Raw genomic sequence first — 104163 nt, 5'->3', positions numbered from 1 at the left:
GTGTCTGTGTCGGGAGGGGGGGGCTGGACCTGGATCCGGGATGTGAAGGCTGGTGTTTGTTGCAGAGTGGCTGTTTGACTGCACGGTGCAGAAGCTGGTTCTGGTCATCACCTGTCTGGAGACCAACGCTGTGCTGGAGAGGTGGCAGTTCGACATCGAGTGCGACAAGTCTGCCAAGGAGAGCAGGTCAGACCCTCCACCGGCTCAAACCTCCAGAACTGGAGCGGCTTCACCTTACAGTTAATTCTTGTGTTCCGTCTGATCAACGTTTGCTGCTTGAAGTCAAATTCAAATGACAAAAGCTCGTCCAGCTGTCTGGTTTAGTAAAATCAGATTTATTTGTGACATAATAATAATGGCTTGGATTTATATAGCGCTTTTTTCAAGCTGACTCAAAGTGCATACAGAGACCATTATTCATTCATACCAGTCCCACCAGTGGTAAGATGGTAACCTACGTTGTAGCCAACAACGACAATGACTTTTTGATAGAGTGGGTTTCGAATCGCCAACCCTTCGGTAATTGGACGACCGACTCTACCACCGAGCCACGATCGACCACTATGACACTAGACTGTTGGTCCTGGGTCCAGACTGTTGCCAACAGGAAGCTGTGGTTTGGACTGGACTGAGCCTGGCGGTGATTTCAGGTGGAGACGTTGATGTTGAAGAAACGTTCCAGTGAAAGTGAAAACACTACAGAGTTCCAGGTCTGACTTCGTCTCTCCAGGTGTTGATATCGGCGTTTGGGGGGAAAGTTCCATATAAACCTAATGGAGGTTTTCCACGAGCTCCTCCTCAGCCTTGACTCGACTCGCCTCCGGTGGCACAAAGCTAGTCGGCACCGGTGCTGCGGCGATCAGACTCAGTAGTCCACTGGAGCTGCTCCCAGCTGGACGAGCGATGTCAACGGCCTCAGAGCTCCGATCCCAGTTTGGTTACGGCCGTAGCGTCTGCTCCTGAGTCCTGGTCTCGCTTCCTGTCTCACTTCTGCTCTTTCGGGACCAACGTGAAAATTGCGTCGCAATAACCCCCCAAAAAAACAACCAGTGCAAAGCTGAATATGTTAATAGAGGGCGTGAAGTCAATCTCTGACCAATCAGCAGACGGCTCCTCAAAATCAGACCCGTTCTGTTGTCCTGAGTACCCCGTCAGAAGGGTGACGGAAAAGCCTCAACCTTTAGAGCGTTTTTTTCTGTACCACCACGGGGCTTAATGTGACCTTCTATAAACTGCTGAGCAGCAGGAGGCGTTGTGGTCGACGCTTCAGTGAGCTTTTGTTTCAATAAACTGAGATGAGGAAATCACCAGAGGTTTCATGATACGATTTCACTGAAACATCTACTCCTCATCTTTTCCATAAATTTCACCTGAAATCAAACGTTTTTGTTTGTGTACAAATCTCGTTTCCTCGGTCAGAGAAGCTTCGGTCAGTGAGCCTTCAAGCTTGATAACGACTTGTTTGTCTGCGTCCAGCGCTCCGAGGGAGAAGTCCATCAAGACCATCCAGGATGAGATCCGCTCCGTCATCAGACAGATCACCGCCACCGTCACCTTCCTGCCGCTGCTGGAGACGCCCTGTGAGTAACCGAGCGACCCGACGGGCTCCAGTCGGCTCTCAGTCTGCTCACCTGACCCCTCCCCCTTCCCCCAGGTGCTTTCGACCTGCTGGTCTACACCGACAAAGACCTGGTGGTCCCCGACAAGTGGGAGGCGTCCGGCCCGCAGATCATCGACCAGTCGGAGGAGGTGCGCCTGCGCTCCTTCACCACCTCCATCCACAAGGTGAACAGCATGGTGGCGTACCGGAGGACCGACTCGGCGTGAAGCGGACGGCGTGGACTTCATGTCGTCTCCGGATGTAAATTCTGTGTTTTCTCTACCCACATGTACATATTTCTCTCCAGTCAGTCCCTCTGGTGTTTCTCTGCAGCTGCTTCACTCTGTTTTAGAACCTCGTGGTTTATATGTTCAACGTTTTAAACAAAATAAAATTAGCCTCATCTCAGCTTGTGGTGTTCTGCTTTTGACCACCAGATGGCGATGCAACATCGCAGAAACCCAACAATGCAACTTGTACCCACTAATAGACATTGAAACGACTTCATCAGTAGAGTAAAACCAACCGTCTCACAGCTCGTGCTCCCTCGTGGGCGAACAAGCCCACGCTGGTGAAAACCAAGACAGCTCCCTTTCAGCTGCTGAAATCAAAGTTGGGAACGAGGGAATTTATAAATACAAAGAAAATCAGTGAGTCAAGGCAAATTCTTAGTTTTTAGTCTAAGGGAGGGCGACACACCAAAAGCTTTCATCGGGTACCAACAGAGTCAGAAACAAATCCTGCACATGTGTGGACACACGTCTTCAATGGGACCAAAAATTTACTCAGTGTTCAGCTGCAGATGTAGAACAGAACCAAAACAACAGATTTCTTAATCAAGCAGGTGGAACCCGTCCTCAGGTCCAGAGCTTGGACTTTGTCCTACCAGCCATTGTCTTCCTCTGAAGCGATCTGGACGACTGCAAGAGGAGCTTCTTCAATATTTCCCACTTCAGAACTCCAACATGGGAGGAAGTAGGTTGGATGCAGATCCTCCACATTGACTCATTGATTTCATTGGTTTGCATTAGTGTGGGGACCTTAACCTTGGTTCACTCATTGACTGGCACTGTTCCAGCAGGTCAAATCAGCCCCAGACATGTCAATAAACCATCATTTATCTTCAAGTAATCACTATGTGGTCCAGGGTTCCTCGCAAAGCAGATTAATGACGAAGCCTATCAGATTAAAATGAAGGCATCTGCTGTTTCACACTTTTTCTGGGATCGAACTGTTTAGGAAAGCGTACCAGGACTGACCAGCAGGTGGCAGTGTTGCTTTAAAATCAACCTGTTCTGGTTTTGTGGAGATGAATGAAAACACCCGATACTTTTTCAGAATGTCTATTTCTTGACGTTCTTTGGGATTTAAAAGTTCTGTTCACCCTGATCTAAATATTAATTTGCTTTAACTAAACTGTGTGTCCACATCTGATGGATGGGAAGGCAGAAGGTGTCCAGAACACAGTTCAGAGTGCAGATTGGAGAAGCTTTTAGATTATTCCTCAAACATGGAGTCGGCATCACAACCAAGAGGGAAACATTTACTGACCCTGGTGTTTGACTGAAGACCTTGACAGATGGAGGATGGAGTTTCTGTTGGCGTCACTCTGGTTCCCCGATCTTCAATCAACAAACACGACAGTTCAACAAGATGTTTATCACACTGTGATGACGAAAGACCACGAAGCGTCAGACTGATGAGCTTTCTGACTTCATTTAGATCTTCTACAAATGTCTGCTCTCACGCTGAAAATGTTTTATTTTGCAGAATCACTGCAGCTTCACTTCATCACTGCAACACTTGGTTTGGAAGTGATATATGGTTTGTAATATCTGCCTTCACTGTTCTCGTGTTTGGCAATTTGCAGACGGTCCCTGAACATTAGAGCGGCTGGAGGCTGAAATTATTCCTGTTAATATAAATCCACGCCTTGTGACTTGTCTAACTTCAGTAATTCCACATGGAGATGTATCATACATTGTGTATGTATTTCACTTTATGTCATCTCATGACTGAGAGACGGAGTCATTTTTCTGGCTCTTCGTCTCTGACTGGTTGGACACCCCTGTACTAGTGACTATGGCTGTGGTGACCAGGACCAGGACCAGAACAGTTCCATTTCGACAGCTGTAGTCAGAAAGTTTTTCCAGTGGCTCTGAGCACTGCCGTCCTTGAAATGGACAAACTGCTACAAAAGTTTAGTATTTTCACTGGAACTCATTGATTTGTAAACAGGGTGTGGGTCTAACCTCACAAGTTGGAGATTCAAACAAAAATCTAGGATACCAGACAGATATTTAACCCAAACCCACTGATTTGTAGAAGATGAACCAGAGGTGAGGTGTTGTGTGTTCTAAGGTTCACTCTTGCAGCCACTGTAGCGTCTCACTCCGTCGCCTGAAGGCTCTGCCAGTGGTGAAAACCTGATCTGGAAGTGGCTGAAGATTCATTTGTACTCGACAACAACCCAGCAAACCTCGGCGAAAAAAGACCTTAGCACAATGACACCGTGTCATTCCCTCAACACACGAGTCGGAAGGCAGAACAGACTGTATTGGAGTGTGATGGTGCCCTCGCTGGCGTCTTATTGGCTGCTTTCTGAGTGAATTCTACATGTTGGCGTTAAGTCACAAGGAGAATCACAACAGAACCCATCTCTCATTATTCACTATGTAAAACAGCTTTTTGTTGGGAAAAGGCAATTATGGGTGCGGAGAGATGCGGTTAAATAAAAATAGACTCTTTTAATCATGAATTGGTCCTATTTTATCACAACAAGGCAGTGGAAACATCTAGACCCAACTCCCTCTGAAACTGCAGGTCTAGTCTTCGGCTCTCTTACAATTTCAGAAAAAGAAAATCTTTTTTTTTTTGCTAAAACAAAACACAATACATTTTCCAAATAAAGTTGTTTCTAAGAAAGATCTTTTAAAAGCAGATGGGATTTTTTTTAAGTATGAAAACTACAATTCCTGTATAAACAATTGTGTGCTCTTGACAATAGGATGACATTACAATATAGACACTCTAATAAATACAGAAGAGAAAAATAAATATGCAAAAGTAAACGACGACAAGTGAAGCATGTAGGAAAGACTGTGCTGTGAACCGAGACACTTCATAGTGTTAATGGATGATGGTGACCCAACGTTTAGTGTGTGATAGGTACAATGTGTGGATGGCCATCCAGCGCTCGCCTACAATCCACTGCCTGTGGCGACGGTGGAGGTGAAAGCCACTCTGTGCAAAAATAAAAATGGCTGTGGTAATAAATATAGCTTAGTGCTGACTGTGTTTACCTGTGAGCTATAGAACCTAGAGTGATGACAAGTCTCACAAAGTCCAACACGATGGCTGCTGAGTATTAAACCATGTTTGTTACCTGACTGAGATTTAAGGGCTCGTACCTGATTATGTGTTAAGGATAATTCCTTAGAAATCCCCGCGGCCCTGGAGAAGAGAATCTAGCCATAGCAGAGTCTGCTAACATGCTACCGGATGTGAATTCTTCGCCACGCTTGAATTACGCTACAAACGTTGAATTATTGGACCGGCAGCAACCATGCTGTCGGTCCAATAATTCAACATTTGTAGAACGATTCAGGTTCCCTGAGGATGAACTCACATTGTACATGTAAAACTTTACTTTCTCTCCTGCAGCATTAATGTAGTTAATTAAAAATCCTGTGCTTTAGCTACTGCCAAGGCTAATAGCATGCTAATATGGATTGTGACAAATTGAAGTTAGTCTTTATCCTCTGATGATATCATTTCCTATTTGAATGTTTAAAGAACAAATCCATGTTTGTCATATCATGGTGAGGATCTTATTACGAAAAGAAAACAGTTCTGTGAGTTTCAAGTCGTCTTGGGGCTGAACGTTAACAGCAGCTGACTGATTCCTCGTTATGAATACAGTGTGAGAGAAAAACCCATATGGCTTGTCCATAGTAAGATTTATGTGATGCACCGACATCACACGCCTATTTATCTGTTCATCATATATCTTTGTTGTTTTTAATTGTGAGCTATTTTAATTACTTTCCCATCCTATTGTGTATTACTTTCAGTTAGATTCTTTTTCCCGGACCTCGAGAGCAGAATTCCGTACCAAGTAACTTAAGTAACTATTGTCCACGTATATACAAGTAGATCGGAAAGCATGTTTAAGGATTACTGAAACTTCAATGGTCTTGTTATTTAAATGAATTTAACTCAGCCATGGTTTGTTGCAGCAACGTTAATTATAAGGTTTTAGCCTGAAAGCATTGTCTTTAAGGAATAATGTGCTTCTGCACCTTTTACTTGAAAAGTAGCTGCTAGCATTGATAGCGTAACCACGTCACTGTTTACACCAGCACTTTACTTTTAGACCAAATTGAGAGTGTTGATCCAGTGTGACTGGAGACTGTGGGGAGCGTGAGCGCTGGTTCGTGGAGGTTTGTGAGACCTGCTGACTGGAGGATTCTGGGTATTGATGTTGATTTAAAGCATGACTGGTGTTGGATTCACGCCAAGCCATTGACCAGTCCTTTCTCGCAATCCTCCGCCAGGCGCTTCCAATGCTGCCGGTTCTTCTGACATCCCTCCAGCAGCGGCGAGCAGAACTCAGACATGCCGGCCAAGGTCTGTGGAAGCAACACCACAGTCCATGAACGTGGGAATTAACGGGAAGATGGAACTGACGAGAGACTGTGACGGTCCAATACCTCATACAACTGAATGCAGATGGCATCAATGAAAGACACTTGCATGCTGGGTATTTTATCTCGTTTCTCGCGATTCATCAGGTCCTGAAGGAAAAGAGACGTTTTATCCATCATTATTGAATCTTTATGCAGCAATATCAAAGTCAGATTCTCCTGAACTTTGAATTACTCATCACGATCCTCACATTCTAATGTAAACAAAAATTTAACAGAATCGACAGGTGAGTGTCATCAGCATTTGTCAACTATGAATATTGGTTCTTCCATTTTTTTTTACAATTTTCTGCAACTACATGCAGTCTAAATAGTCTTTATTCATGCCATCCTCACTTCACCCATTTATCTGCTTTTATTTAAGCTTTGAAAAGCAGAGGACCCAGAAAACACCCCTGAGGGACACCACTGATGCATCATTTTCTTTTCTCACTCCAGGCAAAGTAGTAGTCTTTTTGACTACATTTACTCCAAAAACCTGCAGAACTATTAATATGAGACTAAAAACATGGCAATAGTATAATATTTTCAATTAAAGCTTTAGAAAAGTTGAGGATCCAAAACAGACCTCTGTGGTACACCACAGCCCAATGAGATTCCTCATATCATGTAAAGGAGTTCCTAGAATGAAGCACAATACTTACAATAGGCTCAATGTTCAACTCCTGCCTCTCCTTATCGCCCTGTTCAAAGAACTCAGTGGCAACCAGCTCTGCAATCTGGGTGGGTGGGTGGGTGAGAGTGGGGAAGAGAGAGAGAGAGAGAGAGAGAGAGAGAGAGAGAGAGAGAGAGAGAGAGAGATGAGTTTATGTCCATCCTGAGGCGCCAGACAGTCACAGAGTCAAAGTACAACAACATTTAAGACCAAAGCAAGACATTTCTAGTTTCCTGATTAAGCTAAAGGTGACAAAAGAATACAAGTTAAAACAATTGTTATCAAAAGAATCACCAATATTTTCCCAATGAAAACCTTTTTCATACCAGCTCTTATAAAATGTCTTTACATTTCCACGTCAGCTTTATCTTCTTCTGTCAAACTTCAAGTTGTTATTGTTGTTTTGCTGTGATTCTCACTGCCAACACTATGTCGTCTTCATGGTTTATTTGCTGCAGATCTTACGTCACGTCATCGTCCATAAAGGTTGAAGTAAGAAATGAGGCAGTACAAAGTAAGGAAGTAAAATTATAAAAATGTGTCATAATATGAAGTACAGAAAAAAGAATATTGGCCTTAACAGTACCAAGCTGTTGCTACGTCATTCTCAGTTCGATGTGGACGTTTGGATCTCGGTACATTTCTGTCACTGACTTCAGGAGTCCAGCTAATGGAACGTAGAGCCAGAAGCTTTACAATCACCTTTAAAAACAAACCCAGGAGGCTTATTTTGTCAAAAAGTTTGAGAATGACACAACAACACAGCGGTGACACGCCTCGGACGACCCCGAGAGGAAGAATGAGGAAACGCCTGAAAACGAAGCGTGTGGTAGAAACGAGGTCTGCCAACAGACACACGCCGAGTTAATGGCCTCCGTCTGTGAGCTGAGAGGTAAATAAGATGGCAGTGAAGCCTGTGGCTCCAATCAGCAGTCCTCAGTGTGTGCAGCTCTTGATTGAGTGTGTAATCAAGCCTCTGCAGCAGAGAGACTGACAACACCCAGCCACATACAGTAACCTGAATGAACAGGGTCTGTACTGACTGAACCTGGGATCTATGTGTGTTCCTCCACTACAAGTCACAATAGATGCAGTGGCCAGGAAGTGGTTTCCTACACCTCCAACAAAAGCAGCAGAGAGAGAGCAGCAATTTATGGAAACCTCTAAGTGTGTGACGGTTTGGTTCACTGCTCGTCCAGGAACAGTCCAAACTGAAGGAAACAATCCTGATGGTCACTTAACGAGACAGACCAGTTCAGGGGTACGTCTGAATTGTCCCTCCTCTCTCCTTAACTATCGACTTCTCCTTCACCCCGGAAGTGTTTTGTGGGGCGGCCATGATAAGAACTGTCTGAATTCTCGATAAGCAAAGGAAAGGAGGCTCGTTGCTTCCTTTAGAACCTCCTATAGCATAGGAACCACTGATGCTTCCTTTAGAACCTCCTATAGCATAGGAAACAATGATGCTTCCTTTAGAACCTCCTATAGCATAGGAAACACTGATGCTTCCTTTAGAACCTCCTTTATCCTAGGAACCACTGATGCTTCCTTTACCAAAGGAGATCAGCTCATGCTGCCCCACAATTCCTTGCGGCGACAACATTTAAAGGGACCCGCTTATCGGAGCGTTCAGGGAAACAGGATGACTGAAAAAGGAGCAGATCATGTAAGTTACCAAAGCAATAATCTGCCTTGAACAACTTTAAATCATCTAAAACCCAAATTAACTTTTTGTAGTCTATTTTCAGAAACTTGTAGTTCTTTCCTCACCATGGTGGACGTCACTAACTTGCGCCGCCGTCGCATTATTATGATGTCACCAAGTGAAAGTGCGGTCCGTCTGCCACACCACCGTGATCACCTTTCACTAACTCCTTTAGGAAACCTCCTAACACCTTTCACTAACTCCTTTAGGAAGTCTCCTAACACCTTTCACTAACTCCTTTAGGAAGCCTCCTAACACCTTTCACTAACTCCTTTAGGAAGTCTCCTAACACCTTTCACTAACTCCTTTAGGAAGCCTCCTAACACCTTTCACTAACTCCTTTAGGAAGCCTCCTAACACCTTTCACTAACTCCTTTAGGAAGTCTCCTAACACCTTTCACTAACTCCTTTAGGAAGCCTACTCACACCTTTCACTAACTCCTTTAGGAAGCCTCCTAACACCTTTCACTAACTCCTTTAGGAAGTCTCCTAACACCTTTCATTAACTCCTTTAGGAAGCCTACTCACACCTTTCCTTAACCCTGTGATGTCATCCAGGGGTTAAGGTAAAGTCGATAGATAAGGAGTTAGGAGGGACAATTCGGACGTACCCCAGGTGAGACACATGCTGGAAGATCTCAGCTTCCACTGAGCTGGTGGACCTGATGAGCTTCATGGGAGGAAACATTCACGCTTAGAAGACCAATCACAGCCCTTGTGGTCACACGACGGGGTAGAATGGACCCATCAGTATTTCTTCATAGTTTTGGTCCACTCAGTATCTGCTGGAGGTAAGAAATGTGTCTCCTTGTATGCAGATGATGATGATGTAGTAATTGTAAACGTTGTTGGAGTCGAGCCGTTAACTTCTAAACTCTGGATTATTCCATTGTCACGGTCCATTCTCTCAAGCATGTGCAGGACGAGTTACTATTAACGTGGAGCGTTTCCAGAAAGTTTTCCAGAAAGTTCACTTTCCAGTCACTCCAAACAGCCAAAAGGCAACGAACGTGTAGACGGGCCATAAAAAGCTTTGTTTTCTCAAAGTGCAGGAGGAAATGGTTCCCGGCAGGAGAGAAGCAGTTTGTTGTGACGTGAACGAGGCGCCAGCGTGTGAAAGCAGATTCACTGAGCGCCAGCGCTTGTTTACTGGTTTCCAGCGGTGTCATCCGAGGACAGAGACAAAGCTGGTTATATTAATGAGCACACACACACACACACACACACACACACACACACACACACACACACACACACACACACACACACACACACACACACACACACACACACACACACACACACACACACACACACACACACAGCTCTGCGGCTCCTAACGAGCTGCAGACTAACGAAGGTCACCAGGGAGATGAAGCAGCAGGTGTGTGAGGTCCATCATCACAACTGTGTGTGTGTGTGTGTGTGTGTGTGTGTGTGTGTGTGTGTGTGTGTGTGTGTGTGTAAGACAATAAAAAGATAAATAAAAGAAGCCCTGCAGGTAAAGATCTGGAAGGAATCAGTGAAGAGGAGCCTCTCACAAGTGTTTCACTGACAGACGGACTAATTATCCTTCATTACATGGAAATTTAACTGAACACACTCGTAACCTTTTGCTTTTCTACCCTGAAAATGTGACTTTTATTCCTTTACATCAGCCGGTGATAGTTTCCACCTTGAAAGACAACAATTAGCTGCTCAGCATGAAAATGTTGAATAACAAGCCTTTAAAAAACAATTCTGTGGGTTTTTTCTCCACAAAATGTGTTAAGAATTATTTAATTTACATAAGAATCTAAAAAAGTAAGGCATGCCGTCCATTGGCTTTTTGTTGAGGGAACCAGAGAGCTGACGTTCCTTCTTTATTTGACCAAATTCATCCGAATAATTTCCTCTTGACCGACAGGAAACGCTAAATTTCACTCCACTGGTTCCACTGATGTTATTTGTGAAGTCGGTTTTAGGAGCTGATTAAAAAACCAAAGCAAAAAAACAAATCATATGATTTAAAATGAAGAAAAAACAGTTTTAACCAAGAATTTTCACAGAGTTCAAATAAACCAGAAAATCATAAAAACATCCATTCATCCATCCATTTTCTCCCGCTTATCCGTTTCCAGGTCGCAGGGGTGTCAGTCTGAGCACCGTCACCCAGATCACATTAAGAACCTTCCTGCAGGTGGTGAGCCCACAGGAAGTCATAAAAACATACAAAACAGAAACACGGATGTAAATGTCAGATTTACCCTCTTCTGCACCGGCCAGGGCTTCGTGATCGCTGAGATGTCACATGCAGTCATCAGCATCGACCTGAAGAGGGATACACACACACACACACACACACACACACACACACACACACACACACACACACACACACACACACACACACACACACACACACACACACACACACACACACACACACACACACACACACACACACACACACACACACACACACACACACACACACACAGAGTTCGTACCTTCACATTCACTAATCTCTCACACTGGAGGTTAAGTTTGGCAACATTTATTTTCTTTGGTTTTTTTTTAGATCGCAACAGGAAAATAAATCCCGTCATTTCAGAGCGTCTGACTTAATTGTTTCCTGATTCACTGGGTACGTCCGAAAGGTCCCTCATATCTCCTTATCTATGGACTTTACCTTAACGCCTGGACGACATCACAGGGTTAAGGAAAGGTGTGAGTAGGCTTCCCAAAGGAGTTAGTGAAAGGTATTAGGAGACTTCCTAAAGGAGTTAGTGAAAGGTGTGAGTAGGCTTCCTAAAGGAGTTAGTGAAAGGTATTAGGAGACTTCCTAAAGGAGTTAGTGAAAGGTGTGAGTAGGCTTCCTAAAGGAGTTAGTGAAAGGTATTAGGAGACTTCCTAAAGGAGTTAGTGAAAGGTGTTAGGAGGCTTCCTAAAGGAGTTAGTGAAAGGTGATCACGGTGGTGTCGCAGATGGACCGCACTTTCACTTGGTGACGTCATAAAAATGCGACGGCGGCGCAAGTTAGTGACGTCCACCATGGTGGGGAAAGAACTACAAGTTTCTGAAAATGAACTACAAAAAGTTAATTTGGGTTTTAGATGATTTAAAGTTGTTCAAGGCAGATTATTGCTTTGGTAACTTACATGATCTGCTCCTTTTTCAGTCATCCTGTTTCCCTGAACGCTCCGATAAGCGGGTCCCTTTAAATGTTGTCGCCGCAAGGAATTGTGGGGCAGCATGAGCTGATCTCCTTTGGTAAAGGAAGCATCAGTGGTTCCTAGGATAAAGGAGGTTCTAAAGGAAGCATCAGTGTTTCCTATGCTAAAGGAGGTTCTAAAGGATGCATCAGTGTTTCCTATGCTAAAGGAGGTTCTAAAGGAAGCAACGAGCCTCCTTTCCTTTGCTTATTGAGAATTCAGACAGTTCTTATCATGGCCGCCACACAAAACACTTCCGGGGTGAAGGAGAAGTCGATAGTTAAGGAGAGAGGAGGGACAATTCACACCAAGTGTTTGTGTCCTGATGTGTAGCAGCTGTTGGTGGAGCTGTAAATGTTGGTCATCACCAGTGGATATGTGGGTTGTTTTGTGCATTATTGTGGTGACATGAATGTGAGCCTGCACTGCAGCAGCCACAAACCCAAAGGACCTCAGTTTCACACTCCTCCAGAGCCAATGGGATTAAAGCAGGTCAGCTTCACCTCCACCTGGAAACTACCAGGTCTGAGGCTGTGGGTGGAGGTGAAGAGTTGTTTGCGGTGAGCTCTACTTTGAGGACGTGTGGTCAGTGTGTCCACTACCCAACAATCAGGATGATGGAGACTGGAAGATCTTCTGCTTCAGCTGATTGGTATTAACACGTCCTGAGCCTCATTATTCACTCTGGAGTTTCTGCTGGTTTACACAACAACGTTTCACGTGACAACACCTAATCCATTTAAAAAAGTGTTGCGTTACCATTACAGCGGACACACTGACAACCATGCAGTTAGTCTGCCGGGCCACGGGAGGGCGCTGTCACTTCTTCTTGTAATGAAACCACACAGATGTGGAGAGAACAAAATGCTATAAACGTGAACAAAACCAAGAGAACCTTACATTCTAGTGGACTGAAGAGGAATCGGATGCCATCAAGGGTGAATCTCAACCATTAAACTACCAATATGGACGATCAAACTAGAATACGAGTAGTATACGAATACGAGTCAAACCACTAAAGGTTGGCCATGTTTGTTTACAGGTGCATGAGCGAAAGGAACTATTTACCACGGGAAGGGAGGGAGAGATGAGCAGTAACAGGCTCTGTAGCCTGCATCAGTCTCTGCAGGAGGGAATCGTGGCCCTGAAAGACTCTTTCCACCTCGGGAGCCGGCATAAAAACTTCATTGACACAGTGGATCAGAACACCGGTGTCGTGTAAAAGTGAAGAAAGCTTTGCGGATACACTCGCATTCCTTGTCGTGTGAACAGGGCCTGAGAGGAGCTTCTGGCAGATGGCTGCGCACGGTTTTCATTTGGAGTTAATGAAAATATGATGTATGTTTTTATTTCAACAATGCATTTGTGTTAAGAACCCAGAACAATGTATTTTCTCTGTCAATGAGAAACAGCTGATTCTACAGTTTATCTGACTAGTTCAAATATTGCTTCATTTAAAAGGTAAAAAAATGACTTTTTGCTCGAAAACAACCCAGAGACGGCCTACCACCAAACACAGCCTGGATCATATTCATTGGATAGTGTCGGGTTCTTCTCGTGAACAGCTCATGTACTAGGTGTAAGAATACATTTTGAAAATCTTCCTGATGTTGTCGGTGCAAATCCGTCCTCACCTCAGTAAGCCTCTGTGACTTTCATCTTCCCAGACAAACTGGCTGTTCTTGGTGAGCTCAAAGAACTCCCCCCGCCTCCTGAAACAACACACAACACACGCACGCACGCACGCACACACGCACGCACACACACACACACACACACGCACACACACACACACACACAGACACACACACACACACACACACACACACAGAGGTAATTATCCTCGTATATAATCCACTCACCACTGTAACCACCGACTGTCTAGACTCAAAGTCATGAGATAAGAGCTGAAATCACCAGTGAAGATAAATGAACCGAAACAAGAAAAGGAGGTCATGAAAGAGGAAAACATAGATGCAACATGTGAGATATCTACTCTGAACGATGAAACGTTTTTTCTTTTTTGACTGTGGAGTGCAGAAATGATCATTTAAGTTATTTTCAGTGTCAGTTGTAAGCTGCAGATGTAAATTAGCTTCAGGCTGACTGTGTTTTAAAGGAATCAATGGTGTTAGAAGTCACATAAAATCACAGGTTAAAAAACACACATCACCAAGTTATTAAAGAGTGTTTCAACTTGAAGCCATGAATCAGTCATGTCAGCCTTTAAACCCCTCCATCTCTGAAACACCAAAACACTACAGTGGAGCCAAGTTCAGACACAACTACTCAGGTACAAACACAGAGGATCATTGAAATAAAGCCACCAGGCAGGTTCCAAGGTTCTGACAAACTGGTCAGTTTGGAATTAATAACTAAATGTGGAAACAATTACACAACACTGGAGAAGGAACAAGATGTTGAAGGAACTAGATTTTCATTAGCAATCCTCTTTATTTGAAGTGCTGATCTTTAGTGATCAGCTTCAGTCAAACTGCCCCACCCCTTTTCCTCCATGCCCCTCCTCTTTACCACTCTCAAGCCAGCCTTCCATCTGGGCTTGACGTCTGGTACCTACTTCATGTACAGAGCAAGGTCAGTGGCCAGAATAGCCCTCTCGATCATCTTCAGAGTGGCCTTGTACTCGTCCAGGGAGAGGCCGCTCAGGATCTGGTTTCCCTGGAGAGAAAAGAGAAGAGGTTGAGTCAGGAAGAGCTGCACGTCGTGTCCTCTGTCGGATGAGATGAAACCCTCAGAGGAGTAGATAGTATAAACTGATTACGTCAATAAAATACCCTGCAAAGCACATGCACATACATCCAACCACCTAATCCTGAGTCCATGCAAGCACACCTCTGGATCTGTCACTTTCAAATGCATTGAAACATCAAAATGCTGAGCACAGTTTTGCACCGGGACTTTCTCGCTGTGAGCAGCGGCGGCGGCAGCGGCAGTGGCAGCGGCAGGTGCGGAGGCGGAGGCGGAAACGGAGGCGGAGGCAGCGGCGGGGGGCGGCGGCGGCGGCAACAGTGGGTTAAGTGGTGCCGAGGAGTCTGGAGTGTATTTACAGTTTGTTTTCAGGCCATAAAGATTAGAGAGGGCAGAGAGTCACTGGAGTTTATTGGGCCATCGAAGCATTGAGCAGCTGGAAATGATCAGAAAAGGACTTTTAAGATCAAGAGACACAGTGACTCGGCATTAATGAGCGAGGACCTGCTCTGTGTGGAGACGACTGGTGCTCCTAAACCTCATCCGTCTGAACTCTGACCCAGTTGGACGGTTTTTAAGTTAGAAGAGTTTTCTGCGCTCCTCCTGCTTCACCACATCTGAATCTAATGATCATGTGACCATCAAGCTGCTGACAAACACAAGTAATGAGCTTCATTGCAGTCCAGTGCGCCGCCGCAGGGAGCTGGAAATTCTTTCTGGTCATGCAGCATGACCAAATTCATTGGCTCCAGACAGAAAAACTTATTGCATGAGGTGATAACGAGAGTTGAAGTTTTGTCCTTGGCATTAAAAGTTGAATTGCAGATCCCTTTTGTCCGAATTCTTGGGAGGAGAGTGAACTTCACCTCTGAGCATCGAATTCTGCTGCGCTCATGACGAGGTCAACCAACCAAAGGAAGGTGTGAAGGTTCGTCCAGTCATGAAGGGAACATCCAGAAGGCCTTCGAGACCTTCAACCAACATGAAGTGATCAGATCGTTCTCGAGTCGGAACAGGAATGACTGGGACCTTCGACAGCAGGATGAATATGAAGGAGAAGGCAGATTGCCTTGTTCTGGTTGGGCCTGGTTTAGTCTCGTGGTGAGAGTGATGAGACTCAGCTTCAAATAAATGGTCATGAGAAGGACAGGCTCTCACAGAGGGGCTGTATCGTACGTTCTGTGAAAGACCAAGACTTTTCTTGGACTCTGAAGAAGTCGCCATGTCCTGGTGGATCGTTGCAGGGTGGCTCCTTGGCCAGAGACTTCTCCTTTCGCCATCATGGGATTTGGGTGGTTTTGGTTGTTCCACTTCGAGATCTTCGAGATCTTCGAGATCTTCGAGATCTTCGACACTTCCAGACTTCCAGACTTCCAGACTTCCAGACCTCCAGACCTTCCAGACCATTGGGCTTCAGGTGACTGAGTTGGGTTGACTTGGGTTTCTGGCCATGCTGGGTTAAACCCCAGTAGTGGTTTCATATTCCTGCTTTACCGGACTAAATGGCTCCTATTGAAGAAGTTCTTAAAGAACCAATGGTTCCTCGCTCTTCACTGCTGATGTCCAGGGAGTGTCCGATATAGAGTTCTTCCCTGTACTCGTCCTCCTGCACCGGCTGCTACTGGTCGGATCATGACAGTGCTTTGCTATGTTCAGTGAATAATGGTTCTTTCCTGTGGACGATAACTAGAGGCTCTTCAGTTGTGATTCTTTTTTACCGATCATTGTGAAGAACAAAAAATGCCATTGGGCTCAAAATCAGATTTTATTTTAAAAGAGTGAGCGGCTCGGTGTCAGCTGAGGAGATTAAAATGTCTGAGTGTGAATCCTCAGTGTTTCTGAGCTGAATGCTACTCCCACCAGCCAGAGGCGTGCTAATGCTAACTCCCAAAGTATCTGGTTCATTCTTGATTAGACGGCTGGATTGATGGAGGACCAAGTGATAAGTTGCAGTTTCAATTCTCATATACAGGTACTTCTCAAAAATTTAGCATATTGTGATAAAGTTCATTATTTTCCATAATGTAATGATAAAAATTAGACTTTCATATATTTTAGATTCATTACACACAACTGAAGTAGTTCAAGCCTTTTATTGATTTAATATTGATGATTCTGGCAAAAAAGTAAAGAAAAACCAAAAATCCCCATCTCAAAAAATTAGCATATCATGAAAAGGTACTCTAAATGAGATATTAACCTAATCATCTGGAGCACCACACCCACCCTTGAATCAAAGAATTAACTCTAAACACCTGCAAAAGATTCCTGAGGCTTTTAAAACTTCCCAGCTGTTTCATTACTCAAAACCGAACTCATGGGTAAGACTACCGACCTGACTGCTGTCCAGAAGGCCATCATTGACACCCTCAAGCAAGAGGGTAAGACACAAAAAGAAATTTCTGAGCGAATAGGCTGTTCCCAGAGTGCTGTATCAAGGCACCTCAGTGGGAAGTCTGTGGGAAGAGAAAAGTGTGGCAGAAAACGCTGCACAACCAGTAGAGGTGACCGGACCCTGAGGAAGATTGTGGAGAAGGACCGATTCCAGACCTTGGGGGACCTGCGGAAGCAGTGGACTGAGTCTGGAGTGGAAACATCCAGAGCCACCGTGCACAGGCGTGTACAGGAAATGGGCTACAGGTGCCACATTCCCCAGGTCAAGCCACTTTTGAACAAGAAACAGCGGCAGAAGCGCCTGACCTGGGCTACAGAGAAGCAACACTGGACTGTTGCTCATTGGTCCAAAGTACTTTTTTCGGATGAAAGCAAATTTTGCATGTCATTCGGAAATAAAGGTTCCAGAGTCTGGAGGAAGACTGGGGAGAAGGACATGCCAAAATGCCTGAAGTCCAGTGTCAAGTAACCACAGTCAGTGATGGTCTGGGGTGCCATGTCAGCTGCTGGTGTTGGTCCACTTTGTTTTATCAAGGGCAGGGTCAATGCAGCTAGCTATCAGGAGATTTTGGAGCACTTCATGCTTCCATCTGCTGAAAAGCTTTATGGAGATGAAGATTTCCTTTTTCAGCATGACCTGGCACCTGCTCACAGTGCCAAAACCACTGGCAAATGGTTTACTGACCATGGTATTACTGTGCTCGATTGGCCCGCCAACTCTCCTGACCTGAACCCCATTGAGAATATGTGGGATATTGTGAAGAGGAAGTTGAGAGACACCAGACCCAACACTGTGGATGAGCTTAAGGCCGCTATCAAAGCATCCTGGGCCTCCAGAACACCTGAGCAGTGCCACCGGCTGATTGACTCCATGCCACGCCGCATTGAAGCAGTCATTTCTGCAAAAGGATTCCCGACCAAGTATTGAATGCATAACTGAACATAATTATTTGAAGGTTGACTTTTTTTTGTATTAAAAACACTTTTCTTTTATTGGTCAGATGAAATATGCTAATTTTTTGAGATGGGGATTTTTGGTTTTTCTTTACTTTTTTGCCAAAATCATCTATATTAAAACAATAAAAGGCTTGAACTACTTCAGTTTTGTGTAATGAATCTAAAATAAATCAAAGTCTAATTTTTATCATTACATTATGGAAAATAATGAACTTTATCACAATATGCAAATTTTTTGAGAAGTACCTGTATGTGGTGGATACAGGCCGTGTGCACACAGTCAAAGTTTCTATTTAAGCTCACGTTTCAACACCTTTTTACTACCATTTAAATTTAAAATACACACCGACTGTTGAGAAGGAGACGCCAGACTTCTGACCACGAACAGGTTCCTGAATGGTACTTGAGCTGCAACCCAGTTTCCTTTTGAACCTTTTAAGTTCACTTTAACAAGAGGAAAAACAGGAAAGACACTTCCAGTGAAGATGTTCTTGAGTCTTTTCTCATCCACAGAAACACGATGGCAGAATCCTTGATTCAACTCAACATGCTCTGCTAACGTGGCACACTGCATGTTAAAACAGGAACGCTGAAGATGATCCAGAGGGAAAGTCTTCATAACTCCAGTCCCACAAACATGAACACTACTCAGACTTCTGATGTTTTAAACAACTTGGATGCAGCAGAAAACCAGTTTAAATTCACAACAAAATGTATTTTTCGATGGGTTTAGAGCAGCTTCTAACAGAATCCTTAAAACGGTGGAGCTTTGATAAAGCATGGGCAGAGGTGAAGATACTGTTACTCTGAGATTTCCTATCTGGCAGACGTGGACGACTGGTCGAACCAAACTCGTTTCTTAAAGTTCAGGCACGATTGGTACTGGAGGGTTTGAGAAGACGTAGTATTTCTTTCAGCTGGTTTTTGGTTTAGTCTAGAATTCTAGAAGAGTCCAGAAGAGTTGGAGTGGTCAAAGCCCATGAAAGACTTTTTAATAGCTTAAAGCACGTAAAACGGGATTACATCAAACATCTGTCATTTTACGGGATCATGAGGCGAGCTCTCATTACTTTTATAATGTGGGCAGTTATCAAATCATGAATTTGTGGTAGAGACTTGTACACTGTGTCGGGGACTTGAAGCAGGTTGTTTTGCAGAGACACGACGAGAGGAAACAGAACGTCGGCCCGGAGTGTCACACACACTCACTGCAGCTGAGGCGGCGGCCTGCACGGTCACAATGAGGCTGACATCAGAGTGAGAGAAGGAAATGTGCCCAGTAATTTTGCTCGTACTCTTCCTCCTGCTTCTGCATTTACATCCGAGATGATGGTGGTGGTTCCTCTTCTGAATGTCTGTCTCAAACTCCACCTTTCAAGAAGCAGCACTGCAGCAGCTGTCATCACGATCTACACTTCTGTGTTTGATATCAACAAGCTGGAATATTTCTGTTAAACCAAATAAAGCTCACAAATATAGTTTAGTCCTTATATTTTACTATAATTTACTGCATCTCAGTTTATATCAGAAAGGTTCTTATGCCAATGCAGCGGCGTAACAGAAGTCAGTGAAGATGAATACTGGATTAGTTTTATTTACTGAAGAAAAACGACATGAAAAAGAAACAGCAACCAGTGTAAAGAAGATATGTGAAGTGATTGTTCAAAATCAAAGCTGCAGGAAAGAGCAACAGAAAAGTCTTTAGGATCTAAGACAATAAGGAAAATACCAGAAAATATCTCATAATAAAGTCCACTGATCAAAGTTAAGGGGAGGAAACGTGTGTGTGTGTGTGTGTGTGTGTGTGTGTGTGTGTGTGTGTGTGTGTGTGTGTGTGTGTGTGTGTGTGTGTGTGTGTGTGTGTGTGTGTGTGTGTGTGTGTGTGTGTGAACTTTGCCTACCTGATTACACAGTTGATTACTTCCAACTGTTTGAAGATGCTGGCGTGTCACAACACCTCATTACACACAGACACACACTCACTTCTCTGATCGGCTGAACTGGACCATCAGTGCTTTTCTATCTTTTCTGTGAGGCTTTACATCTCATCACTGTTCTGATGGAGCTGCATCGACTTTATTGATGATATATCGATTGACAGTGTAAACCGAAAGTATGGAGCTAGTTTACCAACAGAGGAACTTTTTCAACTGTGCTGTCTGACAAGAAGAGTTTTATGAAATAGTTCTGAAGTCAAAAGTGCCAACTGACAACTCTTCTGCAACACAATGATGAGAAGGAACTAAAAGATTTTCTCCCAGGAATTAATAAAGTGCTTCTAATTCTGCAACTGAAATCCTTTAACTGCCATTATCAGCAAGTTCTGAAAGCCTCTGGCCACACTGAGAAAACATCTGTTTCCTCAAACGTGACACTGGAGTGTGTGAATGCGTGTGTGTGCGTGTGTGTGTGCGAAACCTACCGGGCTGTTGAGGATCATGAGGCACTGGTCGAAGTGGTGATGCTCCATGGTGGAGTGGCAGTAGAGGTGGGCCAGTGGGTGGTCACTCCTGCACAAAACAACAATAAATACAAATGAGACGCATCAGTTGCTGTTTCACAAAAATGGCACCGACCACAAGATTATGCACATCTCACTGGTAGCATGTCACTGATGGCGTTGATTGATCTGTGTCATTGATCCAACAATGTCCTGAGAACCTTCTGTAGAGGAGGTTTTTCTTGTTTTACCAAATAAACATCAAAGCATCACTCAGTTGTTACAGGTTAGTCGGTTGCATAGCCATGATGTGATTTCTCTACTGCACCACCTCCCAAAGTGGACTGAACCATGTTGAGGTGGAGGACAGGGTTGGACTTGGATAATGCTGGAAGAAGACTGTGCTCATAAAGGGATGGGCATGGTCAGCAGAAGATGTTGGGCTTTAAACCACATCTGGTACCAAGGAGAACAAAGTAAATCTCCCCTGCATCGTGGCAGCAGAGACGTGACCTGTTGATACGGATCAGGATGGATCCACCCTTCAAATTGTTACAACAAATTCTGAGCTGACGAATAGCACGCCCACTCCAGGTAGGGGGAGTACTTCCACAGGTGGAGGAGTTTAAGTATCTTGGGATCTTAATCATGAAGGATGGAGGAGTGATGTTAAGATGGTCCACTGATTAGGACAGACGGCTGCAGTAAAGAAGTCACCAGTGTGGTGAAGAGGAGCTGAGCTGTGAAGCAAAGCTTCATCTCCACCCTCAGAGAAGGTCGTGAACTGGACCATCTCCACCCTCAGGGAAGGTCATGAACTTTGGATGACTGACTCCTGAACTCCCTCCATCCGTAACATGACCCCAGTTCTTCATAAACACCACATTCATTTCAAAATCCTACTCCTGAGATTCAAGCCCCTCCATAACCTGGCTGACCTCCTCCACATCCACCGCACTCTCAGATCAGCCTCCTCTCTCAGCCTCACCGTCCCTCCGGTCTGCATGACCACCATGGGGCCCCGAGCCTTCAGCCGCTCTGCCCCTCACCGCTAGAACTCTCTCCCACCCAACATCAGATCATTTAATCTCGAGACTGTTTTGAATCTCACCTCAAAACTTTTCTTTTCAAACCAGCATGTTCACTTTAAACCATGTCTACTGGGAATGCCTGAATGCCTTGTTGTTTTACTGCTACTACTTGTTTTTAACTGCATTTTTAACATGTGTTTTGTACAGTGTTGAGTGTTTTGAAAGGCACTAAAATGTTCTCTATACTGCCACTGAGGGAACAGAGACAGGTGGATATGCAGATGATGGTGAGGTAAATGGTCATCAAGGTAAACTGCTGTTTTGTCCATTCACTTGCACAAGTACTGGACTGCAGTACACATGTGTAGTACTGCACATTCCAGAGAAGTTGGGTTTTCCTGTTTACAGGCAGAGCGGTGCGTTTTAAACACTGAGCACACTGGATGGTTTTAAAAAGAAAGACTCTTGGTTCTGTTCTGAGGTGACAGCTGTGACACCAGCTGTGACACCAGCAGGGATACCAGTAGTGGTACCGCAGTCAGTGGTACCAGCTGGGATACCAGCAGGGATACCACTAGTGGTACCAGCAGTAATACCAGCAGTCAGTGGTATCAGCTGTGATACCAGCAGTAATACCAGCAGTCAGTGGTACCAGCTGTGATACCAGCAGTCAGTGGTATCAGCTGTGATAGTGATACCAGCAGTCAGTGGTACCAGTGGTCAGTGGTACCAGCTGTGATACCAGCCGTGATACCAGCAGTCAGTGGTACCAGCAGTCAGTACTACCAGCAGTCAGTACTATCAGCAGTCAGTACTACCAGCAGTCAGTACTACCAGCAGTCAGTAGTACCAGCAGTGGTCTTCTACTGCTTCAAGCTGTTGTTTAAGGACAAAGGCTGCACACATCAACCTAAAGGAGCTTTGAGGTGCTGGAAACAGGAACTGACCAAACTGACCAAAAATACCATCGCTGTGCCAAACTTCAGGACTTGAAATTGTGACTGTGAAAAGAGAATCAACAACATAAAAAAACAAAAAACGTTTTGCCATTATGGGGCAATGTGTGTGGGATTTTGAGAGAAAAAATGAATTAAATTTATTTTGGAATAAGGCTGCATGTGGAAAAGGTGAAGCGCTGTGAATACCTTCCACATGCACTGGATTCCTGCCTTGTGATTGGATGATGAGATATTAGCATTAACATTACAGTGGACCAGTTGTCCAACACAAATTGGGATGAATCTTTTCACAACAAGCTCATGTTCAAGCCTGAGCTGTTTGACACAAACACCATCACATGAACATCCAGTGTATCTGCAGACGGCGGTCTGCTCCTGTACCTTTGGATGTAGGAGTTGTTCACTCCTCTGTGGTCCAGGTCATGGCTGAGGGTTGCGATCATCAAGGCCAAAACCTCCAGATCACTCAAGTAATTCTGTCAACGAGACAAATGAGGTGGTTACAAGAGGGAACACGAGCCGAGAACAAAGACTGGAAGCGGGACCAAACAGTGAAAATCCATCCAAATGATGACAACTGGTTAACAGATGATAATGTGCTGCTGCAGGCCGTGTGGGCGCTGAGCTCACAGCCTGAAGTGGACTGACTGGATCTGCTGATGAGAACAGCTTTCCTCTCAGAGCTGCCAGAGGGGCTGCAGCCGGTACTGGATGTTCAGATAGCCGGGATTATGCTCCAAGTTACACCAGTCCTAAACAACCTAGACGATGAAACCAGATAAACACTCTGGTGTCTGGACTTCACTGTGCTGCTCTGGCAGTGCAGGTCCACTGCTCCCTTTTTAAAATCTGATATAGTTAGATAACTAGTCATTACAACAGGAAGGAAACAAACTGAGCGTATTTAATAGAGAAAGAACGTCCTGGTGTGCGGAGAATTATCTGAGATAGTCGAGTTCAATAAATTCTTTTTCACAACAGTCTTGTGACATGATGGAGTCATTCCTGATCTCCTCCAGCCAATTAATGTACTTGAGCTTTAATTATGTGTCAGTCCTAAACCGGGCTCCAGTGTTTGGAGGAACAGACTTTTGTTGAACTTCAGAAACATATTTTGAAATGAGAGACGGTTGTTAGGAGTAAAGAAATTACGAGATGTACAACACTGAGCTTCCCACTAATGCATGTGAATGTCCAGTGTTTGTGTTTGACCAGAAGATGATTCAGGAGGTTTGAAAACAAAAAGCATGTTGGACCACAGAACTTAATGTCATTGTCGTTTCTAGACGGGATGAAGCAGCGTTCAGTGTGAGATCCAGGCGGCAGGCCTGGATGACGGCGGTGGCGGCGGCGGCGGTGCTCACCTGGAAGCGTCCCGACTTCAGAAGTGCAAACATGCACTGGGCTGTGTTGAAGGCGTGTCTCCAGTTGTGGTAGGCAACGTTTTTCCTGTAGTTCTTCTTCACGCTCAGAATCCACTGACATAAACTCTACAGAAAGACCGAACGGATGGAGGAGGAGTATTAATACACTTTGATTCACACTGAACACGTTAAAGGCTTTAAGAGCTGGTGAACACATCTCGTCCCTGATTGGTCAGCTTTAAGAAACACTCCTAATAGCAGCAAGTCTGCTGTGTTTGCATCCAGATGGTGTAATTTGACATCAGCCTCATTGACTTTGTGTGACCCTACATAGTAAGACTTTCCGTGACGCAGTAACTGGACTTACAGCAGACAGTCGTTGGGTCTTTCACCTCCCTGAACTCATAATCTCACTTTAAAGGTTTGATAAGGATGAAAACTCAACATAGAAAATTTGTATCTGCAACAGGGGAAATAAACACAAGACAAACTAAAGCATGTGTTCTTCTTACATTGACAATGAAGTGTACGAGTCAGAGAACCTCAGTAAACTGTAACGCGCATGTTGTAAAATCCACAAAAATGAAGTAAACAAGGTTGAAAAGCTCCAGGGAGCGGAAGTCAGGTGACCGGTGTTGATGTGTTCGCTGCTTTGAATCTAATCTTCACATTACAGCCTCATTTCCTCCTGTATTAATACACTGATATTGATTGGCGTAGCTTGAAATGCTCATTCAGCGTAGGTTCATGATGTGCTTTAGGGCTGCATAAAGAAATTAACAAATGTTCAATCACAAATCCACCTTACATTCACTGAGCACAATACAACAAAGAGCCATTCGTATAGTAAATAATGTAGCATATCACGAACACACCAATATACTGTTTTTAAAACTACACACCTTAAAGTTTGGGGATCTGGTAGAATTTAAGATTGCACAAAAAATATATAAAGGAATAAATAAACTGCTCCCTGTAAACATACACAAACTATTTAAAGACAGTTTCAACTTTTCAAACTGTTCAACTTTAGAGGGAAACTAAACTTGAAACAGAATTCTGCTTGGACCAATTTAAAAAGTACGTGTGTTTCCATTTGTAGGCTGGTTTTGTGGAATGGTCTTTACAACAAGATTAAACAAAGTATGAATATAAGACAATTAAAAACAATTTACAAAAGATATATCTTTGAAAAATACAGAAATGAAGGAGGAGAATGTAAATCTCAGATGTTAATGGGACTGGTTCATTTTGTTCTTTTTTGTGTTTTTTATTATTATGTTTTCATAAATAGCTCGACTGGAGTAGTTTTTTGTTTTTTGTTTTCTTTTGTATTGCCTGTTTAGTTACTTTGTTGGATTTTGTAATTGTCAATGGGTGAAGAATGGGGGTAGGACTTGATAAGCCCAGGCTTCTTCCTATCCCTTTTCGAGCGAGTCAAAGTGTATTATATCAAAATGGGCTTTTTTATTTTATTTATTTATTTTTTCCTTTTCTTTCTTTTCCATTTGTTTTGTCTAATTTTGAATTGTTCATTCATTCGTTCGAAATAAATAAATAAAATAAAATAAAATTATTCACTCAAGCCAATTGCCACATGCTGCATTTATATGCACTTCAGTGACCAGGAAGCACTAATTGGATTTGTGATGGAGAACCTTGGTGACAGTAACTGCAGGATTAGATTTCCTGTGGTAGATTTCTCCCGGAGAACAGATTTCTCTGAGAGATAAGCTGTAAATGTTTCTGCTCAACTAACTGCCTTCATGTGCAGAGAGGATTTTCTCAAATATATAAATATATGCATTCAAAGACCAGAACAAGCTAATCAGTGTCAATACGGTGGACAGCAGGAGCAGCAAAGTGACAACAAAAGCCAAAAGCCAATAGTCATCTGAAGGTCCACAGGCCAGCAGGATTCTCTTCAGAAAGACTTTGGATTGATCATCAAACACTCGCTACCAATTTCAGCCCCAAAAGGTTTTGCTGAGGATATTTGACCTGTTTGAAAGTGGCGAGTCAGCACTCTGCAAGCTAATCAACGCTCTCTGCTGTGACTGTGGAGCTCAACACAGACAGCGTACCCACAATGCACCACAGAACTGCAAAGCCATTCTTCAGATGATCGAATTAGGGCTAATTTTTTCAAGAGGGACTATTATAATCAAACGATAAGATGTTGTGGAGTGGAGCATCTGGGCCAGTGGCGGCATGTTCGCTCTCCTGGAGGCTCCTGATTTCCTCCCAATCAAAGCTCCTCTTGTGAGGCGGCTCTCTGGAGACACTCTGGAGGTCAGCTGCCGACACACAAGGACCTCTTCAGGAGGAGAGCCAACACCGCTGGCGAGCAGGCGATGCACGCGAGCAGGCGATGCACGCGGGCAGGCGGTGCTGGCGCCGGGCGGTGCAGGCAATGCTTGTGCCGGGTGGTGCTGGTGCCGGGTGGTACTGGCACCAGGTGGTGCTGGCGCCGGGTGTCCACGTGGAGGAGAGAGGGTCTGACAGGCGGCTGAGTTTTAGGTGTGTGTGGTCTCTGAGCTCAGGATGCAGGAAACACACACTGAGTGCTGCTGATGAGAAGTAGATTGTTTTCTGCTGCTCGTCTCACAATGAAAACTGAAGCTCCAGGCTTTGTGTGTCTGTGGGTTCCTTCATGACTCGACGCTCCTCTGCTGCTTCATGCCTCAGTACGAAGGATCAGGCTGCGTTTTAGCCGTTAAAGAGTCTGGACCCAGTATGCTTGGTGGCTTCTTACCTCTGAATAGACATCAAGACATTTCATGTAACTAAGTTGTGTCTAGCGTACCCAAGAAGAGCACAAACAATATGAGGGAAAGTCTGGAAATAATTAGTTTGAACACTTTCTGAAACGCACGAATGATAATGTTGACTACATATAGACCCATTTTAATAAACAGCTGACTGATAAAAAATCTTCCATTCATCATGCAGGGTGATTCCAAGTGATTTAATGAGCTAAATCACTCATGAAAACCTGAAGCTAATGTTCAGAAAATCATTTAACCTTAAGTAAGATCTGACCTGGCAATTCCCAAAAAATAGCTTCGGTCACTCAAAACACTTGAATTAATGAGGAAATGATCAATCGCACACATTAGAGGATTCCAAGCAGAGGATTTGAGCTTTGGCCACATGATTAACAGCCTTTTTAAGGCTTGAATCTTTGTGTGTGTGGAAGCTGATCTTTTAATAGAAGGTAGTAGTGACTGACAGATGTGCAAAATAACACAAACTATTGATTCATCTAGTTTCCCTTCATGCTTCCAGATGGACAGAAATGTGGAGGCGTTTCTGCCAATAGATGGTGTATGTGATATGTATATGTATATGTATATGTGTATATGATAGTCGCTGTAAGTGCAATATATTTTACAGCATCTGGAAACTACTGTGTGAGTTTTGTTGCCTTTGAAAGTCTGTTTATCTTTCAGCAGAGGTGCGACTATAACTGGTGAGAGACTTTTCTGCAGCTGGCTCTCCACGACTTTTGATTGCAGACTTTACTACGAGATATCTTCTGCAATGTAAACGTTGATCCGGAGATCTTCTCTGAATCTCTTCCGTTGCTTTGGCTCTGTCATCTCACATGATCCTTCTTTTCTGGCTGAAACGCTCCACTACAAGTTAGTAAATCAAGTCCTCAGTGTCCTGTCACGTGACAGCATGGGAACCCGTGGGACAGACGTCTTACCGTGTACTTCATCTGGAAGTTCTGCACCAGGTTGAGGTCGATGAACATGCGAATAGCAGCCAGTGTGGTTTCAGTGTCTGACAATTCAAAGTCACTGAAGCTGAAGTCCAGGAGACGCAGAGACTGGGCCGAAGGCACCGTGGCAACCTTCAACACAGAAGACACAAAGCATGAGGAGATGAGGCCAACACAAATCTAAAGGTCAATAATCATAAATCACACAGCAGCCATGTTCAGTACTCTTGATCCCTATTTCTGCTGCTGTTACGCAACATCCTCCACCCTGCTGCACCAACTGTATGAAGGAGCCTCTTGGGTGCGACTGCCTGAAAAATCCCGCCTGTGTCCTAGATACCAAGTGACACATCTTCTGCGGCCCCCAGGGAGAACTCTTAATCAGGCTGAGGTTCAGCCACCTCTCCATCTGTGAGCAGGCTGGAGGAGCGCATCAGGCAGAGCAGGGCTCTGATTGGTTCAGACTTGTACAGCCGCCTTACAGTTTGGTTGAAAACCAGTTATCTACTACAAACCAAATGATTAGAGTCTGGCAGCAGGCGGTGGAAGAGGGGGGTTCCTTTGTATATATTTGTATATATACTGCAGTTTTTATGAAATAGCTGGTTATTATGAGGATCGTATTCTGTGTCGTTTCGTACGTTCGTACATTAAAACCCTGGAGATAGTATCACTGCTACACCGCTACCCAGCAGAGTTCAACTGAGGCTGTTTACATTGTAAGAGATGTAGTGAAGGACGTGTCAACATGAGGCTCACTGACCTTTGACCTCCAAATCTAATGAGTTCATCTTTAATTCAAAAGTAAACCTGGTGAGAATTCCTTCAAGTTGTTTGTGGCAGCTTCAGGTGGATGAAAGCAAACAGATGAACAGATGACAGAGAGCAATGATACAAGGATCATCAGTCTGCTTTACAAAGTAAAACTAATGACTTTTACTTTCACTCAATCAGTCGCCAGGGAACTTTTTAAAGTGAAACTTTCTACCTTACTATTACTATTACTTACTATTTAAAATCAATTAATTAAATTAACGCATTATTTTTGACAGCACTAATTATATTATAGCTACACTAACAATCAAACTTTTACAACACTCCATCAGTCAGAGACACTCAGCAGGTGGAACAGAGACTCGGCAGGTGGAACAGAGACTCGGCAGGTAGAACAGAGACTCATCAGGTAGAACAGAGACTCAGCAGGTGGAACAGAGGCTCAGCAGGTGGAACAGAGGCTCAGCAGGTAGAACAGAGGCTCAGCAGGTAGAACAGAGGCTCAGCAGGTAGAACAGAGACTCAGCAGGTGGAGCAGAGGCTCAGCAGGTGGAACAGAGACTCATCAGGTAGAACAGAGGCTCAGCAGGTAGAACAGAGACTCAGCAGGTAGAACAGAGGCTCAGCAGGTAGAACAGAGACTCAGTAGGTGGAACAGAGGCTCAGCAGGTAGAACAGAGACTCAGCAGGTGGAACAGAGGCTCAGCAGGTAGAACAGAGACTCAGCAGGTAGAACAGAGGCTCAGCAGGTAGAACAGAGGCTCAGCAGGTAGAACAGAGACTCAGCAGGTGGAACAGAGACTCAGCAGATAGAACAGAGACTCAGCAGGTAGAACAGAGAGACTGAAAGAGTCACACAGGGATCTGGTCCAGCTCCCAGCCTGAGGATCTTCATGGTGAACAGAGTCTTGATGAACCGGAGGAAGAATCCTCTCTAGTCCAGAACCTTGGAGGAGGTGAGAGACTCCAAGAGTCTCGTCAGACCATCATGAACCATTTACATCAGCTGGTCTGCAGGTCCCTGACCTCCCCAGCAGGACCAGGTCTCAATGGCAAAAAGAAGGTAACAAAGATCAGAACCAAAAAAATATACTGTTTTCTAGACAAGGTACAAAGAAGATAAATACAAGGTGGATTTAAAAGCCTGCATCAGGTTGCTCAACATGAGTAGCTGGAGGTTGTGTGTTGCTGCAACATGTTGCTGCAACATGTTGCTCTGTGGATCTGGAGGAGTCTCATGCCACTTCTTCACACCACCTGACCTCCTCAGATAAATCACCTCCACATGAAAAAGAAGGAACTGAAGCTAAACCGACTGAAGAAAGCAGAGAACAGCCTGCAGACACGATGATGATGAATAACGCAAAAGGCTTTTATAGAAATATAGTGATGACATCTGAACCGAGCACTTCATTAAGAACCATTTCTCTCAGCAGCAGCAGATCTTAACAGTGAAACACAACTTTTGGTCTCTGAAGCCAGAAAGCAAACAGCCAGCATCTGGTGCCTCAGAAAAACTCTGCAGTGAAACACATGAAGCCTGAAACTTTATCTGGTTCTGCCTGTGCGATGATTTAATCCTGGACCAGCCCTGCCTGGACCCTCCACAGACCCTGGACCAGTTCTGTGCAAATCATGTTGGAACCCTGTACCAACACTGTACCAACACTGTACCAACCCTGTACCAACCATGTACCAACCCTGGAAGAACCCTGTACTAATGCTGTAAGAACCCTGTACCAACCCTGTACCAACCATGTACCAACCCTGGAAGAACCCTGTACCAACCCTGTAAGAACCCTGTACCAACCCTGGAAGAACCCTGTACTAATGCTGTAAGAACCCTGTACCAACCCTGGAAGAACCCTGTACCAACCCTGGAAGAACCCTGTACTAATGCTGTAAGAACCCTGTACCAACCCTGTAAGAACCCTGTACCAACCCTGTAAGAATCCTGTACCAACCCTGGAAAAACCCTGTACTAATGCTAGAAGAACCCTGTACCAACCCTGGATAAACCCTGTACCAACCCTGTGTAGCCAGATGCTATTTTCCTCCAGGACACTAAGGGCGCTGTGAGCAGGGTGGGTGCCGAGGTGGCTGGGCGGTGCCCAGTGCCCTTTAAGATCCGGTGTGCGCCAGTGGCACACACGTCTCTGCCACACCTCATGCGCCGAGAGCCGCTGTCCACAACGAGCAGCTTCTGCCCGGTACTGGATCGCCATCAAGGCGCACACTCTCCCCTCCACAGACACGGCCGCTGCTGGGCCGGGGAGGAGTGACCTCATAAAGTCCCGAGGTGTTATTGCTGCCTGCTCTGGTGCACCTTCTACATGCTGTCTGCTTGTTGCTGCAGCCCAGCTTCCTGCTGATAAACGTGAGCGCTGCTCCAGGTGTGTGTGTTTGAGCTGCACGCTGAGGATTACATCCTCCGGTGGCTGAGGGACCACTGCGCATGCGGGCCAGCGTGGCGTTAAACCTGCCACTGACGTCACTCCTGGAGATACGCTGCTGTTTTGGTTCTTCTGAGCTACTGGATATCGTGGAGCATTTAATTAGTTGTGTTTATTCATTGGTTCAATTTTGATTTCTGTTCATTTGATTATTTCCATTGATTCATTGATTCGATTCTGTTATTGGTTCTTTTGGTTGTTTTTTTTTTTGTTTTTGTTTTACTTTTTCTTTTTGTGTTTCCAGTACCTGGCCTGGATTGTGTCTGGGCCCGGTGCAGGAGAGTGCTGCTTGGGCCCACTATACGGGGACACTTATTAAAGGGGAGTGCCAGTGTCTGTGGGATCGCTCCTGGGTTTTCTTTAACCAAGTTCAGCATTTTAAGCTTGCCTCATGGATTGTGTTTATTTAGGATTTATTAGTTTCTTTTTTTGTGTGCATTTTCTTAATTTCATCAAATTAGGTTTTGTTAATGTCCTCAATTATTTATTTTCTTATTTTAATGCCCTTAAATTCTGTTTAGTCCACACCAGTTTTTATATACTCTTGGGCGTGTTTTATTAATGTGTACTTTTTTGTAGTCGGAAGTGCAAACATAACATCGATCTCGTCACACCTGTAAGAACCCTGTATTAACGCTGTAAGAACCCTGTACGAACCCGAGTTGCTCGCCACGGCAGGTTTTTCTGCTGCACTGATGTTTTGTAATTGGATTTTAGTTTCCACTGCAGGATGGTTAGGTTTAGGTTTTGGGTTAAGGTTAGGGTTAGAGTTAGTAACATTGGATTGTAACAACGACGCTTCTGAAGCGTTTCCTGAGAATGGCACTGTGAAGCAACATCTGTCGATGTGACCCACACTGAAGCCAGAACGGAAGTGAAAACACGACGCAGCCTGCAGGTCAAAGGTCACTGATGCACCGCTATAAACTAGCTATTCTAAAGCTCATTAGGTAGCATAGCCGACGGATTCTGCAACAGTCAAGACTTTCAGCACAGACATAAAGTACAGACTCGGGTCATTTGTTGCCTTTTCAGTGGACACAAAATCATAACTCATATGATTTTGAAATTACAGCAGTTTTTCTTCAGAAAAGACAAAGATTTTGAAAGAAATGGCTTTTTTGATATGCCCTTGTTCTTTTGCATTAAGATAATGAGAAATATTAAAGTTCTCAGTTTTTAAACTTTTTTAAATGGTTCGGCTCATCTGAGAATTTTTTTTTTTATTGTGAAACATCCCCACAGAATGATGCTGCCGCCACCATGCTTCAACAAGAGGGAATGTGTTCACTGTGACTGGACAGATTCAGTCCTGTGTGTTGTGAGGGAACATCCAGATGGAGTTTCCATGTCGAGTCAGCAATGTGGTGTTGTGTTACTCCTCATCTGCACAGTCGACTTCCTCTGACCCTGAAGCTCAATGTGTCGGTGTGCCTCTGTGTCTGTGAACATGTTTGTGTTAATAAATAAAATAAAGTTGAATTTACCGCGGTTACCTGGAGATCCCGGGATTCTTCCTCTGCGGCAGTGGCGTGATACGACAAGACCTGGAACACACAGAAAACACACCAACCATGAGGTGCGCGCGCGCACACACGCACTTACGCACGCACACACACACACACACAAAATGCTGAAACACCGACTCTCACAGGCCTCTCATATTTTCTGGATCAGCTCTTTGCTTTGTGGGGAAACGGTCGAGACACTGAGCGCATCATTTTTTCATGCAATAGAAAATCATTTTTGAAATCTGTGTGTTTTTTCTGTTGCAATAACATTCCAGTATATGTGAATAATGAGCACTGACAGTGAGCTCCTCACTAACATCAGTAACACAAAGTGACACTGAACAACCTCCAGAAATTTAAAGTTCAACTTTTCTTAAAAACAGCCCATAAGCATAAAATCCCCCCAAAAAATCCAGGCGGCCTGGATGTAATCGTAATCGGTAATGGTCACTAGCATATGTGTGTTTTATTCAAGGTTATTTGTATAAATGCAACCCAGAGGAGTTGATGTAGAATGTCAACAATATCTAAACAAACTGTATGAAAAAACTATGAATCACGAGAGTTTGAATGATATAAAACTACATGCCCAGTTTTTACCAGTAAACCATTTCATCCAGAGGCGTGTTCACTCATCCTCTGAGAGATCTTAGAATAAAGAGTATTTATTAGAGTGTTTAGAAGAAGAATATCTTGACCTCAGAGAGTCAGAGAGCCCATGGCCTGATTCAGACAGTTTGGGAAACACATTCATAACCCTGACCTATCTTAAATCATCCCAGGAACCACATACACACACACACACACACACACACACACGCACACACACACACACACACACACACACACACACACACACACACACACACACACACACACACACACACACACACACACACACACACACACACACACTTTCAGTCGTCCAGGAAGAATCCAGACACTGTATTTTCTAGACTATAGGTCACACGTTTTTCTTTTCAAAGTCGTTTAGCTGCTCATGTGACCTGTATTAAGTAGTGACTTGTATATTAAAACACATACCATCTTAGGCCACTAGATGTCAGCGTATGACAGCAGAATGCTGCTACAGTACCACAGAAAAACCTCTGTTACTAGTCAAATTCCTCAACAAGAAAAGATACACAGCAGGACTTCAAAGTTATAAAACTAGCAGCAGAAAACCGTCCATAGATTATCCACAGTGAAGTTACATTTGGATATGGAAAATAAATGTTTGTATACACCATTGATTGGTGTTTTTCCCCTCTTCAGGAAGCATTTCTTCATACTCAGGTGCGACTAATAGTCCAGGAGTATTTCTTGGAAGCAGTACAGTGAGGGAGGGTCCCGAGTTTCCATGGTTGAGGTTGTCCTTTAGTTACTTCTCAGCCTGAAGGTGCTGGGGAATGTTTTTCACTTTATAACAGATGATTGGAACGAGCTGCTCCATCAATAGGCAGTGACAGTAATTATTCTTCAGATGCTTGGTTCACTTTTCATTCACTACGTTTCATGTGTTTGTGCTAAAGGTCATGTTATCATTTGTCTTCACTGCAGGTTGTGATCATGATTTCTTTTCAAAATTTGAAAGTGAAAAGTCCTGCGGAGGAAAGGCCTGGGGAGGAAAGGCCTGCGGAGGAAAGTCCTGCGGAGGAAAGTCCTGCGGAGGAAAGTCCTGCGGAGGAAAGGTCTGCGGAGGAAAGTCCTGGGGAGGAAAGTCCTGTGGTCTGATGGTATCAAAACATCCAATAATCATATTCAGCCTTTAGTGAGGAGTCCGCTCAGTGACCTTCACCCTTGAAAAAGAAATCGATCACTTTGGACAAACTATAAAACATGAAAACATGAAGCTCATCAGCCAAACAAGATGTGAAGAAAGACTGTGGAGAAACAGCTGTTGTTCTGCTGAATCCTAATGGGATCGATTCCAGAGCTGAACGTTGCTCTGTAAAGTCCGTCCACCTCCAGGGTAAGAAATTATATTATTATTCAACTCTCAGTCCTCTGATTGAGCTGATTTCCAGTGCAGGAGGAGAAGTCCACAGGTAAGGTCAGAGGCAAAGATCACAGCAGGTCCTTTCTTTTAAAGGCCACTCGTGAAATGACAAAGAGCTCAGAGGGCGAAGCAGCTGCACTCTTGTTTGTGGCTCCACAGGGTTTCCTTCTCAAACTTGTTTAGCTCATCTTCACACAGTCCGAGGAGGAGTCCTGCATCTTGTCTGTCCTTCAGGCCTCGTGACATTTGCTCCGTTCAGTCTGCCCACACAAATAACAGAGTTCATCAGGATGCTTCTTTTCAAGCAGAAAGAAAAACCTTCAAGCTGTCTGTCGCACAACTTCAACTTTCAACTGAATCGGTGGTTAAACACTGTCTGTAGTGAGATACAGTGTTTATACCACTGCACCAACATGTTGCTTTATCAAAATAGATTTAACTTTCAGTATAAAGTTTTTATAGAGCGGCCCCCAGAGCGCTTTACTCTGTGAACCACATTCACACACCAATGGAGGTGCTCAGTTCATCCACAGGGGGCAGGTTGGGGTTCAAACTGGAACCTCGTGGGTTTTTCATCGATAGTTGAAGAAGCCAGTGGTCAGAGAGGATTCCCAGCAGAACCTCCACCCATCAGTGGTATTCATCATGTTCATCAGTGCAGCAGCCTAGTGGTGCCTGTCACCAGGAAGCACACACGAGGGATGGGTACCGAATTCTGTACTTTTATGTGCAACATGGCTGATGGTGCTCAAACGTACGGCTCCACGTTAAAATGCGATGCAGATTACACTCGTTGCAATATTAGTGAGGTGAAGTGAGAGACTAGCAGAATATTTCTAATCTGACGAAGCTCCAGGATTAAGCACAAGATTTTTCTCAAGGCTGAAGAGATTGCTCTATTGTTTTAAACTTATTTGCCTCCATCACACAATCTTTCCAGAGAGGAAAGGAAAGGAACAGTTTTAATTAGTGCATTATTAAGAGTAAACACTGCGTGGTAGTGAAGGGATTTCATGATGAAGAAATATTTTAAACCACTGCCATGTTCCATGTTGAGAAATGAATACGTTAAACAGATTTTCTTTAAATTTTATTATTAAACTAATTAACATTTATTCCCACATAAACACACACAAAAGTCCTGAAGATTGGTACAGTTGAGTCCCGGTATCGATTCCCAGGTATCGGTACCGTATCAGTTAAAATGTGAAAGCTAACCATCCTGAGCACACACACAGGGTTGCTCTCTTTTAAATTCGTCCTCCTTCTTCATAAAGACTCGTCTGGTACTGATTTGTACCTTATACTTATACAGAACCAGCAGCTGACCCTTGATGGTACTGCCGGCACCAGAGCCAGGCTCCACACCTTCACCACTGTGTAGACGGCGTTAGCGCTGCTACTGCACATGCTCACCACGGCATTTGTAACTAGGAGTTCTGCACATGCTCAGTTGCTGGCCAATCAGAACAACGTTTCCTCCATGGTGGCCTCCTGGGACTTGGTACTTTTATTTTGACAGTCACTGTAATAACAATCCAGCGTGGTGGTCTGTCCACTGCAATGTTCTCTCTTTGTTAATGTTTAGAGCTCATCGTTCTTTGCTGCATGTGTGTGTGGTTTCATTACTAAGACTAACAACAGCACCCACTAGTGGACTGGCTTGCTAACTAAATTATTTTTCAGTGTTTCTGCCGTTGCTGTGGAAACATGAAACGATTCTGAAACAAAAATGAAGCGTTTTCATTTGAAAGGTTTAAACGGGGTCTCAGTCATGTTTCATCTCTAAAATGTTCTCTGTAACTGTCCAATGCCCATCTCTCCATCTCTCCATCTCTCCATCTCTCCATCTATCCATCTCTCCATCTCTCCACCTCACCATCTCTCCATCTATCCATCTCTCCATCTCACCATCTCTCCATCTCTCTACCTCTCGATCTCTGCATTTCTCCACATCGCCATCTCTCCACCTCTCCATCTTTCCACCTCTCCATCTCTCCACCTCGCCATCTCTCCATTTCTCCACCTCGCCATGTCTCCAGCTCTCCATCTCTCCACTTCTCTCATCTCTCTCATCTCTCCACTTCTCCACCTCTCTCATCTCTCCATGTCTCCACTTCCCCACCTCTCTCATCTCTCCATCACTCCACCTCTCTCATCTCTCCACCTCTCCATCTTTCCACTTCTCCATCTCTCCACTTCTCCATCTCTCCAACTCTCCACTTTTCCACCTCTCCACCTTTCCATCTCTCCACCTCTACATATCGCCACCTTTCCATCTCTCCACCTCTCCACCTGTCCATCTCTCCACCTGTCCACCTCTCCATCGCTCCACTTCTCCATCTCTCTGCCTGTCCATCTCTCCACCTGTCCACCTTTCCACCTCTCCATCGCTCCACCTTTTCATCTCTCCACCTCTCCATGTCTCCACTCTCCACCTGTCCATCTCTCCACATCGCCACGTCTCCACCTCTCCACCTGTCCATCTCTCCACCTCTCCTCGTCTCCACCTCTCCACTTCTCCACCTCTCCATCTCGCCAGCTCTCATCTCTCCACCTTTCCATCTCTCAAATCTCTCTACCTCTCCATCTCACCATCTCTCATCTCTCCAACTATCCACCTCTCATCTCTCCACCTCTCCATCTCGCTACCTTTCCACTTCTCCACCTCTCCATCTCGCCACCTTTCCACTTCTCCAACTCTCCATCTCTCCACCTCTCCACCTCTCCTATTCTCTCCTCCACCTGCTGCATGTTCACTGGTTCAGAACTCGGAGCTCTTTAAAGATCGTCGGACTGTTTAAACTAAACTAAAAGTTTTCTTTTCCATCAGGTTTCCTGTGGAGATAAAAGTGACAGAACCTGCTCGTTCCTTCTAAAAGGCTCATTAAAATTCACTTTTAAAAACAGGATTCCCCAGGAATTAATAAAGTGATTCTGATGTTTTAAAGATAGAACTACTTTATTATGAGATGATGACGTCACGCAGACCCTCACATTGTCCAAATGGAACAAAAATACTTTGTACTGCTTCCTTTTCTGTCCTGATACTAACCTCAAGTTGTCTTTTGAGAGAATACATGCATACATTAGTACATTTCAGAGTTTATTACAGCCTCATATAAAATCAACAGTAATGATAATAATATTAAAGTTAACAGAGCTCTGGTATCAGAATAGAATTGTTATAAGCAGATATACAAATTTAGTGTATCGGGATCAGATCGGAAGTGAAAAATCATGGATCGGTGCTTCCCTACCTTCAACCTTCTCACTGTGAGGTGAGAGTGCTAACCACTGCGCCACTGTGCACTGAACTTTGACATTGAATGAGACCATTGACAAAAAAGTGCTGATAAAAGATGAAATTAAGTAAATAGTGGTATTCACAAAATCAAAAGTAATCAAAGTGGTGAGTTTCATCGTGTTGCTTCAAAAGTTCAATGCTTTGCAACCAAAGATAGAATGGTCATAACTCCGACATTGTGCAGTCGCATTAATCCCCACCTGTTTACGACCCACCAAACACCGGTCCATTAAAATGGGGACCGTCCAATGATGGTCCAATAACAACTATTTTGGGGCAAAATCAAGGCTGACTATGACACACCGAACAGACTTAGCCCAAAAAATAACGTGTGTGTGTGTGCTGACCATTGAGTCTTCGTCGGCGACGGTGGACACACACGCACGCACGCATGCCCGCCCGCCCGCCCGCCCATCCGCCCGCACGCACGCACGCACGCACACACACACACCATGCTGACTGGAACAAAGAGACCAGAGCTCTAAAGTCTGGAGGTTTGGATTCACGACATGTTCACACCTTCTAAAACCCAATGAATCAAAGAAAGCGGAGGAGGATAAGCACTGAGCTCCGCCCGTTAAGTTCAGATCATTGTAACCGTTAGTGTGTGGTAGGGTTGGGCAGTAATACGGTAATAAGGTATTAGATAAGGTATAAAGATAGCGACAGTATCAGTTTTATTACCATCACTAAAACAAATAATAATAATCTGTTGCACATATCGGCTTTAATGCCGAAATAATGAGTGTTTGTCCAGCACTGATGTATGTGTGGTTGACTTCTAAATTTAATATGATCAAAGCTATTAGTAGGATAATATGTTTGTGGAGATGACAGGATTAAGTTTTTGGATGTGACGTCGTCCCGTGACGGCTCAGAGGTGAAACTGAAGACAAGCTGCACACCGAGCCACTTAGTTTTGTTCAACGGTTGCTGAGTCAGCAGTTCTTCTCACAAGGAAACCAGGACCGACGTACCAACAAGCAGGAAATGTGGACACCGCCAAGGAAAGGTTTTCCATCTTTCTTGGTGTGTGAACAGTGAGTAAGTTTGGATGAATATCCACCATGTTTACGAGCAAAATTCAACAGCAGTGTCAGAATTGAGACATGAGTGTGTGGCTGACCTCCAGGGTGACCTCCTGCTTGGCCATGGCTCGCTCCACCGTTTCATACATCTGCGTGTTCTGGATGCCCAGACCACAGAAGATGGCAAACGCCTCCAGGAACTGCTCGTCATTTCTGTTGAAGGCCTTCACGCTCCTGGAAGCTTCATCCATTTTGTTCACCAACTGACACACCCCTGCAAGCGCACACACACACACACACACACACACACACACACACACACACACACACACACACACACACACACACTGGTTCACCCACTGTGTTCTCTTAAACGAGGGTTATTGATACGTCACAATTAGGGATGCAATTAATAAGTACTTGCATCGGTTCTCTGTATCTGCTCGTAGCTAAATATTAGTACTTGTACTCGTTCTTTAAAAGTTATACATCATGAGTTGTATTGTCAGCATAGAGCTCGAGCTGCCATATTCTACAAAACCTGTCAATGAGACGCGTATAGAAAAACAAACGTTATTATGTCATCATGGGATATAAAGAAACGAACCATCGCTTCAAGAAGTTTTTCTGTTGAGCCCGGAAACAAAGACCCAAGACGTTAAATGATGCTAAATGCTAACCTTCAGAGTACTGCATAACACAAAGAGCCTCATACTTCAGCAGCATTTAAAATCCAACAAAGGCTGTTGAAGATTGTGATTAAAGACTTCAATCAATCAATAGCTTAATCAGAAAGACAAGCAGCTATTTACATACATCAAGCTTTGAATTGATAAACTCAGACAGTGTTTTGGGAATCGATAAACCTTCACCAAATATAATGTTGTGATAAGTGAGACTACATTTATTCTTAAAATAACCACTGTGGTCTGAAGCTGGCACTGCCTTGAACCACCACTGAAACCCAACCATCTGTACTGACCAAACTCTGAACCACAAGTTCTACTGCTTTACAACAGACTTGTCTTACAGGTGAAGTAAATGATGGCCTTGAAAAAAACATTAATTGATGCTAGTTTTCTCATGAGAACTTAAAGAAGTGTAGATTTAAACCCAGAGTTAGAGAACAAGAACAAACTGATCGTACCTATGACCTTGTCCTTCTTGCCGTTCCTGATGGGAGTGCAGAGCAAACTCTTGATCTGGTCGCTGGTGTGATCGGGAGCTTCACTCTGTCACAGGAAGAGAAGGAACCTTCAATAAGACAGAAAATACAGAGGGAGCAGAAGGTAAAGGAAAGGGAGGTGAAGGGCTCCAGACCGTCCAAGGGAAGCGTTGGTCCTTGGTGACGTCGACGATGTTGAGAGGCTGCATGGTGTTTTGAACGTAGTGAGCATACATGTAGTTGATCTGGCTCACATCACAGTCCCTGAGAGGACGCAGGAGAGAACAGGAAGCTTCAGAGTTCAGCATCTAACATGAGCGCAAACAACCGAGGAGCAGGATTCACCCATCAAACACTGATCGATACAGCAGCCCAATCGTTTGGAGTGACAGGTTGGCAGCTCGGCGCTCGTCTTCAACTCACAGCAAAAACACTCAGGATCAGTTTAGAAACACTTGGTTCAGATCTATCACCTACAGCAAATTCATGATTTGCTGTCAGTGTGTGTTGGTGTTTGTGTGTCTCTAGTCTCATAACTAGCGATGCACAATACCACTTTTCTTAAGGACAAGTACAAGTATTAACCTTTAGGTACTAGCTGATACAGAGTACTGAAATGAGTACTTATCAAATGCCATAAAGTCTAAATTATACTACATAGGCAAACGATATGCAAAGGCTATCCGTTGCCGTAAACCACCTCCACCAGCCTGTGTCCACGCTACGTCACCTCCACCCGTCTCTGTGCCCATGCTATGTCACTTCCACCAGCCTCTGTGTCCACTCTACGTCACCTCCACCAGCCTCTGTGTCCAAGCTATGTCACCTCCACCAGCCTCTGTGTCCATGCTACATCACCTCCACCAGCCTCTATCGACGCTATGTCCCCTCCACCAGCCTCTGTGTCAACGCAACATCACCTCCAACAGCCTCTGTGTCGATGCTACGTCACCTCCACCAGCGTCTGTGTCCACGCTACGTCACCTCCACCAGCCTGTGTCCACGCTACGTCACCTCCACCAGCCTCTGTGTCCACGCTACATCACCTCCACCAGCCTCTATTGACACTACATCACCTCCACCAGCCTCTCTGTCAACACAACATCACCTCCAACAGCCTCTGTGTCGACGCTACGTCACCTCCACCAGCGTCTGTGTCCACGCTACGTCACCTCCACCAGCCTATGCTAGCGCTACGTCGCCTCCACCAGCCTCTGTGTCCACGCTATATCACTTCCACTGGCCTCTGTGCTGATACTACGTTACCTCTACCAGACCCACAGTCTGTGGTAGCATAGCAGAGCATAGCGTCTCTTTCCGCTCTTCTATGCTACTGTAGACTGAGGGACTGAACTGCTGGTGATGAGAGGATCAGTCACTTTATCATGTTTAGCATGTAGCATGTAGCATCGCTGGTGTGTGAGCATGAAACTTTAGCATGTAGCATTTAGGACGTAGCACGGCTCTCAGTCATCCACCCACCTCTTACTTTTGTCATTCTCAATAAAGCCGTATTCGCATGGGACTAGTATTACCGAGGAACCAACGGTAATTTGTAATAATTGCGAAGGATGTCTGTGATCTTAAACCTGTGCTAATGCGCCATGTCTGTAATTTGTAAATTAAAAATTCCACCGCAAGTTACCTTCCATATTTCGCCAAACACAGATGTCCAGTGATAATACTAGTCCCGTACGAGTCTGCTTTTCTGTGATTGGGGGATATTTTAGTTGTTTTGTATTTTTCTAGCACAAATGAGGCGGCTGCAGTTGTGCCCCCCAAGAACAAAAAGACATTTTGTGGGATATTTAGAAGGATGACCTGCGTAGCAGCAGGCGGTAAGAGACATTGTCTCTCGGCAGATCTTTCAACAGGCTCGATACGAACACCCTGACGGCTCCTCATCCCGTCAGCGCTGCTCACTGATCTGAAGTTACGTTGCTGCTGTGGCATGTTTACTGTTGCCATGACGACTAAGGGACAACAGCAAATGTTGCCACATACGTGGACGTTTCATCTTATCCAGTGTTGGGGTCAGCGTGTGATCAGAATATGCAAATTACCCTAGTGGTAGGCTACCGGAAGGTTCTACCCTGTCAGAGGTAATTTACATATAAACGAATCGCCAAACAGAAGTAAATTGTTATTTACGGGTTGACAATTACTGATCACTAGCGGTAGGCCACCAAAGTAATGGATTACTGGAGTAATAGATTACTAAGGTAATGTACCAAGTGTAAGTTATGCAAAGCTATAAAGGTTGATTGGAGTAAATAGTCAGTTATCGGCCAACAGCTTTGAGCTAAAAAGGGTCGCCTGACGGGAGGAACCTCCACGGGGTCCAATCGCGAAGGCGGTCCACCAGTGGCACGACCGGTCAACAGGCGTGACGGGTCACTCCTTTGTTGACAACTGCGGGTCAGTGGCGTGACCTACCGAAGCGCCTGTGGACCCACAGGAGGCGACTCGCTGGAGTAACCGGGGAAAAGCTCAAGCTGCGAAGGCGTCACAAATGGCTATTGACCTATCAATGAACAACGGTACTTGATTACGAGTGATGATTAAATTACGGAGAGCAACCTATGATTCAAGTTATCAATGAAACAAACCTGCGATTTGTAAGTCAATAACTGAGGGGAGGCTGAATTACTTCGGTGGAGTGGACCACCGAAGGTGATCTGCAAGTAATTTAGAATGGATTGTTAATCAAACAAGTTTGGTTATTTATCTAATAACAATCGGGAGTAATCAAGGAGGAGTTGGAATTAATTAAGTAAAGTCGGGGTTTACTAATTAAATACAATGAGTTATTTGAATGAGCTAAACCATTGAAATTGAATTAAATGCAGTTAGGATTATTAATTGGATAAACTTGCGCTTTATGAATTAATAATACTGGATAATTGGATGCTGAGATGCACGAAAACCACTTAAAAATGATTAAAAGCACTCTTGAGTATTAATTGAATAAATTGACTAATTTATTAATTAATAAAGCATACCAATTATCTATCTGCAACAAAAATAAATGAACAATAGCTTAGAGACAATTCAAGTTGTGATTAGGTTAACTGGGTAGCAGATCAATCAATAATAGTGCGGGTAATTAACCACAGAAAATGCGATGAAACACTTAAAATTATTTAAAAGCAATGCGGGTTATTCCCGTGGAAAACCTGCATTCATTCGCCAACGCCTCCTAGGTGTGTTAAATTACCCAAAGCGTTAAAATCATTGAAATTGATTTAAACCATTCAAACTATTAATCAATTGAATATTACCGTTACTTAATCAAAGTCGGGGCACCAGCTGAAGTTAGGGTCTTAAACGAAACATCAGTCTTAAAAAAGAAAGTTCAATTAAAATGTTTAAATTATTATTTCTGATTGAAATGATAATCGCAATTTAACTGAAGCAGGAAAGGAAGGCTGTAAATCCGAGCACTGACTGTTACAACCAGCAGTTGTCGCTGAAAAGCACACAAAAACCACCAAGAATCGTTCAATTCAACTATTAAGTGTTTATTAACAAACGTCTATTCCTAAATCATCAATCTATGAATCACATCTAATCAATAAACATCAAGCAAGATCTCATAAAACAACACAATACAAAACAAAGCCAGCTAATAAAGTGTGTGTGTGTGTGTGTGAGTGTGTGTGTGTGTGTGTGTGTGTGTTCGAGTGTGGGGGAGCGATGTGTGTGAGTGGGTGTGTGTGTGTTCGAGTGTGGGGAGCGATGTGTGTGTGTGTGTGTGCGGGTTTGTGGAGCGAAAGGGGCGTGACTTGGTGAGAGGGTAATGACCACGAACGTCCACCAGAGGGAGGTAGACGTCGGCGGTCCGGTGTAATCACCCGATCTGGCCACTAGGTGCGCGTCGGCGCGCGGGGCAGTTGTGATGACTTAATGCAACCACCAGATGGCGGTACGAGCGGTTGCAATTACCCACGCGACTACCAGAGGGCGCCAAACGGCTCGGCGACCCGGCGAGGAAATCGATGTGATTACCCACCCGGTCACCAGAGGCGCTCGGCGTGCTCTGCCTGGGATAGCGTGACGTCACTGAGCTCCGCACGGGCCGTAGCCGTCGGGAGCGCGCCGGATTCCTTGTGGCCGAGAAATCCGAGCCGCAGTGAACTACACACGGTCCCAGGGACGCACTGAAAGGAGGCGCTTGGAGGCAGCGGCGGCCGTACCGTGCGCTGGTTAGTGAACAGGGAAACAGAGGAGAAGAGGAGAGAGAGAGAGGAGAGAGGAGGGGGTGTCTGACTGTGTACACTGACGCGACCGCCTCAGCTTACACGTACAGAGTCCAAAAACGGCTGTTCAGGCAGATATGGACTCTGGGAGCAGAAGCGTGAGCTGAGGATGAGGAGGCTCGCGCGTGCGTGCGATGATTCGCGTGGATGGCCGTCCACGCGTAGACACAAAAGTACTCAGAAACAGGGATCGGCGTCCCAAAGTTACAAGTACCAACAATAAACACACAGCAATAATAATATCACGTTATTCTAATTCCTGCCCAGACTCTAAGCCTTACTTGGTTGGACGAGGGGGAAACGTGCTTCCGTGGCCAGGTGAAATCCGTCGATTTGTGGCCGCGGGCGGTTCTCTGGCGTCCCAGAAAATAGAGACCTGACGTGGACTACGGAGGGGAAACCCGTAGTGTGATCCGAGGGGCGATCAGCAGCTTCTTGCGATGAGGGGGGGAGTGAAGAAGCGATGCTCAGGTCGGTCTGCAGACGAGCGTGCGGTTGCAGCGCGCGCTCGGGGTCCGGAGGATGCAAACAAAAAAGGAAGAAAAAAAAAGAAGGGGAAACCAAAAATAAAGGGAATTCCCGCTTTTCTTGAGCTCGTCCAGCGAGGTGAAGAAAATTCAGGCCCGGTCCAGGTGCGTTAACACGAGGCGCTTTGTCTCCTTACGAAAAGGTGCGTCTGGGTTGACGCGATTTCGTTTTGGAAGAGGCTGGATCTCTTCCCGGGCCTGAATTTATACCGTTATGATGTCTTCCGGGCTCCCCGCGGCGTTGGCCGTGGTTCAGCCAATCCACGCGGGGTTGGCTTGCGCGTCACCGGGCCGGTGACCCGGTGATGACGGGATTTTGGGTCCCCCTGCCGTCGAGCTGCAGTGCCGCAGCTAGAGGAGGGGGGACCCGGGGGCCCCCCAGGGGGGGGTCATGTGATCAATGGCGAATTTTCCAGGGTTGAGCACATGGTTTCTTTGTTCTCAAAGAAACGTGGCTCACCCCCCTCCTCGCCCCCCCCCCCCTTCCTCATGAGGGTGAGTGAACAAAGGATTTTGGCTCCAACATCCCCCCTTTGTTCCGAAGAGTGGGATGCAGGTCACAGTCTTTGGAGCAAACCTGGGCCGAACAATCCATAGAATCTGTGAACGTCCCCATGTCCTGTGAAACATACTGTCCTTCTCTGTCCACCAGTTCACATGTGAGGTTATTTCCTGAGCAGGCTGGGCTAGTCTGGGCAGGCTAAGGCTAGTCTGGGCAGACTTACTATTTCTATTCTAACTATCTAAGCACACATACATTTCATTTCTTAAGGGTCGTCACCAGTGAACATGAAAGAGGTAGGAAAGGGACAGGAGAGTGAGAAATAGGAAGGGAACGGGTGGTTAGGAAAAGGGTTAGTAGGCCGTGCCTTCACCTCTTGGTTGGGTGAGGGCTGGCCTATTGTGTGTTTGTGGATGGGCCCACAAAACGTGGCGAGACCAGGGTCAGGGAATCCAGTCGGGCCTGTAGTTTCTGGATGTACTTGTACATCGCGTACGCCACTACGGCCGTGATGATCCAGCCACTGAGCAACATTCCGAGCGCTGCCATGCTGATGGGATGGTCTTGGTATGGGTGTCCACCTGCCCGCCTAGGGAAAGTGGCTGAGAGCCCTGTGGGCTTTAAATTGAATTTAATCAATTTGGTTCCCTCAGCCAGAAGCTGGCTTTGGAGGGTGGCATCAATTGTGAAATTGTGCCCGACGAATGCATCCATCATCTCAATCTCCACCTCGTGTCGGTCGGCATCGAGATGATGGAGGATTATGTCGTCAATGTGTACTGTAGCCCCTGGTGGGACATTGAGGAATATTGTTTGATTGGGCAGGGTGAGCTTGGTGGCTATATCATGGCGGTCGTAGGACATGGTCGCTTCAGAATGAGGTGTGTTGACGAGCCATCGACTACCTGCTCTCTCTACTCTGGTCTCGGTTCCTTCATCTTTGATGGACAAACTACCTTGACATTTCTGCTCCGGGGCGTCTGCCCTCAGCCCACATAGATAGTTGGTGACATCTCTAATGAAAGGGTTGCTGGGACAGATCCAGTGAATGTCTTTGGTGTTTGTGCACATGCTGAGATTGGGGACCAGGTAGAGTGAGGGGTTGTCGTCGTGGTAGGCGAGTGTGGGTGGCGTTCGGAGGTGTACGTGTGTGTTACCCTCCCAGAATCCCACATTCAATACGGTTTTTAAACGGTACACATTCTGCTTTTCAATGATTGGTAGGTTTAGGATAAATCCTAACTCTAGGTTCTGTGGGTTCACAGAGATCGGAATAGCACTGCCGAGACTATATGCCAGATGTACCTGTGAAGGTTGTACAACAGTGGTGGTAGTGGTCTTGAGAATCTGTTCAACCAGTGTTAGTGGAACTAAGTACGTGGGGATCTTCCCGGTACTGAGGCTACTCACGGAGGAACTGACTTCTCTAAGGAGATCTTGCATAAGATCCCTGACTATTCGCACATACGTTATGTCCTCACTGACGATACTTGACAAGGTTGTTAAGGCATGCAAGGTGTTATTGATTAAAGCAGAATGCAAGTTTACAGTGAGTATGGTTCCCTGAACCGTTTTGGTCAAGCCTTGTAACTGTTCACTCTGTATTAGGAGTCTCTGTTGGATTTCCGGCATTTCTTCTTCGAGTTCCCCGACATGTCTCTGAAGGGCCTTCAGGCTGACCGAGTTGGCTGCGGAGAGGCCAATCGAGAACAGCGAGCCGATGCCTGCTGCTGCGGAGAGCAGTGCACCGAGGAACCGCTTGGGTCGCTTACCGTCGCTGAGGTCTTTCTCAGTGACCATGAATTTGTCCAACTGTTCAAGCATGTGAACCGTTGCCTGTTTCGCATGCTCGATGGTGTCGGTGGTCTGGATTCCGCTTAGCCTTCCCTCAGTCAGCTGGGGGGGCTTGCGGATGTGGTTGCGGTATACATCCCAGGGGTCTAGGCGCACGTAGAACCTCTGGGTGTATAAGCCGCACCGGGTGATGAGAAGTCCAGGCGACCCCTGAAGGATGATGCCCGTTGGGGGGCCTGGTTCAACTATCACCATGGATGAGGTGACTCGGAGGCTGAGCAGGATGCCAAAAATCCAAGGGAGATCCATCCTGGAACAGATGAAGCGGAGAGATGTGATCACTATTGGGGAGTGGATGGTGGTAGCAGGGTTAGTGCATGCAGGGTGTTATTTGCATGCAAGTTGCCAGGCCCTACTAGTGAGCTTGTTATTGGTCTTGGCCGAGAAGTTCTCCCCCCTCGCTTGGAGGGGTTTCAACCTCTCGGCCCGGGAGACTGAATGGCTTGAATGGTTTGATCTGATTTGCATGGACCCATTTGTATACCGGGGGTTGTCTTGGCTTTGGGATCCTGATCCGGTAAGCCACCGGTGACAGTTTCCCCACGATTTCAAACGGGCCCGACCACCTCGGGAGGAACTTCCTTGAGGTCCCTGCGGGATGAGCATATTTGAAGTAGAACACCTTGTCGCCCACCTGGTACTCCTTTGGGGATGCAGCGCGATCATAGTAGGCCTTTGCCCCCTGAGCGCTGGCTTCCAAGTTTCCTTGGGCCCAGGAGAAGGTGGTTTTAAGGTGTTCCCGCAAATCGGTCACGTATTGATGTGCAGTGTAGGCTGTGGCCACACTGACATCTTCGGGGTGGTACAACAAGTGGAGTGGAAGGGTCATTTCCCTGCCGGTCATCATCTCAAAGGGAGTGACTCCTGTGGAGCGGTGCGGGGTGGACCGAATGGCCATGAGCACCAGGGGGAGTTTCACGTCCCAATCCTTACCATTGCTGCTGACATACTTCCTGAGCATGTGCGTGATGGTACGGTTGGCCCGTTCAACTTGACCAGATGACTGGGGGTGGTATGCCAGATGGAATTTTACCTCCACTCCTAAGATGTGGTACAGGTTTGTCATGACTTGGGACGTGAAGTGAGTACCTCTGTCGGAGTCGATGGAAAGGGGAAGTCCCCAGCGGCTGAACACGTGGTTCAGAAGGAGCACAGCGGTCGTGGTGGCTGTGTCGTTGGGTGCTGGGAGGCACTCGACCCACTTGGTGAAGGAGCAAGTGACTGTGAGGAGGTATTTGTTACCTCTGGCGGACTTGGGGACAGGTCCGACCCAGTCTACTTGCAGGTGCGACCACGGGAAAGTGACCCCCCTCCTTTGGAGTGGGGCTCGGTTCAGTGGTTGTGACGGTTGGAACTGGCAGCAAACTAGGCAGCTCTGGACGTATAGTTTGGTGTCATGGGCCATGGTGGGCCAGTATGCCACCTGCTGGAGGGTTTGGAGGGTTGCGTGGGAGCCGCGGTGGCCACCCACCGGTAAATCATGTGCGTGTGCTAACATGATTCCCCTGTGGTCGGTGGGAACCACCCAACGGGTGGGACCCTGGCCTTTAGTGTGAACCAACAAGCCCTTCTCTAGCGTCAGGTGTGGCAGCTCGCGGAAGAAGGCTTTCAGTTCGGTTGGGCTGCCCGCTGGAGCTTGTGGGGTCCCGTCCGTGTACAGGTCCTCCACCAGCTGTCGGACAATCACGAGCACGGGGTCTTGTTCCTGCATCGCGATCAGGTCTGCATCACTTGGCTTGCGTCCGAGGTGAAGTGTCTGTGCGTCAGCGTCGGCACCCTCTTGCCTCTCTCGCGCTTGCCTGCGGGTGATAGCGTTGACCCCACACGGTTGAGGAGGGAGCCACTCGTGTCGGAATTCCCAAGGCCTACCCTGTTCTGCCCCCAGCTTGGCTAAGCGATCAGCCTCATCATTCCCAGCTTTGTCGGGTCCTTCAACTTGGGAATGACCCTTGACCTTTTTCCAGTACACAGTCATTCCCTTGTCAGTGACGAGCTGGTCACATGTCAAAAACAGCTCGGCGTGTTTGACGTCTTTGTTCCGGGCATTCTTCATGCCATTCGCTTTCCACGTGGGGAAGTGCGAAATGAAGCTATGGCGGGCATAGTTCGAATCAGAACAAATCACCAGTTGTCTGATGGATTGCCCAGCTGCTTGCTGGAGGGCGATGACCACTGCTGCGATTTCGGCGTACTGACTGGTTTTCGGACCCAGCTGGAAGTGATCAGGCACCTCGCTTCTGCCGACCCAAACAATGCCCACGCCTGCCCTCATTTGGCTGTCGTGGTGGAAAGAGCAACCATCGACATAGACTTTCGGCATGCCGTCACAGATGTTTTCATCATGGTAATGATGATTGGAAGGGAGGGTCTGTGTCTTGACCAGGAGAGGTTGGATGTTGGACTGTCCCTCACAGTCACAATGTTGGCACGCAGCCAGACCTTGGCCCAAAGCCATTTTGTGGTTTTGTGCGTATTTAACCTCGATGTCATAACCTTGGAGTGCCATCATCCAGGCCGCGATGCGGCTGTTGGACACGCGTCCTTCCCTGAGACGTTGGCTGTTCAGGAAAGAGACTGGTTGATGGCAGGTTTCGATTGTCACCTTCTGACCCCCAATGTAGCTGCGGAAGTGCTCCACAGCCCAGACGGTGGCGAGGAGAGATTTCTCACAGTCGGAGAACTTAATCTCTACACTGCTAAGAGGTCGGCTGGCGTAGGCCACGACTCTCTTGTCTGTGTCGTACTTCTGTGCCAGAGCCGCGCTCAGGCATTGAGCAGAGAACCCTGCCTCAAGGAGGAACTCTTTGTCCTTATCTGGGTACGCCAGACAGGGTGCCACGCAGAGTTTCTCCTTCATGAGGCGGAAGGATTGTTCTTGGGGGGCTCCCCACTCAAAGGCCTTGTCTTTGCGGAGGAGTTCTGTGAGGGGTCTGGCAATGTCCGCATAATCCTCGATGAATTGACGGGAGTAGTTGCAGACCCCAAGAAAGCTCCTCAGTTCTGACACATTAGTTGGGGCTTTGATGTCTTGGATGGCGCGAATCCTCCCCGCTTGGGGTTCGATTCCGTCAGCGCCAACTGTTAACCCCACGTATTCAACCCTGGTACGGCACCACTGACCTTTGCGAAGTGCCAGTTTGGCGCCTGCCGCCAGGAGCTGGTTCAAGACGTGTCTTATCTCGGCTAAATGCTCCTCAAAGGTGCAGCTTCTCATGAGGATGTCATCCACATAGATGAGGTTGCCTCGGGCGGCGGCGTCACTCATCGCTTTGTGGAGGAAGATGTTGAACTCAGATGGTGAGTTTGAGTAGCCGAATGGGCACCGGTTCCAGGTGTACTGGCGGTTGCCAAAGGAAAAAGCAAGTTTGTACTGGTCAGATGGATCCACTTTCATGGTCCAAAATCCATTTGCCACGTCGACTGTGGAAAAGAAACGAGCACCTTTTACTTTGGCCAGCTCCTGATCCAGGTGGATCATGGGCCAGCGAGAAAGAGGAACCTGTTTGTTCAGCGGGCGATAGTCGATGGTAAGCCGCCATTTACCAGTGGGTTTTAATACTGGCCAGATTGGCGAGTTGTACGTCGAGTTGCACTCTCGGATAATGTTCTTCTCTCGCAGTTTGTCAAGGATCTCCTGGATGGATTCATAGGCAGCCAGCGGGATTCTGTACTGGCGTACGAAGGATGGTGGCGCCATTGGGTCGGTAGGAATGCGCACTAGGTGAAGGTCTGTAACCCCACAATCATGTGCATCCCTAGCAAAGATCGCTTGAAATTCGCGGAAAACATTTCTGAGTGCTTCTCGTTGTTCCCGTGTCGTGAGAGCATCTGCTTTTTCAAGTTGCTGCTCAATCTCTGACTCAAAACCAGAGTACGGTTCCTCCGGTGCAGACCCTGGCTGCCCACCGGGGTTCTCAGCACTTTCTGGTTGAGTCGCCAGCGCGTACACTATCATGTCACCTTCGGTGCTGAGGGTTGAACCACAGATTGCCTCCTGTGCGAGGGCTTCGTGACGAGCAATGGTGATCATGCGGGTGGGGAACGTGTACAACACCTTGTCGAGTGTCTCGTCCCTGATGAGGGATGGAGGTAGGTCGCCAATGACGGGCACCCTGAGCTCGAAGTCGTGAAATGAGCTGTCGACCAAGACGCCTAGTGGTTTTCCCGCATTCACCTGAACCGGATTGTGGGTCAGGTTCTGGACTAGCAGGTAGGCTGAGCGGTTGGTTAGCTCTAGAAGGGGTGTGCCACAAATTGTCAGGCAAAGGTCAGAAAAGCACGGTAAGGGTTGAAAGAATGCTTGTGGGCCAAGCATCCTCTGCCCCTTGAGCAGTGCGAGACGGATTGGGAACCCGGCTGTCCGTGCTGGAATTGTGGCTTCCAACTCACTAGCAGCGTGACACGCCTGCGGGATCGTCTGACCGGATGCCATTTGCTCCGGCTCGGTCGTCAGATGCTGCGTGTCCGCGCTCGCCAGTGACCACAAAACCTGGTTCACGGCGTCCAGCTGGACTCCAAGCCTGACAAGGAGATCCGCTCCTATGTGACAAGGAGGGCGGAGCTGCGGGACGACACTCATATAGTGCATGGCTTTCTTCTGCCCTATCTGCACGGAGAGGGCACATACACCAGTTGCTTTGATTAGTGTCTGCGGCGACCCTGCAGCAAGCAGGCGATGGCTGTGCTGCACTTGGACAAGGAGTGCGTTGTGTTGGCACAGATCCTTTAGAAGATCGGCATCAATGGCAGATTTCTCTGACCACAGAGCCAAGAGTGTCTCTGGGACCAAGGTCCCATTCAGGTGTACCCCCCCCACGATGTGGGGATTGTATAGTGGAGATCCATCGTTCGCCAGTGCGCATAGGAATGATGGATGCTCTCTCAGAGACTGATAGCTCCTAGACTGCCGCGACTGCTGGCCGTCAGGGAGCATGACAAGAGGGGTGTTTGAGCCAGATTCTTTGGAAGGCGTACACATGGGATTAGAACTTCTGGACTCGATGGCAGCGTTCATGCTGTCAGAAGAGGGAGGGTCCATGTCTGGACCGATTCGAGTCGGGTTGCGTACTTGGGCCCAAAGGTACCCGCGACGGCAATCGATCAGTGGGGCTAATCGGTTAAGGAGATCTTGGCCAATGAGTAATGGTTCTGTGTCCAGCGTGGTGACATAGATGGGATGCACCAAAGACATCTCTTGGAAAGTGACATCCACCCAGACGCGTTGGGTGATGGGTGAAGTGTCCTGAGTGAAGCTTCTGATGTTAATGCTGCAAGCTTCGACCTGCAGTGGCTTTCCAAGAGACAGCAGAGCTCTCGCAAGCTCGGCGAAGGTGGCTGAACACATTAGGCTTATTTCGGACCCGGAATCTAACAGCGCGAGGGCGTTTACACATCCTCCCACCACCACGGATGTGTAGATGCGGTTGGCGTTCTCTCGGTGCACGAGATTGCCTAAGAAAGTCAGGAACGGCAAATCGGTGGACTGGGAAGCTGTCGTTCTTGAACGTTCTCCCGCCTCACCTGTTTCTCCCCCCCACCCGACAAGGTAAACCTTGTTTGTGGTGGGTCGGGGCCGCCGCTCTAGTCAGGAGGGAGGGGGCCTACGTCCCCGTCCCCTTGAGGGGGGGTGGCGCCCCCTTTGGTTGGACAGGTCCAAGTTCTGTACAGCCTCTTTGATGCAGGTTTGAACCCACTGCTGTAGCTCAGTCTTTAACTGGTCAGCTCTGTAGCGACCGTGGTCCCTTTCCGAACCTTTCATTTTCCACTTTGAATTCGGGTCGGGCCCTTTCTTCGGTTGGAAGTTTTGTTCTGACCTGGCCCATTTTCCACCCTGTTGATTCGGTGGAATACCCTTCTGGCTCTGTTGTCCCCCCTTTTGATTTGGTTGTGCGCCTTTCTGCTCAGACGGAGAGGGTGTACCAGACCCTCCTCCAGCATTCGTTCTGGGTGTCGGCAACTCATCGCCCTCAAGCCTCAAATCCGTGTTTTCCCTTGGCTCCATTTCCAGGACCCTCTGGTCAATGTCAGGCTTCTTACCCGGGCATTGACGCAATTCCCACACCATCTGCGCGTGCTGGCGCAGTTCCTTCATGGTGGGTTTGGCGGTCCTGCAAAATAGAGCCACATCGAACCTCCCACTGTCGTGGAGGTTGTTGACAAACAGAGACTTGAAGGCGTGATCTTCCTCCAACCCCGGTGCATTGCGGCCTTGGAAGTAGGCCACTCGTAGGCGCCTGTAATACTCCTTTGGAGGTTCAGACTTCCGTTGGGTGATCGCGAATGCACCAAACGTTGCCGAAGCAGGGTCATTGTACAATGAATACTCTTCCCGGAGAGCCTGGCAGAGGGTGGAGTACCGGTCTCGGGTGTCTGGCGGCAGGGATTCCATGAAAACATGGACTGTTCTGGACGTTGTTTTCCAGAGAAGCTTTAGCTTCTCCCGCATGGAAGGACGTGCGATGTCGAGGAGGCAGCGTTCAACCTCACGGAGGTAGTCCTCGATACTCGCGTCCTTGTTGCTCGGGTCAAAGCGTTCGATGTCCTTTGCGAGGGATTCGAGCTGGCGGGTCCGGACATCCCACCCCCTCACGGGACTGGGGCCGTCAGAGTCCTCTGACGACAGTTCCCCGTGGACTGCTGTCTGACGCGGGTCGGGGCCGCTAGGGCCATACAAGGGAGGTCTACTGGGGTGTAGAGGCACCCTCCTGGACCCCTGCTCCCGACTGCTAGCGTCGCGTGGGGGCTGCAGATGGGAAGGAGTGGCGGAGTCGTCGAAGCGCACCGTGCTGCGGCTGCGCGTGGGCTGAAAAGAATCACCATCTAAGCTATATGAGGCGTCATACCTCTGCGTTGTGGCGCATGAGGAGTCGATAGTGCCAGACCTCTCTGGCGAAGCCAGATTACGACGACCCCAATTAGGGTCACGTTGCGCACCTAGGGTGGCAGTGTAAAGCTGGTGTCGGAGATTTTCTTCCCTCTCCATGCCCATCGCGATTAGCGACTGAGCTTCTTCTAGGTTTTCCTTTAACTCCTGGATCTGAGGCTCACTCTCTAGTGTGCACTCATCGACCTTCGTCTCCTTATGAGGAGGCAGAGCCCGTTGCTTCTCGGGCTCTGAAGGCTGATCCTCGTCCTTGGAGGCGTCCAGCTCCTGTCGGAGGCGAGCGTTGTCCTTGGATAGCCTCTGGTTGTCCAGACGCAGCCGATCCGTACGCTCCTCCGCCTCCTTTGACTGTAGCTCTGCTCTACGCTGGTAGAGCAGGCTGATCTGGCCCAGGACGTCCGGCACTGTACGTGCCGGCTTGTCCCCTGGGTTGTTGACAAAACTTACCAGCTCTCGGATCTTTTCTTCGCAAATCTCAACGCTGTAGCGTTCGAGATTTGCTTTCTCCTCCAAGGAGAGACGGACGAGGTGGGACACCACGTCTCGTATGGCCGGCTCAGTTAGCACCGGCGGAGCCTCGGCTCCCTGTGCCCGGGAACTCTTACCCTCCATTGAGTGGTTGAGATTTACGCCCGAAGTCAACAACGTTAGCTGTGGTTAACGGCAAATTAGCTTTGCTACTGCACAGGTAACGGCTGTACCTGTGTCTTACAAACCTCTCGGTTTCGTTAATTGCTCGAGCTGCACCCTATCCAAGTTAGTCAGATGCGTCTAACACCTTGGCGAGCAATATTGTTAGTGTCTATTAATCGTAGTCAGAAATCTTAACACAGCGTGTTAATCATGCGTAGAATGCAGGGAAAGCAAGGCACTAACCACTTCACAACTGATTTCACACCACAAGTGACTTTGTTCGACAGTGCTGAAAAAGTGTATCTTGAAAACCAATTCTGGGAGAATAAAGTTAACGGCTACACCTTAAGTGAACGATTCAGGATTATTTTGTGCAGTTATTCGTAACAATGCTGGTTTACAACAGCCTCACACGGGGCACCATTATGTTGGGGTCAGCGTGTGATCAGAATATGCAAATTACCCTAGTGGTAGGCTACCGGAAGGTTCTACCCTGTCAGAGGTAATTTACATATAAACGAATCGCCAAACAGAAGTAAATTGTTATTTACGGGTTGACAATTACTGATCACTAGCGGTAGGCCACCAAAGTAATGGATTACTGGAGTAATAGATTACTAAGGTAATGTACCAAGTGTAAGTTATGCAAAGCTATAAAGGTTGATTGGAGTAAATAGTCAGTTATCGGCCAACAGCTTTGAGCTAAAAAGGGTCGCCTGACGGGAGGAACCTCCACGGGGTCCAATCGCGAAGGCGGTCCACCAGTGGCACGACCGGTCAACAGGCGTGACGGGTCACTCCTTTGTTGACAACTGCGGGTCAGTGGCGTGACCTACCGAAGCGCCTGTGGACCCACAGGAGGCGACTCGCTGGAGTAACCGGGGAAAAGCTCAAGCTGCGAAGGCGTCACAAATGGCTATTGACCTATCAATGAACAACGGTACTTGATTACGAGTGATGATTAAATTACGGAGAGCAACCTATGATTCAAGTTATCAATGAAACAAACCTGCGATTTGTAAGTCAATAACTGAGGGGAGGCTGAATTACTTCGGTGGAGTGGACCACCGAAGGTGATCTGCAAGTAATTTAGAATGGATTGTTAATCAAACAAGTTTGGTTATTTATCTAATAACAATCGGGAGTAATCAAGGAGGAGTTGGAATTAATTAAGTAAAGTCGGGGTTTACTAATTAAATACAATGAGTTATTTGAATGAGCTAAACCATTGAAATTGAATTAAATGCAGTTAGGATTATTAATTGGATAAACTTGCGCTTTATGAATTAATAATACTGGATAATTGGATGCTGAGATGCACGAAAACCACTTAAAAATGATTAAAAGCACTCTTGAGTATTAATTGAATAAATTGACTAATTTATTAATTAATAAAGCATACCAATTATCTATCTGCAACAAAAATAAATGAACAATAGCTTAGAGACAATTCAAGTTGTGATTAGGTTAACTGGGTAGCAGATCAATCAATAATAGTGCGGGTAATTAACCACAGAAAATGCGATGAAACACTTAAAATTATTTAAAAGCAATGCGGGTTATTCCCGTGGAAAACCTGCATTCATTCGCCAACGCCTCCTAGGTGTGTTAAATTACCCAAAGCGTTAAAATCATTGAAATTGATTTAAACCATTCAAACTATTAATCAATTGAATATTACCGTTACTTAATCAAAGTCGGGGCACCAGCTGAAGTTAGGGTCTTAAACGAAACATCAGTCTTAAAAAAGAAAGTTCAATTAAAATGTTTAAATTATTATTTCTGATTGAAATGATAATCGCAATTTAACTGAAGCAGGAAAGGAAGGCTGTAAATCCGAGCACTGACTGTTACAACCAGCAGTTGTCGCTGAAAAGCACACAAAAACCACCAAGAATCGTTCAATTCAACTATTAAGTGTTTATTAACAAACGTCTATTCCTAAATCATCAATCTATGAATCACATCTAATCAATAAACATCAAGCAAGATCTCATAAAACAACACAATACAAAACAAAGCCAGCTAATAAAGTGTGTGTGTGTGTGTGTGAGTGTGTGTGTGTGTGTGTGTGTGTGTTCGAGTGTGGGGGAGCGATGTGTGTGAGTGGGTGTGTGTGTGTTCGAGTGTGGGGAGCGATGTGTGTGTGTGTGTGTGCGGGTTTGTGGAGCGAAAGGGGCGTGACTTGGTGAGAGGGTAATGACCACGAACGTCCACCAGAGGGAGGTAGACGTCGGCGGTCCGGTGTAATCACCCGATCTGGCCACTAGGTGCGCGTCGGCGCGCGGGGCAGTTGTGATGACTTAATGCAACCACCAGATGGCGGTACGAGCGGTTGCAATTACCCACGCGACTACCAGAGGGCGCCAAACGGCTCGGCGACCCGGCGAGGAAATCGATGTGATTACCCACCCGGTCACCAGAGGCGCTCGGCGTGCTCTGCCTGGGATAGCGTGACGTCACTGAGCTCCGCACGGGCCGTAGCCGTCGGGAGCGCGCCGGATTCCTTGTGGCCGAGAAATCCGAGCCGCAGTGAACTACACACGGTCCCAGGGACGCACTGAAAGGAGGCGCTTGGAGGCAGCGGCGGCCGTACCGTGCGCTGGTTAGTGAACAGGGAAACAGAGGAGAAGAGGAGAGAGAGAGAGGAGAGAGGAGGGGGTGTCTGACTGTGTACACTGACGCGACCGCCTCAGCTTACACGTACAGAGTCCAAAAACGGCTGTTCAGGCAGATATGGACTCTGGGAGCAGAAGCGTGAGCTGAGGATGAGGAGGCTCGCGCGTGCGTGCGATGATTCGCGTGGATGGCCGTCCACGCGTAGACACAAAAGTACTCAGAAACAGGGATCGGCGTCCCAAAGTTACAAGTACCAACAATAAACACACAGCAATAATAATATCACGTTATTCTAATTCCTGCCCAGACTCTAAGCCTTACTTGGTTGGACGAGGGGGAAACGTGCTTCCGTGGCCAGGTGAAATCCGTCGATTTGTGGCCGCGGGCGGTTCTCTGGCGTCCCAGAAAATAGAGACCTGACGTGGACTACGGAGGGGAAACCCGTAGTGTGATCCGAGGGGCGATCAGCAGCTTCTTGCGATGAGGGGGGGAGTGAAGAAGCGATGCTCAGGTCGGTCTGCAGACGAGCGTGCGGTTGCAGCGCGCGCTCGGGGTCCGGAGGATGCAAACAAAAAAGGAAGAAAAAAAAAGAAGGGGAAACCAAAAATAAAGGGAATTCCCGCTTTTCTTGAGCTCGTCCAGCGAGGTGAAGAAAATTCAGGCCCGGTCCAGGTGCGTTAACACGAGGCGCTTTGTCTCCTTACGAAAAGGTGCGTCTGGGTTGACGCGATTTCGTTTTGGAAGAGGCTGGATCTCTTCCCGGGCCTGAATTTATACCGTTATGATGTCTTCCGGGCTCCCCGCGGCGTTGGCCGTGGTTCAGCCAATCCACGCGGGGTTGGCTTGCGCGTCACCGGGCCGGTGACCCGGTGATGACGGGATTTTGGGTCCCCCTGCCGTCGAGCTGCAGTGCCGCAGCTAGAGGAGGGGGGACCCGGGGGCCCCCCAGGGGGGGGTCATGTGATCAATGGCGAATTTTCCAGGGTTGAGCACATGGTTTCTTTGTTCTCAAAGAAACGTGGCTCACCCCCCTCCTCGCCCCCCCCCCCCTTCCTCATGAGGGTGAGTGAACAAAGGATTTTGGCTCCAACACCAGGCTGTAATGTCAGTAAATTTGAGTAAAATACAGACTTTGCTTATATCATGCAAATGCAGTGCAAGAAACACAGCAGTGGGGGGAATTCACAAATTACCATTGGTCTCCAGGTACTAATCCCCTTCGAATTGGACAAAATATGGAAGAATCTCCAAACCGTGAACGTCACTCGTCCCATTGCGTCACGTAAAACTGCTGGGTTGTATCGGGGAGCTTTCACAAGTACGAGTACGAGTATGAACACTCCGCGCAGTCTTGTACCAGACACACGATCCTGGTATCTGTAGCGGCACATTCCTACGTATAACGTCATAAAGTTTTGGTACCACAACATGTTTTACTGCTCAATGTCATCTCCCAGATTCGGAGGTGAAATCTGTAGACATGTTCAATTCAAATCAGTTCAACTTTATTTACATAAAATACAAATGCAACACAGGATGCTGACGTCAGGGGCGTCATGCACAGATCCGTAGCTACATAGTCGGAGGTGGATGGTACTATAATATGTCATGTACATCTGTTTTCTGCTGAGTCGGACTCAGTTCTACAAGGTTTCCAACTCTTTTAGATTCCCACAAACCTATTCTTTTACATTTAGCCTACTTTATGATCTGTCAACTTCTTTGGTTGTGTGTCTGGTTGATTGTAGCTTCATATTCTGCTGCATTGCGATTGGTTGGTGAGTGGCTGTTGCCGCTCGCTGTGCATTGAGTCGGTGGTTATACGACCATGACACTGAATATAATAGGTAACGTTAATGCTCGCCATTTCTCAAGAGTTTATTTTACTTATCTCACAGTTGAACATTTTTCCACAGCACCACTCTGGTTCAAACAGTTAGAATATCATATCAGCATATCAGAAAGAATGACAATGTTTTTTGTTTTTTTTAAATATAACAGGTGATGCTAATATATTAGCATCACCTGTTATATATATATATATATATATATATATATATGTGTATAAAGTAGCTATATATAGCATACTAGCTATGTCTTTATACCATCTTTTTCTCTCCTTGTCTTCAGGTCTGTCCACAGCTCTGTTTATGACTGATGACAGTTAGCATTTAGCATTAGCATGCCAGAATGAATGTGACTGATTCGTTTTGCTGAAGGTAATAGTTGATGGTAATGCTAGCTTCATCTTGGTAGTTTTTAAATCTCATTGCATTGATCCATAAATCTACCAACAGATGTATTTCAGTTAGCATTTAGCAACCCTAGAGCCACACAATGCAAAAAGAGTGAATGCTGATCTAAATGTATAGAGAGCTAATGCTCAATGGAAAGTGTGAACATGCTCTGGGTGAACATACAGATTAAGATTGAGATTAATTGAGTTTGACCAGTTCTGCTATGTTCCTGTGGGCTCACCACCTGTAGGAAGGTTCTTAATTGGTGCAATGTGATCTGGGTGACGGTGCTCAGACTGTCACCCCCGCCACCCGGAAACGAATAAGCGGGAGAAAATGGATGGATGGATAGATGGATGGATGGATGGATGGATGGATGGATGGATGGATGGATGGATGGATGGAGTTCTGCTATGTGATTAGCTGTGGTAGCTAACACCAGGAATGCTAAATTAACCTTCTCTTTCCAAGAAGTAAAGTAGAACACAGAGAAGAACAAACCTACCATGAATCTAATATAGATGTTTATGGACATAACGGAGATGGAGACCTTTTAGAACGATTCGTAGCGAGCCGTTTCCCAGACGCCCTAATTAGGAGTAATTCCTCAAGTCTGAGCGAAGCTGAAACGTCCTTCTGAATAATTAAACATGTGGTGGTTCATTAGAGAGGCGCAGCAGGGGCGCTGCACCTGAACCCGCGGCCCCCCGCTGGCGTCGCACCACCCGAGCCGTCAGTCACATCTGTCAGCGCTTAATAAGCCTGTTTGTTGTCTTTTCTGGCTCCCAGTCAAACACACAGTCAGCTGCAGGCGTGCAGGATAAATGATGGAAAATGGATATATAAACATAACATGAGGTTAAAGTGAGAGCCAGCAGACTGCGGTGTGTGTGTGTGTGTGTGTGTGCATGTGTGTGTATGCATGCGTGCGTGCGTGCGTGTGTGTGTGTGAGGAAGCTATATTTGTTGTATGTCTAAAATAAAATGATCATTTGGGTGGGTGTAAGAGAAAGTAACTAAGTAAATGTACTCAAGTCTTTCTGTACTTTTTTACTTTTTTCTTGGTGGTATTGGAACGCTATCAGTGATTAATCTAAATGTCGTAGCTCACTGTTAACTTTCAAAAACAGTAAAATACAGAATAATGAAGGGTTACACTTCAGACTGATGATGAGAGAAAAGCAATATCATTAATTACAGTATTGTATGTTGTGTTCTTTAGATATTCCTTCTGTGTTTTTATTTTGTTGTTGGTTGTGTTGTTTGTAAGTAGAACATATTCTCGGTTGTTCATAGAATTTATTATAGGATAAGAATAATGGTCCACTGGCTTCAGCCTCCTCCTTTATTTGGTCACTTAAAGTAAACAGTGTTTGTTGGTGTTTGTATTATTGTATTTTCTGTGTGTTGAACTGTGACCAGAAATATTATATACCAGAGTTATTGTGTGATAACAGATGCTTTTCTGCAGAAACAAGTGTAAAAACTAAAGGTTTTCCTATTATCCATCATATTTCAATATCAAACAGATCTTCTACTATGATGATTACATTCTTGATTAAGGTCCAAAACTGAAAAAAAAAAAAGAATAGAAATATGATAGGAACATTATGAGTAGATCAACAGCTTCTGTGTATAAAAACTGAGCAGATTTTAAATTATAAGCCAAAACCTTTTCACTCAATCAGAGACCATGATATCTTATAATGTTGAAACAATTAAATAACAAACTATGTGCTCACTGTGAAACAGCAACTCAAGTTCTAAGTGTTCTATGTCTAGTTCCTTCTCAAAAAAACTTTCCAATCAAACTATAGATCATTCATAATTTACTTCAAAATAGTCTTTTTTTTCTTGCTGTTGAATGAGATCAAGAAAATGTTCATCAACCTGAATGTTCTGGAACCAGAAGCCTTCAGGGGTTAGTGTCTTGTCACTGATGAGCAATCAGAAAATCATCATAGAAAAAGACTGAGCTGGTATATATTTCAATAAAACAACTATTTCTAATACTAAATGTAGAGTGAATGTGATGAAAATGGCAAGTGGCAGAATGGGGGGGGTGGGGGTTTATTGACCCAAAGCATGAAGTTATCCGGAATGACATTCCTGTCATGGGTTGGATATCAAAAATACACGTCCAGAAACGCAGTAATTGTACCACTTTGTCGTCCTGCGGCTCCCGTGAGGCGGATCAGCGCCGGATCTGCTCGGCTGGAGCTCCAAACAGACACCGCGGCTCAGCGCTAAAGTCAATATGAAAAGTGTCTTGCGGTTCCAGACGGTCAAAGCTAACGTCCTGCAGGGCCCCTCCCCTCCGACGGCGGCCCCGGTGGGACGGAAGAGACCCGACGAGCAGCTTAAACCGAGACTTTGTGGCTCAAGAGAAACTTCATCATGTTTGGCTTTTCTGCACGTTGACTCAATGCTGAGCTTCTGTTTGCATGAAGAAGCAGCAGCAGTGGAGGAACGTCTGCAGGGCTTCAACACGCCAGATAAAACTGTCAGAGTAGAAAACTGAGCAGATCTGACAGGTGTGTTACTCTCACATACTCTCTCATACACATACAAGATAGCTTGTATTGACTTTATGTCTCTGTGGTCGATCTCAGCCAGCAGTGGGTATGAGCACAATGGTAAAGTCGATAAAACCTGACAGGAAGACTCTTTGTTACGCCGTGATATATGAAGATTAAACTGACTCGGTGCAGGTTTTCCAGGTTTTTAATGGCTCGAGGATCCGAGACCACGTTAAAGACCAGGCTGGCATCACAAAGTCAAGAAAGATCTGGGATCTGTCGCTGTTTCACATTTAGTTCAGTTGAAGTTGCATCAGTTCATGTGAGTAAGAAGCTCACAAAGACATCACAAAAATAACAAGAAAACACACCTAAACAATCAGAGAAAAACCACAAAGACATTGTCTGAACGGAGACAGAAATATCTACAAAAATACTGAATTACAGAGAAACATTAAAAAAAGACCACAGACATAAAAATACTGAAAAAGAGACAAACGTCCTGAAGACACTAAAAAGGAGACACAACAAGACTCAAAATTACTAATAAGTGATGACAAATGAAAATAATATAAGAATCAACACAAAAACATTATTTTAAATCTAATTTAAAATACTAAATAATAAAATGACCACAGGGAGACACGAAGCTGCCGTCACGTGATAGAAAATCACCACTAAGCCACTGAAAACAGATAAGACACTTATACCCAATAGAATTCAGAGAAACACCTTTTACACCTTCTGGTCGAGAGGTAATAATAGATTCAAGAGATTGTAAATTCAGAGAAGTGACGCTCCAGTGGAGAGGAGACTTTATCCTGCGCTGACCCCCCACTGTGAGAAAACTGGACTCCACATCTTGTTTGTCCTCTGGACTAGAGTCAAGGTGTGTTGGCGTCCACAGGTCCGGCCCTGCAGAGCCAGCATGGCTCTGCTTGCTTCACCACACCTCAGTCTAATCTTCTTGTCTTCACCAATCTGCTCACAGGCAGCATGGTGGTCCTCCAGGACCAGACTGGGGACCCCCAGTGTAGCAACACCTCAATAAGTGGTCTGAAGACTCTTCACAGTCAGAACGACTGACTCCCACAAACACTGTCTCATAGGAAATCTGCCTACAATTAACAAATCCATCAAACTGCAGTGTATCTCTATGATCGTATATCAACGGAAGGACAACTATAAGCAGTAAACATACGTGGCAGAGCTCATATCTGTGAGCTGCAGGAAGACAGATGCAATACACACATAACTGTACAGGCACACAAACACAATCCAATTCTGTTGGGTGTGCTGACGCTCAGATTGAATTGTCAACGCTGCGTAGCAACAGTGGAGGCCAGGCGGCCCTGGAGACCAGCGGGGCCACAGAGGAGGAAGCAGGGAGGGAGGGAGGCTTTCTATCTCATTGCATCTCAAATCAGATTAGATGGTATTGACTCCTCCTGGCTGGGGCGAAAGCTCATGTAGAAATCTGTGCAGTTGGAACCCAGTGCAGGCCTTTTCTCCTTCCTCACTCAAACCATAAACTTACTGAGGGGTCGGTACCGTTACACTGCAGCCACAGTATTACTCATCCCTTAAAACACAGTGCCACTATTAAGAACCCAGACATGGTTCCCTCCAAGGCTTCCTTGTCTGACTTGAAGCACCTCCAATGAGAAGCGACCAGGCACTATGAACACGCAAAAATAGAAATTCTTTGTGTAACTGTTTGTTCCAATATGGCTGCATCAAAGCTCTGCACATGCTGCAGAGCAACACAGAGTAAGAAATAATACTGTTTATCTTGGTTTCCTTTGAGGAGCTTTAATTTCTATGAAAATACTTCAAACTGCCTCCTGTTACCATATGAAGAAGGGTAACATCAGGCCTGAGTCACAGTGTTGGTTTCATGTCTGTACTGCGATGTCAGCTCTGGTTGTACTTGGCCTCGGATTGGGAAAGAGATCAGTGGTATGGAGTAACACTAACGCGCATTAGGATTGCATCTCAACACATCCCAGACGAGGCAAAACCAAGGTACTGGACAGGTCACCATACCAACACACCACCAAACACACACACATGCATGTCAGCAGAAACTTGTAGTACCAGGAGCAAACAGGCACAGAGAGAAGATCCAGCTCCACTGAGAGACCCGGTCACCATCTTCTGAGGCAGCAGGACAGACTGCTACACCGTGTACTTCGACATACTGTACAAGTACTCTGATCAAAAACAACCCCATAACAGAATGAAGGAATAATAATCAGAGAGAATGACTCATAATGTCAAATGGATGTTGAAATGCAGAGAAATAATTGAACCTTTGCCTCCCGGCAACACAAAGACTTATTTTCAGTCGGTGAGCTTCATCTACTGCAGCAAACTGCGACTCCACATATGCAACTAATAGAGCTGTCACATCCAATCAGGGTGCATGTTGACCTCACCACTCTGTGTGTGCGTGACGGAAGGTTGTTGGAAACCTTCCGGACCTCCTCCAAGATAGTAAGAGTCTACTTCATCCAGACCAACAGGTTTTGATTGAGGAACGGCAGCATGTTGAGCCAGAACAGCCTAATGAGAACTAGAGCTTCGTACCAAGAAGCCCACAAGTGAATGTCTGGGATTTTGGCAGGTGAAAAAGGTGGATTACTTCTAAAAGTCCCCAGCGGCTACAAATCAGCTCCATGAATGTATGAGTTTTGGACAGAGCTGCTCCATCTTGTCTTTGCTGTTTCACTTGAAGTGAGTGAATGAGCACAATAAGACCTTCATTACTGCCAAAACAGCTCTATTTTTTGGTTTCTGCTCCTGCATGATGAAAATGAACCACTGTGCAAGTGTCCGTTACACCAGCGTCATCGGAGGGCCTCTGCGGGAGAGTTTGCAAACTGAAGGAAACATGAACACGAATCACTTGGGGAAACAGCCGGTGTACTCCTCAAGGCTGATTTAATCACGGGTGTCAGTTGAGGGGATCCTCTTACCTTTTGGGGGCATCCAGGACTTCGCCCAGGTCCTCGTATTCCATGTGAAAGACACTGGAGAAAGAGTTCTGCAAGAAGAAGAAAGGCTGTTCAGTTGTGTGAGCTGTTGGGAGTCTGTAGTTGACTTACAGAGAGCAGCAGCTCTGGTAATGAGAACAAGAGCACTAGGGCCTGAATCACTCCTGCTGCAGCTTCTACAAACAGGTGAAACGGGTGAATTGTGAAGCAGCGTTTATCGTAGTGAGGGACATTTCCTCAGCTGGCCCCCACAGCTCCTGTTCGCAGACTTGATTAGGATGTTTTCTGTGCTGCTGCTTCAGCTCGTGCTCTTTTATGAATCTCTTCTCTTGCTTTTCTTTTCCCAACTCATCACCTCTCATGTTGCATGTTTGTGTCGTCTTTTGGTAACTTGAGATTTCTTGGCAGTGATGCTTTGATATGTCTTTAACTTCTGTAAACCAGTTCATCTCCATGGTATCACATTGCATTTTGTGCTTGTGGCAGCTTCAGGCTCCATCCAATGATCCACGATGAACATGTTTGATAAAGCATGTGAACCCTCCATTGAGTAATCCTGCCCGTCATAGTCCCAGTTGATCACTGAGGAAATGAACGCAAACTGAAAGTGAAACAATTTTCTAGAGCGTGTAGGTTAGAACACATTATAGAGGATAGTGGTCTGAGCCTCCTGTGGAATCATGTCTGTTTGCTTCCTGCTCTCTGGCTCTGCCCTCTCCTTCTATCTCCCTCTATCTTCTATCTCCCTCTATCTCCTTCTATCTTCCATCTCTTATCTTGTATCTCTTTCTATCGCCTTCTATCTCCTTCTATCTTCTTCTGTCTTCTATCTCCTTCTATCTCCCTCTATCTTCTATCTACCTCTATTTACCTCTATCTACCTCTATCTCCTTCTATCTTCTTCTATCTCCTATTTCCTTCTATCTTCTATCTCCCTCTATCCCCTTCTATCTTCTATCTCCTTCTATCTTCTATCTCCTATCTCCTTCTACCTCCTTCTATCTTCTATCTCCCTCTATCCCCTTCTATCTTCTATCTCCTTCTACCTCCTTCTATCTTCTATCTCCTTCTATCTTCTATCTCCTATCTTCTTCTATCTCCCTCTATCCCCTTCTATCTTCTATCTCCTTCTACCTCCTTCTATCTTCTATCTCCTATCTTCTTCTATCTCCTCAGTCCAACCGGAGCAGAAAGTCTCCACTCAGTCTGTTTCAGCAGGTTTCTTCCTGTTAAAACTGACTTTTTTCTTTTTAAAAGACTTTAGATTTTTTTTTAAACGGTTTCTTTCCACCGTCTCCTCTGATTGCTCTTGAAATTGTTGGTTTCTCTGTGTTGAAGTGCCTGAAATGACAAGTCTGGCAGCACTGAATTGGTGTTAGGAGTATACGTGGTTTAGTGAAGAGGCGTTACCGTGAATCTTGCTCAACACAGGAAGACCGATCTATTACCCATCAAGTCTTTCCAGAGGAAGAGTTTATTTCCACGTTCCAGTCCTACCTTTGCTTCGCTCCCCTTTTAGGGACTTGTTTTCTCTCAGCCTGAACTTCCTCATAAAGGATCATTCCTCCACGTTTAAGAGGTGGAGACAGGATGTTAAAGCAGGACAAGGCTTCTCTCCCCTCCACCTTTGCACTGCGTGTACACACACCTTCCCTTTGTGGAGCGATCTGTCTAGGTGAGGGTAATAAAACTGCTCAAGAGAGAGAGGACCCAGCAGTGTTATGACATTTATTAGGGTCTTCTGGTAACAGGCGATGGTTTATAACAGGATGACACAGGATAATGGAATTGTTTCCCCTGCATGGAGGAATACTGGAATAAATTTAATCTAATCTTTTAATTTCTTGTTGGCGTCAGTCAAGGTCTCACATGTCGAGGTAGTAAAGTTCATGGGGAGTTATAAAACTCAACAGTTTATATTCAAAGCTCCTGTGCGCTCAACTTATGTTGTTTTCTGGATATACAGCAGATAAACAGTGAGTGGTTGGTGCTTAACAGCACAGCAGAGCATCAGAGAGACAAGAGAGAGAGAGACCATCAACATGAACCACTAAAGACATTTTCCCCCTGATTAGTACATCAATACTAAATCACATCAACCTATCTCTAATAACAGATTATGTACCACAAGGCTTTGAGGTTGCTGTTGTTAAACCTCTTCTTAAAAAATCCAACATTGACCCTGGTGTCTTAGCAAGTTATAGGCCAATATCCAACCTTCCTTTATTTCTAAAATCCTACAGGAAGTAGTTTTCAGTCACAATCAATATCCAACCTTCCTTTATTTATAAAATCCTACAGGAAGTAGTTTCAGTCATTACTCACTGAGTAGCAATGTCCAACCTTCAGTTTGGGTACGTCCAAATTGTTCCTCCTAACTCCTTAACTATCGACTTCTCCTTCACCCCGGAAGTGTTTTGTGTGGCGGCCATGATAAGAACTGTCCGAATTCTCAATAAGCAAAGGAAAGAAGGCTCGTTGCTTCTTTTAGAACCTCCTTTAGCTTAGGAACCACTGATACTTCCTTTAGAACCTCCTGTAGTTTAGGAACCACTGATGCATCCTTTCGCAAAGGAGGCGAGCTCATGCTGCCCCACAATTCCTTGCGGCGGCAACATTTAAAGGGACCTGCTCATCGGAGCGTTCAGGGAATCTCTGTGTCGAAAAAAGGAGCAGATCATGTAAGTTACCAAAGCAATAATCTGCCTTGAACAACTTGAAATCATCTAAAACCCAAATGAACTTTTTGTAGTCCATTTTCAGACACTTGTAGTTCTTTCCCCACCATGGTGGACGTCACTAACTTGCGCTGCCATCACATTATTATGATGTCACTAAGTGAAAGTGCTGTCCGACTGCCACACCACCATGATCACCTTTCACTAACTCCTTTAGGAAGTCTCCTAACACCTTTCACTAACTCATTTAGGAAGCCTCCTAACACCTTTCACTAACTCCTTTAGGAAGTCTCCTCACACCTTTCACTAACTCCTGTAGGAAGCCTCCTAACACCTTTCACTAACTCCTTTAGGAAGTCTCCTCACACCTTTCACTAACTCCTTTAGGAAGCCTCCTAACACCTTTCACTAACTCCTTTAGGAAGTCTCCTAACACCTTTCACTAACTCCTTTAGGAAGCCTCCTAACACCTTTCACTAACTCTGTTAGGAAGCCTCCTAACACCTTTCACTAACTCCTTTAGGAAGCCTCCTAACACATTTCACTAACTCCTTTAGGAAGTCTCCCAACACCTTTCACTAACCCTGTGACGTCATCCACGGGGTTAAGGTAAAGTCCATAGTTTAGGAGTAAGGAGGGACAATTCGGATGTACCAGAAATTTCTAAAATCCTACAGGAAGTAGTTTGAGTCACTATCAATATCCAACCTTCCTTTATTTCTAAAATCCTACAGGAAGTAGTTTGAGTCACTATCAATATCCAACCTTCACTTTATTTCTAAAATCCTACAGGAAGTATTCTCAGTCACTATCAATATCCAACCTTCCTTTATTTATAAAATCCTAGAAAAAGGGGTTTCAGTCAGTTATGTGACCATTTATGTATTAACGACCTATTTGAGTCTTTCCAGTTTCCACTCCCTGGTCAAAGATACTAATGATCTTCTTGTGGCCTCAGACCAAGGACTGGTCCAGTTCTGGTCCTACTCTGGTCTCTGTTCTGGTCTCTGTTCTGGTCTTGTTCTGATCTGCAGCCTCAGATTTGGTTTGGTTTTTCAGATTGAAGACCTTGGTTGGTACGTTTACAGAACCATGAAGCTGGAAGCAGGAATAGGTTCATTTCTCAGGCTGTTTAAGATTCAAGGAACCTACAAGTAATGATGACTATGGTTTAGAAATCTGAGCAAATCAACATTAAATGGAGCTAAAAATGTTTGACACACAATGAAATGTTTAAAGTGAAGCCATCAACCACTGAGAGTAAAGACTGGTAACTAAACTTACTCATGTTGCAATTCATTTGTTTCCCACTAGAAAGTAGAAAGTAGAAAGATTTTGGTGAATGTCAGCCTTCCAGTGTTTTTATGTTGAAATACTCAATTCAACTTTATTTCACACACACACACACACACACACACACACACACACACACACACACACACACACACACACACACACACACACACACACACACACACACACACACACACACACACACACACACACACACACACAGAGTATTCAAACAGATTCCACATACTGCAGTAAAACAGAACCAGCAGGCCAGCATCTTAAAACCTCCTGTGTTATTGTTAGGAAGAGTCCATCTTGCTAGGAAGCGCTGTCATTTACAAGACTCCCCACCGAAAAGCTGCCTGTCCTCCAGGAAAGCCGCGGCTCCCACCTGACAGACTGCAGACACGTTCGCTCTGACACCCGTGTACAGACGGCCGTCTAGGAGATAAGGTCAGTAAAAGTCTCTAATCTCAGAGTAAATGTTTGGTGAGGAAAGAAAGACATGAGGAAGAGGAGCATGTGGGATGTAAAAGACAAGGAGACTGCTGGTCTGGCAATGCCGGGGTCAGGAGAGGGACACACAGGTTTGTATGGCGGATACTGAGTGGATTGTCTCCTTGAACAAATCGAGACAAGAAAAGTAGTTTTTGCCCCTCCAGCACAATATCAAGGCATGAAGCATGAGCAATCAAGCCAGAAATCTCTGTATTCTTCTGGACTCAGACCCAAATAAGCAGTACGATATTTACTAAAGCTTAAAACAGTTTGGTGCGATGAGGCATTGCAGGTATGAACATGATGCTCTGACCTCAGTGACCCAGTGACCCAGAGGTCCAGTGACCCAGTGATCCAGAGGTCCAGTGATCCAGAGGTCGAGAGGTCCAGTGATCCAGAGGTCCAGTGATCCAGAGGTCGAGAGGTCCAGTGATCCAGAGGTCCACTGTTCCAGAGGTCCAGTGACCCAGTGACCCAGTGATCCAGAAGTCAAGAGGTCCAGTGACCCAGAGATCCAGTGGTCCAGAGGTCTAGTGATCCAGGGGTCCAGTGATTCAAAGGTCCAGAGGTCCAGTGATCCAGTGGTACAGATGTCCAGTGACCCAGAGATCCAGTGATCCAGAGGTCAAGTGATCCAGAGGTCCAGTGATTCAAAGGTCCAGAGGTCCAGTGATCCAGAGGTCAAGTGATCCAGAGGTCCAGTGATTCAAAGGTCCAGAGGTCCAGTGATCCAGTGGTCCAGATGCCCAGTGGTCCAGTGATCCAGAGGTCCAGTGATCCCGAGGTCAAGTGATCCAGTGATCCAGATGTCTGGTGATCCAGAGGTTCAGTGGTCCAGAGGCCGAGAGGTCCAGTGATCAAGTGACGCAGTGGTCCAGTGAGCCAGAGGTCCAGTGATCCAGAGGTCCAGTGATTCAAAGGTCCAGAGGTCCAGTGATCCAGATGTCCAGTGGTCCAGAGGTCCAGTGATCCCGAGGTCTAGAGGAACAGTGATCCAGTGACCCAGTGATCCAGAGGTCCAGTGACCCAGTGGGCTAGAGGTCCAGTGATCCAGTGACCCAGAGATCCAGCGGTCCAGAGCTCCAGTGATCCAGGGGTCCAGTGATCCAGAGGTCCAGAGGTCAAGTGATCCAGAGGTCAAGTGATCCAGAGGTCTAGTGATCCAGTGATCCAGAGGTCCAGTGACCCAGAGGTCCAATGATCCCGAGGTCCAGAGGAACAGTGATCCAGTGACCCAGAGATCCAGTGACCCAGTGGGCTAGAGGTCCAGTGATCCAGTGACCCAGTGGTCTAGTGATCCAGAGGTCCAGTGATCCAGAGGTTCAGAGGTCAAGTGATCTAGAGGTCAAGTGATCCAGAGGTCCAGTGATTCAGAGGTCCAGAGATCCAGATGTCCAGCGGTCCAGAGATCCAGCGGCCAAGTGATCCAGAGGTCTAGTGATCCAGAGGTCTAGTGATCCAGTGATCCAGAGGTCCAGTGACCCAGAGGTCCAGTAATCCAGAGATCCAGTGACCCAGAGATCCAGTGATCCAGAGCTCCAGTGACCCAGAGGTCCCGTGATCCCGAGGCCCAGAAGAACAGTGATCCAGTGACCCAGAGATCCAGTGACCCAGTGGGCTAGAGGTCGAGCGGTCCAGTGACCCAGTGGTCTAGTGATCCAGAGGTTCAGAGGTCAAGTGATCTAGAGGTCAAGTGATTCAGAGGTCCAGAGATCCAGATGTCCAGCGGTCCAGAGATCCAGAGGTCCAGAGGTCAAGTGATCCAGAGGTCCAGAGGTCTAGTGATCCAGAGGTCTAGTGATCCAGAGGTCCAGTGACCCAGAGCTCCAGTGGCCCAGAGGTCAAGAGGTCCAGTGATCCAGAGGTCCAGTAATCCAGAGGTCCAGTGACCCAGAGGTCCAGGGATCCAGTGATCCAGAGCTCCAGTGACCCAGAGGTCCAGTAATCCAGAGGTCCAGTGACCCAGAGGTCCAAATGTCGAGTGATCCAGAGGTCCAGTGATTCAGAGCTCCAGTGACTCAGAGCTCCAGTAATCCAGAGGTCTAGTGACCCAGAGGTCAAGTGATCCAGAGGTCCAGTGATTCAGAAGTCGAGTGATCCAGAGGTCCAGTGATCCAGAGGACCAGTGACCCAGAGCTCCAGTAATCCAGAGCTCCAGTGACCCAGAGGTCCAGTGACCTAGAGGTCAAGTGATCCAGAGGTCCAGTGACCCAGAGGTTCAGAGGTCCAGTGATCCAGAGGTCCAGTGATCCAGTGATTTAGACGTCCAGTGACTTGGAGGTCCAGTGATCCAGAGGTCCGGTGATTTAGAGGTCCAGTGATCCAGAGCTCCAGTGACCCAGAGCTCCAGTGATCTAAAGGTGGTCCCGATAAGGATCCAGTTGTATTCTGGTGTTGTAGAAGTGAAGGTTTATCGCAGCTGCTCCAGCATGTGCAACAATTTCCTTGTAAACAGTTGAAAATACAGAAGACTGGTTCATGTTTTCATTTTGAGCAGAATGATTCCTGCAGAGGGAGGATAACATTGTACTGGTGCTTCAGTCATTGCCTCGGCTTTAGAACCAGTAACTTGTCTATGAAGCTCATTCTTCTATGTGACAAAGTATAGAGTTCTCAGATAATCTGGAACAACAACTAAAAGACGAGCTGAGGATGTTCTTCCTGAAACGACTGTGCTGTTATAAAGTGAAATTGACTGATCAGATTTCTGTCAGTTGTCCGATGAATTAATATTATATAATCTCACAAAGTTATGCATTGACAGAGTCGGCAATGTTCTGCCAGCATTCCTTCCTGTCTTTCGCTGTGACATCAGTGTTGCTTTTAGCCTGGATGATGATTAGATTCCTATATGTTTTAATAATGTCAGCTCCTCCATTCATAAGCTGCTCTGCAGGGTTTGCGAGTGGACGGACGCTGAAAATTCCACCCATTTTATGTAATCTGATCAAGACTTAGAAAACATGGGGTTGAATTACTGCGATGATAACCTGCTTCATGTTGATGCTTACCAGGATCATGGATATCTGGTTAAGTTAACCTAGTAATGGAGAGATAGTCTGGGTTTGTTAAGCCCGGTTGGTGGTTCAGGCCTCTGGGCTGAGATATTGGTGATGCTGCCATGAAAGCTTGCTCCCTGGATCCTTTCCGATTAGCCTCAAATCCGTGGTGTCAGGGGGAGTTTGTAAAAACACCCACAGTGCAACAGTTACAGTATATATATGGACAGTTTCATCATATGGACAGTTTTATCATGTATACTCTGCATGTGACCTGGACTGCTGCAAACACCAGTGACCTGCTTCAAGGCAGCCAGTCGAACACTGGAGCATCTGAGCACCTGATTAAGAAAACTGTTCATCTGGAACAAAACAAAGACACTTGAGTTGTGCTGGAAGACTTTGACCTTGTAGTTCACAGTAAGGTTCCAGACGTGGAGCTGCTTCTTGTGGATTATCTTGAAGTGGTCTTGATTCAAGACAACTGAAGCTGCTGGCTGTATTCGCGGCCCGATCCAGCCGACATATTGTAAAACACACTAACACAAAGGGCTTACATGATCAGAACTGCTGTGAAGGATCGAGATGTAAGTACCACTTCATGACAACACCTACTGACGATACTGACTGGCGTCTTTGTTGTTTTGTCAAAACGTTGATGTTTGGTTCAATTTAAGCACCATAATACTTTTTCCTACTCACTAGATCAGAATAACAAAAAGATGCCCGTTTGACTTCAGACAGTTGCTTTTGAACCAAAGAACGATGACTGTCCTCCCATTTTATTTCATCTTTAGTGTGACAGTCTCATGTCTGATCAGTCCGTCCAACCTGTCCTCCAAACAGGGCCACATGGCTTGTTGGCAGAATAAGAAACTGGCCATTACCTTTTTCCACATCAAAGATCCAACAGTGGGTCTGGTGCCTTTGTTTGAAGTAGTTTTAAAGCGAAGGGTAGCCTGGGGTCAAAGGTGGGACACCACTTATTCAGGTCTACACACAGAGACAAACACACTGACATGGAGACTCCACACAATCTGGAGTCGCCCATTAGCCTCAAACATGTTTTTGGATTGTAACAGGAAATCGAAATAATAAGTAAACTGTTGCACAAGCACGTAAAATATGTAAAGTCCAGACAGATAGCGTCACGCTTAAAGGCATCAAAGTATATATGAATTAGGTCCCTTTATACTTCCTACAGTTACTGTGGCCGTGACAAGAAAATACATGTGAGTTGTATTTGCAGTGTTTTCAATAGAACTACATGGTTTTCAATGAGTCCCTTGCTTTGTGCATTGTGTCCTCTTTGTTTTCTGTGTCTGTATGACAAGAATTGAACAAAGACAGTTTGATTGATTACAAAGATAATATAGAAGTAATCAAGTTACCACAGAGTAATGGCCACACTCACTACATAAGGCATCAATGGGCCTTCAGGGTTTGGTTTCTAGACAATAAATAATGAAGCTGATCTGGACCCAGTCCTCTTGTCCTCCATGTAAAAGGATCACTTTTCACAATTCACTTGAAATCTGTTGAACTGGGGCAGAAAATCCCCAAACACAGGACCACAAGACACTCTAGCAGGCCACGGGCCAGGAGAGCCAATATGCTTTCAATAAAAACTGAGACTCTACTCGTCCTTTAAATCACGCGGACACTGCTTTCTATACACCGCTTGTTGCTTTGGAACGTTTATGAAAGCAGCTTTCAGGGCTTGGACGATGTTTACAACAAGAGCCTTCATGCCAGCAGAGCTAACCGAGCTGTAATAAAAACCAGAGCAAGTAAAACACCAGTGTTTGGTAACTCAATACAAACCACTTCAACGGCATACATTCCCCGTGCAGTTAACCCAGACCCGGACACAAATCCTCAAAAGTGAATTGGCTGTGCAGTTGATACTTTGTGAAACCACTATTTACAATAAGCTGACAGTCCGCCACCGGCCTGTGGAAGGACTGACGGAGGCGAGCTGTTGTTGCGACGGGCGGTGGAGCCACAGTGATGTAGTGAAGTTCAGACAAACTCACTGTATGGCTTTTATGGGAATATAATTCTGATGCCAGAAAAACAATAGGATGTCCTGCATGGTGAAACAATGAGGAAAGTTAAACAAAAGGACTTCATTTCTGTGTGTTTGACAGTAGAAATGCACATCATGACCACCCAACACCTACACATCCGCCGCTAAATGGGCTGCAGTGCTGCATTGAAATTGACATTTAATGTCAGCTGCACTTATAATAACATACCATCCGCCAGCAGCGTTCCTAATGACTTGACAGTCAGAACAGCAGACCTGTCAGATGCATCAGTTTTATTGAAAGCTTTTCGTGGGTGGTAAATGTGTTGAAGTTGAGCCTTCTGCTCTGTTTAGGCAAATGGAAATGGCAACGTGTTGCACAAGAGCTCCCGACATGAGGTCCAGCACCACGGTGGGAGGGTGTCACTGATTATACAGGCGACCCAAGGCTTTGTCTGCCATGAGGTTAATAAGACATTTTGCTGAATCCAGAACAGATCTGAGAAACAGCCCAGTGCTTTCATGTTCAAGGTTCTTGCTTTTGTGTGTGGGTAATAACACGTAGGTCCGCATTGTTTGGCTTCGTTGTAATGGTTTGGCAAAAGTGTCCACAGCCTTTTTTAGAGGTTGTTCAAGTTTAGGAACCACAAGATAAGCAGAAAACCCGCTTTCTTTAACTGTAACTGCAAACCTGTGATGCGTTCATCATGTGGTGGTGGAATGTCAGCAGAAATGACGAGATCGGCTGCTCGTCAGTGAAAGTGAAAGTTGGAATGAAAGTCGTCGTTTCAAAACCTTTCAAGGTCACTGGTCTCAAAAGAAAGGTACACAATGTTCCCAGCTGTTACATCTTTCATCATTCTGTCCCAAAGTGTATTTCATAAACTCTAATACAAAGTCAGTTCAAGACAAACAGTCGTAACGTAAAAAGCAGTCGTGACTCTGCAGTGAACCTGGGTCATTTTCTCAGTGCCTGTTTTCAACTGGTTAACAGAAACAATCACCAACAACAAATTAAACATACACATCTATTCTGAGAGAAACACACACGTGAATACACACTGACCTGGTCAAGTACAATACTAGTTAGCTAGTGTATGCTATAAACCTGTAAGATGATAAAACTGAACGAGAGAAAAAGTTTCTTTAACAAAGGCTCATTTAGACACAACTCTGCTTGATAAAGACATTAGTTTGTTATGTTGGTGGAGGTTAAGTTCTTTCACAGTTCAGTTAGTACACACTGCAGTCTTCACCGGTGGCCAGAAGTCCAACCTGAGCGCCAACTGTCACTTTCACTCCTGCTTGGTTTATGCCCAGAGGCCCAAGCCTCTTTTAAAAACTTCTGCTCAAACAATAAGAAACCCAAAATTAGTAGTTTATTTCTGCAACCACAAGGTGTATCTGAATCATTTTGGTGTCATGATAAAAGGAACACTTGGGATTTGTTCAGATGAGTAAAATGTTAGTGGGACTTCTCGCTGTAAACAAGTGATTTTTTTAAAACTTTTGTCATCTTTGGCCTCTGGTTCACTGAGTTCTAGTCACAAAAGTCTCGGCTTTCATTTGATACCTCGTGTTTGTAGCACTAGTGGTGTAAATGTGACAAGTGGTTGGAATAGCTGGCGCTATACAGACTTTGATCTTTGAGGATTACTTTGCTTGGTCTTGGAATTGTGTTTGAAGTGTGTAAAAATAGCTTAAGTGTTTGTAGGGGGGTGACCCGGCTAGCTCAGCTGGTAGAGCATAAGACTCACACTCGCAAGGTAGTGGGTTCATGTCCCACACCGGGCGCCACCTTCCCGTGGGCTCACCACCTGCAGGAAGGTTCTTAAATGGTGCATTGTGATCTGGGTGACAGTGCTCTGACTGTCACCCCCACGACCCGGAAATGGATAAGTGGAAGAAAATGAATGAATGTGCAGTATGACTATATTTCTACATGATCAATGCTTTGTTTATGAATTTTCTAGCGAGTGTGCCTCCACCACCCCAACTGGGGGGGGGTCTGGTGTTGGACAGGTTAATCTGCTCTAATGATGCAGACAGACATACAATCACAGCAGTTCCATGGCAGCTGTCACTTTCACTCCTGCTCGGTTGATCTGCTGTCATAATAACAGCACACCAACGCCGACACATCTGTTCCTACTACATTTCATCAGCCATGAGGACTTCAGGCGGCGTAGCACATTTGGAGAGGTGGAAATGGAGAAGCTGAGATCGTCTGTCACTTCTCCGGGTGTATGACAGCTCATTTACAGATCATTTCCTCTGGTGCTTGTCTTGAGAGTGTCAGTGTGTGTCGAGGAATCACCGGACACTCCGAGAGGACAGCCAGCCAAAACAAAGAGAGCGACTGCAGCCCTGCGCTGCTCCGCGAGAAGTGAAGGAGAGGAGTGGACGGTGTTGAGGTGAAAACTCTGATCCTCCTGTGATGATGTATGAAACTTTCATGTGCATGGATTATCTCTGGCTACTCAGCTTTGTTCCAACAATCCAGGAAAGTGTGCAGGCTGGATGGATGGATGGATGGATGGATGGATGGATGGATGGATGGATGGATGAGAAAAGTATTATCTGTCAGGTTTGCAGGATGTGCGTTCTCAGAGGCCTGTGACAATAACACATTTTGCTGGACGATATATTGTCCCACACATTATTGCTGATAAAGGATATTATTGTCAACATTATTTTGAGACCAAACTAACCACAAATGTAATGATAATATATCATAACAATGCAAATATACCCTTTCAAATGCAATAACATTTTATTTCTCATTTCTACCATTGTAATTGGAATGTCAAGAACTTTTAAATAATTTAGATAAATAAAACAATAAACCATTTAAAACAATGAACTTGCTATTAACAAAAACTGCACTTGAATGCAAATCACAACCAAAAGTGATCAAATAGACCGTCTGTGTTCAGAAAAGAACTCCACTCAAATATAAAACCACACTCACCCAAAACAATAAATTAAATTACTTATCAAGGCGTTGCCACTCCGGCAAAATTATTATGTTTATTTCATTTATCGTGTGATGAACTGATTTACTGATTATCATCCAGGCCTACATTCCGGAGCGTTGTACGTAACGTAGGACATTCAAAAATAAGCATTCCTAGAAGAACTAACAAAAATGACCAAATCCACTGCAAGTGTTGTGATTTCTATAAAACTCAGAAACAAGAAGGATTTTCTGTACCGAACCTCGCAAAATATATTCAACTAAAATAATGTAGCACCGAGTTTGACTTGTCAAAATCCAGACTGTTCACCAAGAACAGAAAACACTCATTCATTTTATAGCTTACGGAGCAGTGAGAGATCTCACAAATAATTGATGTTACATCTATGTAAGAGTCCAGTAGGTTACGATTGTTTCTACTGAACCCAAATAGAAATAAACCCGTTAAGAAGCAATCTGCAGATGACCGACATCCCATGTATCTCCAGTTACAGATAAGCTTCCCTTTACCGGATGGAAAATGACAGATGATTGTTTGGTTTACCTCAGTGCTCTGACATATCGCTCTGCTCCTTCACACCAATCCTCCACACTCTTATTTTCCTTCCCTCCTGATGCATTGACCACTTTTTCCTGGACCTGATATCCTCTGGAGACGCGGAGCACCGCAGTGCTGCGTGGCTCCAACAACTGTCCACCTCTGAGACACAGTCATTCATTATTTAATACCTATTTTCATACCCGGGCAGCATTTTCCGCTCACATTTTTCTCCCCAACCATAAATATAGGCTGCATTAGAAAAGGCTTCCTATGACCTTGCTGTGCACATTTCCAGAGTGAAGTTAATGATGTTGTTAGAGGAGCTCAGGACAGCCTCACACTGCAAACAGCTACAGTCCATAAAGGTCATCGTAGCGAGTACAATGTACACCGGGCAGTAAATGGAGAGATAATCTGCCCGTTGCCGTCGTGTACACCTTCACGGTTCCCTCTAGATGCAGTGCAATATCTTCTGGCCAGCCTCAACAAGCAAACTGAGCAATAAGGCTGAGCGATGTTTAGAAGCTGCAGTAATTACCCCAGGAGAAAAGAAGTGTGAGCATGTGGACCAACAGGAGCAGGAGGACAGAGTGGATCAATAGACTTTAGTTTTCGTAGAGACTTTTATCAAAGACGCTGAAGTCAAATAAGCAGAACTAAGTTCATTTAAATGTAAAACCACATCAGACCTGATCTCCTCACGGGACACAATGAATATCAAACAGGTGACAGAAACTCAAATAACATGTGACTTTGACCTTCTGACAGACAAGCGCCTATATTCCATATTCTTTTATTTTACTTTTTTAGTTAATTGAACTGTATTAGCTGTATAATTCAATATGATCTATGTCCATAAAATGAAGAACACCTTCTGTTATTCCCCAGCAGGAAACCGATGAGGCAACTGGTGCCTGAACTGGTCAAATTGTTTGCAAACATCTATACATATCTTTCAAACATTCAATAATCACTGAGATTATCTCATTCTGTGTGTTTCTTTTCACTGTGTATTCACTATATTCATGTATCATTTTGTAATGAATTCTTCGTTCATTCACTGACAGCAGCATGTTTTCCCAGGATATCTCACACTTCAATGGGGTCCTATTGTGTCGATTACACTTGATAAAATATTGTAAAACCAAGACAGTAAAGACAAAATTCAAACTGGTCTCAATGTTACCCGCTTAAATATTTTCTAACTGGATTCCTGTTATCATGATCGGGGACATGCTATGGAGTACCACTGTCCTCCTGTACCACTGTATTATTGCTAAAAAAATAAACAAAATCTGACTTACTGAAAGCATGTTTGAAAGCTTGCACTAGTTTTATGTGCTTATTCAGAGTTTTTCAGTTTATTTATGATTCTTGTACATTTAAATCAGTGAACCAACAGGAAAGAAGAGACGCTCCTCCTGAGCAACCCAGGAAAAACAAGTGTGTGTGTGTGTGTGTGCGTGCGTGCGTGCGTGTGTGTGTTTGCTGACCATTGAGTCTTCGTCGGTGATGAAGACGGTGCAGGCCTGAGCCTGCATGAAGGAGAGGATGGTTCCTGCGATCTTCCTCAGTAAAACCTCCAGACACTGCTGCTCCTCAAAGATCAGGCTCGCCAAGTCCAACAGCACCTGCACACACACACACACACACACACACACACACACACACACACACACACACACACACACACATACACACACACACACCCAGTATGTACAGAGCGCTCCATGTATGCGTGCACCTCCCCTGAAAACTCCTCCCACTCACCTGATTGCGTCTGTTTTCCAGCTGCGACGTCTCGTAGAGCTGCGCGTTGTGCAGCACGATGCCGGAGAAGGCCAGGTAGGCTGAGAAGTCCTGCGGGCAGCAAGGCACATGACATCCATCAGGAGACAGAACGTTAAGATGAGTGAGGCGTCAAGAAGAACAGATTCATCACTTGTCTTTGGTTTTGTCGCTTTTTTAAAGCATAAAACTAAATAAAACATCGACACGACTCAAAGTCCTTATAGTACTCATAACACATTCATTATACAGCCTACCTGTCTTCCTCACTGAGCCAAACCTGGTGGTCTAATTGTGGCTTCAGGGCCACAAATGGACATTAAAAATTTAAATCTGTGTATGAATTTCCTGGACATTTCATGGACGTCTTGTCTGGAGGTCATATGAACGTCAGTGAAAAATTAAATGAAAATGTGACTCCACAATCAAATCCACATTAACACGCACAAAATAACCTCTGAAATACTTTAACACGCATCAACAAACCAATAATTGACACTAAACACACATGACCATCAGAAATAGAAAAAAAAAAAGGTCAGAATAAAAATAAATAAAAATAGATTAATTTCACACATGATCATGACAAAACTGAAAACAAACAAAAGACAAACAGGAAATACATAGGAAAAAACAGCAATTTACCAATATTTCGCACCCTGTCCACAGACCGATCAATTACATTTTGGGAGGTTGACAGCTAACAATTTCCAAATATCCTTTTTAAAAGGCTGTTCATGTGTCTTCAAATTACAAGGAAATGTATTAGTTCATGATGACGCAGGAAGTAGAGATGAATCTTAAAGGTAAAGTCTTAAAGCTGGACTTCACTCACCTTTTCGTCCTGTTCAGTAAAGGCACCGTCCTCCCCACACTTTTTGTTAATGGCCTGAGCCACTCCGACGACCTGCAGCAGGAGAGGCCAACAAACACTTTAGCTCATTTTCACTGCTGTTTTTGTGTTGTGACTTCAAGCTCTTTGCCAAGAAACACATGTTGAATTATGTGTGAAATATGTGATGCCAACATGAGGTTTTATTCTGATCAGACTGATCAGGTATGTGTTGCCCTGTAACTGAACCAGGGTCTGTCTGATCTGTTTCAGCAGTTTGATCTGTTTCTTGAGCTGCTTTAAGGGATTCCATCTTTTCTTGTCATCATAGCTTTTTACTCGTGGGGTTTTTCTCCTGTAGAACATGCAGGTGAACCTGTTTCTGCAAAGCAAACTAATCCTTCCATGTTTTATTGATTCAGCTTTTCGAGGTGAACTAAATGAAGTTTCACATTTGTCCCTTAACCTTGGAGCTGAGAGTCTCTGAAAGATTATTGCTGTGCAACAGAATTAAAAACCTCAGCAACTTATTCTTGATCCAGCCTGGTACCACTGGGCCCGGGGCTCTGGGCGTTTCCACCCTGGTACCACGGGGCCCGGGGATCGGGGCGGTTCCAGCCTGGTTCCACCCTGGTACCACGGGGCCCGGGGGTCTGGGTGGTTCCAGCCTGGTTCCACCCTGGTACCACCCTGGTACAGCGGGGCCCGGGGGTCTGGGTGGTTCCAGACTGGTTCCACCCTGGTACCACCGGCCCTGGGGTCTGGGCTGGTAGATAACCCTGTGTTGCGGGTCCTCTCACCTCCTCCCGGTGGTTCTTGATGGGCAGGCAGAGGATGCTCTGGGTTTTGTACCCTGTGATCAGGTCGACCTCGGCGTTGAACCGGGGGTCCTGCAGAGACAAACAAACAAAGAGACGACACACAACCTGTTGTTACAGCGGCTTGAAGGAAGACAGTGAGGTCACACTCTTCATGAGGAACCAACTGGAGCTTTACACTGCACAGCGACGCTGGTGTCAAATTACAAGCACCCAATCTAATTGTCCAAAGATGGCATGTTACTGCAGTGGTCACCTCAGTTACTGCAACAGCAATCAATTAGTAAATTCCTCAAACATTTACACTATGGTGCCGATTACTGAATTTTCTGAATGAAAAGTTGATTTTGTTTGTCGTTGTTTAGCTGCTCATGCTACTGAAATATACTGATACGCACTGTCTGTGACTAAATGTCCATGTGTGACAGAAAAACTTCTATTACTGCTGGATTTGACTGACAGAACAAGGAAAACAGACAGAAAAATGTCTCCAAAAAGAAAAACAGAGTGTGTGAACAAGAGTAAGAAACTAAGAAGGCTCATCGTGGGCTGAGGAACAAATACACATATTACACACTAATGTGACTTTAATTCCTATGAAGATGTGTTGATTCTATTACTAGTTCTATTGATAATGATATTAGATTCTATTACAATCATTGAGTTCTATTGATGAGGTTATTATTAGCAGTTATCAACCTGTAAACCAACCTGAGCTCTGCTGCACACACACAGGGTCTGCATGATAATCTTTGCTTTACTAACTTGTTAACTAACAATCCTACACAAACCATATCAAAGACAACATCACACACTCATGGTCCACCATTTTGCTTGTAGTTACATCAGACGCCTCTCTCTCTCTCGCCCTCTCTCTCTCCATCTCTCTCTCTTCTCCAGGCTTTACTATTAATTTTGGAAATGGTAATTAATTTAACAATGAATTCAAATTCCACATTAATTGCTTATCTTATGAGACTGATATGACCATGTTGGCCATCATTTCCTGTTAAACAGGTGGTGCCCCATTTTCTCCGGCCATATCAGATTGAATTTTTAGTCAAACAATATTTGATAATTATTAATCATTATCGATAGCCAAACTGCCTGAAACCCAACATCAGTGATCCATATGAGGCAAGAAATCCCAACAGATTCAACAAATATTCAAGTGACTTATGGTGCAGTAAAAACAGTAAATTAAACAAAATAAAGTAATGGAGCATAATGTGGTAGTTTGAACACACATCACTTCTCATTGAAGAAAAAAGTTGGATGCTGGATTGTGTGTGTGTGTGTGTGTGTGTGTGTGTGTGTGTGTGTGTGTGTGTGTGTGTGTGTGTGTGTGTGTGTGTGTGTGTGTGTGTGTGTGTGTGTGTGTGTGTGTGTTGCTGAATTAGTGTAATCTTTAACACACTAATGGGTAGTTAAAGATCCAATCAGAGGGCCAGGGAGTCCCTCTGATGACGCAGATTGACTTCCTGGAAGCAGTATCAGATTCTGCAGGAGTACACACACACACACACACACACACACACACACACACACACACACACACACACACACACACACACACAGACACAGCATGCAGTATTGCACATTCAGATAATCCACACCAACAACGTATATTCACTGAAGAGCCTAACACACATCAATATTCCAAAATTGATTTACACACATTATGTTGTTAATAGAATCTCACATCAAAACACACACACACACACACACACACACACACACACACACACACACACACACACACACACACACACACACACACACACACACACACACACAAAGCCATTCACCACACCTAATGCACTTTAACACACACACTTTTTCTTTTATTATTATTTATTCATAGAGGTTTTGATTACACACACATCTTTAAGACACACTTGAACCTTCAAGTGCACTCATACCACACACACACACACACACACACACACACACACACACACACACACACACACACACACACACACACACACACACACACACACACACACACACACACACACACACACACACACACAGCATGGTAATTAGCCAGAGGTGAACCATGCTATCAGCCACTCTTGTTCTATTTGTTGTTCCCCATTCTCTCGCTCTCTCTCTCTCTCTCTCTCTCTCTCTCTCTGTTGAGAGGCAACCAAATGACAGTTGTCAAAGGAAGGTAGCAGAAAATCTCTCTCTCTCACACACCCACACACACACACACACGCACACACTCTGTTGGTTTCTTTGTGAGGCAGATAGGCTGGGCTGTTTCATAATCAGCCTTGAATGTTTCTTTGTGAGGCAGGAGAAGTAACTTCATCTCTTATTTAAAGAGAACAGTTACAGTTCACTTCCTCCACTGTGGGTTGTTAATAATTCCTCTTTAAATCCAATAAAGCACATTTAATTTCTTGTAACGTGCAGATTTCAACATTTCCACACTATTAGCAATGCAGTCGATCTACAGCAGCAGCATCACATTAAGCGTCATTCAAGAACTTCCCTCAGGGATTAATAAAGTAATTCAATTCAATTCTATTCTATTATATTCTATTCTATTCTATTTTATGATGCTTCAGCCTTATCGTCACAGTTTGATAATGCTAAAACTTGTTGTAGTTTGCTCTGGTAGGATCAGAAAGTTCAAAGTTAAATTACATAGATATACATAGTTTGATTTAAGTTAAATAAGAAAGACAAAAGTTTTACCTGATCTACATTAAGTAAGCTTTTTTATCCTTAAGTTAGTTTCACATTGGAAGACCATTAATCTATGTTCGTACTGAATTCTTCTGTTTCTGGAAGAAAAGTTTCAGGAAAATTCATCCTAATCTTGTGGATTTTAGATTTGGATTGTAGGCTAGTTATCAGCAAGATTCAGATGATTTATCATTTCAGTAATGTCTTTTTTGACCACAGGGTGGAGTATTGAGTGACTTTAGTGTTCAGTCAGTCTTCAGAGGTTCACAGAGATTTGACACTGATCAATTTCTGATCATCTCTGAACATCAAAGTGTAAAACAGTGACTCAACACCACCACCCCATGCACAGGAGGGGTATTACCCATGTTATAAAAACTTCCTTAAGTTACTCTAATGCTCACATCTGCTTCTGATGATTCTTAGTATCGTTAAACATTTACTTCAAAATATTTTTTTTATTTGTTTGGAAGAACGAGTGCAACCTGATGCCGACAGCTCGAAATAAAAACTGAATATTTGAGCCCAAGACAGGAGACGAAAGATTTGTTTCTGGCTGATCTACACAGGAAAAAGTTTAACTGTGTAATTTCACCGTCCAAATCCTCGACAGTGAGTTTGAAGAATCACCGTGCAGATTTTTCTCTCTGCTAAATACAAACTTCACTGCTCAGACATAGTTGACGTTTCATCCACACAAGATCTGACTGAACACACACACACACACACACACTCACACACACACACACACACACACACACACACACACACACACACACACACACACACACACACACACACACACACACACACACACACACACACACACACACACACACACACACACACACACACACTTCTAGATAAACAAACATTTTTACTATTACATGTTTCCCAAGTTAATAGTCCTAATAGCACTGCCTGGTCATGTCTCATCCTTCTGCTTTGTGTAATAAAGTATAATATTGCGGGACCCACTAATGCCAACAGGTCAGGGGGGTCCTTTCAGAGGAGTACCCTGACTTTTCAGCCCCTCCTCTGTTCACTTCTACCACTCAAGTCTGCGCTCGGTCAGCAGGAAGCATCCATTACCTCCAAAGTAAACACAAGCCGAACACGCTCTGAGCAGTCCTCACCTCGTAAGCGTTCTTGATGTTGAGCGGCTGACCTGTGGCGGCTACGTGTCCCACAATGCCCTTGTTCCACTCCAGTCTGATGCAGCTGCTGGACGACTCCTCCAGCGTGGAGCCTTCGGCCACGTCGAACAGCCGGCTGACCAAGAACTTCCTGTTGGAGCTGTCCTCACCCACCTGCAACCGCAAACACACAAACCAGGCGCTCAGCTCCCTGACCGGAAACTGAAGAACTCGCTTCTATCATTGATCAAACAATATCGTCATGTTGGGGGGGGTCTCTTTACCCCCGCTCTACTGGCTCTAAAGCTTTAAGAACATCGTATGGACATATACTTTTTCATCTTATTTTTATTCCCACACTTCAAGACTTATCATCGTCATCTAGTCCCATTTTAAACTGGCTCAAATGGGCTTTTTCAAACAAAGTGTGGATTATCTCAAACAGATAAAACATGTGAGAGAAAATAAACTGCTGAAAGGGTGAAAACCTGAGATTTTAACTGAAGCGACTAAAATAATAAAGTTGCTTTTAAAATGTAGTAACAAAGAATAGGTCAAAAAAGCTAAAGTGGTTCAAAACACCGAAAACACTTAAAACACCTAAAAAAGTAATAAAATGTAACCGGTGCTAAAGTGCAGTTATGAAATATGATGAAAGGTACTTTTTGGTATTTATAGCAAAACGATGTAAACAAGGTTACGACCATATTTGAATTTAAAGATCACATATATTGTTCTGTGTGAGATACCAAGGCCTCCGAGCCAGACTGAAACACATCGACCCACATCGTCGGGTCGCAGTACTGAACCACGATCAGTTGTACCGTGACCCCCTGGCGTGGCAGAGAACTACTGATCAGTCCTCTACTCTGAGGTCGTCTTATTGTTAGAATTTGCACTAGTGATGTTCTTTTATTGTGTCCCTGGATCTGGGTTCTTGAGGAGGAACCTCTCAAATCCTTAATATCTCAAAGTTATAGTTAATGTGGTTTTGAGACGTTCAGTAAAAATGTCATCAGGTTTCTGTTGAACTTAATTTTGATACGAACATGAGGGAAACTAGCAGGGTTCAAAACAAAGGTGGGCAAGTTTGTGGTTCCAGTGGTGAGTGTGATCAGCGGGCCGGAGCCTGACCCAGAGTCTCCTTCACTCCTACCAGAAACAGCGAGTAGCGGTCCGCAGCGATCAGTTCGTTGATGTGAAGGAAGATCTTGTGGCAGAGTGCTGTCACGTCCAGATGACTGGACACATCCTTCACCAGCTCCAGCAGCCTCGCACAGCGATCGCCCCCGCCGGCCCCTCCCCCGCCAACGCCCCCCTCCCCCATTACCGAGCCCCGCAGGGGGACCGCCTCTCGGTCGGTGTCGCTCAGGAAGGTCAGCGAGCCCTCGGAGTCCTTGACCACGATGGGCCGTAGAGGCCGGTCGAACTCGGACGCTGAGATTTTGCGGGTGGGGGTGCCGGGGGCCGGGCTGGGAATCGTGGCAGGGGAGGGGCAGCGGTTGTCCAGGGCGGGCGGGGGGATGGTGGAGGCCGGGGGGGGGCCCAGGTCAGTGGAGGACTGGTGGGCCCGCTGCTGTGGAGGATTGTCTTTAGACGCAGAAGGCTGTATGGTGTGAACTCGCTCAGCAAACCAGGCATTCACCATCTCCCTGTGGACAGGACAGGAAACACATCAGGCTCTGTGACATCGGGACTCGTTCAAGCATCAAAATGTCAATGAAAAAAAGGTTTCATTCAAAAACCCATGACGGGTTTATGTTGGGACTTTTAAATCTTCCTGATGATCAAACTGACAAAACTGCAAGGCAGGAAATGAATGAAACAATGGAAATATGTAAAAAAGGCAGTCAGACAAGTTTCTATATTTTGCTTAAATACCTTGGTTCCTTTGGTTCTTTGATATCTACCAACAGCAGCGAGTCAGACTCAAACAAAAAGGTTCTAACCACAAGCAGCCAAACAATTATTGTCCATGTCCAATCTGTAATTAATTTCACATCAAAAGCTGAGATCAGTGGTTCCTAATCTTTGGTCTGGGACTCCTTTTTGGGAAGCGTCAGGGATCACATAATTGTAATTTCCTTCACTAAAAAAAAAAAATTAACAAGAGACGTTCTACAATGTGAAAAGCTCCGGGAAACTGCCTTTAAGCCTTCATTTCGAAGTGCTGTGAGCAGCTGAGCAGCCAATCAGAGCAGATGGAGGAGGCCTGCAGCCCTTCATAGACTCTCAGGAAAGAAGGTCTGGGACAACCTGCCTCGAATTACGCAACTGCCTATTGAGTCATACTGGAGTCCTTCACTGGAAGCATCGTGTGGTTTCCTGGTCTGGAACCAAGTTGAACGAGGTTCAGGCTCTTTGCACTCATACTGACGTGGCAGATTTCACATGAGATTATTGGGACGCAATTTTTACCAGCTGATAATTCAAAACTGAGAATTCCAAACAACAATTCCTCTAATGCAAACACAAATATTTTGATTTGGTGCAAAGATGTCTTTCACATGGGATCTTTGGCTAGACCAGGGGTCAACAACCCGCAGCCCCGGAGGCGCATGCGGCTCTTTGGTCCCTCTGCTGGTCCTCTCTTTGAGCCTCGTTCCCACTGCAGTACATCCCTGAGGCGGTACGGTACAGTAAGGCAAAGCACACCCAGACGAACTGTGTTGCGCGGTCCCACTACAGAGTACGGTAAAATGTAGGGTGGTTGTGAATGAGGCAGGGATGTAACGTCATTGCAGAACAATAGTGGTACGAAGAACGTGGAAGTTGTGCCCGCAGCTCACAGCATCTGCAGCTCCACGGCCGCCCAAAGAAGAGAGCTTCCATTATCTGTGACACAGCAGAAAACTTTCTCAATCCCAACTGCAGCGTCCATCTCCTGCTGTATCTCCTCTCCTGATACTGAGAGGAGCGTCTGAACCAGTTCAGTGAGAAATGAGTCTAAATGGCTCTTTGACTGTTGAAGGTTGCCGACGCCTGAGCGCCAAACTGGCCTCGTTCACACAACAACATTTTAAGTGAAAATAACATCATCATGTTTTTTGTTTCAGTAAAGTTTCACATTTACATGGCAACATTCTGAAAACGATGTTGGTTTCCACAGAAACAGCAGAAAGGCTGAAAATGATGTAGTTTTCATGTTGGGCCACTGGTGGGTGCTGCTGTTTGTATTAGTAATGAAAGCACACACACACACGCAGCAGAGAACAATGAGCTCTAAACATTAACAACAGGAGAACACAGACATTCTAGTGGACAGACCACAAAGTTGGATTGTTATTATGGTGACTGTCAAAATAAAACTACCAAGTTGGATTGTTATTATGGTGACTGTCAAAATAAAAGTCCTATGAGAACATGGACTGGGAGTCATGACAAGTGCACAACTACTAGTTATGGCAGCTGTTGAGCACAGGTGAATTGAAAGCGTTTCACCTGATTAGACGACAACGGAGTCGGAATGTTTTCAAAAGGTTCCACCTTCACTGCCGTTGCCGTTTCAGTGGCTTTGAGCAACGTTGTCATGTAAATGGACACACGAAACGCAACGGAAGTTTAGCATTTTCACTTGAAAACATTGTGGTGTAAATGGGGCCTGAATTGGATCAGTTTGGTTGGAATGGCAGCATTAACGGTTCTACTGATGAATGCCAGGAACAAAGGAGGTGGTTTGATTAAAATCTGAACCATCCATCTGATCCTCTGAGATTCAAGTCTGGGTTGAATCCCATCATGCACTGGGTGAAAGGTCAAACCAAAACAGATAACATCTTTCCAACAAGCCCCACTGAGAAAACACAAACTATAGTGGATTCAACTACAATGATAATATATCATGTATATGTATATTATATTCCAGAACCAATGAGGGAAAAGGTGGCATGGAATTAAGTTTTCCAAAGCACTTTCAGCTTTGATTTATTTTAATAAAGCCACAAAAATATGATTACAAGTTTCTGTTTTGTTGCCAAACAGCAGCACATTTAGAGCCAGGGTATATATTGTCTGTTGGTCAACAATGTCTATTTAAAGTGTACTAATATTAGCTCCCTCCAGTCAGCATGAGCTGCTCATTATGCACCGAGTGGAGCGGCAGAAACAAAAGCCCTCAGAGAGATTTTGTCTGATTGTTTGTGATTTATCTTTGAACAAGCAGGAGAAAAGAGCATTATTCACACTTTCAATAACAACACAGTGATGTTTCATGTTCCCATTTAATACACTGCAAAAGCACTGGATTTCTGTTTAATTTTATGGTGAAAGATCCTTAGTTCTAAATATTTCCACTTAACACTAAATTCATTGATGATTGAAGTCAAGATCACTGATTTAGGCTGAGACATCTTTTTTTTTTTTTTTAATAAAAGCCAAGTTTTAAGACGTAAACTTGGATAAAAGTTATACAGTCAGACCGTCAGTTAAAATATACTATCACTGTTCTCTCCTAAAACATACATCATTGTCAACATGTAAAATATTGTTTATAATATTCCGAGTTGGTGTGTGTGTGTGTGTGTGTGTGTGTGTGTGTGTGTGTGTGTGTGTGTGTGTGTGTGTGTGTGTGTGTGTGTGTGTGTGTGTGTGTGTTTTCTTTCCTGCTCCTCATCTTTGTCCACATTTACTTTTGAAAGTTACATTAAAGAGCAGCTCGGTGTAACTGTAACTTTATATTTTCTCCACGAGGTCGTCAGTAAAGACGGAGAGCAGCTCACGCTAATAAAGATACCGTGAGCTGGAAATATATTTACTGAGGACGTTTCATGTTTTTAAGCATGTATTTCAGTATAAGAGGATATAAAACTTATTCAGGCCAGCGACTCGACTAAACCAGGTTCCTTTTGACACAATTTAACGTGTTTGGGTTGAAAACTAACACTTTTTTTTTAAAGCTAAACTTTGAAACTTCGGCACTTAACTTCCTCCAGCAGCAGCTCTTCGCTGAGATAACAGCGAGGACAAAGAAAGTTTGGTTCCAAAGGAGTGAACGATAAGAGGAGCACGGGAAGGCCGAGGAATGATGGCTACACAGACGCAGTCCGGAGCCGAGTGTTTACACACTGAGGAACGGGAGAAAAGATCATGACGTGAAATGAGATCAAAGTAAACACTCTCATGATAACAATGTCCAACGCCGAGATAAAGAGAGCAGAAACATCCTCATCATATTAATCCAAGCTGCTCTTTGTTATCTTTACATAATGTCAAAGCACTTCTCCTGTGTTTGTGTGTGTGTGTGTGTGTGTGCGTGTGTGTGTGTGTGTGTGTGTTGAACTGGATGGTGAATCTCTCTAATCAACACGTTTAATCAGACACCTTCGTTCTCTAACCAACAAACATGTGATTAAGTGTCGATACTAAAACGTTGTGTTCACCTGAACTGCCGCCTGATCAGAGTCACAGAGCACAATGAGAATAATACTCTGATTACAATCTGCACCAACCCTGGGAAACCACTGACTGCTGTTCTTTCAAACCTGGTGAAAGGGTGTGTGTCGTAGAACTGCACAACACACTGTAATTAAAGCTTAATCGCAATGTAAACATGCAATAAACACACTGCGTGTTGCAGAGTGTGTGTGGAGAGCTGAGTGTGTGTTGTGATGGGCTAGAAAGAGCACCGCTATGGAGGTACTGATACCTGAGAGGACACGGCCATGTTTCATTCAGTGTTTTCCTGCTCTGCCCAAATCAACAGGATAATTACTAAGAGCTCGGGGCCACAGGGCAGGAGTCACAAAGACCAAATCAAGGAAAACAGTAGACAACAACTGTAAAGTCAACATGTGAGGAAAAGAAAACAACAAGAACACATCCAGTGTAAAATAAGGTCGAGAGTGTGAAGCAAAGACATGAACAACGTCTGCGTACGTGTTTGTATTCATCACAGATTAGATCAGTAATTCACAACATCTTTGCGTTGGCTCGTGTTGCCGTTAAAGGATGACAAGGTGGCGTCGGCGCAGCGCCGCCTCCTCACAGGACGGCGAGGAGGAGGAGGAAGAGGAGGACGAGAAAGAGGAGGACGAGGAGGAGGAGCAAGATGAGGACGAGGATGAGGACGAGGACAAGGAGGAGGTGGAGGACGAAGACGAAGACGAGGACAAGGAGGAGGTGGAGGAGGAGGAGGAGGAGGAGGAGAGCAGGGAGTCGTCCTCAAAGGAAAATACTGAGTGAGGACGAGTGAAGATGAGAACTGGCTCTAAAACAGACGAACCCGATGGCGTCGCAACGCTGCTCAACAAAAGTTAAAAGATATCAAAGTTCACCTTTCATGAAGTTTCAGACTTTAGAAACCAACAACAGGATAAGTAACCACTTCACCACAGCGAAGGAAGCGAGCTGGTATTCATTCTGACAGAGTCAGAAATGTTTCAGAATAAAAGACTCTGAGTTTAAACATCCAGCTTCAAAGACCAAGAGCAAAGCGCTGGTCAGAGACAAGATACATAACAAGAGAGGACAAATGGAGGAATCCATTCATTCTGACCAACATTTTGTTTTTTTAAAAAAGAGTTTGTTTGTTTTACACTGAATTTAGACTTTCTAACAAGTTTCTAACAGGACGAGTTGTTTTAGACGAGTGGACTAGTTTTACCTTTAAAGCTGTTTTCTGTCTGTTGAGGCTGATTTTCATCCCCGAGTCTGCTGGGATTAGAACGACCGTCACTCAATCCTCCTTTGATTCTCACTGGTTTGTTTTGTTCTCACTGGTTTGTTTTGTTCTCACTGGTTTGTGGTGTTTGGGTTGATGGATTATTAAACTGGATTAAGGCTGCTATTTGGATTGGCATTAGACTTGAGTAGAGGTTTCAATTCTCGCTGTTTTTGGTTGGTAGGTTTTTAATCTGGCTTGCTGCTTGGTTGAGTTTCGACTCGGTGATTCACGGAGCTGATCTTGCTCTTCGTCTGTTTTGAGGCGTTTGGTTCAGAAGGAAAGTTTCTGGAGCTCATTTTGTTTCAGGGTGTTTCAGACTGGGTTTGGATCCATTCCTCTGAAAGCTTCTGGCGGTTTTCACCTGGTTTCTGACTTTGGCTCTCAACAGTCTGCTGATTCTGAAATGTTGCGTCTTCAGGACTCTGAGGTTCAAACGCTTTCTGACTGTTTCAACTGTAATCTGGTTCCGTTCCATTTTAAAAGGAAGGTTCTTGCTATTTTCTTCTCAATCATCTTTGCTTGAGGCTGTTTTCTCCTGATTGATTCCTGATTGATTCCTGATAGTTCTCATCGGCTACAAGGGAAGAGGATCAGCATGATTTTGAGACAAAGGTTTTTCAGTTTCACTGGTTCTGTTGGGCCTGGTGTTGAGACGCCTCACATCCACACAGTTCCAGACATGCTAAATCTTTCTCACAAGAAGCACCAGCTGCATTAGAGCCTCTTTGAGGATCAGCAGGGACCCTGAGCAGCCCAGCAAACACTGATTTGGAATCTGTTTACCTTCCAAATTAAGTGTCTGAAGCGTCCCGGACCGGCGGCAAGCGGAGCTCGGCTCCCATAATTAACACCAAACACCGCTGGAGCAGCGCCTCACGGAAATAAAGGGAATCGTAAGCAGCAGTAAAAGTTAATGATTACAAGGAGGTGCTGACTGAAGACTGAACCGCCAGAGGACAGGCAGGCTGGACCAGCTGGACCAGCTGGACCACCTGGACCGGGATGGACCACCTGGACTAGGCTGGACCACCAGGACCAGGCTGGACTAGGCTGGACCGGGATGGACCACCTGACCCTAACCCTAACCCCCCCCCCAAAGACCATCCTGTAAAGTAGTCCTGCCCCCTACCCCCAAACACCTGTCCTGATAGTAGGACAACTCGTCCACGGATGAGATTTCAGAATCATTTTGAGAAAATAAATCTTGTACAATGTGCTTTTACATATTGATGTTTCTAATTGGTATTTTAAATATTTTTCATATATCTAGATTTTGTCCATAAGTATTTACTGTAGTATCATATGGCTTTGTTTCTCTTGAGAATTGCTCCAACCCTAAAGACTGCTTCAGAATCAAATATACGCCTTGTGTTTTTGTGTCAATATACTTAATAATCCTTCTAAATGTGTCAGATATACTTGATAAACCTTTAAATCAATCATAGTGAAACAAATGAGTGGTGGACGGAGATGGACGAGTTGAAAGTTCCCCGCTCCTCCTTTACCTGGACGCCTTCCTGACAAAGTAGCAGCGCGTGAACTCCAGGTGGTCGTCCAGCCACGCTTCCATCCTCTCGGTTTCCGGGGAGCAGCGCTCCTCCATGGCGAGAGACGCGGCGGCGGAGCGGGAGAGCGAGCGGGTCACCGACCTACATCTGGACACCGGGACCGGAGAGCGCACCGACAAACCCCGGGACAGAGGAGGAGGAAGAGGAGGAGGAAGAGGAAGAGGAAGAGGAAGAGGAGTGCAGCAGATGCGGGTATTCGCGGGTCCGTGTGTCGCTCCGCTGCCGCGCGCAAACCGCGCAAAGCGCTAAACGCGTCTGCGCTTCCGAGTCGGTGAAGAGAGGGAGGGGAGGGAGGGAAAGAGAGAGAGAGGGTGGAGGGAGCGAGAGAGAGTGGGGAGGGAGGGATGTAGAGAGAGAGTGGAGAAAAAGAGAGCGAGAGAGGGGGGAGAGAGGGGGGGGGGGATGTAGAGAGAGAGTGGAGAAAAAGAGAGCGAGAGAGGGGGGAGAGAGAGGGGGGGAGGGATGTAGAGAGAGAGTGGAGAAAAAGAGAGCGAGAGAGGGGGGGAGAGAGGGAGAAGAGAGGGGTAGAGAAAGAGCAAGAGAGGAGGAGGGGGGATAAAGAGAGGAGGGAGAGAGAGAGATGGGGAAGAGAGGGGGAGAGAAGGAGAGAGAGAGAGAGCAAGAGAGGGGGGAGAGAGAGGGGGGAGAGAGGGAGAGAGATGTATCAGAAACGTCACCAACACAAGAGAGAAACGTTGAACACCATCTCATAATTTCATTGACGTGTTTGAAAAGTGAAGATAAAGTTCAAGTTTTCTTAGTTTGTGTTTGAAGTGAATCTGCGTCAATGTTTTAATACTTTCGAAAAAAAACTGTTGAAGATTTGTTTCCATCTTTCTGTCCAGTAAGAAGAGAGTCATTGAGTTGTATTTTGATTTTCCACACAGAAGAGACATTATTTGTGTAAATCAGTTTTAGAAGTTTTTACTTTTGGTTGTTAAAGAGGAAATGTTCTGTTGTGAAGTTGTTCAGTTGGTTTATAGAGAGACAAGATGTTTTTTTATCCATACAGAAGAGGCAGACCTATATTTAATTTATAGGTATTATTTCACATTATGTAAACATAAGGTAAATGTTTTAAGGTATTAAATTATAAGGTAAAAATATACTACGGTCACAGGTATGCTCTGGTTTCTAACCGCTGTCAATTACCAATGATATTTTTTTTATTTTTTTGTCTAAGAGAAATAACTTTCTTTTCACTGTTTATAGAAAAGAATATCTATGATTTTTTTTTTATATTCTTTGAAAATCATTTTGTCTTGCGAGTCGACAACAAAAACTTTTTGGAACAGTGGACCAACTCTGACCCTGTGTGCTCAGCACTGCCCCCTACAGTGAGGTAAAGGAACTTCTTTAACTTTTGATTCTGGAGACACATGAAATAAATTCTGTTCTCTGTGGAAACTGACAATCGACACTATATTTCCAAAAGTATTTATTCAGCTCTCCAAATCATTGAATTCAGGTGTTCCAGTCACTTCCATGGCCACAGGTGTATTAAATCAGTTTCTGGGGAGTTGTCCCTTAGTTTGGAGATTTCTCCTTCCTGTTCCAACACGACTCATAGAGCCATGGAGGATCCAGTCTGACTGTCCTGCACTGAGTCCAGACCTCAACCCAACACAAGGTCTTTGGGAGGAATCAGAGACGGTGAGCCAGGCGAGCCAGGCCTCCTCCTCCTGCCACATCACTACCTGACCTCACAGTCCTCGAAGAGCTGAAGCACTTCGTGCTACAAAGAGTGAACTCACATCCAATCAATCCTCTGCTTTAACAATAAGACGCCACTCCAGTTCGTATGTATGTGAAGACAGCCAAGTGAATAGTTTTGGCAAGATAATGTTAAATAAAAGTGTCGACAAGGTTTCTGGTCTTTCTCAAAGGTTCTTTTCTTGGTTCCATCAGGAAAGATTGACTTTGGTAGGTAGAACAGTAAAACTGAAGACCACGTCTGAAATCGTTCAGGGGAGAATCCAGTTTCCTGAAGTCTCGGCGCTGCACACCACTTATCTCTGAAAACACTTTCAACCAGTGACGGTTTGTGTGTCAACAGGTGGGGAAGTTAAAAGCAGGTTACTAAAGGGTTAAAAAGGAACGTTGTCCCACATTCCTGAAAGGTCAAAGATACAGGAACGGCTCCTGCAATCGCTTCGTTCCATAAAGTCTTTGTGATTCTGTCAGCAGATTTCACAGAAACCATAAACATGCTTGTTGATCGTGTTTCTGTAGCTGTGAAGACTGAGTCCCAGCTGACTGGAAGCTCATGAATGAATGAATGAATGAATGAATGAACAAAGGAATGAACGGATGAATGAACAAAGGAATGATTGAATGAATAAACGAATGAACAAATGAATGAATGAACGAATGATTGAATGAATGAACAAATGAAGAACGGATGGATGAATGAATGAATGAATGAATGAATGAATGAGCAAATGAATGAAGGAATGAGTGAGTGAATAAGAAACGAATGACGAATGAATGAATGGATGAATGAATGGATGAATGAATGAACGAATGAATGAATGAATGAATGAATGAATGAACGAAAAAACTAATGAATGAACAGATGAATGGATAAATGAATGAATGAATGAATGAATGAAACCACTCATTGGAATAATCCTAGATCAGTCAAAAGCCCAGAGAGCCTTAACCTGGGATTGATTCCTGGATTACAATCAGGTTCTTCTGAATTTGAACCCAAAAAACCCAAAAGGTGACGAGTGGAATCTCTTCTGACGATTCATCCCAGAGAATAGCTGATCTTCTCTGTTTCTCTTCATTCTGTGAGATCAGCAGTTTGTTTGGTATCATGTGACTGGCTGACGAGTGATTTGCATAACGAGTCTTGAGTCGGTGATTTCTAATGATACGCCTGGTTTATAACCTTCTCATGTACAAACTGAAAACTTTCGTTGCGTTTTGGTTGTCCACTTACACAATATCGGTGCTCAGGACCACTGAAAACACTCCAACTCTGTCTCCATGGAAACGGGGTAAAATGCATCTTTTCTGAAACGCTGCTCCTGGTCACCACGGCCGTACTAACTAGTAGTTGTGCGCATGCTCAGTAGAGCCAGTCAGTTTCCTCTCTGGAGTCATGACTCCCAGTCTATATTCTCCTAGGACTTGGTAGTTTTATTTTGACAGTCACTGTAGCAACCATCACACTTGGTGGTTTTATTTTGACAGTCACAGTAATAACAATCCAACTTGGTGGTTATATTTTGAAAATCACCATAATAGCAATCCAACAAGGTGGTCTGTCCACTAGAATGTCCTGTTGTTAAAGTTTAGAGCTCATTGTTCTCTGCTGCATGTGTGTGTGGTTTCAGTACAAAAACAAACAACAGCACCCGCTCGTGGCCCAACATGCTAACTACACTGTTTTCAGCATTTCCTGTCCTTTCCATGGAAACAGGCCTAATTTTCTAAATGTTTCCGTTTGAACACCAAACTTTTCTGAAATGAAAATATAAAAATTGTCGTGGAAACCCAGCCGTTTGTGCGAGAGGCCGATGCGGGTTGTGCTTGGGCTGAAACATTGGCCCCATGTGGGTTTGTCCTCAGGCTCCATAGCGTCCCCATGCTAAATTCCCATGTGGGCAAAATGCAGTATTTATTCATGTGCTACCAATATGGATTGTCCAGTCTGCATAGATTACCATTATTGACCTACAGGACCCATAAAGGAGACTCAGACTCTCAGTTTGCCTGATAGGGTCCCATGTAGGCTGCTCATTGTGGAGCCCACTGGTACCCCAGTACCCCCAGTACCCCCAGTACCCCATTACTCCAGTACCCCAGTACCCAATTAGTCCACTACCCCAGTACCCCACTACCCAATTGGTCCAATACCCGACTACCCCAGTACCCCACTAACCCAGTACCCAATTAGTCCACTACCCCAGTACACCACTACCCCATTACTCCAGGACCCCAGTACCCAATTAGTCCAGTACCCGACTACCCAACTACCCCATTACTGCAGTACCCCACTAACCCAGTACCCAATTAGTCCACTACCCCACTACCCCATGACTGCAGTACCCCAGTACTCCAGTATCCGAGTACCCAAGTAGTCCACTACCCCACTACCCCATGACTCCACTACCCCAGTATCCCACTACCCAACTATCCCATTACTCCACTACCCCAGTACCCCACTACCCCATTACTCCAGTACCCCAGTACCCCAGTACCCCAGAACCCCAGGACCCAATTAGTTCAGTACCCAACTACCCCACTACCCCAGCACCCAATTAGTCCACTACCCCAACTACCCCACTACCCCATTACTCCACTACCCCAGTACCCCACTTCCCCATTACTGCAGTACCCCAGTACCCTATTAGTCCGTACCCCAGTACCCAATTAGTCCAAGTGCCGCATTACCCCAGTACCCGACTACCCCGGTACCCCATTAACCCAGTACCAAATTAGTCCAGTACCCCATTACCTCACTACCCTAGTACCCCAGTATACCAGTACCCCAGTACCCAGTTCTAAACTCAAACGCAGGTTTTCTGGGCCCTTAAGGCATGTCTTCCAGTTTGGGGTATTTTCCAACACATGGGCTCATGTTCATGGTTTTTCTGTTACAATGCTGCACGTCACTCCTTACTTGTTTCTTTTTCACTGAAAACTGTCAGAAATATTTCCAGTTTTTAAAGAAGCTGGAACTCCAGCTCTTGTTCATCCATTCAAGAAAAAGAGAAATGGGATTATTCCGGCGCTGACATCCTAGTGTGTGGGATTATAAGAGGTACAATAAATTCACAGAGCGATGCGATGCGATGCGATGCTGAATGTGGTGCTGAATGTGGTGCTGAATGTGGTGCTGAATGCGGTGCTGAATGTGGTGCTGAATGCGGTGCTGAATGCGGTGCTGGAGCTGCTGTTAGGCCCTTTTTCACATCATGAGTCATATTTATCATGTCGGGGGAATAAACACAAGAGGCTTTTTATTCATTTTGTGCTCTGATGTTTGGTTTACACAGCACACAGACCTTTTAGCCTGAGCATCTGCAGTAATTAATTCCCATGGAAAATGCAGACGGCTCCGGTTTCTCACTCTCAAGTAAAACAAATATCACCTGAGATAGTTTGAAAACGCTTGTTACTGCAGCCCAAAGGATTAAAAAGTAAGAATAATGACCAACTCTACCAGATTCCTCAGTCAATGCAGTTCTTTATACGTTTGAAGTTGATGTAATTAACAACTAATCCAGAATAATCTGCTGGGACTGAAGCCTGGACCACTTCTGGAGCAGCTCGGCTTCTTATTGACAAAGTCTAATGGCTTTCAGCATCTCTGGTCTCCAGCGTCACCCCCAGCTGGACGTTAGCCCCGCTGGGGGTGTTGTCTTACCAGCAGATGGTAGATGGGGGGGGCTCCAGCTGCCCCCACAGCACAGAGCAGCAACTGGAGACGATTCAGTGTCCTGCTGGTGCAGAGACCGAGCAGGACACACTGGGGGGGGGGGGGGTCTTTTCCCATAATTTATTTCTCCCTTTTACTTTATGAGAAGAAATCGTTCTAAAAACATAAAAAAAAACAATACTTTAATCAACAAACAGAACTTGTTTCTGATTAAATTACATTTAAAAACCCTGTGATAGTGTCCTGTGTGTGTGTGTGTGTGTGTGTGTGTGTGTGTGTGTGTGTGTGTGTGTGTGTGTGTGTGTGTGTGTGTGTGTGTGTGTGTGTGTGTGGCATGAAGTGAAAGGGAGGTTTTATTCATAATACACAAACAATTTGGGAGTTTTAGTGTCCCATTCTGCAATGTTATTGTTTAATTTGTTTGCTTTGTTTGATTCTCCAGCTTCTTTCTCTGTATTTCCTGTCAGAGCGACTGTAAGCCTCCTCTATACGTCTGCTTATATCAGGAACCAGTTCATAGTGCAGAACAGCCAAAAAGTAGAGTTACAATGACATTTCGTTCACGCTGCCTGGTCTGGACAAAAAGTCATTTTAAACAGAGCTGAACCCAAAAAAGATTGTTTGTTAACCAGTAAAATAGTCCAGCCACAAAAACGTTTACATTCATATTTTGTCATTTTTGGACAGAACTGCTTAAACGAGATTACAAATGACCTGAAACCAACATGGGAATCAAACACGCCTGAGACTGGTGGAATGAATAAAACAATCAGTTTGTTTGTCCCTTTTCACACAAAATGACTTGCAAAAAATTATCAAGTAAATCCTGTGACGGTCCCATGAAAGTACAGACAGACAGCCACACACACCTGAACACACTTTAATCCTGTGTGTGTTCAGGGAAAAGCCCATGTTACACACAAAGACATGGAAACACACAAAGCACATATTGAAAAAGAACGAAAAAATTGATGTTTGAGCTCAACGGTCGAAACTAAGAACTGAAATGACTGATGAAATACCAGAAATATGTGAAAACAGAGTAAAAACTTCAGATGCAGAATACGTAAAATGAAACAAACAAACATGTATCCGTCTTCTATACTGCTTGATGCTGTGCAGGGTGGCAGAGCACACACACACACACACACACACACACACACACACACACACACACACACACACACACACACACACACACACACACACACACACACCTCCAAGGTGAAGCCCCTCAGGCTGGTTTGACAGCTGGTCTCAACTCGTCCACTCACACTCAGCGGTCTTTGTACCAATCAGCTCCGCCTCCATCTAATCCAGGCGTCGGAACCCTTCAACACTCAAGGAACCCTTTGGACCCGTTTCCCTCTGAACAGAGACGCTGGCAGCATGTCGTTTTATTCTGAAGCCGTCAGTCCTTCATCAAACACGCAGTGAACGCTCTGCTTGACACAGGAACCAAAACAAACTGAAACACAAGGTAACCTGAAGTCAGGGAGCTTCAACAGCTCAGTTTTACTAAATGTCCCAGAAAGTTTTCTTTGATTCATAAAACACACATTTAGCAGAACGCATCTCCAAATTCCACAATAAAAGGTGGTATTTCTTTCCGAAGACAAAGTGTGGACGGACTGCCTGTGATGACGAGTGAAGATGATTCTGATAATTAGTGAAACAACGTTAAAGTAACGAAGCACATTTGTACTTCTGCTTGTGCAAACCTATGTTCATACACAAAATACTAACTTCAAGTTTTAGAAATCAGTTACACAGTTTGTTATATACTGTATAAATGTAGAATTTACAGTTATTGTTATGTTGGAGTTGGAAAAATTCATTCATTATTATTTTATGTGTTTTTATTGGGAGAAAATGATTTAAAAAATGAAAAGGATTATTAAAATGTTTGTGCTCATTGTAGACTTTCCTCCATATTTCTGTTTGTCCACTTTGTCTTTTTTTCCACACAAATGAACACGGAGGTTATAGAACGAACATTTAATAAAACACCAACACAATCCTGTTTTTGATATATTATAGCTTCATATTACCGCCTGATCTCACTCGGTAATTCTTACTTGATCTACTGCAAAATACTAAATACTTTGTTGGATCTTTGTGAATCAAGACCATTTATTAATCTGATTTCTCAGACCAGTGAGCAGACCAGTTGTTGAACTTATTGCTGAGGCGCTTTCACTGTATTTTAACTGAAATGTTGGTTTTGAACACAGATTTGAAATTCAAGTTTTTGTAGCTTTAAAAGTCTTTTTCACCTTTCCACACTCAGCGGGAGGATTGTCTGACCTATTCTTCAGTCCAGAGGAAGTAAAGTGGAACAGCTGTGGCTACAACAGAGCTTAGCACCACTGGTGGGACTGGTGTGAATGAATAATGGTCTCTGGACTTTGAGTCATATATATGAATCTATATATATATAATGTATATATATATATGCTATATAAATCCAAGCCATTATTATTAAGTTTACGAGTACTACGGAAAATGGTTACAATTTCATTAGTAAAATTAATACCATTAATAATAATTAATAGTTAATAATACTTAAAGCACAAAAAGTAGGTTTTGAAATATTTTTTAACAACAACAAAGTTCCCAATAAGTGTCTCATACAGGGACCTCAAACTCTTGGCTCCAGATTAACACCAGATTAAGGAGTCTGGCCTGTTTGCTGGCAGTTGAACATCTCCCACATGTTCAGCAGACAAAAGCAGCTCAGATCCTGAAAACAAGCTGCTTTGAGAGCCGAGTCGTGTTTAACGTCTCCGACCATGTTTGAGGAAAACCAGACGTTGGTCTGCGCGGCGTCAAGGCCGAGCAGCGGCGACAGGAACGAATCTCTCAGCATGGCTGAGCCCCGCTGGCTTTTCCTCCAGAAACCAGTGAATTCATCTGACAACAAGACACATGATACCAGAACTAGAAGAGAGGCGTGGCCATAGTATTTTTGCATATAAAACAAAGTTTAATGTTGAGTAAAGCTCAAACCAAAGGGACCAATGACTGATCATCTTTTCTCGGGTTAAACTTTGGATCCTCGTCAAAACAAACAAACTCGTGATGCCACACAGACTGACTCCAGCAGAAGCACTGCTGCTGCAGAGAGTTTGGTGCTGCTGGGATTCTGTACCGGTGCTCTGGAAACTTTAGTACATGAAAGAAAATGTGTTTAAAAATGAGTCACTCTTTATGAATTCACATTACAGGTCATGGAACTATTAGCTTCCCAATGATATTTGCTGTTTGAGATTCCCCTTTAAGTTGTAAATGAGGTTTGAGGAAACCTGGAGCGTCGCTCCGCCTGCAGAGGACGACTGGAGGCTGAGAGCTTCTGAGTGACGGGGTAATTGATTGCCTCTTTACCCCCACGGAGGATAAATGGCACCCGGCTGAAAAATTACCTCTCATTTGCGTGGCCTCTTAGCGTCTTGATGAGGAACATGCAGATGAGTTCAGCGTCACGTTGTCCTGATGAGACGGGGTTTAATGCATTCATCTGTTTCAGGGTGAGACTGACTCACATGGGATGGAGAGAGGAGAGGTGGTGTCACATGAGGAGAGTCCTCACCTCCAGCTGGTTGAACACGACTCGTCTCATTTGCAAATGTCAAGGAAAAGATCAACCTAATTGCTGAAGCAGGGATTATGGTTTCCAGCTCTGGAGGATGCAGATCTCAGATTAGAAAAGTTTCCAAGATGTGATATGATGAGAACTTGTTTACAAACAGACTCAGACATGTCGACTCTGAGGTTTTGAGTTTAACAACAGAAGAGAAGAAATCACATCCGGAATGAGCTCCTTTGTTTGGTTTTGGCATTTAGTCACAAGAAACCTTCAGCAGTCCAACATTCATACATTCATACATTCATACATTCATACATTCATACATTCATACATTCATACATTCATACATTCATACATATTGTCAGGAGTAACTGAAGGTCTGAATGTGGAGCGCCAGTGACCATCCATCTCTCTCTGATCCATCCATTGCTCTCTCTGCTCCACCCATCTCTATCTCTCACTCTGCTCCATCAATCGCTCTCTCTGCTCCACCCATCTCTATCTCTCACTCTGCTCCATCCATCTCTCTCTCTGCTCCATCCATCACTCTCTGATACATCCTTGAATTTATCTGCTCCACCCGTCGCTCTCTCTGCTTTATCCGTTGCTCTCTCTGCTCCACCCATCTCTCTCTCTGCTCCATCCATCTCTCTCAGCTCCACCCATCTCTCTCTCTGCTCCACCCATCACTCTCTGATCCATCCATCGCTCTGTGCTCCACCCATCTCTATCTCACTCTCTGCTCCACCTATCTCTCTCTGCTCCATCCATCACTCTCTCTGATCCATCCATCTCTCTCTCTGCTCCACCCTTCACTCTCTCTGCTCCACCCATCTGTCTCTCTCTCTGCTCCACCCATCTCTCTCTCTGCTCCATCTATTATTCTCTGCTCCATCCATCATTCTTTGCTCCATCCATCACTCTCTCTGCTCCACCCATCACTCTCTCTGATCCATCCATCACTCTCTGCTCCACCCATCACTCTCTCTGCTCCACCCATCTGTCTCTGCTCCATCCATCTCTCTCTCTGCTCCACCCATCACTCTCTCTGCTCCACCCATCTCTCTCTGCTCATCCATCTCTCTCTCTGCTCCATTCTTCACTCTCTCTGCTCCACCCACCTCTCTCTGCTCCACCCATCTCTGTCTCTGCTCCATCCATCCTTCTCTGCTCCATCCATCATTCTCTGCTCCACTCATCACTCTCTCTGCTCCATCCATCACTCTCTCTGCTCCACCCATCTCACTCTCTCTGCTCCATCAATCTCTGTCTCTGCCCCGGTGCCTCTCAGCCAGGAGCGTTGTGGGTTTGAATCCCGGCTCAGTCTTTCTGTCTGGAGTTTAATACTCTGCAGTGTGACTGACCAGCTCCACAGTTTGATGCACTCAAACCTTTAGTCCCAGAGTCCAAACCAGGAATGTCCAGAGTCAGAGAGCGGCTCGGCTGCTGCGTCCTGGAGTTTAGACCAACTTCTTCCATTTGATGTCCTTCATCCCCTTTGAACCTCCAGACTGTGTGCATGGTCTCTGAACCTGAAGACAGGCCGTGGACAAACCCAAAGACACTCAAGTGTCACACCAGTGAAGCTGTTTGTGTACTGAAGTACAATTACTGCTACGAATAGTACTCAATTACAAGTGAAAGTAATGCTGTCCTCACATTTCTTAACATTTCTCAGGCAAATTTATGGAAATGACAGCATGTACAATTTTTTTTTTAAATAATGCAAATCAAAAGTGTTAACAAACAAATGACAGTGGACTTACTGAGGAGACACAAGTCATGAAGCAAAGTTACAATCATACTAAACATTACAGCCTGCAGATGAGGATTATTAATATCTTGAGGGGAAAATGTATGTTTGAAGCAAATTTCATTGGAAGTTCCACTCAAACATTTTCCCATGAAGCAGAAAATAACTTGCTGGATGGAGTTGAGTGGTTGAAGGGACTCCTGAGAA

At 45.2% G+C, this 104163-nt stretch overlaps 2 protein-coding genes across 3 annotated transcripts in view; one reads left to right on the top strand and one right to left on the bottom strand.

Annotated features, from left to right (window-relative positions):
• Positions 1-2007, top strand: part of mad2l1 (MAD2 mitotic arrest deficient-like 1 (yeast)) — a 4702-nt gene extending 2695 nt beyond the window's left edge. Inside the window, exons 4-6 of the mRNA XM_080486449.1 lie at positions 66-186; positions 1477-1580; positions 1655-2007. Of these exons, the coding sequence (XP_080342575.1) occupies positions 66-186; positions 1477-1580; positions 1655-1827 (398 nt within the window). The 3' untranslated portion in view covers positions 1828-2007. The remainder of the gene's footprint in view (positions 1-65; positions 187-1476; positions 1581-1654) is intronic.
• A 2322-nt stretch (positions 2008-4329) lies between these two features.
• Positions 4330-93260, bottom strand: pde5ab (phosphodiesterase 5A, cGMP-specific, b; the record flags this gene model as incomplete). Of its 2 annotated transcripts, none has more annotated exons than XM_080486624.1 (22): positions 4330-6231; positions 6313-6396; positions 6951-7025; positions 10913-10976; positions 13495-13572; positions 14439-14539; positions 20343-20430; positions 22732-22826; positions 23715-23840; positions 27427-27573; positions 32156-32215; positions 38612-38787; positions 39661-39745; positions 39834-39942; positions 64690-64757; positions 79216-79353; positions 79493-79582; positions 80346-80417; positions 81143-81232; positions 84997-85170; positions 86153-86648; positions 93163-93260. In XM_080486624.1, the coding sequence occupies 22 exons, from the start codon at positions 93258-93260 to the stop codon at positions 6112-6114; spliced, it is 2634 nt and encodes an 877-aa protein (XP_080342750.1). In that variant the 3' UTR covers positions 4330-6111. The 2 variants fall into 2 exon arrangements, with proteins under 2 accessions (XP_080342750.1, XP_080342751.1); XM_080486625.1 differs by having other exon boundaries at positions 32165-32215.
• Between the last annotated feature and the right edge of the window lie 10903 nt (positions 93261-104163).

The sequence above is a fragment of the Lipophrys pholis genome (genome assembly GCF_963383615.2).
Source record: "Lipophrys pholis genome assembly, chromosome: 18".
In the NCBI taxonomy this organism is placed as follows: Eukaryota; Metazoa; Chordata; class Actinopteri; order Blenniiformes; family Blenniidae; genus Lipophrys; species Lipophrys pholis.
The sequence above is the reverse complement of the archived record's forward strand: the minus strand, read 5'-3'. Positions and strand labels throughout refer to the sequence as shown.